Source organism: Pleurodeles waltl, chromosome 6 (assembly GCF_031143425.1).
Source record: "Pleurodeles waltl isolate 20211129_DDA chromosome 6, aPleWal1.hap1.20221129, whole genome shotgun sequence".
NCBI lineage: Eukaryota > Metazoa > Chordata > Amphibia > Caudata > Salamandridae > Pleurodeles > Pleurodeles waltl.
The window spans coordinates 96506032-96650210 of NC_090445.1; positions in this window are offsets into that span (position 1 = coordinate 96506032).

Consider the following 144179-nt stretch of genomic DNA (forward strand, 5'->3'; position numbering starts at 1 on the left):
TCCACGTTGTTGGAGTCACCTGGGAATCCTCTCTGCGGTGTTGGTTGTCCTGGACTCGAGCCAGGGGCATCGGGTGCAGTGTGTGAAGACTCACGCTTCTGGCGGAAAGTGAGTCTCTTTAAAAGTGTGTGCAAAGTTGGTGCAGTTTCTGAACAGTGCCGCTCTTCTAGGGAGTTTCTTGGTCCTTTAGGTGCAAGGCAGTTCTCTAAGTCCTCAGAGGTAGCTGGTCCCACTGGATGCGTAGATGTGCACGTTCTGGGAGTCTGGAGACAGGCCGGTAGGGCTAGGGCCAAGTCAGTTGGTGTCTCAGTCGTCTCTGAATGGCTTTCAGGTCAGCAGTCCTTCTTCTTTCATCAGGTTGCAGGAATCTGATTTCCTGGGTTCAGGGTCGCCCCTAAATACTAAATTTAGGGGTGTGTTTAGGTCTGGAGGGCTACTGTCCTTGAGGGTGGCTACACTCTCCTTGTGCCTCCTCCCTGAGGGGAGGGGGGCACATCCCTATTCCTATTGGGGGAATCCTCCAAAACCAAGATGGAGGATTTCTAAAGGCAGGGGTCACCTCAGCTCAGGGCACCTTTAGGGCTGTCCTGACTGCTAGGTGACTCCTCATTGTTTTCCTCACTATCCCTCCTGGACTTGCCGCCAAAAGTGGGGGCTGTGTCCACGGGGTGGGCATCTCCACTAGCTGGAGTGCCCTGGGGCATTGTAACAAGAAGCCTAAGCCTTTGAGGCTCACTGCTAGGTGTTACAGTTACTGCAGGAGGGAGGTGTTAAGCACCTCCACCCAGTGCAGGCTTTGTTTCTGGCCTCAGACAGCACAAAGGCTCTCGCCCCAGGGGGTCAGAAACTCGTCTCAGTGGCAGGCTGGCACAGATCAGTCAGTCCTGCACTGAAGGATTGGGTAAAATACAGGGGCATCTTCTAAGATGCCCTCTGTGTGCATTTTGTAATAAATCCAATACTGGCATCAGTGTGGGTTTATTATTCTGAGAAGTTTGATACCAAACTTCCCAGTATTCAGTGCAGCCATTATGGAGCTGTGGAGTTCGTTTTGACAAACTCCCAGACCATATACTTAATATGGCCACACTGTACTTACAATGTCTAAAAATAGACTTAGACACTGTAGGGGCATATTGCTCATGCAGCTATGCCCTCACCTGTGTTATAGTGCACCCTGCCTTAGGGCTGTAAGGCCTGCTAGAGGGGTGACTTACCTATGCAGCAGGCAGTATTTTATGTGCAAGGCATCCTGAGGGGGATGCCATGTCGACTTTGCCTTTTTCTCCCCACCAACACAAACAATCTGCAACGGCAGTGTGCATGTGTTAGGTGAGGTGTCCCTTAGGGTGGCACAACACATGCTGCAGCTGTTAGGGACCTTCCCTGGTCACAGGGCCCTTGGTACTACTGGCACCTTTTACAAGGGACTTATCTGTGTGCCAGGGGTGTGCCAGTTGTGGAAACAATGGTAAATTTTTAGTGAAAGAACACTGGTGCTGGGGCCTGGTTAGCAGGGTCCCAGCACACTTCTCAGTCAAGTCAGTGTCAATATCAGGCAAAAAGTGGGGAGGGAGCCATTTTCTTACAAGGAGGAAATTGTTGTTTTGCTGGAGGTTTTCCTGCAGACGCAATTTGTGGTTGTTGGAGACCTCCTATTCCTGTAGAAGATTTCCTGTGGTGATACAATTGTCTTGGTTGTTGCTGCTATTGGTCCAACCAATACAGGGTTTTAAACTTCTGAGGGAAGTAATGCCTGTCATAAGACCTGTATCGCCTTCTAAACATCTTCCTCTTTTCCAGGCCAGCTGCTTTTAAAGTGTCAATTTCAGATTTCATTCTTGAAATTTCGTCATTTGCATGTGAGCCGAATAATGTTGAACCTAAGAATGGTAAATTATCAATCCTCTGTTGCGCTTCCGGGTTTTAGGCCGGTCTGACTCAGCCAGGATGTGCATTGTGTGGAGATGCCACGGCACCACCATGCACTGCCAAGTCTGATGTATATGCCGCTGCCCCAGTGATCTGATCTGAGACTAACTTTCCCTCACTTAGGACTTGGATGTTTGCCAGAACATGTTTGTAAAGAGTCCTACAGGGAACAATAATATCTTCCTAAAACAGCTGTTGCACTTGCTGTCTTCATGATTGTTGCAGATGTTCCGCACATTTTTCTGATCCAATGAGTCCACCCTTTTGCTCTCTTTGTCTGGTGGGACAGTAGGAATAGGAGCAACCGTATCTCATTTTTTACCTGTAGATACAATCATTGAATATGACGTAGGATCCTGTCTTAAAAAAAGAGGATCTCGAGCCGGTGATTTGTACCTTTTTACAATAAAGCAGAAATGGACCTAATCGATGCAGGTACCAGGAACAGCTGCACTGCTGGCTCTAAAAGACCTGAGAACCAAAGGCAGTAGAGGTCTAGAAAAGCTTCTTTGGTGTAAAGTCTCAAAGATGACTTAAGTAGAAATAGCTTTGGTGGGCATTGTGATGTTCAGTTTCATAGCCCCTCTCACTAAAACATCATTAAAGGTGGAGAGATTATCCACTGGAGAGAATCTAGCTGGAAGAGTGTCTAATAGAGTTGGAGAATAATTCCTTATAGAAGACACTGAGGAAGTTGAAGGCAAATATCTCCTATGGTGAGACTGAGAACTTGCAGATACTGTGTAGGAAGCTGGCCTGGTGTGTGGTGGACACCTATAGTGTTGGCACCTTATACCAAGTCAAGGCGACCCCTATTAGTGAATGTAGGCAGTGTCTAGGATAGCAGGGCTCTCTAGAGGTAGCTGTGGATGAGCAGCCAAGACTTATCTAGGAGACATGCAAAGCAATATTACAATAGTCACACAGAAACTTATCACGCCGGAAAGGAACCACACAGTGTTACAAAAATAAAGATACTTTCTCATAGTAACACACACACAGGGGCCAGATATAGCAAAGGTTTTTACCCATTCTGTGTCTATGGGAAAAAGGGTTCGTACATATGGCCCTAGATCACTTACAGGCAATCCCCCAACTGGAGGTAAGTACAAACTATGGCCCTCATTATGACTTTGGCGATCTTCCATGAAGACCGCCAAAGCCACGGGTGCCAGGAGAACACCAGTGCTGACAGAGTCCCGCCTGCCATATCACGGGTACTACTGGATTTCCGCCACACTCTGGGCGGAAATCCGTCAGTAGTCGGGCTGGCAGGCGCAGGCACTCTGGTGGTTCCACCACCTGCACTGCCCCGACAGTAGGGCACTGCGCACCATATTATGGCCCATAATATGGCCCGGCGGTGTCCTGCTGGTGGGGCGCAGCGGGCGGTGCAAGCGCCCCTTCCCTGCCTGACGACCTACACCCAGGAACACGTAAGATGATCGCCCGACAGGGGAGGAGGGTGGAAGGTGTTCTGTGTGCGTGTGTGAGTGTGTGGTGACTGCGTGTGTGCATGAATGTGTGAACGCATGGCTGTATGCATGCATAAATGTTGAAGTGTATGCATGTGTGATGCATGTTTGGATGGGTGTGAGTATGCATGCATGAATGCGTGTATGAATGGAGCTGTGAATGCGTGCATGAATGGAGTTGTGAATACGTGTATGAATTGAGTCGTGAATGCGTGTATGAATGGAGTCGTAAATGCGTGCATGAATGTTTGTATGGATGTTGTATATGTGCGCATGTATGCGGGGAGGGGGAGATGAACAATGTGTACTGAGGAGGGAGGAGAGGAACGATGTGGCTTAAGGGAGTGAGGGGATGGGAGTTGGGTCTAGTACTTGCTGGGGGTTTGAAGGGTGGTGGGAGGGGGGCTTTAGTGCTGCTGGGGTGGGGGAGCCGTTTACCACTGACAGGGAAGAAAGTATCTGTCACCGGTAGCCTTAACACCATGGTTTTCGTGGCAATGCTACCACTGTGGAAACCATTGTGGGAAGCCGGCTCCTAATACCGCTGGCAGTCTTCTGGGGGCCACCGGGTCGGAGATGATCATCACAGTAATATTTAAGAATTGGCACAAGAAACAAAAAGGATTGGCAAAAATAGTAAGAGCCTTAGAGGAGGACCAAACCATATACTAAAATAGTGGAATGCGAAGTGAAGTCCCCTGCCCATGGATATAGAGTAGTTAGAGGGGAGCTGGAAGAACTAGGGACCCCAAGAGGTGAGTACCTGAGTGACTGCCAGCGACCAGGAGAGCAGAGGTAATTCTTCCTAGGTCTTCCCCAGGACTAGCAAGAGGACTTAGAAAATGGATTGTGCAAGAACAGTGCCAGACCAGAGGAAACCAAAGGTGGATTCTGGTTGAAGAGGACCTGCAAAAGAAGGGGACAGAGTCCAGTCCACGATGGAGTGTCCAGTGGAGGCAGGAGCCACTACCCACCCTTCTGTGGAGGGCGATCCGGGTCACCAGGGGAAGCAGAATACCAGCTGTGGAGCCCAGGTGCTGAAGAGGACTCCTTGGAGAGGTGCAGATGGTGTCCCTCATTGGTCGCTGGGTCACAGGTGGTCAGTGGTTTAGGAAAACCACCAACAAGCCTTGGCAAATACAAGAAGAATAAACAAAAGAGTTGCAAGGCTGAAGAGGACCAGCAAGGTCCAGGGGACTCGACCCTTGGAAGGGAGTCCGGGTTGACCCTCAGCAGTCCGGACAGCAAGCAGAAGCAGTTGCAGCCCCCACTGGCAACCCACTGGCAGCAGACACAGTAAGTTGCAGTGAGGCCCAATCAGCACACCTGGAGAGGAGTCCCACATCGCTGTAGCAGCAGAGAGGAGACTGTGCTTGGCAGGATGAAATGATGGAGGCTGGGCCTATTCAGGGCCTGAAGATCCCTTGGAGCAGGAGACAACAGGCCTTGGTTGCTGAAAGAGTCACAGTGCACAGGGGTACTGTCCTGCAAGGAGAGGCAAGAGCTCACTGTCTCCCAAGTTCGAAAGCGGGCACAGAGGACTACCACCTGTGATGCCTGATCCGTGCGGTGTCAGAGGAGAGCAGATCCACGCAGCCAGTCGTTGTTGCTGTAGGTGCCTGCAGATGCAGGGGAGTGACTCCTTCACTCCAAGGGAGATTCCTTCTTGCTTCTTGGTGCAGGCTGAAGTCTCACTGACCCCAGAGGATGCAATGCCGGGGAAATGTTGCAGTTGCTGAAAGAAGCCGGAGAAAAAATGTTGCAAGGTGAGTTCATCTTGGGAGTTGCAGTCTTCTCGGTTCCTGAAGAGACCAGTTGCGGTTCCAGTGGCCAGAAGTAGAAACAAACAGTGCAGAGGAGTCCTGGTGAAGTCTTGCACATCACATCTTGGGACCTGTGAGAAAACAGGGCTGATTGCAGAGGCCCCATAACTTTTTGCCCCCATTTTCCACTTTTTGCTGGTGTTTTCCTGACTTTGATGGTGCCCTGGGTACTGCTAACCAGTCCCAGGGCCTGTGCTCTGTGTAAAATCAATATGCAAATTAGGCTAATTATAATTGGCTAAGTTAACCTACCTATAAGTCCCTAGTATATGGTAGGGCATGTAGGTTTAGGGACCAGAGCATAGGTGGTGCACACCTAGGTGCACTGCTGAGGTGCCCAGTGTCATTTTAAAGGCAGGCCTGCTTTGCTGGCTGCTTTTAAATTAAAGTTATATGCAAATTCGACTTTGGAATTAAAGGTACTTCCAAAGTCTTAAACTACCTTATTTTTACATATAAGTCACCCCTAAGGTGTGCCCTATGTGCCCCTAGGGCTGGGTGCCATGTAACTATAAGCAGGGACTTTATAAAAATAGATGTATAAGCCCTGGTGAGGTAAAAAAAGCCAAATTCGTTTTTCCCTCATTGAAGTAAATGGCCTTCATAGGCTAGAATGGGCAGACTTTATTTTAAATTTTAAAGTCTCCTTAAATGTTACATACCAAGAATTTGGTATCAAATTGATTGTTGTAATAAATCCCACAACTTCCAGTTGTTGGATTTAATATAACTTGTCCAGGTAAAAAGTTTAGACTTTACCTAAAAAGTTGCCAATTTCAACTCTGCATTGTTTTTGCTGCTGTGCTCTGATTGGCCAGCCTGCAGCAGCTTCTGCCAGGCTGCCTTGATGAGGTGTGAAGTGGCCGGGCTTCACACAAAGGAATGTGCTTGGGGGAGAGAATCTCCCCTCAGCAGATGGTGAGGCAGGAAGGGGGAGGGCTGCCAAACTGGTCTTCAAAGGCAGAGAAGGACATTTGGAGCACCCAGCAACACCCCCACATCCTGCAACCCCAGACAATTAGGTGCCCCCTTGATTAGATTAGGAGAGGGCAGGAGAGGGGTGTGTTTATGATTTTTAGCCACACCAGTGGGTGGGCTCAGCCAGATGTAACCTCCAAAAATCAGATTCATCCATGTTGGATTTTTAGAGACTGTTGCCTTCTGGGATGGATTTTTGCCACACTTCCCAGGAAGTGGTCATCACAGGGGGACGACCCTGTCCCTGATTGGAGAACCAGGGCCCCCCTGCTTTTCACCCAGGAGCAAGGATAAAACTGGCAGACCTGCACCCACACCTCAGATCCCTACCAGATTTCAACAAGAAAAGAACTAAAGGAGAAGAAGGACTGCCCTGCTGGACCCCTGGCCTGCACCTGGACCCTGCATTCAGAAGGACTGCACCAGCTGCACACTTGGGCTCCACCACAAGAAGGACTTTGCCTGGCTTCAACTGGTTCAAGGAGGGACTCCCTGTTTGCTACAGGTGAAAAATTGCTAAACCAGAGTCCCCTGCACCAACTCCTGAAGAAAGCGACCAGCTGACCACTGTCCAGTGGCCAAAAAGGAGTTTGCGCCAGGTGCATTCTGGGAGTTGAAGTCCGCACCCCCCAAGGACCATCACAGAACTTCTGGACCCTTGGGGTGAGCTGTGGACCCCAAAAGAACCTTAAAAGAACATCTGGGTGAAGCCCCAGAAGTTTGGAAAAGATTTGAGAATTTTTGGAAAAAAGCTCCAGAGAGGGACCGACCCGCCGCGGAAATTCTAGCCGGCTTGCCTCAACCGCGACCCGGCCTGACTTCGTGGTTCGTCCCGGTAAAGAAAAACATCCAAAAAAGAGACTAAGTCCAAACGTAAAAAGTTGACCGGGACCTCCCAGCCATCGTATCCGAGAAGGGCTCCATGGACGTCGGATCAAGATCCAGGTTTACCCCGGTCGAAGGATTTTCATCTCGAAAAAACGACTAAGTCCGAAGGTAAAAGTCTCCACCGAGGAAACCCACATCGCGTATCCGGACAAGGGCTCCAGGAGGTCGGATTCAACTGGCAGGTTCGTCCCGGTGAAGAAAAACTTCAAAATAAAGACTAAGTCAGAAGGTAACTTTTTAACCGAGGCCTCCCGCGACCTGTAGCCGAGCAGGGCTCCATCGCGGTCGGCCTGAAAGTTTGACTTTGCCCCGGTCGAGGTGCAACCAGATGACCCGATTGGCGCTTTTTGTTTCTAAGCGCTAGAAAAGTAATAATTCTATAAAAATTCATATCTCCGGTTCCCCTGAACCGATTTTAATCGTTTGTGTGTCATTTTAAAGATAAAAATATAAACTATTTTTATAAATTGGTTTTGGATTTTTAAACTGTTTCCTGTGTTTTATTTAATTACTGTTTTGTGATATTTGAATGCTTTACACTTTGTCTCCTAAATTAAGCCTTGACGCTCGATGCCAAGCTACCAAGGGTTGAGCTGGGATTAATTTACTGAGACCTAACTGTACCTAGGTGGAGGTTAGTGGCTTGTTGCTAGGTGTAGGTACCTACCTGCCCTACCAATAACCCATCTTCCAACATAATTGGAAGCAGCGACGGGATCCTGTACTTGTGTTCAATATCACGTTACAGTTTTAGGTAAAACAAATTGAAAATCCTTTAAATTGTCCTAGTGCAAAAATTGTTTTTAATTTTTAATTTGGATTAATTTTAATTATTGAATTTTTGTAATTTTTCTAAATTCTTTTTCCAATTTTTGCAAAAAGTTTTTGTTGACACAAAACTAGGGAACCATGGAGCTTGATCTGGCTAGCCTACCCACACTGACAGTAGTCCAGCTTAGGGGGTTGTGTATTGAAAGAGGGTTGCCTGCAACCACTGATCTCAGGAAGCAAATCCTGATCACATCCCTGACAGCATGGGCTGAGGCCCAAGAGGTAGAGACAGAAGAAGCTCCAGAGGAGGGAGAAAGAAGGGAGGATGCAAGCTCTAACCACTCAGGGGAGGGAAGGCATCTGAGCCCAAGTGAGGATGAGGAAGAACGGTCCTCGGTAAATACAGTCACTAGGGGCAGATCCAAAGCTAGTGGTGGGAAGGGGGTCCTTTCAGGAGGAGAGAACCCATCCATCAGAGAAAGAGAGCTGGAGGCCCAGCTAGCATACATAGCTTTGGAAGCAGAGAAGCTGGCCCTAGAAAAGAAAAAGTGGGCATACAAAGAGAAAAGAGATGGAAGCAGCGATAAAGAAGCTGAGGTGTCCATGGGTGGGGGAGTTTGCCCCAGATTACCCAAGGGGGTAGTTCCTGCTTATGTAGAGGGGGATGACATAGATAAGTGGCTGGGGGCCTTTGAGAGGGCACTCCAAATGAGAAGGGTTAGGCCTCAATACTGGGGTTCCCTTTTGTGGGAGTTGGTCCCCAACTCAGGGAGGGATAGGCTTCTGACCTTAAGGGGGGAGGAGGCAGATTCATACCCTAGTATGAAAAGGTGCTTAGCCAAGAAGTTTGGTCTGACCCCAGAGCAATATAGAATGAAGTTCAGGGACACTCAGAAGGTCAGTACCCAGTCTTGGGTTGACTTTGTGGACATTTCACTAAAGGCACTAGAGGGCTGGATTATTGGTAACAAAGTAGATACTTATGAGGGGTTATACAATCTGATCATGAGAGAGCACATCTTGACCAATTGTATCCAAGAAAGGTTACGCCAGCATCTAGTGGACTCTAAGCAGACCAACCCTAGAGAGCTAGGGGAGGCAGCTGATGAGTGGTTGAGAACCAGGGTGGTTGTCAAGTCCCAGGGGGGAGACTCCAAGAAGGGGGGGACAGGTCCCCAAAAACCTAAGGAGGGAGGTGGTAAGCCCACCACAGAGACTCCCTCTGTACCCCAGAACCCTAAGAAGGAGGAGAGTAAATCCCACTCCCACTCTGACAAGCAGAGACAGGGAGACCCAGGGTTAAAAAAGCTCTTGGACAGTAGGGCTTGCTTTGACTGTCAGCAGACAGGTCACTTCAGAGGAGATGCAGCCTGTCCAAAGAATGTGGTTAGCACCGGGCTGTCCAGTGTAGCCATAGAGGAGGATTCCTCAGATGATGAAGTCCTCCTAGCATTGAGCTGGGAGACAGGACCAGATGGTAAGCTGGTGATCCCTGAGGGTGAGAGTAGGCACTTCCACCACATTCAAGTGAATGGGATCCCTACCACTGGCCTGAGAGACACCTGTGCCAGTCACACTGTAGTGAGTGACCGGTTAGTGACCCCCTACATGTATGTCCCAGGAAAGACAAAGAAAGTCAGGATAGCCACAGGGGAGGTCACCTCCAAACCTGTAGCCATAGTGCCCCTAGAGAGGGAGGGTATCCTTGACTGGATTAGGGTAGAAGTCAGTGCTGACCTTCCCCTAGATTGTATCCTGGGCAATGACTTCCCAGAGGTGAGTCTGGTCCCAGATGGGGTGGTCGCCCAGGGCGCCCTCCCAAGCCAAAGTCCTGGGGAGTCAGTCCCTACAGTTAGGAGACAGGGGTCCCCAAGAAAAGGAAAGAAGAAAAGGAAGGGTAGGCCACTCTTAAAGAGAGTTCCAGGGAGCCAAAGGCCTTCTGCCCCAGTAGGGGGGGAGCCCCGAGTTGGCACTGGTGAGGCCTCACCTGACCCTAAGGAAGTCCTGAGTAGTCAGGCAGCTGTCCAGATGCAGGGTCTTGCCCCTGCACTGACAGAAGGGAGAGTGGAAGGAGGGTGTCTGCCACAGGAGGTGGTAGCCCCCCACTCTAGACAGCAAGAGGGGTGCCAGGACCCCAAAGTTGCCCCTAAAGCAGCTCAGCCACCTGTCAGTGGAGAGCTTAGGGTGTGGTTCTGGGTACTGACAGCTGTCAGTAGCCTCTGCTGGGTGCTAGCCTTCCTGGCAGCACTGTACTTGGCCTGGGAGGCAGACCCCAAAGCCAATAGCAAAGTAGGCCCCCTGACCCTATTGGTCATGGTGGGGTTGCTCAAGTGTTGGGTGACCTCTTTGGGTAAGCTAGGTGTTGCCCTAGCAAAGTTTGGAGTAGGGGAGGTGGGCACCTCACTACCCAAGTTGGCAGAGAGAAAGGAGGAAGACCCCCCTAGAGGGAAGTTTCAGTTTGAGTTGGGTCCTTTTACTGTTGGGATGGCTTCACTACCCATAGGGAGTGACCCTGACAGGAGGATATAAGGCAGAGTAGGCCCTGCAAAGGGACAGCCAGTTTTCTTCACTGTCTTCCTCGCCTAACAAGCCAGGAAGACTCTCCCAGGGTTGGGCTGAGTCTCCTGGGCGTGTGGGCTGGGGGGCGGTTGTGTGAAAAACAGGGCTGATTGCAGAGGCCCCATAACTTTTTGCCCCCATTTTCCTCTTTTTGCTGGTGTTTTCCTGACTTTGATGGTGCCCTGGGTACTGCTAACCAGTCCCAGGGCCTGTGCTCTGTGTAAAATCAATATGCAAATTAGGCTAATTATAATTGGCTAAGTTAACCTACCTATAAGTCCCTAGTATATGGTAGGGCATGTAGGTTTAGGGACCACAGCATAGGTGGTGCACACCTAGGTGCACTGCTGAGGTGCCCAGTGTCATTTTAAAGGCAGGCCTGCTTTGCTGGCTGCTTTTAAATTAAAGTTATATGCAAATTCGACTTTGGAATTAAAGGTACTTCCAAAGTCTTAAACTACCTTATTTTTACATATAAGTCACCCCTAAGGTGTGCCCTATGTGCCCCTAGGGCTGGGTGCCATGTAACTATAAACAGGGACTTTATAAAAATAGATTTATAAGCCCTGGTGAGGTAAAAACAGCCAAATTCGTTTTTCCCTCATTGAAGTAAATGGCCTTCATAGGCTAGAATGGGCAGACTTTATTTTAAATTTTAAAGTCTCCTTAAATGTTACATACCAAGAATTTGGTATCAAATTGATTGTTGTAATAAATCCCACAACTTCCAGTTGTTGGATTTAATATAACTTGTCCAGGTAAAAAGTTTAGACTTTACCTAAAAAGTTGCCAATTTCAGCTCTGCATTGTTTTTGCTGCTGTGCTCTGAATGGCCAGCCTGCAGCAGCTTCTGCCAGGCTGCCTTGATGAGGTGTGAAGTGGCCGGGCTTCACACAAAGGAATGTGCTTGGGGGAGAGAATCTCCCCTCAGCAGATGGTGAGGCAGGAAGGGGGAGGGCTGCCAAACTGGTCTTCAAAGGCAGAGAAGGACATTTGGAGCACCCAGCAACACCCCCACATCCTGCAACCCCAGACAATTAGGTGCCCCCTTGATTAGATTAGGAGAGGGCAGGAGAGGGGTGTGTTTATGATTTTTAGCCACACCAGTGGGTGGGCTCAGCCAGATGTAACCTCCAAAAATCAGATTCATCCATGTTGGATTTTTAGAGACTGTTGCCTTCTGGGATGGATTTTTGCCACACTTCCCAGGAAGTGGTCATCACAGGGGGACGACCCTGTCCCTGATTGGAGAACCAGGGCCCCCCTGCTTTTCACCCAGGAGCAAGGATAAAACTGGCAGACCTGCACCCACACCTCAGATCCCTACCAGATTTCAACAAGAAAAGAACTAAAGGAGAAGAAGGACTGCCCTGCTGGACCCCTGGCCTGCACCTGGACCCTGCACTCAGAAGGACTGCACCAGCTGCACACTTGGGCTACACCACAAGAAGGACTTTGCCTGGCTTCAACTGGTTCAAGGAGGGACTCCCTGTTTGCTACAGGTGAAAAATTGCTAAACCAGAGTCCCCTGCACCAACTCCTGAAGAAAGCGACCAGCTGACCACTGTCCAGTGGCCAAAAAGGAGTTTGCGCCAGGTGCATTCTCGGAGTTGAAGTCCGCACCCCCCAAGGACCATCACAGAACTTCTGGACCCTTGGGGTGAGCTGTGGACCCCAAAAGAACCTTAAAAGAACATCTGGGTGAAGCCCCAGAAGTTTGGAAAAGATTTGAGAATTTTTGGGAAAAAGCTCCAGAGAGGGACCGACCCGCCGCGGAAATTCTAGCCGGCTTGCCTCAACCGCGACCCGGCCTGACTTCGTGGTTCGTCCCGGTAAAGAAAAACATCCAAAAAAGAGACTAAGTCCGAACGTAAAAAGTTGACCGGGACCTCCCAGCCATCGTATCCGAGAAGGGCTCCATGGACGTCGGATCAAGATCCAGGTTTACCCCGGTCGAAGGATTTTCATCTCGAAAAAACGACTAAGTCCGAAGGTAAAAGTCTCCACCGAGGAAACCCACATCGCGTATCCGGACAAGGGCTCCAGGAGGTCGGATTCAACTGGCAGGTTCGTCCCGGTGAAGAAAAACTTCAAAATAAAGACTAAGTCAGAAGGTAACTTTTTAACCGAGGCCTCCCGCGACCTGTAGCCGAGCAGGGCTCCATCGCGGTCGGCCTGAAAGTTTGACTTTGCCCCGGTCGAGGTGCAACCAGATGACCCGATTGGCGCTTTTTGTTTCTAAGCGCTAGAAAAGTAATAATTCTATAAAAATTCATATCTCCGGTTCCCCTGAACCGATTTTAATCGTTTGTGTGTCATTTTAAAGATAAAAATATAAACTATTTTTATAAATTGGTTTTGGATTTTTAAACTGTTTCCTGTGTTTTATTTAATTACTGTTTTGTGATATTTGAATGCTTTACACTTTGTCTCCTAAATTAAGCCTTGACGCTCGATGCCAAGCTACCAAGGGTTGAGCTGGGATTAATTTACTGAGACCTAACTGTACCTAGGTGGAGGTTAGTGGCTTGTTGCTAGGTGTAGGTACCTACCTGCCCTACCAATAACCCATCTTCCAACATAATTGGAAGCAGCGACGGGATCCTGTACTTGTGTTCAATATCACGTTACAGTTTTAGGTAAAACAAATTGAAAATCCTTTAAATTGTCCTAGTGCAAAAATTGTTTTTAATTTTTAATTTGGATTAATTTTAATTATTGAATTTTTGTAATTTTTCTAAATTCTTGTTTCCAATTTTTGCAAAAAGTGTTTGTTGACACAAAACTAGGGAACCATGGAGCTTGATCTGGCTAGCCTACCCACACTGACAGTAGTCCAGCTTAGGGGGTTGTGTATTGAAAGAGGGTTGCCTGCAACCACTGATCTCAGGAAGCAAATCCTGATCACATCCCTGACAGCATGGGCTGAGGCCCAAGAGGTAGAGACAGAAGAAGCTCCAGAGGAGGGAGAAAGAAGGGAGGATGCAAGCTCTAACCACTCAGGGGAGGGAAGGCATCTGAGCCCAAGTGAGGATGAGGAAGAACGGTCCTCGGTAAATACAGTCACTAGGGGCATATCCAAAGCTAGTGGTGGGAAGGGGGTCCTTTCAGGAGGAGAGAACCCATCCATCAGAGAAAGAGAGCTGGAGGCCCAGCTAGCATACATAACTTTGGAAGCAGAGAAGCTGGCCCTAGAAAAGAAAAAGTGGGCATACAAAGAGAAAAGAGATGGAAGCAGCGATAAAGAAGCTGAGGTGTCCATGGGTGGGGGAGTTTGCCCCAGATTACCCAAGGGGGTAGTTCCTGCTTATGTAGAGGGGGATGACATAGATAAGTGGCTGGGGGCCTTTGAGAGGGCACTCCAAATGAGAAGGGTTAGGCCTCAATACTGGGGTTCCCTTTTGTGGGAGTTGGTCCCCAACTCAGGGAGGGATAGGCTTCTGACCTTAAGGGGGGAGGAGGCAGATTCATACCCTAGTATGAAAAGGTGCTTAGCCAAGAAGTTTGGTCTGACCCCAGAGCAATATAGAATGAAGTTCAGGGACACTCAGAAGGTCAGTACCCAGTCTTGGGTTGACTTTGTGGACATTTCACTAAAGGCACTAGAGGGCTGGATTATTGGTAACAAAGTAGATACTTATGAGGGGTTATACAATCGGATCATGAGAGAGCACATCTTGACCAATTGTATCCAAGAAAGGTTACGCCAGCATCTAGTGGACTCTAAGCAGACCAACCCTAGAGAGCTAGGGGAGGCAGCTGATGAGTGGTTGAGAACCAGGGTGGTTGTCAAGTCCCAGGGGGGAGACTCCAAGAAGGGGGGGACAGGTCCCCAAAAACCTAAGGAGGGAGGTGGTAAGCCCACCACAGAGACTCCCTCTGTACCCCAGAACCCTAAGAAGGAGGAGAGTAAATCCCACTCCCACTCTGACAAGCAGAGACAGGGAGACCCAGGGTTAAAAAAGCTCTTGGACAGTAGGGCTTGCTTTGACTGTCAGCAGACAGGTCACTTCAGAGGAGATGCAGCCTGTCCAAAGAAGGTGGTTAGCACCGGGCTGTCCAGTGTAGCCATAGAGGAGGATTCCTCAGATGATGAAGTCCTCCTAGCATTGAGCTGGGAGACAGGACCAGATGGTAAGCTGGTGATCCCTGAGGGTGAGAGTAGGCACTTCCACCACATTCAAGTGAATGGGATCCCTACCACTGGCCTGAGAGACACCTGTGCCAGTCACACTGTAGTGAGTGACCGGTTAGTGACCCCCTACATGTATGTCCCAGGAAAGACAAACAAAGTCAGGATAGCCACAGGGGAGGTCACCTCCAAACCTGTAGCCATAGTGCCCCTAGAGAGGGAGGGTATCCTTGACTGGATTAGGGTGGTAGTCAGTGCTGACCTTCCCCTAGATTGTATCCTGGGCAATGACTTCCCAGAGGTGAGTTTGGTCCCAGATGGGGTGGTCGCCCAGGGCGCCCCCCCAAGCCAAAGTCCTGGGGAGTCAGTCCCTACAGTTAGGAGACAGGGGTCCCCAAGAAAAGGAAAGAAGAAAAGGAAGGGTAGGCCACTCTTAAAGAGAGTTCCAGGGAGCCAAAGGCCTTCTGCCCCAGTAGGGGGGGAGCCCCGAGTTGGCACTGTTGAGGCCTCACCTGACCCTAAGGAAGTCCTGAGTAGTCAGGCAGCTGTCCAGATGCAGGGTCTTGCCCCTGCACTGACAGAAGGGAGAGTGGAAGGAGGGTGTCTGCCACAGGAGGTGGTAGCCCCCCACTCTAGACAGCAAGAGGGGTGCCAGGACCCCAAAGTTGCCCCTAAAGCAGCTCAGCCACCTGTCAGTGGAGAGCTTAGGGTGTGGTTCTGGGTACTGACAGCTGTCAGTAGCCTCTGCTGGGTGCTAGCCTTCCTGGCAGCACTGTACTTGGCCTGGGAGGCAGACCCCAAAGCCAATAGCAAAGTAGGCCCCCTGACCCTATTGGTCATGGTGGGGTTGCTCAAGTGTTGGGTGACCTCTTTGGGTAAGCTAGGTGTTGCCCTAGCAAAGTTTGGAGTAGGGGAGGTGGGCACCTCACTACCCAAGTTGGCAGAGAGAAAGGAGGAAGACCCCCCTAGAGGGAAGTTTCAGTTTGAGTTGGGTCCTTTTACTGTTGGGATGGCTTCACTACCCATAGGGAGTGACCCTGACAGGAGGATATAAGGCAGAGTAGGCCCTGCAAAGGGACAGCCAGTTTTCTTCACTGTCTTCCTCGCCTAACAAGCCAGGAAGACTCTCCCAGGGTTGGGCTGAGTCTCCTGGGCGTGTGGGCTGGGGGGGGGTTGTGTGAAAAACAGGGCTGATTGCAGAGGCCCCATAACTTTTTGCCCCCATTTTCCTCTTTTTGCTGGTGTTTTCCTGACTTTGATGGTGCCCTGGGTACTGCTAACCAGTCCCAGGGCCTGTGCTCTGTGTAAAATCAATATGCAAATTAGGCTAATTATAATTGGCTAAGTTAACCTACCTATAAGTCCCTAGTATATGGTAGGGCATGTAGGTTTAGGGCCCACAGCATAGGTGGTGCACACCTAGGTGCACTGCTGAGGTGCCCAGTGTCATTTTAAAGGCAGGCCTGCTTTGCTGGCTGCTTTTAAATTAAAGTTATATGCAAATTCGACTTTGGAATTAAAGGTACTTCCAAAGTCTTAAACTACCTTATTTTTACATATAAGTCACCCCTAAGGTGTGCCCTATGTGCCCCTAGGGCTGGGTGCCATGTAACTATAAGCAGGGACTTTATAAAAATAGATTTATAAGCCCTGGTGAGGTAAAAACAGCCAAATTCGTTTTTCCCTCATTGAAGTAAATGGCCTTCATAGGCTAGAATGGGCAGACTTTATTTTAAATTTTAAAGTCTCCTTAAATGTTACATACCAAGAATTTGGTATCAAATTGATTGTTGTAATAAATCCCACAACTTCCAGTTGTTGGATTTAATATAACTTGTCCAGGTAAAAAGTTTAGACTTTACCTAAAAAGTTGCCAATTTCAGCTCTGCATTGTTTTTGCTGCTGTGCTCTGAATGGCCAGCCTGCAGCAGCTTCTGCCAGGCTGCCTTGATGAGGTGTGAAGTGGCCGGGCTTCACACAAAGGAATGTGCTTGGGGGAGAGAATCTCCCCTCAGCAGATGGTGAGGCAGGAAGGGGGAGGGCTGCCAAACTGGTCTTCAAAGGCAGAGAAGGACATTTGGAGCACCCAGCAACACCCCCACATCCTGCAACCCCAGACAATTAGGTGCCCCCTTGATTAGATTAGGAGAGGGCAGGAGAGGGGTGTGTTTATGATTTTTAGCCACACCAGTGGGTGGGCTCAGCCAGATGTAACCTCCAAAAATCAGATTCATCCATGTTGGATTTTTAGAGACTGTTGCCTTCTGGGATGGATTTTTGCCACACTTCCCAGGAAGTGGTCATCACAGGGGGACGACCCTGTCCCTGATTGGAGAACCAGGGCCCCCCTGCTTTTCACCCAGGAGCAAGGATAAAACTGGCAGACCTGCACCCACACCTCAGATCCCTACCAGATTTCAACAAGAAAAGAACTAAAGGAGAAGAAGGACTGCCCTGCTGGACCCCTGGCCTGCACCTGGACCCTGCATTCAGAAGGACTGCACCAGCTGCACACTTGGGCTACACCACAAGAAGGACTTTGCCTGGCTTCAACTGGTTCAAGGAGGGACTCCCTGTTTGCTACAGGTGAAAAATTGCTAAACCAGAGTCCCCTGCACCAACTCCTGAAGAAAGCGACCAGCTGACCACTGTCCAGTGGCCAAAAAGGAGTTTGCGCCAGGTGCATTCTGGGAGTTGAAGTCCGCACCCCCCAAGGACCATCACAGAACTTCTGGACCCTTGGGGTGAGCTGTGGACCCCAAAAGAACCTTAAAAGAACATCTGGGTGAAGCCCCAGAAGTTTGGAAAAGATTTGAGAATTTTTGGGAAAAAGCTCCAGAGAGGGACCGACCCGCCGCAGAAATTCTAGCCGGCTTGCCTCAACCGCGACCCGGCCTGACTTCGTGGTTCGTCCCGGTAAAGAAAAACATCCAAAAAAGAGACTAAGTCCGAACGTAAAAAGTTGACCGGGACCTCCCAGCCATCGTATCCGAGAAGGGCTCCATGGACGTCGGATCAAGATCCAGGTTTACCCCGGTCGAAGGATTTTCATCTCGAAAAAACGACTAAGTCCGAAGGTAAAAGTCTCCACCGAGGAAACCCACATCGCGTATCCGGACAAGGGCTCCAGGAGGTCGGATTCAACTGGCAGGTTCGTCCCGGTGAAGAAAAACTTCAAAATAAAGACTAAGTCAGAAGGTAACTTTTTAACCGAGGCCTCCCGCGACCTGTAGCCGAGCAGGGCTCCATCGCGGTCGGCCTGAAAGTTTGACTTTTCCCCGGTCGAGGTGCAACCAGATGACCCGATTGGCGCTTTTTGTTTCTAAGCGCTAGAAAAGTAATAATTCTATAAAAATTCATATCTCCGGTTCCCCTGAACCGATTTTAATCGTTTGTGTGTCATTTTAAAGATAAAAATATAAACTATTTTTATAAATTGGTTTTGGATTTTTAAACTGTTTCCTGTGTTTTATTTAATTACTGTTTTGTGATATTTGAATGCTTTACACTTTGTCTCCTAAATTAAGCCTTGACGCTCGATGCCAAGCTACCAAGGGTTGAGCTGGGATTAATTTACTGAGACCTAACTGTACCTAGGTGGAGGTTAGTGGCTTGTTGCTAGGTGTAGGTACCTACCTGCCCTACCAATAACCCATCTTCCAACATAATTGGAAGCAGCGACGGGATCCTGTACTTGTGTTCAATATCACGTTACAGTTTTAGGTAAAACAAATTGAAAATCCTTTAAATTGTCCTAGTGCAAAAATTGTTTTTAATTTTTAATTTGGATTAATTTTAATTATTGAATTTTTGTAATTTTTCTAAATTCTTGTTTCCAATTTTTGCAAAAAGTGTTTGTTGACACAAAACTAGGGAACCATGGAGCTTGATCTGGCTAGCCTACCCACACTGACAGTAGTCCAGCTTAGGGGGTTGTGTATTGAAAGAGGGTTGCCTGCAACCACTGATCTCAGGAAGCAAATCCTGATCACATCCCTGACAGCATGGGCTGAGGCCCAAGAGGTAGAGACAGAAGAAGCTCCAGAGGAGGGAGAAAGAAGGGAGGATGCAAGCTCTAACCACTCAGGGGAGGGAAGGCATCTGAGCCCAAGTGAGGATGAGGAAGAACGGTCCTCGGTAAATACAGTCACTAGGGGCAGATCCAAAGCTAGTGGTGGGAAGGGGGTCCTTTCAGGAGGAGAGAACCCATCCATCAGAGAAAGAGAGCTGGAGGCCCAGCTAGCATACATAACTTTGGAAGCAGAGAAGCTGGCCCTAGAAAAGAAAAAGTGGGCATACAAAGAGAAAAGAGATGGAAGCAGCGATAAAGAAGCTGAGGTGTCCATGGGTGGGGGAGTTTGCCCCAGATTACCCAAGGGGGTAGTTCCTGCTTATGTAGAGGGGGATGACATAGATAAGTGGCTGGGGGCCTTTGAGAGGGCACTCCAAATGAGAAGGGTTAGGCCTCAATACTGGGGTTCCCTTTTGTGGGAGTTGGTCCCCAACTCAGGGAGGGATAGGCTTCTGACCTTAAGGGGGGAGGAGGCAGATTCATACCCTAGTATGAAAAGGTGCTTAGCCAAGAAGTTTGGTCTGACCCCAGAGCAATATAGAATGAAGTTCAGGGACACTCAGAAGGTCAGTACCCAGTCTTGGGTTGACTTTGTGGACATTTCACTAAAGGCACTAGAGGGCTGGATTATTGGTAACAAAGTAGATACTTATGAGGGGTTATACAATCTGATCATGAGAGAGCACATCTTGACCAATTGTATCCAAGAAAGGTTACGCCAGCATCTAGTGGACTCTAAGCAGACCAACCCTAGAGAGCTAGGGGAGGCAGCTGATGAGTGGTTGAGAACCAGGGTGGTTGTCAAGTCCCAGGGGGGAGACTCCAAGAAGGGGGGGACAGGTCCCCAAAAACCTCAGGAGGGAGGTGGTAAGCCCACCACAGAGACTCCCTCTGTACCCCAGAACCCTAAGAAGGAGGAGAGTAAATCCCACTCCCACTCTGACAAGCAGAGACAGGGAGACCCAGGGTTAAAAAAGCTCTTGGACAGTAGGGCTTGCTTTGACTGTCAGCAGACAGGTCACTTCAGAGGAGATGCAGCCTGTCCAAAGAAGGTGGTTAGCACCGGGCTGTCCAGTGTAGCCATAGAGGAGGATTCCTCAGATGATGAAGTCCTCCTAGCATTGAGCTGGGAGACAGGACCAGATGGTAAGCTGGTGATCCCTGAGGGTGAGAGTAGGCACTTCCACCACATTCAAGTGAATGGGATCCCTACCACTGGCCTGAGAGACACCTGTGCCAGTCACACTGTAGTGAGTGACCGGTTAGTGACCCCCTACATGTATGTCCCAGGAAAGACAAAGAAAGTCAGGATAGCCACAGGGGAGGTCACCTCCAAACCTGTAGCCATAGTGCCCCTAGAGAGGGAGGGTATCCTTGACTGGATTAGGGTGGTAGTCAGTGCTGACCTTCCCCTAGATTGTATCCTGGGCAATGACCTCCCAGAGGTGAGTCTGGTCCCAGATGGGGTGGTCGCCCAGGGCGCCCCCCCAAGCCAAAGTCCTGGGGAGTCAGTCCCTACAGTTAGGAGACAGGGGTCCCCAAGAAAAGGAAAGAAGAAAAGGAAGGGTAGGCCACTCTTAAAGAGAGTTCCAGGGAGCCAAAGGCCTTCTGCCCCAGTAGGGGGGGAGCCCCGAGTTGGCACTGGTGAGGCCTCACCTGACCCTAAGGAAGTCCTGAGTAGTCAGGCAGCTGTCCAGATGCAGGGTCTTGCCCCTGCACTGACAGAAGGGAGAGTGGAAGGAGGGTGTCTGCCACAGGAGGTGGTAGCCCCCCACTCTAGACAGCAAGAGGGGTGCCAGGACCCCAAAGTTGCCCCTAAAGCAGCTCAGCCACCTGTCAGTGGAGAGCTTAGGGTGTGGTTCTGGGTACTGACAGCTGTCAGTAGCCTCTGCTGGGTGCTAGCCTTCCTGGCAGCACTGTACTTGGCCTGGGAGGCAGACCCCAAAGCCAATAGCAAAGTAGGCCCCCTGACCCTATTGGTCATGGTGGGGTTGCTCAAGTGTTGGGTGACCTCTTTGGGTAAGCTAGGTGTTGCCCTAGCAAAGTTTGGAGTAGGGGAGGTGGGCACCTCACTACCCACTACCCAAGTTGGCAGAGAGAAAGGAGGAAGACCCCCCTAGAGGGAAGTTTCAGTTTGAGTTGGGTCCTTTTACTGTTGGGATGGCTTCACTACCCATAGGGAGTGACCCTGACAGGAGGATATAAGGCAGAGTAGGCCCTGCAAAGGGACAGCCAGTTTTCTTCACTGTCTTCCTCGCCTAACAAGCCAGGAAGACTCTCCCAGGGTTGGGCTGAGTCTCCTGGGCGTGTGGGCTGGGGGGGGGGGGGGTTGTGTGAGAAAACAGGGCTGATTGCAGAGGCCCCATAACTTTTTGCCCCCATTTTCCTCTTTTTGCTGGTGTTTTCCTGCCTTTGATGGTGCCCTGGGTACTGCTAACCAGTCCCAGGGCCTGTGCTCTGTGTAAAATCAATATGCAAATTAGGCTAATTATAATTGGCTAAGTTAACCTACCTATAAGTCCCTAGTATATGGTAGGGCATGTAGGTTTAGGGACCACAGCATAGGTGGTGCACACCTAGGTGCACTGCTGAGGTGCCCAGTGTCATTTTAAAGGCAGGCCTGCTTTGCTAGCTGCTTTAAATTAAAGTTATATGCAAATTCGACTTTGGAATTAAAGGTACTTCCAAAGTCTTAAACTACCTTATTTTTACATATAAGTCACCCCTAAGGTGTGCCCTATGTGCCCCTAGGGCTGGGTGCCATGTAACTATAAGCAGGGACTTTATAAAAATAGATTTATAAGCCCTGGTGAGGTAAAAACAGCCAAATTCGTTTTTCCCTCATTGAAGTAAATGGCCTTCATAGGCTAGAATGGGCAGACTTTATTTTAAATTTTAAAGTCTCCTTAAATGTTACATACCAAGAATTTGGTATCAAATTGATTGTTGTAATAAATCCCACAACTTCCAGTTGTTGGATTTAATATAACTTGTCCAGGTAAAAAGTTTAGACTTTACCTAAAAAGTTGCCAATTTCAGCTCTGCATTGTTTTTGCTGCTGTGCTCTGATTGGCCAGCCTGCAGCAGCTTCTGCCAGGCTGCCTTGATGAGGTGTGAAGTGGCCGGGCTTCACACAAAGGAATGTGCTTGGGGGAGAGAATCTCCCCTCAGCAGATGGTGAGGCAGGAAGGGGGAGGGCTGCCAAACTGGTCTTCAAAGGCAGAGAAGGACATTTGGAGCACCCAGCAACACCCCCACATCCTGCAACCCCAGACAATTAGGTGCCCCCTTGATTAGATTAGGAGAGGGCAGGAGAGGGGTGTGTTTATGATTTTTAGCCACACCAGTGGGTGGGCTCAGCCAGATGTAACCTCCAAAAATCAGATTCATCCATGTTGGATTTTTAGAGACTGTTGCCTTCTGGGATGGATTTTTGCCACACTTCCCAGGAAGTGGTCATCACAGGGGGACAACCCTGTCCCTGATTGGAGAACCAGGGCCCCCCTGCTTTTCACCCAGGAGCAAGGATAAAACTGGCAGACCTGCACCCACACCTCAGATCCCTACCAGATTTCAACAAGAAAAGAACTAAAGGAGAAGAAGGACTGCCCTGCTGGACCCCTGGCCTGCACCTGGACCCTGCACTCAGAAGGACTGCACCAGCTGCACACTTGGGCTCCACCACAAGAAGGACTTTGCCTGGCTTCAACTGGTTCAAGGAGGGACTCCCTGTTTGCTACAGGTGAAAAATTGCTAAACCAGAGTCCCCTGCACCAACTCCTGAAGAAAGCGACTAGCTGACCACTGTCCAGTGGCCAAAAAGGAGTTTGCGCCAGGTGCATTCTGGGAGTTGAAGTCCGCACCCCCCAAGGACCATCACAGAACTTCTGGACCCTTGGGGTGAGCTGTGGACCCCAAAAGAACCTTAAAAGAACATCTGGGTGAAGCCCCAGAAGTTTGGAAAAGATTTGAGATTTTTTTTAAAAAAGCTCCAGAGAGGGACCGACCCGCCACGGAAATTCTAGCCGGCTTGCCTCAACCGCGACCCGGCCTGACTTCGTGGTTCGTCCCGGTAAAGAAAAACATCCAAAAAAGAGACTAAGTCCGAACGTAAAAAGTTGACCGGGACCTCCCAGCCATCGTATCCGAGAAGGGCTCCATGGACGTCGGATCAAGATCCAGGTTTACCCCGGTCGAAGGATTTTCATCTCGAAAAAACGACTAAGTCCGAAGGTAAAAGTCTCCACCGAGGAAACCCACATCGCGTATCCGGACAAGGGCTCCAGGAGGTCGGATTCAACTGGCAGGTTCGTCCCGGTGAACAAAAACTTCAAAATAAAGACTAAGTCAGAAGGTAACTTTTTAACCGAGGCCTCCCGCGACCTGTAGCCGAGCAGGGCTCCATCGCGGTCGGCCTGAAAGTTTGACTTTGCCCCGGTCGAGGTGCAACCAGATGAACCGATTGGCGCTTTTTGTTTCTAAGCGCTAGAAAAGTAATAATTCTATAAAAATTCATATCTCCGGTTCCCCTGAACCGATTTTAATGTTTTTTGTGTCATTTTAAAGATAAAAATATAAACTATTTTTATAAATTGGTTTTGGATTTTTAAACTGTTTCCTGTGTTTTATTTAATTACTGTTTTGTGATATTTGAATGCTTTACACTTTGGGGGTCATTCTGACCTTGGCGGTCTTTTTGCAAGACCGCCGAGTTACCGCCGCGGTGAAGACCGCCGACCGCGGCGGTATGCCGCTGTGCGCATTCTGACCGCTGGGAGCGTTCCGCCGGAAAACCGCCAGCAGCCACACTGGCGGTCGGCGGGAAAGTGGAGACTGGTCAACCTCCACTGCCACGCCAGCAGAACACCGCCCACAGAATTACGACCCACATTTCTGTGTGGCGGTCTTCTGTTGGCGGTCTTCTGTTGGCGGTCACCTCCCCATGGCTCCCGTCACCTCCCGGAGGACCAACACACAAGGTAAGTTGATCGTCCGTGAGGGGAGGGGGTGGGGGGGGTGTTGTGTGATGTGTGCGTGCATGGGGGTGTGCGTGTGAGTGTGTAGAGGGGGTGTGTGAGTGCGTGCATGCGGGCGGGGAGTGCTGCTGTGCCTATGGGCAATGTGTGTAGTTCGGCGGGTGCGCATGTCGGCATGTATGTGTGCGGGTATGTGTCCCCGTTGTGTATGTGTAGGGGGTGTGTATATGTGCATGTTGGGGGTGTGTGCATGTCGGGGTGCGTGTATGTGCATGTCGGGGTGGGGGTGGGGAGGGGGTTCGTACCACCTCTGGGGGGTGGCAGGGGGGTGGAGGGTGTGGGGGGAGGACTCGGGGGGGCAGTGGGGGGTGGGGGAGACCCCTATCAGTGCCAGGGAAGGAATTCCCTGGCCCCGATAGTGCCTACCGCCATGGTTCGCATGGCGGTTCCCGAACGCCAGAAACCGCGGCGGTAAGCAGGGTCATGATACCGTTGGCGGTCTTGGGTCGACCGCCGGACCGGAGTGCGCAGACTCCAGCCCGTCGGTCATGACTGCCGTGGCTGTCGGAGTGGGGAAGTGGCAGTCGGTCGCGGCGGTGACCGCCGCGGTCAGAATGCCATTTTTAATACCGCCGGTCTGTTCGCGGTCCGACCGCCGCCTCTCCGCCGACCGCCAAGGTCAGAATGAGGGCCTTTGTCTCCTAAGTTAAGCCTTGACGCTCGATGCCAAGCTACCAAGGGTTGAGCTGGGATTAATTTACTGAGACCTAACTGTACCTAGGTGGAGGTTAGTGGCTTGTTGCTAGGTGTAGGTACCTACCTGCCCTACCAATAACCCATCTTCCAACAGGACCCACGCGCAAGGGAGTCCCTAAATAGCCCTAAAAGGGGATTTGGTCACCTTGCACAGTGACCACCCTTCAGGAGGGGTCTCTGACGTTACCTGCCTGACCTGGCTACTCAGAGGCTCCCGGGGTCCTCTGCACATCTTGCTTTCAAGATGGAAGAATCGAGTGGCCGCCTAAAGGAGCTCTGGGCACCACTCCTGGGGTGGTGATGGACAGTGGTGGGGTCACACCCCTTTCCTTTGTCCAGTTTCGCACCAGAGCAGGGACCTGGGGTACCTGAGATGGTGCAAACGAACGAGTTACTTACCTTCGGTAACGACTTTTCTGGTGGATACATTAGCTACCTGTGGATTCCTCACCTAATGAATACTCCCACTGCGCCAGCATTCGACGGAAATCTTCTTCCTAGCTTCTGCACGTCGACGAGGACGTCACATTTGCCCACGCGACGCCGTTAGACTTCATACAGGCAATAAGAGGTCCTCGCCGACGTCAGTACCAACATTTTTTACGTGCCTGAGAACAATAATCCAATGAGATGAAAGACAATAGCAATATTTCATGACATTGCAAACAACACATCATTGCGAGAAGATGGACCACTAATTTAATAAAATTCTTTTTTTTTTTTAAACAAGTAAATAAATATATAAACTAAATATATATATATATATATATATATATATATATATATATAGATATATACAAATGCACATATATACATAATCTACACCAATCCTCAAAACCAAGAGGAGCACACTCAAGAATTACTTGGTTAGACCAAACAGGCAACGGGGAGGCGGGTGGGACCGTGAGGAATCCACAGGTAGCTAATGTATCCACCAGAAAAGTCGTTACCGAAGGTAAGTAACTCGTTCTTCTTATGGATACAACTACCTGTGGATTCCTCACCTAATGAATAGAGTCCCAAAGCAGTACCGCGCTCGGTGGTGGGTGCCTGAATGGTCAAAGCAAGAAATCCTGCAGCACTGACCGTGCAAAATGGCCGTCCCTTCTGACCTCAGAGTCCAAGCAGTAATGCTTTGCAAAAGTGTGAAGGGACGACCAAGTTGCGGCCTTGCAGATGTCGACCACAGGAACACCTCTGGCCAAGGCCGAAGTGGCCGACTTGGCTCTGGTGGAATGAGCTCTAATACCATCAGGAGGATCCTTCTTTGCCAAAGAGTAACACATTTTAATGCAAAGAACAACCCACCTGGAGAGTGTTCTCTTGTGGACTGCCTTTCCTCTCCTCTTTCCCACGTATCCGATGAAAAGCTGATCCTCCAGCCTGAAATCCTTCGTCCTGTTTATGTAAAAGCTTAACGCCCTCTTTGGGTCCAAGCGATGTAGTCTCTCTTTTTCCTTTGAAGGATGAGGCGGAGGATAAAACGTGGACAGAGTAATTGTCTGGGCCAAATGAAAGGGTGAAACAACCTTCGGAAGGAAAGCAGCCTTGGTCCTCAACACCACCTTATCCCCATAAAAAGTTGTATAAGGGGGTTTTACCGATAAAGCCTGCAACTCACTCACTCTCCTTGCAGAAGTTATAGCAACCAGGAAAACTGTTTTAAGAACTAACAATCTTAAGGGTCAAGAATGCATAGGCTCAAAAGGGGACCCCATAAGGAAAGTTAGGACCAAGGACAAATCCCATTGAGGCATTACGAATGGATTTGGAGGAAATTTATTCATAAGGCCCTTCAAGAATCTAAGTACTATAGGAGATTTAAATAACGAAGGCTGGTCTGGAAGGCAAATGAAGGCTGACAAAGCAGACAAGTAACCCTTAACAGTAACCACTGCACAACCCCTCTTTGCTAAAGACAAAGCAAAAGATAAAACATCTGACAAATGAGCACGTAAGGGATCAATCTGTCTCTCTCCACACCATACCACAAATTTAGACCACCTATTAGCGTAGATAGATTTAGTGGAGTGTCGCCTGGCCGCAAAAATAACATCCACTACATCAGGCGGGAGAGAAAAGGAACTCAGGTTGCCCCGCTCAATCTCCAGGCATGAAGGTGCAGAGGTTGGGGTGTAAAACCTGCCCCTGCGACTGCGAGAGGAGGTCTGCCCTGAGAGGGAGACGGAGCGGAGGGCACAGTGAGAGTTGGAGAAGGTCGGAATACCACATCCTCCTAGGCCAATCCGGAGCAATTAAGATTACTTGGGCCCGGTCTTGGCGAATTTTCCTCAACACTCGAGGAATCAAGGGTATGGGGGGAAACGCGTAAAGCAACTGGTCGCACCAGGTTCTCTGAAACGCGTCCCCCAACGCTCCTTGCACCGGATACTGGAGGCTGCAGAATAACGGGAAGTGCGAATTCTCCCGGGTGGCAAACAGATCTATCCGAGGAAACCCCCCCATCTGGAAGATTAGACGGACTTGATCTGCATGGAGACGCCACTCGTGGTCAGCCGAGAAATGGCGACTGAGACTGTCCGCACGTACATTCAAGACTCCGGCCAAATGATTTGCTACCAAGCAAATCTGATGGTCCTTTGCCCAGGACCATAGCCGAAGAGCTTCTCTGCAGAGAAGGTACGACCCCACTCCTCCCTGTTTGTTTATATACCACATCGCAGTAGTATTGTCCGTCAGGACCTGAACCGAGTGACCGCAAAGGGATGGGAGGAAGGCCTTGAGAGCCAGACGTACAGCCCGTAACTCTAACAGATTGATATGAAACATCTGTTCCTGTGGAGACCAAAGCCCTTTGATCTCCAGGTCCCCCAGATGAGCTCCCCACCCTAGAGTGGAAGCATCCGTTATGACCGTGGTCACTGGTGGAGGCTGCGTGAACGGCCTTCCCCGGGAAAGATTGTCGTCCGCAATCCACCACTTCAAATCCGTGGCAGCATCCCTGGAGATCTTGACAGAACCTTCGAGATCTCCTTTGTGTTGAGACCACTGCCTTCGGAGGCACCACTGAAGAGCCCTCATGTGCCAGCGAGCATGCGTGACCAACAGTATGCAGGAGGCAAACAGTCCGAGCAGACGTAGGACCTTGAGGACTGGAATGACCGCTCCACTTTGAAACATTGGAACCAACGCCTGAATGTCTTGAATCCGCTGAGGCGGAGGAAAGGCTTGATTCAATGTTGTATCCAGTACTGCCCCTATGAACAGGAGGCGCTGAGAGGGCTCTAGGTGAGATTTGGGCACGTTCACCGAAAAGCCCAGGTCGAACAACAACTGGGTTGTCGACTGCAGATGATGCAACACAAGCTCCGGGGACCTGGCTTTGATCAACCAGTCGTCCAGGTAAGGGAATACTGCTATCCCCTTCCTCCTGAGCTCTGCTGCAACCACCGACATCACCTTCGTGAAGACTCGAGGTGCTGAAGTAAGACCAAACGGGAGGACCGCAAACTGATAGTGCTGCGACCCCACCACAAAACTGAGATACTTCCTGTGCGACTTGAGTATCGGGATATGAAAGTAAGCATCCTGCAAGTCGACAGACACCATCCAATCTCCCTTGTTCAGCGACAAAAGCACCTGAGCTAGGGTCAGCATTTTGAACTATTCCTGTTTGAGGAACCAATTCAAGATCCTTAGGTCCAGGATTGGTCTCAACCGACCATCCTTCTTGGGAATCAGGAAGTACCTTGAATAACAACCTTGACCCTTTTCCTGCTCTGGAACCAACTCCACGCGCCCTTTAAAAGGAGGACTTGAACCTCCTGTTCTAACAACAGGAGGTGTTCTTCTGAACAATAAGATGGGCGGGGCGGGATGGGGGGCGGAAACTCCCGAAAGGGAAGGGTGTAGCCTTTTCTCACAATGCTGGTAACCCAGGCGTCTGATGTAATGACCTCCCGCTTGTGAAGAAAATACAGTAACCTTCCCCCTACAGGAGAGGAGTGAGTGGGAATTGGTGGAAGCCTAAGGCTGCTTCCCCTGCTGCACCCCTCCAGAGGAAGAGGAAGAGGCAGAGTGCTGCTGAGAGGCTCCCCTGGTACGAACCCTACCCCTCCCTCTAAAGGATCTATAGGTGAGAGAAGAGGTAGGCTGTTGGAATTTCCCCCGAAAGGAGGAAGAGGATGAGCCACGACCAAATCCTCGAAACCTCCTAAAAAATCTGGAGGAAGTAGAAGAAGTGGCTTGTAATCTTAATGACTTGGCCGTGGCCCTGCTCTCCTTAAACCTCTCCAAGGCCGAATCTGCCTTGGCACCAAAGAGCTTGTCCCCATCAAAAGGGAGGTCCAACAGGGTCGACTGCACATCTGATGAGAACCCTGAGTTGCGAAGCCAAGCCTGTCTTCTCATAACCACAGCCGTGCCCATCGCTCTAGCCACCGAGTCAGTTGTGTCCAACCCAGATTGGATAACCTGGGTTGCAGCAGCTTGAGCGTCTGACACGAGATTTAACAGCCCTTGAGGAACCTCTGTATGTGTAGATGTTATTTCGTCCATCAGAGCATAAATGTACCTCCCTAAAATACACGTAGCATTGGTAGACTTTAACGCCATGCTACATGACGAGAACACTTTCTTGGATTGCATATCCATCTTCTTGGAGTCCCTATCCGATGGCACTGATGGAAAAGACCCAGGCGCAGATCTCGCCGAGCAGGAAGCCTGGACCACCAAGCTTTCAGGCGTTGGGTGTCTTGTAAGAAAGCCAGGGTCAGTTGGTGCAGCCCGATACCTCCTGGCCACAGACCTATTGACAGCCGAGGAAGATACTGGCTTCTTCCAGACCTCCAACACAGGTTCCAGCAGCGCCTCGTTAAACGGCAAAAGAGGTTCTGCTGATGTAGAGGCCGGATGTAGTACCACTGTCAGCAGATTCTGCTTCGCCTCAGTTACCGGCAAAGGCAGTTCCAGGAAGTTAGCTGCCTTCTTTATCACAGCATGAAAAGTGGCCGCCTCTTCAGTATACTCCCCTGGAGATGACAAGTCCCACTCAGGGGAAGTATCAAGGCCACTAGCGGTGTCCAGTCCATGAAGACCCTCGCCAGAGTCCTCAATTTCTCCTTCCTCCAGGATCTGCTGATACTCTTGTTCTTCCAAGAGACGGAGAGCACGTCTCCTCGCGAGCAGCCTCTCCTCAATCCTCGGCGTCGACATGGCGTCAGCAGATGTCGAAGAACGACGACGATCACCGTATCCGTCCGATGCCGGGTCAACAGGCGCCACAGGAAGCTTCGGCGCCGAACCAGGAGTCGGATGAAGAGAAGACTGCTGCGGAGTCGCAGAAGGCCCAGACGGCGTCACTGGCCGAAACACCGAAGCCGCTGGAGTCGAAACTTCCGGAGCCGAAGTCCCTGGAGCCACCGGAGCCGACACCGGGCCCACATTCCCCAGGGGGAGAAATGGCATGAAGGGTGCTGTTTGCAGCGGAGCCGGAGCACCCAAGCTAAAAGCCAAAGGACCCGAAGGCCCAGCCGGTGCGCCACCTGGAGCCATCTGCTGAAAGATGGAAAACATTGCATTTAAAAATGCGGTATTATCGGCTCCAGGGGCCGGAAAAGCCGGATACTGGGGTGCCTGGATCGAAGGCGACCCCGACGCCGGCCTCGACGTCTGCAACGTCGGAGAGAACATTTGAGGCTGTGGCACCTCAAATACTGAAGGCGGCTGGCCCGAAGACCCAGGCGAAGTCGGCGAGGCTGGAGAAGGCAACGGCGTCGATGGATGAGGAGTGACTGTGGGACTGACTTCCCAAGTCTTACGACGCCGAGTCGATGGTGACCTCGACCGAGACCTCTCCTTACTCGACCGGCGCCGCGATTTCCGACGGCGCCGGGAGTCTCGATGACGCCGATGAGACTTCGGCGAGGAGGATTTTCTATGGTGCCTCTTCTCCTTTTTCTTCGACTTCGCCATAAAAAGTTTGGCCTCTCGCTCCTTCAGGGCTTTCGGATTCATATGCTGACATGAATCACACCTGGCCACATCATGGTCGGAACTTAAACACCACAAACAGTCCGAATGTGGGTCCGTAACCGACATCTTGCCCCCACACTCTCGACAGGGCTTAAAACCTGACTTCCTCTGAGACATAGTAACCTCAGAGAAAAAACACAGCCAAAAACACACTGTAACTGCCGAACAGCAACAGTAGCTCCCTCGAAGATAACCGTTTCGAATGGCATGGAAAAAAGGGAACTGACGTCGGCGAGGACCTCTTATTGCCTGTATGACGTCAGACGGCGTCGCGTGGGCAAATGTGACGTCCTCGTCGACGTGCAGAAGCTAGGAAGAAGATTTCCGTCGAATGCTGGCGCAGTGGGAGTATTCATTAGGTGAGGAATCCACAGGTAGTTGTATCCATCAGAAAGGTTTATGCAAGGAGGGCACCAAATGTGTCCTTCAAAGCAAAGCGGTGGCTTGGGGAAGCTACCCCTCCCAAGCCTTGTAACAACTATTTCCAAGGGAGAGGGTAATATTCCCCTCTCCCACAGGATTTTTTTTGTTCTAACGTCCCCTGCTTGAGCTGGTCAAGCAGCAGGAGGGCAGAAACCTGTCTGAGAGGTAGCAGCAGCGCGGGCTGCCTGAAAAACCCTAGAAGATTGATTGGAGCAATATTGGGGGGTCCTCTAAGGAGCCATCAGAGTGCATGGCATCATACAACCAATACCGGCATTAGTATTAGAGTATGATTCAGACGTGTTTGATACCAAACATGCCCGGGTTCGGAGTTAAAATTATGTAGCTGGACCATAGGTAGTGAGTGACCTGTGTCCAGTACATTGGTAAAATGGCTTTCCTGCACTTACGAAGTTCAGTGCAATGGACCTGGAGTTTGTAGGGGCACCTCTGCTCATGCAGAGGTGCCATCACACACAGGGACCTGCACTCTGCCCTCTGTGCTAGGAGGGCCTACCATAGGGATGACTTACAGTGACGTGGTGCAGTGACCTGTGGTGAAAGGGTGCATGTACCTTTTCACGCAGGCTGCAATGGCAGGCCTGTAGACACATTTTGCATGGGCTCCCATGGGTGGGATACATGCTGCAGCCCATGGGGTACCCCTGGTTTCCCAGTGCCCTGGGTACCTAGGTACCATATACTACAGACTTATAAGGGGACACCAGTATGCCAACTGTGGAATGCACAAAAGTCCTGCGCAACCAAATTTGGAGGGAGAGATCACAATCACTGGGGTCCTGGTTAGTAGGAGTATTAATCCCAGAAGTAGGTTCTTGTTGGGATTTCTCCCTGTCTTCAGCTTCCTGGAAGCACACATTTCCATCAACTCCTGAAAAGTACAGCTCTAACATTAAGGCCCTCATTCTGACCCTGGCGGTCTTTGACCGCCAGGGCGGAGGACCGCGGGAGCACCGCCGACAGGCCGGCGGTGCTCCAATGGGGATTCCGACCGCGGCGGTAAAGCCGCGGTCGGACCGGCACCACTGGTGGGCTCCCGCCAGTGTACCGCCGCCCCATTGAATCCTCCACGGCGGCGCAGCTTGCTGCACCGCCGCGGGGATTCCGCCCCCCCCTACCGCCATCCAGATCCCGGCGGTCGGACCGCCGGGATCCGGATGGCGGTAGGGGGGGTCGCGGGGCCCCTGGGGGCCCCTGCAGTGCCCATGCCACTGGCATGGGCATTGCAGGGGCCCCCGTAAGAGGGCCCCTACATGTATTTCACTGTCTGCTGCGCAGACAGTGAAATACGCGACGGGTGCAACTGCACCCGTCGCACAGCTTCCACTCCGCCGGCTCGATTCCGAGCCGGCTTCATCGTGGAAGCCTCTTTCCCGCTGGGCTGGCTGGCGGTCTGAAGGCGACCGCCCGCCAGCCCAGCGGGAAAGTCAGAATGACCGCCGCGGTCTTTCGACCGCGGAACGGTAATCTGACGGCGGGACTTTGGCGGGCGGCCTCCGCCGCCCGCCAAGGTCAGAATGAGGGCCTAAGAGTCTGGGACCTGAGTTGTGTTTTCCACTGAAGACATTCTTCCTAGAGTAGTGTGGGTGGACCAACCTCTTCTAAGTAACTAGACCCCCTAAGGCTAGGAGGCCAGTGACCCTAATCACTAAGTGCAGTGTGTCCTAATTACTAACTGATGAAAGCTACTAGTGACAAAGTGGTAAGGCAATTGCAAGTGTCTTATCCCACCGCTGCACTACCAGTGTAGGAAGCTGGCCTGGTGTGTGGTGGACACCTATGGTGTTGGCACCTTATACCAGGTCCAGGCGACCCCTATTAGTGAATGTAGGCAGTGCCTAGGAAGCCAGGGCTCTCTAGAGGTAGCTGTGGATGAGCAGCCAAGACTTATCTAGGAGACATGCAATATCGCAATAGTCTTACAGTAACTTATCACACCTGAAAGGAACCACACAATGTAATACATATACATATATATATATATATATATATATATATATATATATATATTTTAATATTTAGGAACTGGCACAAGAAACAAAAAGCATTGGCAAGAATAAGTGAAAAATAGTTGGGGCCCTAGGGGAGGACCAAACCATATACTAAAATAGTGGAATGTGAAGTGAAGTCCCCCACCCAAGGATTTGGAGTAGTTAGAGGGGAACTGAAAGAACAAGCGACCCCAAGAGGTGAGTACATGAATGACCCCAAGCAACCAGGAGAGCAGAGGTAGGTATCTGGTCATCCCCAGGACTAACAATAGGACTTAGGAAATGGATTGTGCAGGAAGAGGGCCAGACCAGAGGAAACCAAATGCAGATTCTGGAAGAAGAGGATCTGCAAAGAAGTGGACAGAGTAAAGTCCACGATGGAGTGTCCAGTGGAGGAAGGAGCCACTACCCACCCTTCTGAGGAGGGAGGTCCTGGTCGACGGGGGAAGCAGAATACCAGTTGTGGATCTCAGGGGCCAAAGAGGAGTCCATGGAGCAGTGCAGATGGTGTTCCACATTGGCCGTCTGGTCGTAGATGGTCAGTGGTTTAGGAGAAACACTAACAAGCCTTGGCAAATGCAAGAAGAATCAAAAGAAGAGTTGCAAGGCTGAAGAGGACCAGGAAGGCTCAGGTTACTCTCCCCTTGGAGGGGAGTCTGGGCTGACCCTCAGCAGTTGGGAGAGCCAGCAGAAGCAGTCACAACCCCCACAGGCAACCCACTGGCAGCAGGCACAGTACGCTGCAGTGAGGCCTAATCAGCACACCTGGAGAGCAGTCCGACATCGCAGGAGCAGCAGAGAGGAGACTGTTCTTGGCAGGATGAAGTGATGGAGGCTGGGGCTACTCGGAGCCTGAAGATCCCTTGGAGGAGGAGACAAAAAGCCTTGGTTGCTGTAATAGCCGCAGTGCACCGGGGTACTGTCCTGCAAGGAGAGGCAAGGGCTCACTGCCTCCCAAGTTGGAAATCAGGCAGAGAGGACGAAGGGGACCACTCCAGAACACCACCTGTGAGGCAGGATCCACGCAGTTCCACAGGAGAGCAGATCCATGCAGCCGGTTGTTGATGCTGTAGGTGCCTGCAGATGCAGGGAAGTGACTCCTTCACTCCAAGGAAGATTCCTTCTTGCTGCTTGGTGCAGGCTGAAGTCTCGCTGACCCCAGAGGATGCACAGACTGGGAAATGTTGCAGTCACTGGAAGAAGCCGGAGAAACAATGTTGCATGGCAAGGTCATCTCGGGTGTTGCAGTCTTGGCGGTTCCTGAAGGGTCCAGTTGCAGTTCCAGTGACCAGAAGTAGAAGTAAACGATGCAGAGGAGTCCTGGTGGAATCTTGCACACCGAATCTGGGTACCCACCCGCAAGGAAGTTCCTAAATAGCCCTAAAAGGGGGTTTAGTCACCTTGCACGGTGACCAAGTATCAGGAGGGGTCTCTGACGTCACCTGTGTGACGTGGCCACTCAGATGCTCCCAGGGGCTTACGCACATCTTGGTATCAAGATTGCAGAATCGAGTGGCCACCTGGAGGAGCTCTGGGCACCACCCCTGGGGTGGTGGTGGACAGGGGAGTGGTCACTCCCCTTTCCTTTGTCCAATTTCGCACCAGAGCAGGAACCGGGGGTCCTTGGACTGGTGCAAACCAGTTTATGCAAGAAGGCGACCAAATGTGCCCTTCAAAGCAAACCGGTGGCTTTGGGGAGACTAACCCTCTCAAGCCTTGTAACACTTGTTTCCAAGGGAGAGGGTGTTGCTTCCCTCTCCTACAGGAAATAATTTGTTTTGCCGTTCCCTGCCTGAGCTGAGGTCAAGCAGGAGGAGGGCAGGAACCTGTCTGAGGGGTGGCAGCAGCGTGGGCTGCCCGGAGAACCCTAGATGATTGGTAGGAGCAATAGTGGTGGGTCCTCTAAGGAGCCACCAGAGTGAACAGAATCACAACCAATACTGACATTAGTATTAGGGTATGATTCTGACATGTTTGATACCAAACATGCCCAAAGTTCGGAGCTACCATTATGTAGCTGGACCTGTGTCCAGTACATGGGCAAAATGGCTTCCCCGCACTTAGGAAGTCTGGTGCAATGGAACTGGAGTTCTTAGGGGCACCCCTCGTCATGCAGGGGTGCTCTCACTCACAGGGACCCGCACCCTGCCTCTGGGCTAGGAGAGCCTACCATAGGGGTGACTTACAGTGACCTGTGCAGTGACCTGTGGTGAAAGGGTGCATGCACCTTTTCAAGCAGGCTGCAATGGCAGGCCTGCAGACACATTTTCCATGGGCTCCCATGGGTGGCACAATACATGCTGCAGCCCATAGGGGACCCTTAGTGTCCCAATGCCCTTGGTACCTAAGTACCATATACTACGGACTTATAAGGGGACACAAATATGCCAATTATGGACTGCACAAAATTCCCATGCAACTAAATTTGGAGGGAGAGAGCAAAGTCACTTGGGTCCTGGTTAGCAGGATCCCAGTGAAAACAGTCTAAGCACACTGATAGCAGGCAAAACGTGGGGGTAACCATGCCAACAAGAGTGACTTTCCTACATACTGAACCCAATTGTCTTGAATGAGAAGAAGCAGATCTTGCAATAGATGGTCTTCTAGATTTAATTCTAGAGCAAGTTTGCTGCCTTCTCCTCAATGATCGCGGTCTTCTTGGAGGAGATGTCTATCTGACCGCGAAGGAGCAGGAGTGACTTTTCCTTCAGTCTTGGAGATGAGACAGGCCCAGGAGACCAGGAGATGGAACAGCTACCTCTGGCGTGTACCTTGAGGTTCGAGAATAATCTGAACCAGCACTACCCCCTCTCCTCTTACTTAAGTCTTGCAACCATCTTTGTGACAAGTGGAGTGATTGCAATCTAAATCTTGACATCACAGATGTTGGTCTTAACCATGAGTGAAGTCTCTGATGTTGATGGAGGGGAACTAGACGTTGAAAGGAGATGTTCTGGTGATGGCGGTTGTGTCTTTCATGTTGACGGTGGATGCTTCGAAGTCGACCTTGGTGGTGACTTTGACGATGACAAAGGAAGCCTTGATGAGGAGCACAGATGCTTTGCCACTGGCGGTGGTGTCTTTGATGTCCACCTCAATGTTGTCATCAACAGAGGGGGACACAACGTCGACTGTAGTGGTCTTCTTTATCACAGCATGAAAAGTGGCCGCCTCTTCAGTATACTCCCCTGGAGATGACAAGTCCCACTCAGGGGAAGTATCAAGGCCACTAGCGGTGTCCAGTCCATGAAGACCCTCGCCAGAGTCCTCAATTTCTCCTTCCTCCAGGATCTGCTGATACTCTTGTTCTTCCAAGAGACGGAGAGCACGTCTCCTCGCGAGCAGCCTCTCCTCAATCCTCGGCGTCGACATGGCGTCAGCAGATGTCGAAGAACGACGACGATCACCGTATCCGTCCGATGCCGGGTCAACAGGCGCCACAGGAAGCTTCGGCGCCGAACCAGGAGTCGGATGAAGAGAAGACTGCTGCGGAGTCGCAGAAGGCCCAGACGGCGTCACTGGCCGAAACACCGAAGCCGCTGGAGTCGAAACTTCCGGAGCCGAAGTCCCTGGAGCCACCGGAGCCGACACCGGGCCCACATTCCCCAGGGGGAGAAATGGCATGAAGGGTGCTGTTTGCAGCGGAGCCGGAGCACCCAAGCTAAAAGCCAAAGGACCCGAAGGCCCAGCCGGTGCGCCACCTGGAGCCATCTGCTGAAAGATGGAAAACATTGCATTTAAAAATGCGGTATTATCGGCTCCAGGGGCCGGAAAAGCCGGATACTGGGGTGCCTGGATCGAAGGCGACCCCGACGCCGGCCTCGACGTCTGCAACGTCGGAGAGAACATTTGAGGCTGTGGCACCTCAAATACTGAAGGCGGCTGGCCCGAAGGCCCAGGCGAAGTCGGCGAGGCTGGAGAAGGCAACGGCGTCGATGGATGAGGAGTGACTGTGGGACTGACTTCCCAAGTCTTACGACGCCGAGTCGATGGTGACCTCGACCGAGACCTCTCCTTACTCGACCGGCGCCACGATTTCCGACGGCGCCGGGAGTCTCGATGACGCCGATGAGACTTCGGCGAGGAGGATTTTCTATGGTGCCTCTTCTCCTTTTTCTTCGACTTCGCCATAAAAAGTTTGGCCTCTCGCTCCTTCAGGGCTTTCGGATTCATATGCTGACATGAATCACACCTGGCCACATCATGGTCGGAACTTAAACACCACAAACAGTCCGAATGTGGGTCCGTAACCGACATCTTGCCCCCACACTCTCGACAGGGCTTAAAACCTGACTTCCTCTGAGACATAGTAACCTCAGAGAAAAAACACAGCCAAAAACACACTGTAACTGCCGAACAGCAACAGTAGCTCCCTCGAAGATAACCGTTTCGAATGGCATGGAAAAAAGGGAACTGACGTCGGCGAGGACCTCTTATTGCCTGTATGACGTCAGACGGCGTCGCGTGGGCAAATGTGACGTCCTCGTCGACGTGCAGAAGCTAGGAAGAAGATTTCCGTCGAATGCTGGCGCAGTGGGAGTATTCATTAGGTGAGGAATCCACAGGTAGTTGTATCCATCAGAAAGGTTTATGCAAGGAGGGCACCAAATGTGTCCTTCAAAGCAAAGCGGTGGCTTGGGGAAGCTACCCCTCCCAAGCCTTGTAACAACTATTTCCAAGGGAGAGGGTAATATTCCCCTCTCCCACAGGATTTTTTTTGTTCTAACGTCCCCTGCTTGAGCTGGTCAAGCAGCAGGAGGGCAGAAACCTGTCTGAGAGGTAGCAGCAGCGCGGGCTGCCTGAAAAACCCTAGAAGATTGATTGGAGCAATATTGGGGGGTCCTCTAAGGAGCCATCAGAGTGCATGGCATCATACAACCAATACCGGCATTAGTATTAGAGTATGATTCAGACGTGTTTGATACCAAACATGCCCGGGTTCGGAGTTAAAATTATGTAGCTGGACCATAGGTAGTGAGTGACCTGTGTCCAGTACATTGGTAAAATGGCTTTCCTGCACTTACGAAGTTCAGTGCAATGGACCTGGAGTTTGTAGGGGCACCTCTGCTCATGCAGAGGTGCCATCACACACAGGGACCTGCACTCTGCCCTCTGTGCTAGGAGGGCCTACCATAGGGATGACTTACAGTGACGTGGTGCAGTGACCTGTGGTGAAAGGGTGCATGTACCTTTTCACGCAGGCTGCAATGGCAGGCCTGTAGACACATTTTGCATGGGCTCCCATGGGTGGGATACATGCTGCAGCCCATGGGGTACCCCTGGTTTCCCAGTGCCCTGGGTACCTAGGTACCATATACTACAGACTTATAAGGGGACACCAGTATGCCAACTGTGGAATGCACAAAAGTCCTGCGCAACCAAATTTGGAGGGAGAGATCACAATCACTGGGGTCCTGGTTAGTAGGAGTATTAATCCCAGAAGTAGGTTCTTGTTGGGATTTCTCCCTGTCTTCAGCTTCCTGGAAGCACACATTTCCATCAACTCCTGAAAAGTACAGCTCTAACATTAAGGCCCTCATTCTGACCCTGGCGGTCTTTGACCGCCAGGGCGGAGGACCGCGGGAGCACCGCCGACAGGCCGGCGGTGCTCCAATGGGGATTCCGACCGCGGCGGTAAAGCCGCGGTCGGACCGGCACCACTGGTGGGCTCCCGCCAGTGTACCGCCGCCCCATTGAATCCTCCACGGCGGCGCAGCTTGCTGCACCGCCGCGGGGATTCCGCCCCCCCCTACCGCCATCCAGATCCCGGCGGTCGGACCGCCGGGATCCGGATGGCGGTAGGGGGGGTCGCGGGGCCCCTGGGGGCCCCTGCAGTGCCCATGCCACTGGCATGGGCATTGCAGGGGCCCCCGTAAGAGGGCCCCTACATGTATTTCACTGTCTGCTGCGCAGACAGTGAAATACGCGACGGGTGCAACTGCACCCGTCGCACAGCTTCCACTCCGCCGGCTCGATTCCGAGCCGGCTTCATCGTGGAAGCCTCTTTCCCGCTGGGCTGGCTGGCGGTCTGAAGGCGACCGCCCGCCAGCCCAGCGGGAAAGTCAGAATGACCGCCGCGGTCTTTCGACCGCGGAACGGTAATCTGACGGCGGGACTTTGGCGGGCGGCCTCCGCCGCCCGCCAAGGTCAGAATGAGGGCCTAAGAGTCTGGGACCTGAGTTGTGTTTTCCACTGAAGACATTCTTCCTAGAGTAGTGTGGGTGGACCAACCTCTTCTAAGTAACTAGACCCCCTAAGGCTAGGAGGCCAGTGACCCTAATCACTAAGTGCAGTGTGTCCTAATTACTAACTGATGAAAGCTACTAGTGACAAAGTGGTAAGGCAATTGCAAGTGTCTTATCCCACCGCTGCACTACCAGTGTAGGAAGCTGGCCTGGTGTGTGGTGGACACCTATGGTGTTGGCACCTTATACCAGGTCCAGGCGACCCCTATTAGTGAATGTAGGCAGTGCCTAGGAAGCCAGGGCTCTCTAGAGGTAGCTGTGGATGAGCAGCCAAGACTTATCTAGGAGACATGCAATATCGCAATAGTCTTACAGTAACTTATCACACCTGAAAGGAACCACACAATGTAATACATATACATATATATATATATATATATATATATATATATATATATATATATATATATTTTAATATTTAGGAACTGGCACAAGAAACAAAAAGCATTGGCAAGAATAAGTGAAAAATAGTTGGGGCCCTAGGGGAGGACCAAACCATATACTAAAATAGTGGAATGTGAAGTGAAGTCCCCCACCCAAGGATTTGGAGTAGTTAGAGGGGAACTGAAAGAACAAGCGACCCCAAGAGGTGAGTACATGAATGACCCCAAGCAACCAGGAGAGCAGAGGTAGGTATCTGGTCATCCCCAGGACTAACAATAGGACTTAGGAAATGGATTGTGCAGGAAGAGGGCCAGACCAGAGGAAACCAAATGCAGATTCTGGAAGAAGAGGATCTGCAAAGAAGTGGACAGAGTAAAGTCCACGATGGAGTGTCCAGTGGAGGAAGGAGCCACTACCCACCCTTCTGAGGAGGGAGGTCCTGGTCGACGGGGGAAGCAGAATACCAGTTGTGGATCTCAGGGGCCAAAGAGGAGTCCATGGAGCAGTGCAGATGGTGTTCCACATTGGCCGTCTGGTCGTAGATGGTCAGTGGTTTAGGAGAAACACTAACAAGCCTTGGCAAATGCAAGAAGAATCAAAAGAAGAGTTGCAAGGCTGAAGAGGACCAGGAAGGCTCAGGTTACTCTCCCCTTGGAGGGGAGTCTGGGCTGACCCTCAGCAGTTGGGAGAGCCAGCAGAAGCAGTCACAACCCCCACAGGCAACCCACTGGCAGCAGGCACAGTACGCTGCAGTGAGGCCTAATCAGCACACCTGGAGAGCAGTCCGACATCGCAGGAGCAGCAGAGAGGAGACTGTTCTTGGCAGGATGAAGTGATGGAGGCTGGGGCTACTCGGAGCCTGAAGATCCCTTGGAGGAGGAGACAAAAAGCCTTGGTTGCTGTAATAGCCGCAGTGCACCGGGGTACTGTCCTGCAAGGAGAGGCAAGGGCTCACTGCCTCCCAAGTTGGAAATCAGGCAGAGAGGACGAAGGGGACCACTCCAGAACACCACCTGTGAGGCAGGATCCACGCAGTTCCACAGGAGAGCAGATCCATGCAGCCGGTTGTTGATGCTGTAGGTGCCTGCAGATGCAGGGAAGTGACTCCTTCACTCCAAGGAAGATTCCTTCTTGCTGCTTGGTGCAGGCTGAAGTCTCGCTGACCCCAGAGGATGCACAGACTGGGAAATGTTGCAGTCACTGGAAGAAGCCGGAGAAACAATGTTGCATGGCAAGGTCATCTCGGGTGTTGCAGTCTTGGCGGTTCCTGAAGGGTCCAGTTGCAGTTCCAGTGACCAGAAGTAGAAGTAAACGATGCAGAGGAGTCCTGGTGGAATCTTGCACACCGAATCTGGGTACCCACCCGCAAGGAAGTTCCTAAATAGCCCTAAAAGGGGGTTTAGTCACCTTGCACGGTGACCAAGTATCAGGAGGGGTCTCTGACGTCACCTGTGTGACGTGGCCACTCAGATGCTCCCAGGGGCTTACGCACATCTTGGTATCAAGATTGCAGAATCGAGTGGCCACCTGGAGGAGCTCTGGGCACCACCCCTGGGGTGGTGGTGGACAGGGGAGTGGTCACTCCCCTTTCCTTTGTCCAATTTCGCACCAGAGCAGGAACCGGGGGTCCTTGGACTGGTGCAAACCAGTTTATGCAAGAAGGCGACCAAATGTGCCCTTCAAAGCAAACCGGTGGCTTTGGGGAGACTAACCCTCTCAAGCCTTGTAACACTTGTTTCCAAGGGAGAGGGTGTTGCTTCCCTCTCCTACAGGAAATAATTTGTTTTGCCGTTCCCTGCCTGAGCTGAGGTCAAGCAGGAGGAGGGCAGGAACCTGTCTGAGGGGTGGCAGCAGCGTGGGCTGCCCGGAGAACCCTAGATGATTGGTAGGAGCAATAGTGGTGGGTCCTCTAAGGAGCCACCAGAGTGAACAGAATCACAACCAATACTGACATTAGTATTAGGGTATGATTCTGACATGTTTGATACCAAACATGCCCAAAGTTCGGAGCTACCATTATGTAGCTGGACCTGTGTCCAGTACATGGGCAAAATGGCTTCCCCGCACTTAGGAAGTCTGGTGCAATGGAACTGGAGTTCTTAGGGGCACCCCTCGTCATGCAGGGGTGCTCTCACTCACAGGGACCCGCACCCTGCCTCTGGGCTAGGAGAGCCTACCATAGGGGTGACTTACAGTGACCTGTGCAGTGACCTGTGGTGAAAGGGTGCATGCACCTTTTCAAGCAGGCTGCAATGGCAGGCCTGCAGACACATTTTCCATGGGCTCCCATGGGTGGCACAATACATGCTGCAGCCCATAGGGGACCCTTAGTGTCCCAATGCCCTTGGTACCTAAGTACCATATACTACGGACTTATAAGGGGACACAAATATGCCAATTATGGACTGCACAAAATTCCCATGCAACTAAATTTGGAGGGAGAGAGCAAAGTCACTTGGGTCCTGGTTAGCAGGATCCCAGTGAAAACAGTCTAAGCACACTGATAGCAGGCAAAACGTGGGGGTAACCATGCCAACAAGAGTGACTTTCCTACATACTGAACCCAATTGTCTTGAATGAGAAGAAGCAGATCTTGCAATAGATGGTCTTCTAGATTTAATTCTAGAGCAAGTTTGCTGCCTTCTCCTCAATGATCGCGGTCTTCTTGGAGGAGATGTCTATCTGACCGCGAAGGAGCAGGAGTGACTTTTCCTTCAGTCTTGGAGATGAGACAGGCCCAGGAGACCAGGAGATGGAACAGCTACCTCTGGCGTGTACCTTGAGGTTCGAGAATAATCTGAACCAGCACTACCCCCTCTCCTCTTACTTAAGTCTTGCAACCATCTTTGTGACAAGTGGAGTGATTGCAATCTAAATCTTGACATCACAGATGTTGGTCTTAACCATGAGTGAAGTCTCTGATGTTGATGGAGGGGAACTAGACGTTGAAAGGAGATGTTCTGGTGATGGCGGTTGTGTCTTTCATGTTGACGGTGGATGCTTCGAAGTCGACCTTGGTGGTGACTTTGACGATGACAAAGGAAGCCTTGATGAGGAGCACAGATGCTTTGCCACTGGCGGTGGTGTCTTTGATGTCCACCTCAATGTTGTCATCAACAGAGGGGGACACAACGTCGACTGTAGTGGTCTTGCCATTGACATAGGAGTTGTTGATGTCGATCGACTGTGGTCCCTTGATGTAGAATGTTACCTTTAGGTCAATCTCAATTGAGTACCTGTCAATGGCAAACAGACAGGCAGGTTCCTCAGCGTCATGGTCCTTGACGTCATACTCCTCGAATGCTGTCTCTCCTCGTGATGCCTTCTCTCCTTGGATCTGCCTCTAGAGGAGTCCTTGGAGCAGGAAAAAAGCACATTGTTTGTAGACTGTCCTTCACCATAGCTTTTTGAGGAACCAGCATTCCTGTTGTTTGTCCTGCTGTTTCTCCTGTAGTCCATGCAGTCAAAAATTTTCTCTGTCTCTCAGTGTTTTTCTGGATAGTTTTTTACAGTCTCTGCATAATCTATGATGGTGATCTTCTGGAAGGCAGTGGGCACAAGTCCTGTGTGGATCTGTTTGAGCCATCATATTTCAACAGGAAGGGCACCTCACAAAAGGTGAAGGCATTCGGACAGAAAAATCACCACTTTTAGACAGACAAAATGTGTTACATTACTCTGATCCTAAAAGGGCACTGAGTAAAAACCTGAATACTGGGTATTTTTGGACATTTGCCAAAAAAGCAAAGCTCAGTCCCCAAGGATCCTGTTTCCAGGAGCTGGAAAAATTAACTGACCAACTGTCGCCTTTAGGGCTTGATGGGATACTGAGGATACTGTAAGGCTCTCAAAGGCACATTGCCAGTTGCATTAGCCAAATGGATAACTTTGTCCTTCAATTCTTTTTCCTTTTAAAGGAAGCTTGTGAAAGATTGTTATGTTAACTTATACTCTATAGTGACCCATATAAATATTTTCTTTTTTAAAATGAAAATAGAATTTGGACTTTTTAGCCTGATTATTAACTGTAATTGTTGTGAGTGTAAATATTTTTTAGTCTGATGTATGTTTACACACATGTATTTTCAGGACTAATCAGTGCTTATGACTATTGATAAAGATACCCTGTATGAGAAAAACTTATCAAGTTATTAGGGTTTGAGTTTGTTGCAAGAGGTTGTACTGGAAAAACACAACCTGGCAGGGGTACAACTTAGTGTTAAGGATGAGTTATGCATGATTTTTGCTGGTATTTGTGAATATGGAGCAACTGCACTAATTGACAGTTCACTTTGTCGTCTATGAGATGCAGAGGGGAAGGGAGGCAGTCAGATGCGCTGTGTGTGTCCCCTAAGGAAGGAGGCGTTCCACTTGAGGGCGTTCTGCTGTGTGCTGATGTTGCAGAGTCTGTTGATGAGGGTGCGAAGAGAGATGATGTTGAATGCCGCGGAGAGGTCAAGGAGCATCAGGGCTACTGTTTCTCCGTAGTCGAGGCGAGTTCTAATGTCGTTGGTCTAGATGGTTATTGGGGAGCAGGAGGTGACCGTTGGGCTGGTGTTTGTAGGTTGAATGGGGTTTTTCAGGCTGAGAGTGGTGGGTTGAGGGTCAAAGTTATTGTAGATGGTGGTGACCTTGTTGTAAAAGAAAAATGAAAGGGTATTGCAGAGTTCTTGGGATAAGTGGATGGTGTTCTCAATGGCTGTTGGGTTGGACAGTTCCTTGACCACCTTGAAGAGTTCCTTCGTGCTATAGACCACTGAATTGATGCGGGAGGAGATGGCTGTTCTCCTAGCCACTTTGATGCGCAGGTGGTAGTTGCTGAGGGCTATTTTGTAGGCGGCTCTGTTGGAGGGGGTTCTTGGAGGGGAGCCATTGCTTCTCGAGTCAATAGCATTTGTATTTCGTGGTTCTGAGCTCTGCGGTCTACCAGCTGGCTCGTTTTGAAGATTTGTTGATCTTTGCTGGTTTGAGTGGGGCGACTCTGTCGGCCCATCTGGTGATCCAGTCGGAAAAGTCTTGGACGGCTAGGTCGAGGTCCGTTGATTTTCTGGGTTGTGTGGTGCAGAGTGCCTTTGTCCACTAGGTCTCTGTTACCATGCCCCAGCGGCAGTGTGGGTCGGTGTATTGCTCAGTGGTAGTGTGTTGGGCACTGGAGATTGTGAAGTGCATGATGGTGTGGCCTGTCCAGGTGAGTTCTGAGGATGGATTGGATTCTGTCGCTGGAAGTGAAGATGGGATCGAGCATGTTTCCAGCTTTGTGCGTTGGTTCCGTGACCACTTGGGAGAGGACGATGTTGTTCAGGATCTCCAGGAGGGTGTTGGAGTTTGTGTCGTTGGGGGTGTTGATGTGGAAGATGAGATTACCGAAGGACGTAGAGGTGGGAGTAGATAGCTAGAGGGGCGATGAGGTTGGAGATGGCATTACAAAAAGCTGGTTGCAGCCCTGGGAGACTGTATGTGAGGGTGCTTCTTATCGTGGCCTTTGCGTCGGTCTGCAGTTGGAATAGGAGGTGTTCCATGAGAGGCATAGGGTTGTCGTTGGTGGCGGTGCATCTTGGTTTCCTTGAAGACGACAGCGATGCCTTTGCCGTATTTGTTAGTGCAGTCTTGGTGCATCATCTTGTAGCCCTTTGGGATGGCAGTGGCGATGTGGGGGTTCAAGTGCGGGTGAAGCCACATCTCAGTGATGAAGGCAACATCAGGGGAGAGGGTGGGATGGTGTCCCACATTTCTGCGGCATGTTTGCAGAACAAGCAGATAGTGAGCAGGATGCATTGGAGAGGTTTTGGGTTGTCCTTGGTCTTCTGGTGGGCACAGACGGGCTTGCCACAGTGGTGGCTCCACAGTGATGCCTCAGTATAGTTCTGTTTTATGACATTTTGACCAGAAACCCTAGACGTCTCTCCTTTGTGATGAATAAGTGTAGCAGTAGATCGCAATAAATTCATCTGTTCACTAAGACCTTTTCTAGGGTGATGGCTCAATGTAGTAGACATTTACAACAGACTGACATTTACAACAGACTGTCCTCTCTGCTCTCACCTTTTTCTCCAGGATGAAGATGGAATGGTTTCTTACCTGTAACTCCAGTTCTTTCGTAGGGGTATTTCCATGATAGTCATAAGCACTGAATAGTTCTGCACGCCTGCGGGGACCCCGGAGCACTGTTCTGTAGTGTATTCTTAAGTGTAGATGTTTGCCTTTCTTGAAAAAGGCCTGTAAAGTCACTTAAGACTATCAATGTGCAGCCTAGGTGAAAGGCTACAAAGGCCAAATTGTTCATTCTTTGGGTTGGTAAGAAAGGAAGCTGTAGTACAGATATACCTTTAAAACATATTTATTCTAGAAATGTAGTAAAAAACATGTTCTCCAACTTTATTTACAACTTCAAATGAGGATGAAACAATGCAGGGTAGTGTAGCCCATAGGCTGCCATTATACAGAATGTAAATAGAGCTGTGCCTTTAAGAAAATAAAGTCTTCCTGTATCCCATCATGCACAGCAAAAGGCAGTTGCCTCAGTTCTTTTTGTAGGCTTGTAATATGACATGAAGAAACCTGAATATCTCTTTAATTAACAATATTGTTATTATTATTGTGGATATCCTTATGTCAACTCCACCGGGGAGGAGGGAGGGTTGCTTATGACTATCATGGAAATACCCCTACGAGAGAACTGGAGTTACAGGTAAGAAACCATTCCTTCTCTCGTAGGGGATTTCCATGTATAGTCATAAGCACTGAATAAATTAGCAAGCCCATCCCAATAACCGCGGTGGAGTAGACAGAACAATAAAGAAACAATAAATTAGGCAAAGAGATTCTTAAGAGAGGCCTGTTCAACCTGAGCATCTGTCCTAGCATCTGAATCAAGGCAGTAATGCTTAGTAAAGGTGTGGACAGATCTCCAGGTAGCCGCTTTGCATATTTCTGCCAAAGGAATGTTTCTCATCAAAGCAACAGTTGCTGCCTTCCCCCTAGTAGAATGGGCTTTTGGCCTGCCATCGAGGGATTTATTTGCTAACTGATAACAGAATACGATACAAGAAACAATCCACCTGGATAAGGATTGTTTGGAGGTGGCTAGACCTGTTCTAACTGGGCCATAGTTAATAAACAGCTGCTATGATTTGCGCAAAGATTTTGTTCTATCCAAGTAAAAATTTAAAACCCTTTTAACATCGAGAGAATGTAGGGTTCTCTCAGCAGGAGTAGAAAGTCGGAAAGGAGATGGTCTGGTTTACGTGAAAGTCTGAAATGACTTTAAGTAGAAATTTTGGATGTGTTCTCATTACTACTTTTGAGGAATGAAAAACCGTATAAGGTTCTTGAGCGCAAAGGTCCTGGATCTCACTGACCCTGCGAGCTGAAGTGATTGCAACCAGAAAAGCAGTTTTCCATGTAAGATGCTGGAGTGATGCTTTGTGTATTGGTTCAAAAGGGTGCAGCATCAGACGCGAGAGGACAATATTCAGCTCCCATGGAGGAGATGGCCGTCTAATGGGAGGAAAGACCTTTTTCAAACATTCTAGGAAATCTTTTATGATTGGAATTTTAAAGAAAGAGGATTGGGAAGGGCTCTTCATATATGCCGTTAGAGCTGCCAGGTGTACTTTTATTGATGACAACTGTAAGCCAGACTTCGCCAGGTTTAACAAATATGGAAGAATAGCTTCTTCTCCGCATGTTATTGGGTCAACGTTGTTGTCCAAACACCACATGCAGAATCTTTTCCATTTGAAGGCATAAGCTGTTCTTGTGGAAGGGCGCTTTGCCTCCCTTAGAATCTCCATGCAGTCCTGAGGTAGATTAAAGTGACCATATTGTACTAGCTCAGGAGCCATGCTGCCAAATTCAACTATGGGAGGTTGGGATGTGTCATCTGGCCTCGAAACTTCGTGAGGTCGGGGCAGCAAGGTAATCTGATGTGTGGTCTGAGTGACCGGTGAAGGAGGTCTGGAAACCACCACTGGCGTGGCCATTCTGGGGCGATGAGAATCATCTTGGTGTGAGAGTGGGACAGCTTGAGGAGAACTGTCGGTATCAGGGGAAGAGGTGGAAAGACGTAAAGAAATGCTCCTAACCAATTTATCCACAGGGCATTCCCCAATGTTCCTGGATGGTAGTACCTGGAGGCTAAGTTTTGGCATTTTTTGTTTTCTGGGGTTGCGAATAGGTCTATACAAGGGGTACCCCACATGGAAAAAATGGAGCGGACGACGTCGTCGTGCAAAACCCACTCTTGGTTTTCGTTCATTGCTCGGCTGAGGGCATCCGCCTGGACATTCTGTATGCCCGGAAGGTGAGTTGCCACTAGTGATAGGTTCCTGGCTAGAAGCCAGTGCCAAATTGTTTGGGCCTCTGTCAACAGAGTCCTGGATCTGGTACCCCCTTGTTTGTTCAAGTAATACATGGTGGCCATGTTGTCTGTCTGGAGAAGCAGAGTTTTCGCCTTCAGTGCGGGGAGGAAGGCTTTGAGTGCAAGATGGACTGCGCGAAGTTCTAAAAGATTGATGTGATACAGTTGTTCTCTCTGCGACCATGAGCCTTGTATTTGGAGGTGATCCATATGCGCTCCCCATCCGAGCAGCGATCCATCCGTGACTATGGTTTGAGTTGGAGGCTGTTGGTGGAATGGCATCCCTTTCAGAAGATTGTTCGGAGAACACCACCACTTGAGAGATTGAATGGCAAGGGGAGAAAGAAGGATGCTGTTCTCCTAATCGTCCACTAGTTGATACCATTGATTCTCTAGACATTCCTGCAAGGGTCTCATATGGAGGCGAGCATTGGGAATGAGGTAGATGCAAGACGCCATTTACCCCAGGAGAGAGGATATCGCTCTTGCAGTGGTCTGAGGCATTTTCTCGAGCTGTTGGCACTTTTGGAGGATTGATAACTGTCGTTCCTCCAAAGGAAACACCTTTCCTTGAGTGGTGTCTATGATGGCGCCTAAGTAATGCAACCTCTGAACAGGTGTTGCCGTGGACTTGGAGAGGATGACCTGAAGGCCCAGACTCTGGAGTAGCTGGTGAGTCCAATTGAAGTGCTGTTGAGCCTCTAGGTATGTGGATGCTTTTATGAGCCAATCGTCTAGATAGGGATAGATGAATATCCGATGTTTCCTTAAATGGGCTGCCACCACCGCCATGCACTTGGAAAACGTCCTCGGTGCTGATTTGAGGCCGAAAGGTAGCACCGTAAATTGGTAATGACTTTTTCCGATGAGGAATCTCAAAAACTTCTGATGCTTTTTGATCACAGGAATGTGGAAGTAAGCGTCGCGGAGATCTATTGAACAGAGCCAATCGCCTTGACGAAGTTGGGGATAGATTTGGTGTAAGGATAGCATCCTGAATTTCTCTCTGCGAACCCGTTTGTTGGCTACCCTTAGATCTAGAATGGGTCGGAACTCGTGTTTGTCTTTCTTTGGTACCAGAAAGTACCTCGAATAGATTCCCTTTCCCTGCTGGTTGATAGGGACAGGTTCTATCGCCTTCTTTTGTAAAAGGGTTGTTACTTCCCCTTTGAGAGCGCCGAGATGGTGATTCACCGGTTTGGGTGGAATAGAAGGCGGGGGGCTTATGAACCTGAGACAGTAGCCATTCCGCACAATATTCAACACCCAGGCGTCTGACGTTATACGTTGCCACTCTTCCAGATGATGTGAGATACTTCCCCCTACCGGAGTGGGTAACGGAGGAGGGGGAAGCGAGGATTCAGGGCTTAGATGCTGATGCCTGGCGAGCTGTTTGGGCAGTTTGTGGCGTAGATCGACCCCTTGTTTGTTTTCGTTGGGTCGAAAAGATTCTCTGATGTTGTTGTTGCTGGGATCTTGAAGGCATCCACTGTGGTGTTTGAAACCTTTGAGTAAAGAGTCTACGGTGGTAGGGACGGAATGTTTTCCGTTGCTCTCTTGGTTTCTCGATGCCCACTGCCTTTAGAGTGTCCAGTTCCGTTTTCATCCTCGACATTTCGTCGTCAGCATGAGAACCAAACAAAGTGGAACCTGAAAAGGGCAAATTTTGGATCCTCTGTTGCGCCTCTGGCTTAAGTGAAGTAAGGCGTAGCCAGGCATGTCTTCTCAAAGAAATTCCATGAGAATAATTATGTGCGGATAACACAGAGGAGTCTGCAGCCGCGTTTATTACTTGATTGGAGACCATGGCGCCTTCACTTACAATCTCCAAGAAATCCTCCTTTTTCTCCTTAGGGAGGTGTTCCGCAAATTGCAGGACAGAATCCCAAAGGGCACGATCATACCTGCCTAACAGGGCAGTAGCACTAGCCGCTTTCATAGCAATGGCTGAGGTGGAGCAAATTTTGCGGCCTGCGGCATCAATTTTTCTACTCTCCTTGTCCGGTGGAGAAGAAGAAGACGGAGACGTAGAATGTGATTTCTTAGCAGCCACAATTACCACTGAATCGGGCACTGGATCCGCTCTCAGAAACAAAGGGTCCTGCTCCGGAGGACGATATTTCTTTACGAGTCTGGAAGGAGCAGTTTTAGTTGTGGACGGTGTTAAGAATATGTCCATTGCCGGTTCAAGTAGTCCTGGGACCAGCGGTAGTAATGGTCTAGAAGAAGAACGCTGGTGTAGTGTCTCAAAAATGACAGAGGTTGTTGGAGCGGGTACTGCCAGAGGGATGTTCAACTTGGTAGCAACGCCAATTAGGACCTCTTGAAAGGTGTTGACATCGTCTATGGGAGAAACTCTCAGAGACGGGGAGTCAGATAACGTCGAGAGTAATCCCTTGTGGATGCAAGGAATGTCTATGGTGGGAACGAGGAGACCTGCGATCTGAGTCATGCCGATGATGATGTCGAGATGAAGAAGAGCGTCTCGAAGAATGTCGAGAATGCCTTATGGATTCTGCAGGAGTCACTGGGGTGGACTCTGAAAGAGGTACCGGCAGAGGAGCTGTAGGTGCCAGAGGTGTCTGTGGTAGAGGCGATGGCTGAGGAGAAGGCAGAGGCGAAGACGGTAAGAGAATGAGAGAAGCTGAGAATTCTGAGGTGGTATAGACCCTCCTTGGTCTCTTTGAGTGCCTCCTCGACGTCAACACACTTCTCGACGTCGAAGTACGACGCCAACATCGATGGGATGAAGGCGATCGTCTCCGACAATGAGTACTGTCCACCGACGTCGATCTTCTCCTTCGCGACGACGGTGACCTGGACCGTGAACTTCTCGATGGCGAGTGTCTATGCCGTCTCGACGGCGATAAGGCTGTCGACGTCGAGCGATGTCTCATCCTCGACGGCGAGCTGGTTCCCGACGGCGAGCATGTCGGCGCCGTTCCTGGTCTCGACGTCGATTCTCTCGACGTCGTAGGGGACCTGTGACGCTTGTGAGCAGATCTGGCAGCTGCTCCAGAGGACACAGTGAGAGCCCTGGTAGAAGACTGACCTTCTCCTTGCTCTGTGGCAGATTGTCCTCTTCGTCTCCTGTCCTCTTTTGCCTGAAGGCGGATTTTCTCCCTGTCACGAAGAGTTCTCCTGGAGAAGGTTTTACAAATGTCACAGGCATCAGGTTTATGACTTGACGGTAGGCAAATAATACAGACTTGATGTGGGTCTGTTTTGGCCTTTTTCCTGCCACAGCTAGGGCACTTATCAAAAAGAGAAGGCATTCTGGTGGCAAAGAAACCTCAAGTTTCTGTCCGAATTTGACAGGAAAAGCTAGGAAATGTTCACTCTAGATGAAAAACGTCGAGTGAAATTGAAATCCAAAGGATTTTAGTTGAGTTTTAGTCGAAAAAAGCTATGAAAGGTGGAGCTCAATGCTTCAGGGTCCTGTCAGAAGGAGCCGGAAAAAAGAACTGAGGCAACTGCCTTTTGCTGTGCATGATGGGATACAGGAAGACTTTCTTTTCTTAAAGGCACAGCTCTATTTACATTCTGTATAATGGCAGCCTATGGGCTACACTGCCCTGCATTGTTTCATCCTCATTTGAAGTTGTAAATAAAGTTGGAGAACATGTTTTTTTACTACATTTATAGAATAAATATGTTTTAAAGGTATATCTGTACTACAGCTTCCATTCTTACCAACCAAAAGAATGAACAATTTGGCCTTTGTAGCCTTTCACCTAGGCTGCACATTGATATTCTTAAGTGACTTTACAGGCCTTTTTCAAGAAAGGCAAACATCTGCACTTAAGAATACACTACAGAACAGTGCTCCGGGGTCCCCGCAGGCGTGCAGAACTATTCAGTGCTTATGACTATACGTGGAAATCCCCTACGAGAGAATAATTTTACTAGTGGTTTGTGACACAGTGGCCTGTCCGCTAAGACTTCTCTATCGATTGTATGTTGTAGTGGTTTGTGTAAACCTGACACTTGCAATAAAACCTCTTTCCGGGTGTTAACTTTGTTTTTTATTTAATTTCACTGTTTTTTTTTATATAAACCGTACTACAATTTCACCCACACGTTCAATTTAGTAATTGAAATTTTCACAAGTTTATAAATAAATTTTACTAACACACTTGGGGCCAGATGTAGGAAAGCTTTAGCGACTCGCAAACGGCGAAAAACGCCGTTTGCGAGTCGCTAAAGCCCATCTGGTATGTAGAAATGCATTTTGCGAGTCGGAACCGACTCGCAAAATGCATTTCCGACCCGCAAATAGGAAGGGGTGTTCCCTTCCTATTTGCGAGTCGCACTGGTATGCAATTCCATTTGCGACCGCGAAAGCGGTCGCAAATGGACTCGCAGTTATCATCCACTTAAAGTGGATGGTAACCCAGTCGCAAACGGGAAGGGGTCCCCATGGGACCCCTTCCCCTTTGTGACTGGCCTAAAAAATAATTTTTCAGAGCAGGCAGTGGTCCAATGGACCACTACCTGCCTTGAAAAATACCGAAACAAAAGGTTTCGGTTTATTTTTCAAAGTGCAGCTCGTTTTCCTTTAAGGAAAACGGGTTGCACTTTGAAAAAAAAAAACTGCTTTATTTAAAAGCAGTCACGGACATGGAGGTCTGCTGTTCCCAGCAGGCCTCCATGTCCGTGAGTGCCCTGAATCGCTATGGGGTCGCAAATTGCGACCCACCTCATGAATATTAATGAGGTGGGTCTTTGCGACCCCATAGCGACTCGCAGAAGGTGTCCGAGACACCTTTCTGCATTCCAAATTGCGAGTTGCAATTTGCGAGTCGCTGGGACTCGCAAATTGCAACTCACAATTTGGATCCTACCTACATCTGGCCCTTGGGCCCTAATTATGGGCCTCCTACCAGTGACAGGGAAAAAATTCCCTGTCACTGGTAGGGCCTACCGCCATGGTTTTCATGGCATTCCCATGGTGATAGGCAGGGTCAAAATGCTGCCGGCGGTACAGTAGCGGCCGCCGGGTTGGAGATTCTTATCTCCGGCCAGGCAGCTGCTACCGCCATGGCGGTTAGTGTGGTATATTGGTGGGTTGGCTTCAGCAAACCCGCCTATGCCATAATGTGGCGGTATGTACCGTTAGCCTGTTGGCAGTACTACCGCCAGGGTCATAATGACCCCCTTATTCTTATTATACATTTTAAAAGTAACAATTAACAAATCAATTAAAGGTAACTTATGTAAACGTTATATAAATGCAATACAGCAAGTCTTTCTCTTTTTTTGTATTAACTTTAATCCATCCATGGATCTACTGTTGCGCCACCACGAATCTGCTAAAATTCCAGGAACACACCCACACCTCAAATTCTCATTGGATACCACCCATCCACATTGCAAACTACACCCTAAATCAGGCATTTGGGTTTCTTATCTCTCTGGAGACAAACTGAAAACCACAGCTCCATCATTTTTCTGGTTTTCCTTCAAATGAAGATAGTTTTGAAGTTAAGATGTCATGTGCTGAAGATAGAAGAGAAAGGAAAGAGCAGGATGAACAAGAGGATTTACCACCTCAAAAGAATTCCTCAGATGTTTCAGAATATTCCTCCATCCCTTCAGGAAAAAAGAAAGTTTTTCCAAATGTGTCCAATGCAATATATGCAGCAGAAACACTGTCAAGAGCTATGCTGAAAAAGTATTCACTTGGAACATCCTCTTTTTGAAAACACCTAAAAACCATACATAGAAGGACATATCACTGGATAGGAGAGACGGAAGGTGGTGCATTATCATCAGCAGCTGGACCTTCTGTGGGACCCTTACTTCCTGACCAGATGGTTACCATCTCCGCTGTTTCACCAAATCTGCAAGCCATGGTCACTCCTTGTAGCAAATGCCATATGCCAATTGCACTAATAATGTAATCTGTTGCCCGGTACATGGATTCTGTCAACAAGCATAATAATTATTTTTTTTCACCTCACAATTCCATCTTCCATTCCTCTTTAAACACAAGTAGATATCTGAAAAGCAAATATATAAAACACTTACCTTTACATTACATAGTATTAAATTACATACTATAAGCAAGTGAGTAGCTACATATGTGATTATGTCAGTGTGTAACAGGCTGTGTAAGTGTCTGAGTATGGGTGTATAAATGGATATATGAGTGGCTGTACAGGTGGGTGACTGGATGTGTGAGTGTTTGAGTGGATATGTGAGTGAGGGTATCAGTGCCTCTGTGGGTGTGTCACTGGATGTGTAAGTAGCTGTGGATAACTGGGTGTGTTAATGACTGTATAGGTATCTAAAGGGGTGCCTGTATGGATTGGTATCTTACTGTGTTAGTGGGTGTTTGGGTGTGTAACTGTGTGTGCAAGTAGCTCTGTAAGTAGTGGATACATGAGTGCTGTGTGAGTGTAAGTGTAAGCGCCTCTGTTGCTGTCTACCTGGGTGTGTGAGAGGCTGTAAGTTTTTGTAAATAGGTATTTGAGTGACTGTATGGGTGGGTTAACGGGTGTATGGGCGTGTAACTGAGTGTTGGGTACGTGAATGGCTGCATAGGCGTGTGAGTGGGTGTGACAGTGCCTGCATGGGTGTGTGAATGACTATGTAAGTGGATATATAGGTGAGTAAATCAGTGTGTGAGTGGATTTATGGGTTTGTGACAGAGTGTGTTAGTCACTGTCTGTCTACATGACTGGTGGGTAAACAAGTGTTTTTGTAGGAGGGTAACTGGATGTGTAAGTGGCTGCCTGACAGCATGAGTGGGCAAACATGACATACTATTAGATTACATACTGTAAGCAAGCACCCTTACCTAATTAATTTCAAACACATTTATTCATACTAGCTTAATAAAAGAACTATGTTTTAAATATATCAGTTCCTATTCCTTCTTTCCTGCTTGCTATATTTTCACTTAATGTTCCCATCTAAACTCCCTTCTATTTTGCCTTTTACTGTAGAGTCTAGAGGCTACACATTTTCTTTTAGCTTATATACACTTTTTTAAAATATACTTTTTTATAGTACAACCTGATTAACATACCTGTAAAATCTCTTTGCTGTTCTCAAACTCTTATTTTGAAATCTATGAACATCTGTCTTCAACTGAAAATCTCATGTCAGAAATATGGCAATCCTCCTCTGCTCTCAGTAGAAAAGTACCAATAATGGCTACTCTTGCAACTGTGCTCTCACTCATACTCACTCACTCTTGTACTTAGCAAATCAAAGACTTCATTTCATCTTTTATTTTGGTTATACCACTTGTAAATGGTCACTATTTTTTAAACCTTTCCATGTTTCCTGTAAAGAAGCCCACTTTGGTAGGTATTTTGCAGATCTGCAGATCCACCGCAGGACTCGGGCGGAAGCCCTTAAAAGCACTGAATATTCTGTTGTCAATGCTTTTCATTTATATTTATTTTGTACAATATTGTCAATTAGAAGACATACACTCCCTACTGAGCAATTTTTGTACACCACCCTGCTTTTCAGTTTCACACTGCAGTTTCTTTTGTTTCCTTCCCCGACACTTTTAGCTCTGTTTCCATAGTAACCATGTTTCCAATAGTCTTTGCCACCCAGTAGGTCAAATGTTCACAAGATTTTCAGCTTACTAGCTTCACATTAACTGTAGCAGGTGTGGTTGACTGTTTGCTATTCCAAGCATAACCCAAACATTACTTTTGTTTTTTTTTCCAAAGCCAATCACAAAGTTAGTTACTTTGTTTCTTTATTTCAGAGCCAACTCTTTTCCCAAACACTGGTTCTTTCTGTTTTCAAATACTTTTTTCCAATTTTTTTACTCAGATCCGCAGATCTGCCGCAGATCCCAGCCCAATAAGGGGTCTGCCAGCTATGTCGTAGGAGGATCCGCGGATCACTTAGCAACCAAAAGCAGACATCCAATGCAAAACAACAACACATTTAATACAAACCTATCCTGCCTGTGTTTGTGTGTGAGTAGCTGTATAAGTGACTGCATTGGTGTGAGTAGCTGTCTATTGCCTGTCTGGGTTGGGAGTGGTTTTCTGTGAGTGGTGTGTAAGTGGCTGTATAGATGTGTGAACTGGGTGTTAGAATGAGTTTCTGGGTGTCAATGGGTGTGTGACTACTTGTATGAGTGTGCAAATGACTGTGTAAGTGGGTGTGTGAGCGGGTGAGTGGGAGTAGAGTGCGTGTGTGGGTCTTTGAGTTGTTCTCTGGGTTTCTGAGTGGATGTATCAGTGGCTGTGTGAGTGTCTGTATGGGTTGGTGAGGGAGTGCGGTAGGGGTTTTGTGGGTCTGTGAGAGGATCTGTGAGTGTGTGAATGAGCGTGTGAGTGGATGTGGGAATGGCTGTTTTAGAGTATGAATGGGTGTGTGAGTAGGTGTGGTAGTGGTTTTGTGGGTCTCTGAGTGGGTGTGTGTAAATAGGTGTGTAAGTGAGTGGGTGGGCGTGTGAATGGGTGTATTTTAGTTTTTTTACTTTGGCTCTGGATCTGCTGATCTGTCGCAGATTCACACTGGGGGAATGTTGAGTGCCAAGGTGGATCTGCAGATCCTCGCACGCCCCCCCCAAAAATTTTTGGGCAATTTCTTGCCCATGAGGGATCCCTTACAGATCCCTCTATCAGTCCGGATACCTCTTTCCTGACCCCAAATATTCTATTTCATCTTTACCCCCACCCATATATTTAGAGACGCGGTGGATCTATGTCCCTAGATATAGGTATATCTTTTTTTCTTTAATAAGTCCAAACTGATGAACAGATTTACATCAAATTAGAAAAAGATCTTTCTGGGCCAAGATCTAGCTTTCTGCCAAATTTGATGTAATTCCATCCAGCAGTTCGGACTGTGGTTGTGTCTAAAATCCTCATGGGAAATTACATGGGAAACATTTTTTGCACCCTCCCTCCTTTTCTCTCAGCCCTCGCTTGAAGAATCACCTCGAAACATTCAAGACAGCAGCTGAAGTGAGTGACAATCTAGTTTTGAAAATTTTGTGAAGATTTGTCAAACAGCACCAAAATTATTAGTAAAACAAAAAAACATTTACCTATGGAAACTAGGTCCTAACTATAACTACCTACTTGTGCTATCTATAAATATTTATGCATGTTACCATGTTTTAAGGAGTGAGCACAAAAACGTTTGTACTGGTTAGCAGTGGCAAAATTGGCATACACCTGATTGACATATTTCATTTACTTATAAGTTCCTTGCTCCTTCAAGGAGCACCCTATAATGCCCTGGTCAGGCTATTTACATATAATTATTTTTTATCACGTCCCTAAAAGGGCCAGGGTCATCATCAAAACATTTTTTTATGTTGTGATGGGGCTGCAAGAAGTTCTTCAGCCCACCAGAAACACTAGAAAAAACACTAAGGGCCTCATTACGACTTTGGTGGTCTGATGGTAAGAACGCTGCGGAGGCGGCCGCAAAAGACCACCATGTTGGCAGCCGCCAAAAGATTGCCATGTTGGCGGTCATACAGATACAGCCAGGACCGTTGAAATCCAGCCAAAATTCCTAATCCGCCAGGACTCTGGAGGGCGGGAAAGAGGTGGTCCCACCACCAGCACCCCCAGGCTGCCAAAAAATCACCAAACCTATTACAACCCACAAATCTCAATAGCGGTTCTTCCATGGTGGAAGACCAATGGCAGTGCGAACCGCAGCGGTCAGCAGTCACCACAGTAATACACCACACCACACTGGATAATTTGAAAACCCTACACCTGACACACATCCGACACACCTACACACTGCACTATAAAACAAACCCCTGCACATTCCACAATCGTATGCAACCAGAACGCTATACACAGCTCAAAAAAGGCAGCACTCAAATATCAAAATCCATAGATTAGGCACCCCTACACACTTCACATAGCACACATCACACACCTGCACAACACACCAAACACAATTAGTACCCCACACATTAGACACCAAGGTCATCCACTCACATCACAGCACCCACACTTCATCACCAATTCAATGTACCTATTTTTTTTTTTTTACTGCCTTACCGTCTCGTCCACCAAGACCATGTCCCCACAAAAGCATCCCCGTTTCCCAGACAATGAATTAAGGGTTATGGTGGATAAAATCATCAGAGTAGAGCCACACCTATTTGAAGAGAGCAAACATCTATCGCCAGGAAAATGGAGATATGGCAAAGAATAGTTGCAGGGTGAATTCTGTAGGCAACTAGCCAAGCACAAGGGAGGACATCAGGAAGAGGTGAAACGACCTCAGGGGGAAGATGCGTTCCATGGGCACCAGGCACAAGCTGGCATTGCTCAAGACTGGCGGTGGGCCCCCACCTCCTCCACTTACTTTCACATCATGGGAGCAGAAGGTCTTGGACAACCTGCATCCTGAGGGCCTAACAGGAATACCTGGGGGAGTGGAGTTGGGTAAGTCACAACACCTATGATGTCACCCTAAACATTTGTCTTGCATGATCACTTTGACATCTTAACAGCCAATACACTTACCTCCCATGTGTACGACTGTCCAAATACCCCTCTCTGCCATGCCACATGTCAACTAAACTCACCTGGGGCCCCAGTGTCTGTGTATGTCATGGGTAGCACAGGGACTGATAGCACTACAACTCCCAGCAAGCACTGTTACGCCATTAAGAAAACCAGAACAGTGTACTACAATTAAAATAGCCTTGCATGTTAAACTAACAACCAATTCAACCCACCTGAATGCTACACAAGTGTACAGATGTGTCGCCTGCTAAACTGGCCTTTAAATCTCCATTCAAACAATGTAGTGTACTCACCTGGGGGGGCACACACACATATATAGGAAGCTGGATGTACTTGGAGTACAACCATACAGAGGCCCAGGTATAATGGTAACTCCTATACTGTTGGCCAGCTCTGTTTCCATTGTACATTGTGCAGCTGTTAGTTGACTTAATTATGCTATACACCTAACTTGGTGATAACTTTAAAATGTAAAGTCATTTAGCAGACAAGATAACAGTCTATGAACAGACATCTAACCACCAAGATACTCCAACATCTTGTAGCAAGGTGTATGATATAGGAAATCTCTGTTTCCCATATAGCTCTAACCCAGATTTGGAAGCAGGTGTCAATGTCATATCAGGGGATTAAGTATAGGTTTTGTGTGCATGTCACTTAGCATGTCAACCAGTCAAAGTTTGATATCACTTGTTGCATTACTTTCAGTAACTGTGTGTTCTACTTCTCCTACAGGTAACCTACCCATTGTGACAATGGAAAGCACACCAGAGACAGCCACTTCTCCTCTGGATGAAGCCCTCAGTGAGGAAATCACTCCTGGATGTGTGGACATTGAGGACGAATCTAGCCCATTTGGGACACCTGGTCAGTCAACAACTGTCAGCCTCACCCTCCCTACATCGACTACTCCTGGCCCTGTTGCTTCAACATCTCAGGCAACCATTCGCACACAATCCTATGTTCCAAGGACAGTGACAACCATCATGTGGTCCCAAGTACAGGTACCTGAGTCACCAGTCGTAAACCCAGACAATGATGGACCTGGCACCAGTGGGAGTGGGCAAACAATACCATGGGCACAGGCACGTGGGGGTAGGGTGAGAGGGAGTGATGGTGTGGGCCCAAGGATGGAGTCTCCTAGGGATACAACTGGCCAGGGCACCATCTCCCAAGTCTTGGGAGCTTACCAATAACCAGAAGTCGTGATGGGCTAGGTACTTACCATGATGGGGGAGATCAAGCAGCTGCAGAGTAACAACCAGCAGGAAGTGATGCAGCAGTGGGTGCCCCAAAATGCCCATCTGGCTGCCACTGCAGGGGTGCTGAAAGACATGAATACCATCCTGAGTAGGTCATGTGCACAGCAGCTGGCCTCTTCCACTAGCAATGTGACATCTGTCCCTTTTACATCTATGGCAGCCAATAGAATGGAGGCCATGCCAGGGGAAGCACATGCCTCACTCACTCCTGCCTCTGTAGCTGACGAGCCCCCCCTCACTCCTGCAAACCTGGACATCCACCTAAACAAACAGATGGAGCAGATGCCAAGACTTCAACCACTGCCAGGAAGTGAACCTCTACTGATTGGTTCCCCTTGTGTGCCACAGATACACCCTGTTGACTGCCCTACAACCAATCTTCATTTTCCAATGGTACAAGAACACTGGACTTGAGACTCCAAATGGTGTAGCAGCTACCCTCATGATTTCATCCACCATGACTGAACCCTTCACTGTTTATATACATTTGATTTGATCCATTTCCCACATATGAGTGTGCACTCCTTAAGAGTCATTTTGCAGTTATATGTAACTGTTAACTCTAATATCTCTTGCACATAAAAGATACGCACAAAGGTACCAACTTACTAAAGTTCCATGTCACATGTACTGCTTAATCAGGGTACAATTTGCATTTGATGATACTGATGGACAAACTTCTATTCACATTCATTGCACTTTCCTACATATAGGCTGGGAAAATGCCAATGATCACATGTGAAGTACTGCTACTCACTTTAGGGACTCAGCATAGGTGTGAAGAAAACAAGTTACTTACCTGTAAATACAGTTATCCAGTATTAGTATCTTTCATAAATTCACATGCTTCAATCATCCCCGTCCTCGAAGTGGGAGTCCCACGGTACATGAAAAAGCAATAAGCACAACAACAAAAATCCCAGACTATAGTGCTAATCAAATGACTCATGTAGCCTATCCTTGTCCTTTTGTAAAAAGACCCAAACTTGGCTCATGACCAATCAGGCTCCAGCACCCTCTAGAATACTCTCCAGAGAGGCTCCTTCCCTCAGATGTTCTAGCACAAGAGTGAGGACGATTCCTGAAAAGGAAATGAGAGCCTCTAAGGGGAGGCGGGTGGGTCACATGTGAATTTATGAAAGATACCAATACTGGAAAACTGTAGTTACAGGTAAGTAACTTGTTTTCTTATCCATTATTGGATCTTTCATAAATTCACATGCTTGAATCTGAATAGCCAGCAGTACTCCTAATAAACGTTATGCCCGCAGTGGATGGTGGGTGTGAGCATTGTAATCTTTTTTGTTTTGTTTTACTATAGTACTAAATATCATATCTATAAACCTTCATCTACACGTATAGAACAAACATATCAAACATAATTGCATAGGAATTATAGACTACTGCATATAGAATTAGGTATACACATTAAAGGAAAGGTCTCACCTCAATGAAATAGATGATGTATGACCGCCTGTCCAACGAGGGAATCAGTTCTTTGTGACGTTTCCAAACAGTAGTGGTGCGCAAAAGAATGCATAGTCTTCCACGTTGCAGCCTGACATATTTTATCCAAGGCAATTCCTTGAAACAAAGCAGCCGATGTGGAGACTGCTCTTGTAGAGTGCGCTCTTGAGTGCTTAGTCAATGGTTTTCCCGCTTTTGTGTGGCAAAACTGAATGGTGGATGCAATCCACCGAGCTATAGTAGTCTTAGTGACTCCTGTCCCTTGACGTCCTTGAGCATATGAGACTAGCAGCTGGCCTGTCTTCCGGTGCTGCTTAGTACGATGAAGGTAAAATTTCAAGCATCTTTTGATGTCTAGTGAGTGGAGGGTCCTTTCTGCTATTGTTGACGGTTTCAGGAAAAAGGTTCTTAATATTACTGGCTCGTTCAAATGAAAGAATGAAGGCACCTTAGGAATGTATCTCGGGTTCGTTCTGAGAAGAACAAAGTCGTCTGAAAACATAAGGTAAGATTCCTTAGTGGTAAAGGCCTGTATATCGCTGACTCTTCTCGTGGCCGTAAGAGCAAGTAGAGTTGCTACCTTCCATGTTATGTATTTCAGCTCCGCTCTGTGAATAGGTTTGAACGGGGCGTTCATTAATTCAGACAGAACTATATTTAGATGCCACTGGGGCGGGGGTGGATGCGCCGGAGGAAAAGTACGAAACAGGCCTTCAAGAACTGTTTGATAAGTCTGGATGAGCCAAGTGAGGGCATATCCGCCGAGCGTCTATAAGATGATATAGCAGCCAAATGGATGCATGACATAACCCAGTCTTCGAAAGAGTGAGAAGGTATGAGAGAATTTGCTCTGGCCCAACCTGTAACGGATGGAAATTGTTCTGAAGGCACCAGATACAAAACCGTTTCCATTTGAGTCTGTAAGTCCTATTTGTACTGTCAGCTTGTCCCTGGACAGAATCAGTTTGCATTCCTCATCAATGTTCATGCCCTGGAACTCATGGAACTCAGGAGCAATGCGTACAATTGCAGTGATGCTGGATCTGGATGAAGTATCTGTTCTTGACTCTTCGTCAGAAGGTCGTGCTTGCAAGGAAGACGTAAGGAATTGGTCATCGACAGGAGCAGGAGCTCCGTGTACCAATACTGTCTGGGCCACTTGGGCGCTATGAGTATGATCTTGCAACCCTCTGACTTCATCTTCCTCAGAAGCCTGGGAATTAATAGGATGGGGGAAAATCATATGCAAAGATCCCAGACCATCTCATCGAAAGAGCATACCCCCAGGACCCCGGGAGTGGGTATCGACTGGCGTAAAATTGACACTTGGCGTTCTGATTGGTGGCAAATAGATTCAGGGTCGGCCGTCCACAGCATAGAAAGATGCTCTCCAGTTCCTTCTGGTCGAGTTCCCATTCGTGGCAGTTGTCGTCCGTCCTGCTGAGAGAGTCCGCTAGGGCGTTGTTGACACCTGGAAGGTGCTCCACTCTCAGACAAATCTTGTGCAGTGTGAGCCAGTCCCAGTTAGATTGAGCATCTCTTGAGAGGGAAAGAGATCTTGTTCCTCCCTGCTTGTTGATGTAGAACATGCTTGTTGTGTTCTCTGTACGGACCAACACGGAAGATCCTTAAATCTGTGGAAGGAACGCCTTGAGCGTGAGAAAAATTGCTTTTAACTCCAACAGATTTATGTGCATTCTTCTCTGCGCATCTGACCATTTCCCTTGAATGCGCATGTCCTGTAGATGACCTCCCCAGCCCTCCAATGAAGCGTCCGTTGTGATAATGAAGTCTGTCATTGGAGTTAGAAAGGTCAACCCTTGAGAAAGATGGTTGGTCTGAGACCACCATTGCAAAGTCTCAACTATTCTTTGTGTCATATTTATTAAATCCTTGAAGGATCCTTGGGATTGGGTCCATTGTAGCTGTAACTCCTCTTGCAAAGGTCTCATTTTCAACCTTGCCAGGTGGACTAGGGCGATAGATGAGGAGATCAGGCCCAGAAGCGACTTGAACACTCGTACTGAAACAGACTTTCTTCTTGAGATCCTGATAGCCATGTTGGTTAGTTTCTGCTGCTGTGCCTTTGTGAGATATGCTTTTTTTTTATGGTGTCAAGTTCCGCACCTAAAAAGACTATCCTGCGTGTGGGAAGAGTGACTGATTTTTTGAAGTTTACTGTTAGACCTAGGTTGTGAAATAGTTCTAGGCAGACGTTGGTAGCCTTGGATGCCAGCTGCGATGTAGCCAGCCAGTCAGCCAGTCATCCAGGTATGGGAAGCCCTGAAAACTCCTGTTGCGGACAAAGCCTGCTATTGGGGCGAGACATTTTGTGAAGATTTGTGGCGCTGACTTCCAGCCGAATGGGAGGACCTTGAATTGATAATGGGCACTGGCCACAGTGAAGCGGAGATATTTGCGATGCTTTACATGTATCAGTATGTGGAAATAAGCATCCTGGAGATCCATCGTTGTCATGTAATCTCCAGGGTTCAAAAGGTGTAGGATATCCGACAGTGTGATCATATGAAAGGATTGCTTCCTTAGAAACTTGTTCAAATTCCCCTGACCTCTTCCTTATTAGAAAGAACGGGGAATAGAATCTGAGTCCTCTGTGCTGTACCGGGACCTCTTCTATCGCTCCTTTGGTGAGCATTAGGAAAACCTCCTGCTGAAGCAAGTGAAGATGAAGGTGGTTTGGATTTTCCTGGCGGATGGTGTGGTGGTTTTTGTATGAATTCCAGCGTATGACCTGGAGCCACTATATCGAGCACCCATTTGTCCGATGTTATGCTTTTCCAGTTCTGAAGGTAATTGGAGATGTTTGCTCCCACCTGATGGCATTGCGAAGAATGTGGAAGCGTAGCTGGTGCCAGACAAGAATCATTGCTTGCGAGGTTGTTCCCGGGCTTGCAAACTCTGTTTCCTCCTCCTGCCTTGTCTAATGTAGGAAGCTGTGGATGGTTGCCTATAATGCTGCTGATAGGCCGGTCTATATTGAGGTTGTTGATACCTCCTATGATAGGAGCCTCGAAATGTTGAAAAACCCCTTATATCTTGCTCCCCGAAAGGGCTGCTTCCTGTACTGCAAAGTACCTAGGGACCGAGCAGTGTCCGTGCCAGCCTTGTTGGCCTGTAATGCATCATCTACATGCTTGCCGCAGAGAGACTCTCCGTTGTACGGCATATCTAGAATCCTGGACTGTACCTCTGGTCTGAAAGAGGTCGCATTTTAACCAACCTCGACGGCGTAATACAGCCACTACTGCCAGCTGCCGAAAACCCGTGTAAGCTATATCCAGTGCGCAGTCAATTATCAACTCAGACATACGCTCTCCTTCCAACAGGATTTTCCGTGCCTCAGAATGCTTGTTCTCAGGAATGAGATCTATGAAGGCATTCATATCAGACCACATCTGGCGATCATAGCGACCCAAAATCGCTAGAGAGTTGGCTGCACGAACAGTTATAGCCGACATGGACGAAAATCTCTTGCCCACATTGTCCAGTCGTCTGCCTTCCCTATCAGGAGGAGTAGATATAGGCGTTGACTGGTTCTTAGAACGCCTTTGGGTAGCTTGGGAGATGATGGAATCAGGTCGTGGATGCCCTGTGAAACACGCTGGAGAGTCCTGTGTCGCCTTATACTTCTTGTCAAGTTTCTGTGGAATTGGTGGAACAGTCGCTGGATTCTGCATGATCTTGATGCCCTCACACCAAATAAAGTCTATATTAGGAATCGCTCTCACAGACTTTCTTGCCTGTTCCTTGAAGTCATGGAGGAAGCATTCCGACTGTTAGACCGACGTTAGCAAGTGAAATTGTGTGGCCGCCCTATCCATCAAGTTGTGAAACCCACCTATATCCTCCTGTGGAGAATCTGATGGACGGGGAGGTCGTGGAGAAGGAGTAGGGGCTAAATAGTCTTCCCATTCATAACTAGGATGTTGTGGTGTTGAAATCTCTCCTTCTCTTTCTTCCCCTGACGTAGAAACATCATCTCTGGGGGGAGCAGACTGCAGTGTAAGCCTGGGAGATGCTGGAGGTGGAGGTATACTCCTTGGTGTAACAGGAGAGGCTGGAAGAGGCAGTTGTTCCTCCGCTGCGCTTGGGAACCTCCTCTTATAATCCTGAAACATGGACTGCAAGTCCTGAATCAAGAAGGCAGGCATCTGCACGTTGTCTCTTGGCTGATGCGGAGGTTCGTATTAGCGTCTTTGATGAGAATAATAAGGTTGGTATTGATCATACTCGTCATCCTCCTCATCCTCCTGATACTTAGCATGCAACTGGGATGGCCTGTGTGCATCACCAAATGGGCCCTCATCTGACTCGTCCCAGTCAAGAAGATGACTAGGAAGCAAGGTTGTTACCTTACTTGGTGAAGTATCTTGTGGATATATTGTAGACCTAGACATCGCTGTAATCTTAACTGTAGCGTGAAGGTCAGGAAACCCAGAGGAAATAGGAATGACATCCTGGCTTACAGCCACTATTGGCATTGTTGATGGCGTCGACGAAGATGGTCCCGTCGACGGAACTGATGTCGTGGACGATTTCTCCATCAACGACGGTCTCGTCGATGGTGGCCTCGTTGACAGTGGTGTAGTCGATGGTAATCTCGTTGACAGTGGTGTCGTCGACGGTACTCTTGTCGACGGTGTCCTCGTCTACAGTGTATTCGTCTACGGTAATCTCATAGATGGTGATGTCGTCGACGGTACTCTCGTTGACGGTGTTGCAGCCAACAACGGTATTCTTGTCGGCGATGTCGTCAACAACGATGTTCTCATCGACGATGGTGTTGACGTTACCTTCAGAGACGAAGGGGGTCATTCTGACCTCGGTGGTAAATGGTGCTTACCGCCGGCCAGAAGGCCGCCATAACACCGCCGCGGTAAACCGCCACGGTCATTCTGACCCGCAACTGCCAAACCGCTGAAAACCCGACATCCTCAATAATCCGCCACACCAAAGGTCAGCGAAAAAATGGCGCTGACCAAACCTCCACTGTCACGCCAACAGAAATACGCCCATACCATTCTGACCCACAAATCCACGCGGCGGTCTTTCCAACGCGGTATTCCATTGGCGGTACACACCGCTGCGGTCAAAATACACACACCCATAGAAAACTCAGCCACATTGGTCAGTTCGAAATACACACACCTGATACACATACTAACACCACTCCCACACACCCAACACAATATAAAACACACACCCACATCACCCACAAGCCCCTACGACCCGAAATCATTGACGAAGGCTAGAGACAGAGCACAGAATCGAGAATCCCACAACACAGAGGCACACAACACCTTCACCCACACAGAATCCACGCACCAAACACCACACACCACCACACGCACCACACTCATCACCACAAACGCCACCCCACACCTCAACCACACCACCCCATAGCACCCCAGGTTCAGTGACGCCGAACTCAGGGTCATGGTGGAGGAAATAGTCCGTGTAGAGCCCCAGCTCTTCGGGGCACAGGTGCAGCACACCACAATTGCCAGGAAGATGGAGCTATGGCAAAGGATAGTGGACAGGGTTAACGCGGTGGGACAGAATCCACGCAATCGGGACGACATCAGGAAGAGATGGAACGACCTACGGGGGAAGGTGCGTTCCATGGTATCAAGGCACAACATAGCGGTGCAGAAGACTGGCAGCGGACCCCCACCTACTCCCCCAGAATTTACCGCATGGGAGGAGGAAGTCTTGCACATCCTGCATCCTGAGGGCCTCGCTGGAGTAGGCGGAGGAATGGACTCTGGTAAGGCAAATCTTCACTACTGCTTCCCACCCCCACCCCACCTGCATGCCAAACCATACCCCCACCCCCTCCCCCATCACACCAACCCCTAGCAAAAGCCTCACCATCACAACCCACCCATCCCAACACCAAGCCCTGCATGCGACCCCAAAGCATGGACACCCATCACCAAAGCATGCCCACTGCACACACACATCACCCCCACAAGCCACCCTCACAAAAGCCCCCACAAGGAAATGCCTGCACATGGGTACACAGACACCCACCCATCACACGAAATCCCACACACAGAAGCAATAACCATACCTTTATAACCCTGCAGGACCCGAACGCCACCACACCGCCACGGAGGGTCCAGAGATTTCCATCCCACCCCCAGAAGAGGCCCCCAGCGATGACAGCAGCTCTGTCTCCCTGGACCCAGACGACCAGCCCGGCCCATCGGGGACCTCTGGACAGTCGGTTCCCCACAGACAGCCACAGGCTACACCAGACCCAACACCCTCTGGGAACACCAGCACAGCTCCCACCCAGCGGGCCCATGCCTCTGTCTCCAGGGCACGTAAATCAGCGGTGTGTCCACCACTACAGGGCACCCAGGTTGACCCACCACCCCAACAACAACAGGGACCTGGGGGCAGTGGTAGTGGGCACACCGGCCAGGGGACAGAGGCCCAGGAACACAGGGGAACTGGGAGGGCTGCTGTGCGACAGGGGGGGGACAGGCCCGGGGAACCGACTCTCCAAGAGGCCCTTTCCTCCATCATGGGAGCATACCACCGCTCCCAGGAGACGATGGCGACGGTACTGGCCCGGTTCCAGGAGATCCAGGAACTGCAGGAGGAACGGTACATGGGGTTCAGGGAGGAACTGAGGAACATCGGTTGCGCAATGGGGACCATCGTCCTGGCCCTTACCCATATCGTCACCACATTGCGGGACCATGTGGCACCCCAAAGGGGCCCTGTCACTAGCCCAGGCCAGGAACAGCCTACCACCTCCGCCGGCGCTAGTGGACAGGAGGCCCCCACACAACGACAGGCCACCAGAACCCCACCTCCTGCAGAAGAAGAACCACCCGCAAGCGGAACCTGAGACCTCACAAGAAGACAGAGTAGGATTGCAAGACCCCCGCCAGCCTAAGATACCCCCTGATGTCATCCCACTGTCCCACATTGTCACCCTGTCCAACCTTGAACTGCCCCTGCTCCATCCTTCCACAGGCATATGACAATGCATCTGTGCGACTGAGAACTGGACTCTGCCATGGACATTACTCCACCCCCACCCATCCCCGCTTCCCAATCATTTACCTATATCTAGCACTTAAAATAAATCACTTATTCCACTTAAATAAACAGGAGTCTGCTTGTATTCTTAACAAATGTATTACACATAACGGTTCAATAATGTCCAGTTACTTTGTGATGACAACATACCAATTTCAATAAGCTTTAGTCCATGGGCAAACAAAGCTGAAGTCAGGCAGTGGGTCATACAGCTCTGAAAAGGGAAGGGAAAGTCACAAATCAGTTAACAGGAACTGGGGGGAAACACAGACAGTGGAGACGCATGAGGCCTTAAGTAAATGTAAATAGGGGTGGCTGTTTCTTACCTGTGTGCTACTGAAAGTATTGTTGTATGACTGTATCCCTGTTGTCCGTGTCGTCCCCGTCGTCTTCCTCCTCTTCACTCTCCACAGGCTCCACAGCTGCAACAACACCACCATCTGGAACTCCTCCTGCAGAAAAGGCACCTGGCGTCGCAATGCAAGATTGTGAAGCATACAGCAGGGCATGATGATCTGGCACACCTTCTTTGGTGAGTACCTGAGGGATCCCCCTGTCATATCAGGCACCTAAACCTGGCCTTCAGGACCCCGAATGTCCTATCTATGATCCTCCTAGATCGCCCATGGGCCTCATTGTACCGTTCCTCTGCCCTGGTCCGGGGATTCCTCACTGGGGTCAGTAGCCACGACAGGTTGGGGTAACCAGAGTCACCAATTAGCCACACACGGTGTCTCTGTAGCTGTTCCATCACATAAGGGATGCTGCTATTTCGCATGACACACGTGTCATGCACTGACCCAGGGAACTTGGCATTTACATGGGAGATGTATTGGTCAGCCAAACAGACCACCTGGACATTCATCGAATGATAACTTTTTCTGTTTCGGTACACCTGCTCACTGTCTTTGGGGGGAACCAAAGCCACATGGGTCCCATCAATGGCCCCAATGATGTTGGGGATATGTCCAAGGGCATAGAAATCACCCTTCACTGTAGCCAATTCGCCCACCTCAGGGAAAATAATGTAGCTCTGCATGTATTTCATCAGGGCAGACAACACTCTGGATAAAACCTTAGAAAACATAGGCTGAGACATCCCAGATGATATGGCCACTGTTGTCTGAAACAACCCACTTGCCAAAAAATGGAGTACTGACAGAACCTGCACCAGAGGGGGAATCCCTGTGGGTTGGCGGATGGGGGACATCAGGTCTGGCTCCAGCTGGGCACATAGTTCATGTATAGTTGCTCTGTCAAGCCGGTATGTAAGTATGATATGTCGTTCTTCCATTGTCGACAGGTCCACCAGCGGTCGGTACACGGGAGGATTCATCCTTCTCCTCGCAAGTCCCAGCGGACGGTGCCTAGGAAGGACAACATGGAGCACAGAGTCAAGCAACCCACAGGTTTGTTCACACAGCTTGCACAGTACACGAATCGCTATGCATGGAACGGCTTGTATGAGTGGCAATGCAAGGCCTAGGCCTGTGTGACGCAGTAGAAATCATGCCATGTGGGCCCTTGAAATCGCGGCTGCCTGACCTGTGAAGTGTGACAGTGGGATGTGAGGTCACTGCGCTGGCGTGGCACACCGTGGCGGTAGGCGGTCGAAGACCGCGGCGCAAAGCAGCATTGGTTAACATTGAACCCTATGGGTCTCAGGAGCCAATGACGATGTGCGCCGGCGGTCGCGGTACGCACCACCGCGGTATGCACCGCCGCGGGCGTGACCGCCATTTTCTATCTGATTAATCACTCGAGACCTGATCATCCACAGGAGAGGACCTATACTGCAAGTGCTGCTGTGACCTCGGTCTGGGAGATACAATGGCTGCTGCGACTGGGGAAAGGGCCCCTTCCTTCACTTCCGAAGAATTGGAGAAACTTGTTGATGGGGTCCTCCCCCAGTATGCGCTACTCTACGGTCCTCCAGACCAACAGGTTAGTACACAGGGTGCACGCTGAATGGGCTATGCCTGTGTTGAGTGGGGTGTATGTAAGATGGTGGGGAGGGGAGCGAATGAGGATTGCAACGCACGACAGATGGGAACATGTGCCACATGGCAAGGTTGGGGAGGGGGGGCCACTCACATCTACCATGCAGAAAAGTGATGATATTTCCTTTCCCACCCTGTACATGTCAAATAGGTCAGCGCCCATCAGAAGATCGACATTTGGCGTGCCATCGCCAAGGACGTCCGGGCCCTGGGGGTCCACAACAGACGGGGCACCCACTGCCGAAAGAGGTGGGAGGACATCCGCCGCGGGACCAGAAAGACCGCTGAGTCTCTGCTGGGGATGGCCTCCCAACGTAGGAGGGGTGCCAGCCGCCAATTGACCCCCCTGATGTCCCGGATCCTGGCGGTGGCCTACCCCGATTTGGATGGGCGCGTGAGGACATCACAGCAGACACAAGGGGGTGAGTATCAGCACATTCTGCTATCTTTGCGCGCAGTGGAGGTGTCTGGGTTGGGGAGGAGGGCTGTGGGTAACTCAAGGCCAGGGCGCTTTCTGTAGGCTAGTCCCCTCCGTTAGGCATGGCCCTGTGCCCCCGCCCCCCACCTCTGTAGGGTGCCAAGTACAGCTATCCATGGTCCTGCATCACCCATGTGTGCACTTGTCGTCCATAGACCTGTAGGCCTAGTCACAAGAACTGAGTAGTGTACCCCGATTGCGCAGCGTAGTGCAGGGGGCTTCTGTGTCTCTCCTCTCCGCCAACGGTGTTGCCAATGCATGCACTCAACCTGTCTTCATTTCTCCCCCCCACCCATTTTCTTTTTTTCTCCTGTGCATGTGTGCATTAGCATCATCAGGCGGAGGAGAAGTGGCATCGGCGCACGAGGGAGCTGCATCTCACATGGCCCCGGAGGGCCATGCAACCGACTCCGAGTTCACCAGTGAGACGGAGGGTGAGGGGAGCTCCACAACGGGGACCCGTGGAGACGTCAGCGACACCGACACGTCCTCGGAAGGGAGCTCCCTTGCGGTGGCGGCAACATCCGTGCCCACCGCCACAACAGGTACAGCCGCCACCCAGCGCCCCAGCCCCCCCTCCCAGCAGCCCCTCAGCCTTCGCTCCGTGCCCGCTCACCCAGGAAGGTGGGCATCTCCTTCGCCCCAGGCACCTCAGGCCCTGCCCCAGTTACCCCTGCTGCCCTCAGTGAGGAGGTCATTGACCTCCTCCAGACCATCATTGTTGGGCAGTCTACCCTTTTGAATGCCATCCAGGGTGTAGAAAGGGAGGTGCATCGGAGCAATGCATACCTGGAGGGCATTCATTCGGGTCAGGCTGCCCATCAGCGATCGTTCAACGCTCTGGCCTCAGCACTGACGGCAGCCATTGTCCCTGTCTCCAGCCTCCCTCTTCTAACTCCCTCCACCCAGTCCCAGTCTCCTGTTCCTCAGCCTATCCCATCCACACCATCAGACCAGCCTGCACACACCTCAACACCCAAGAGCAGCTCATCCAGACATAAGCACCACAGATCCCACAAGCATTCACACAAACAACATCCAGATGCAGACATGCCTACAGTCACTACCACCTCTGTGTCCCCCTCCTCCTCGTCTCCCTCCTCCCTCCCTGTGACGTCTCCACTCACACCTGCATGCACACCACCATCAGCCAGTACTTCCATCACCAGCACACCCTACATTACAGTCAGCACACGTGCAGTCACCACCCCCACTGCCATTTACACGTCCCCTGTGTCCTCTCCCACTGTGTCTGTCTCCCCCTCTTCCAAACCACACAAACGCAGGCAGCCACCCACCCAACAGCCATCCACCTCACGACAGCCTCCAGCCCAAGCACCTGCACCCAAAGACAGCACACTTGACTCTCCTACAACCACATCCTCTTCCTCCACTCCCATACCCACTGCACCTACCGTTCCCATTGCTCCTAAAAAACTTTTCCTCTCCAAAATTAACCTCTTTGCATCACCTGACCCACCCCCTCCATCTGGTAAGAGTCCAAAGAGCACCTCAGCCACCACCAGCCCTGCATCTAGTATCACCATAGTGCAGGGCTATTGGAGTCCACCAGCTCCTAGGGAAGGAACATCGGCCAGCAGCAAGGGGACAGCCAGCCCACCCCCTGGGAAGAGGACAAGAAAAATTAAGGGCCGGCGCGAAAAGCCTGAGACGGCTGCCACCAAGGAGAGTGGCCTTGCCACGTCACCTGCCACATCATCTAAGGGAGGCAAGGGCCAGAGAGCTGCAGCGAAGGAGGGCAAGGGCAGCAGGGCGGAGAAGACAGGCAGCAGCCGAGCGCACCAGGAGGGCCCCACCAGCCCCATACCGGGTGTGACGGACGACACCCACGGGCCCAAGACTCCATCACAGGAGGGCCCCGCTACCGCAAGGTCGGAGGGCGACTAAGCGGGGAGTCTTGGCCAGGTCTGGCTCCCTTGAAAGACAGGACAAGCAACGCTGAACAGGGCCCCGCCGTGAAGAGCACCGCTGAGGAGGGCCCCGCCAAGACAGGTACCGCTGAACAGGGCCCCGCTGTGAAGAGCACCGCTGAACAGGGCCCCGCCGTGAAGAGCACCGCTGAACAGGGCCCCGCCAAGACAGGCACCGCTGAATAGGGCCCCGCCGTGAAGAGCACCGCTGAACAGGGCCCCGCCAAGACAGGCACCGCTGAATAGGGCCCCGCCGTGAAGAGCACCGCTGAACAGGGCCCCGCCAAGACAGGCACCGCTGAACAGAGCCCCGCCGTGAAGAGCACCACTGAACAGGGCCCCGCCGTGAAGAGCACCGCTGAACAGGGCCCGCCGTGAAGAGCACCGCTGAACAGGGCCCCGCCAAGACAGGCACCGCTGAACAGGGCCCCGCCGTGAAGAGCACCGCTGAACAGGGCCCCGCCAAGACAGGCATCGTTGAACAGGGCCCCGCCGTGAAGAGCACCGCTGAACAGGGCCCCGCCGTGAAGAGCACCGCTGAACAGGGCCCCGCCAAGACAGGCACCGCTGAACAGGGCCCCGCCGTGAAGAGCACCGCTGAACAGGGCCCTTCATCTCAAGCACCGCTCCGCTGGGCCCTTCATCTCAAGCACCGCTCCGCTGGGCCCTTCATCTCAAGCACCGCTCCGCTGGGCCCTTCCTGTCAGGCACCGCTCCGCTGGGCCCTTCATCTCAAGCACCGCTCCGCTGGGCCCTTCCTGTCAAGCACCGCTCCGCTGGGGCCTTCATCTCAAGCACCGCTCCACTGGGCCCTTCATCTCAAGCACCGCTCCGCTGGGCCCTTCCTGTCAAGCACCGCTCCGCTGGGCCCTTCCTGTCAAGCACCGCTCCGCTGGGCACCGCCGTCTCAAGCACCGCTCCGCTGGGCCCTTCCTGTCAAGCACCGTTCCGCTGGGGCCTTCCAGTCAAGCACCGCTCCGCTGGGCCCTTCCTGTCAAGCACCGCTCCGCTGGGCCCTTCATCTCAAGCACCGCTCCGTTGGGCCCTTCATCTCAAGCACTGCTCCGCTGGGCCCTTCCTGTCAAGCACCGCTCTGCTGGGCCCTTCCTGTCAAGCACCGCTCCGCTGGGCACCGCTGTCTCAAGCACCGCTGGTCCATTGACAGTGCCGGTTCTGTGTCGAGCAGGTGTTCACGAAGCACTCTGGGCACCATGCCTCCTCTAATACCAGTGGAGTCGGTTATCCATCTGATGGACTGTGGCTTTGCACTCCCCAGGATGGTACAGTGGGCATGGAGGCCCCTCGTGGATCTGGCGTCGTGGACTCATGTGGCTGAGGTGCCCCCCTTTCCCTTCCCCCTGAGGTGCCTGTTGTTTTATCATCTGATGCCCCTGCAGTGTTCTCTCCAATGGTATCCGGTCTCCTGTGTGGGCTTTGCCCATGTGTTTGTACACATTGGCCCACGGACTATGGATATTTAACGGACTGTGCAGGACTTATTGACTATGTTTATACTTTGCACTATGTTCATTATTTCTTTTGTATATTTCATATGGCATATTTACCATGACTTCAATGAACCTATTTTATACATAAATTTTAAACTTCATTTTAATTATGTCTTTGCATTCTTCCAGGGGGTTTGGGGGCTGTCACTCTGACTTGTTGCTCTGCATTGGTGTGTAGGTATTGGGGGGGTGGGTTGGGGGGTGGGTGTATCGCGTATGTGTGTGCACGTAACCTTTCCTCCTCCCCCCTCCCCTGTGTCGTAGGTGCAGTACTCACCGTTGTCGTCTGCGCCGGCGTTCGTACTCCTGGTAGATGAGCAGGTAGACAATAGCCGGTAGGATGTGTAATTCGGGCTCCATGCTGTCCTCCTTCCTCGTGGAGTGTGTATAGGTGAGCGTTTTCCCGTTCGTAGTCTGTTTCCGCCGGGTTTTTATCGGCGGGGCTCCCGCCCCGGAAAAGGTGGCGGATTGGTGAGTTGTGATAGGGTGGGCGGTACATTGTCTGCCGCCTGCCTGTTGGCGGTGACCGCCGCGCTGTTTGTCGGTCCCGCCGTGGCGGTCGGAGTGTTAAAGTGGCGGGCTGTGTTGGCGGTTCCCGCCAGGGTCAGAATTGCATTTTTTGGACTGCCTGCCTGTTGGCGGGTTGGCCGCCACTTTATCACCGACCGCCAGGGTTAGAATGACCCCCGAAGTCTTTTCTGGATGAGACTTTGTCAACGGTGGTCTAACTGAAGGAATAGGAGCGTTTACCACAGACTTCGACGTAGTCAACGATGGTCTCGTTGACGAGGTAGTGGAGACGATAGATGTGAAAACTGTTGTCGTCGTCACTGTCGTCGATGGTGGTGTCGTCATTGTCGACTTAAGTTTGAGAGATACCTTTTTAGAGGTGGAAGACTCTGTTTTGCTTTCACTAATGACCGAGCTGACAAAAATCTCTGGAATGTACTTCTTAGTTTAAAGAAGACATTTATTATTACTTCACCTCGAGATTCCTGAGAAAGGAGATTAGTAGGTTGGAGGCACACATTTAAAAATAGTCACAGCAATGAAAGGAAAATATATCAAAGTGATTCTCAACTGCAATGGACACAGCAAATATATAAGAATAAAGTCAAAATTCATCACCGCAGGGCCTGCCAATGCTCTTCATATGTCTCGTGCCAGCAAGTTGATGACCCCTGTTCAACTGCGAGAAAGAGTTTTCCACCCTCACGGGACAAGTGTCTGTCTCAGGCATTTGACGTCCAATCCTGACTGAAGTCTCGGAAATTTCCCCTCGCTGCTGCCCAGGGACACCTTTTATAGCTTCAATAAACATGGGAAAAAGCCTTCCCTCTCAGATGTGAATTATTCCAAAATGCTGGCTTGTTTAGGTAAACCTTGACAGGAATGTGTCGTAAAATGGCCATCGTTCCAAGACACGCCTTTCAAGGTCAAACTGTTCTCCTGCCTATGATAAACACTAGCTTGTTACAGCCTTATCGTACTAACTGCTCACTTCCTACATGTCATGTACCTGCCCTGGCTCTTCGGTGAGAAGAAAAACACGTAGAAGTAGAAAAACACATTGCATAACATGTTTGCACGGAAAAATACTTTAATGTGGAGGCAAAGCTAAGCTAAATACAAAATGTAATGTCTAACGCCACGATAAACCCAATAGGCAGCTAAACTGAATATCTAACGCCACGATAAAGCCAATAGGCAGCTAAACTGAATACAAAATGTAATCTGCAACTGGTGAACATTAAACAACTAATATGCACAGTGGTGAAACACAAAGTCAGTGGTCAAACATACTTATTTTCACTACAGGCTCAGATGAAGGAGAACGGTGAGATGACTCCTTCTTTCGATGAGGAGAGGATGGCTCAGATGAAATTGAGCCTTGTCTGCCCTTAGCACCTTCTTTATGGTGCGTTTTGTGATGTTTCCTGGATCTCTCAGGCTGCCCTAGGTCCTCAGATCTGGAATTTTTGTGAGGCCTTTCTGACTCACTCTCCTCACCTGAAGTACAGGATTTTGCCTGTAACCAGGTCAACAGTCTTCCTTCTCTGTCTCTAAGGGTCTTCGCAGAGAAAGTGCGGCATATCTTTCAATCTTTCACCTGCTGTACAGGATATAAGCAGTATAAACAGTCTTTATGTGGATCATCCACATGCAGCCTTTTCTTGCCACAGGTCTTACAAGGGCGGAAAAGGCCTTTCCTGGAATAATCTGACATTTTCAGAGTTTTCTAAGAGAAAATCTTCCTGTCAGAAGACGTAAACTGAGCAGAGCTCAGGGAGACTCCCTTCACACGACGTGCAGTAGAAAAACTGAGGGAAGGAGCCTCTCTGGAGAGTATTCTAGAGGGTGCTGGAGCCTGATTGGTCATGAGCCAAGTTTGGGTCTTTTCACAAAAGGACAAGGATAGGCTATATGAGTCATTTGATTAGCATTATAGCCTATGGGGGAAAAAGAAATTGTGCTTATTGCTTTTTCATGTAGCGTGGGACTCCCACTTCGACGACGGGGATGATTCAAGCATGTGAATTTATGAAAGATCCAATACTGGATAAATACTAGCACCTCTCAGACCACTGAAGTTAGGGACATGTTAGTCTTTCACTATTCGAATAGGCAAACAAATTGGTTCAATGTATCATCAGCTAAAGCCTTATCAAACATCCATACCGTACCTCCAAAATGACCATACCCCATAATACAGACAGAGGTCTGTACAAATGCCCCCATTCACTGAACCTTCCACTTACCATGGTCAGGTATGAGTAGGCATGCTACCCACCTATGTCAGTTTTGAAACATAAGCACAGTGACCTGAAATGGGAGAGCACAGTGCCAGCTACATTCAAAAAAGGTATTACCAAAATTACACCATTAAGAAGGTTGAGGTTATTGATTGCAAAGATGACGTGTCAGAGACACAAGACCACACATATGGCACCACTGGGCACACCTACCATGGCAAACAGGTCTATAGTGTGGAATAGGACATTACCCACCCACTGTCCTAACAGTCTGGGCATATAACTCACACACCACAAATCTCATGCCTGACAGTACCTGGTTCTATCCATGTTCACTTCACATGTCAGTTTGCAAATCCCTCCTGCCTGTGACACTGTCAGATGTTGCCAAAGGAGGAGAGCCTTGTGAAGCAATCTGCAAAATAAAAATGTCATACATAAGGTATAGGCAGGATTTGATTGTAAAACATCATACAGCTTTGTCCTATATACAGTGGCAACTCTGATTGTGCATTGTGACAAACTTGTGATCAGAAAGGTACACACTACTCCATGTAGTATTCTGCATGCACATCTGAGTGACATGTACGTGTACTCTGAAGCTACTTATGACCTATCTGATGGTCATACTAAGACCCTTATCAAGCATCCCTAACCCCACCAATACCCCACTGAGTTAGTAAAAGTACAGGACATCACATACCTACAGTCATGTGGAGTACTGATTGATGAGATCTGCCCAGATGTCTCTAACTTCATCTTCATCACAGTCATCTTCACTTGACAAATCTGCATTCCCACCTGCTAGAACTGCTGGCTCCCCCTCAGCTAGTATAAATGGGATTTGACGTCTTTCAGAGCGAAGTTGTGGAGCATGCAGCAGACACCAATAATTTGACATAATTTGGTAGGTGAGTAGAGGAGGGCTCCACCAGACTTATCTATGCTATGGAATCTTGCTTTCAGGAGCCCAAAAGTCCGCTCCACTACACGCCTTGTCCTTCCATGGGCCTCACTGAAGCGGACTTCCCCTGGCGTGGTTCGGTACTTTACAGGAAACAACAACCAAGGATGGTTTGGGTCCAGAGTCCCCTGTGAGGAATAGTGACAAAGATGCAAACATACATCTTGAGCATCCATTCATTTGATAGCAAATAACAGTTACAGACACACATGACATATGTGACTTACTAACCAGCCAGGCCCTCTCTGTGTACTGTTGTGTCATCAGCAGTGGGATATTGCTGTTTCGCATGATGAAGGGATCATGGACTGACCCCGGGTACTTTGCACAAACTTATGAAATGTAGAGGTCAGGCAAACAGACTACTCGGACATTAATGGAGTGGAGGTTTTTCCTGTTCCTATACACCTGTTCATTGCCATTTGGGGGAACCAAGGCTACATGGGTGCCATCAATGGCTCCCACCACATGTGGGATGTGTGCCAAAGCAAAAAAATCAGCCTTCTCTTGGGCCAGATCTTCATGTTGTGGAAATATGATGTTGCTGTCCAGGTGTTTCAACAATGCATACAGGACAGCCTTCAAAACCAGACTTAACATAGGCTGAGACATCCCTGCAGTTAGGGTCACAGTATTTTGAAAAGGAGCCTGTGGCCAGGAAGTGCAGCAGTGACATGACTTGTACAATGGGTGGTATGATATAGGGATTATGAATGGCAAGCATCAGATATGGCTCCAACTAACGACTGATATACATGATTGTATGCCTATCGAGGTGGTAGATTTGGATGATATGCTGATTCTCCATGGTCTGCGGGTTGCTAGTTGACGGTACACGGGAGGTTCTCTCACTATTCTCATGCCAGGGTAACTATATAAGATAAAACCAAGATGTATGTGTATCACTCATTCTGTCCATTGTGTTAAAATGCATGTCACATGTAATGTTCGGACATGCGATATGAAAATGGTGAAACATTGTACACAGTTCATACCTAGGAAAATAATGGGTTCTTTCTGCAATCACATTCCCTTTCCTCAATCAGGATTTAGAAGTGGATAAGGATGTCACTAAAAGTCTCTATGATAATGACATTCCTACCATGTTTCACATTTATAAGACACAAATACCCTATTTCAGATTGCCACTGGTGTGCTGACTATGTCACAAAAGTTATGTTAGTCATAACTCATCAAGTTTACAGCCTGTACATTAATCCTGCATTTTCCTATGTGTTTGCTCAAAGCCAGCAGTGAACACAATGTTGTAGATATGTTTCACAGCTTGTGACGCAACTTAGATCTAACTTTACCAATCATCTATGAGCCTTAAAATGGCAGCTGCCTGACCTACTGTACTGGACATTAGGAAATTACCTAACTCCGCAGGCGGAACTTGTCATGGTGGTAGGTGGATACAACCGCAGTGGACATTGCCATTGGAACACATTGCTGTCTTTGGCGGTCTTGCACCACTGGCGATGTCCGCCGGCGGTGAATGTCTCTTACATGGTGGACGTGACCCCCATCTCATACTTCATCTCTTACTTGACTGCTGCCAGCAAGACCTCCACGACCTGAGCTGCTGTGTACTGCCTCTGGGAGCAATCATGCCAGCTCCTACAGATTATAGGGCCCCTGCCTTCTCCCTGGAAGAGCTTGATAAGCTGGTGGAGGAGGTCCTACCCTGTATGAACAGTTCTATGGTGCACCAGAGGAACAGGTAAGTGAACCCTGTGCACATATGTATATTTCCTCATCTAGCCTTTGGTATGACAAGCAATGGATGATGGGTAAAGTTTATGATAATGTCCAGGAAATGTGGAAGAATGAAGGGTTGTGGTAATATGTGTGAGCATGTGCATATGTGTTTTTGAGTCCTGAGATACAGTAGAGAATTTGTAATATATGTTCCCTGACCCACCTATTGACTGTAAGACATGATCACGGAGGGTGGTAGGACAAACCTTGCCAGGAATAATATGTTTACAGATATCCTTGAGGTCTGGTCATATCTAACAAGCTGACAACTGTTGCTGGATATGTATGTTGTATGCATGTTCAACATCACACATGGCCTGACTGTCATGTTGAAGACTGTCTGTGTATGGTTAATTGCACTAACTTGTTTTTCACCTTGCTTGTTTTGGTATGGTGCATGTGGACATGGCATTCTTTTCTTGTCTGTGTTATCCATGCAGCTCCACGCCCATCGGAAGCAGGGGATTTGGCGTGCCATTGCCAAGAAAGTGCAGACCCTGGGGGTCCCCAGCCGGAGGAGCACCCACTGTAGGAAGAGGGAGGGGGACCTGAGATGCTGGGCCCGGAAGACCACAGAGGCCCAGCGGGGATATCCTTCCGAGGAGGATAGGGTGCCTGTCAGAACTTAACCCCCCAATGGCCTGCATAGTGGCGAAGGCCTGCCCAGAGTTGGATGGGCGTTTCAGGGCAGCACAGCAGCCACAAGGGGTTAAGTACAGACCTAACACAATTTCACCACTTTACCACGTTAGTGTCTGATGTGACAGATTGTGAGCTCAGACAATGTGTTAAGTGCAAAGGGTCAAAGATCTCCAGTTAACACTCGATGTACAGTCCCCAACAATGGTACACAGGTGTGCACATTCTAATGTGTTTAGGGACATATTACTCACCTATGATGCACATGTGGCAGTGTCATGTGTACCAATATACAGCTTTTCATACCCTAGTGGTTGTTCATTCCCACCTACAGGTCAATACTCCCAATATCAAGATGGTAAGTTGTCCAGGTCCTTGCTCTCTGCCCATTGCAATGTCCCTTGATCCATGTGTATGTGCAACATTAAATTTGACAATTTGAACTAATTCCTACTTTTCAAAAGGTTTCTGATGAGTGGCATCATCACATGAGATTATGATGTCCTTCTGACTTTTTAGATGACATACTTGCTTAACTTATTCAGACCTATTACAAGGTGAACCCCACACCTCTGAACTCCACTGGACAGACCACTGCTGCATCCACTTCTCCTTCAAGAAACCCACAATACACCACCACCCACAATGGATACCCCACCGCAGTTGGAACAAGGTCACCGAAGACCAACTTATCGCGACCCTCTCCCAGAACCCACCCATCAACACCACCAACACTGATGCAGCTGCCTGCAACTTCAGGCAATGGGTCAACACCTGTGCCAACACTCCTGCCCCAATCAAGAATCCATCCAACAGACGCACCGACAGAAAGGCCTTCTGGTTTACCGTCAACCTCCACGAATCTAAGCAAAGCTGCCAAAGACTCAAAAGAAAGTGGCGCCAAGATCAGACTCTGGACAACCTCACAGCCTTCAAAAACGCCATCTGCAGACACCACAACTCATCCGAGCTGCCAAGAGAACCACCTTCAAAGACCGAATCAACAACAACGCACACAGCCACAAAGAGCTCTTCAACGTCGTGAAGGAACTCTCCAACCCCTGCTCCAATGCCAACAAGATTCCGCCATCCTAAGACCTCTGCGACTCCCTAGCCTCCTACTTCCACCGCAAGATTGCAGACATCCATGACAGTTTCAGCATCCAGACCCCCCCCGGCAACTACCAACACCACAGGCTCACCTCCGACCAACCTCCTGCTCTCCTGGACCCCCGTCAACGACAATGACACCATTGAAATCATGAACACCATCCACTCCGGCTCGCTATCTGACCCCTGCCCTCACCATATCCTCAACAAAGCACGCTCCGTCATCGCACCCCAAGTATGTAAGATCATCAACAGCTCCTTCGAGTCTGCCACTTTCCGAGAGAGCTGGAAACACGCTGAGATCAACACCCTCCTCAAAAAACCCAAGGCGGGCCCAAAGGACCTCAAGAACTTCTGGCCTATCTCCCTGCTCCCCTTCCCGGCAAAAGTAATCGAGAAGGCTGTCAACAGACAACTAACCCGCTTCTTCGAGGAGAACCGCACCCTGGACCCTTCCCAATCCGGATTCCGCAGCAACCACAGCACCGAAACCACCCTCATCGCCACCACCAACGACATCAGAACCATACTGGACAGCGGCAAAACCATGTCCCTCATCCCCCTGGACCTCTGGGCCGCGTTCGACACCGTCTGCCACCACACCCTACGCTCACACCTCAGCAATGCTGGAATCCGCAACAGAGCCCTGGACTGGGTCACCTCCTTTCTCACCGGCAGAACCCAGAGAGTCCGCCTCCCCCATTCTGCTTGGAGGCCACCAAAATCATCTGCGGTGTACCCCAGGGTTCGTCCCTCAGCCAGACCCTCTTCAACGTCTACATGGCCCGCTTGCTAACATCGCCAGATCCCACAACCTCAACATAATCTCGAACGCCGACGACACCCAGCTGGGCCTGTCCCTCACCAAGGACATCGCCAAGACCTACCTCCACGAGGGAATATAGGCCATCGCCGAATAAATGAAGAGCAGCTGCCTCAAACTCAATTCTGACAAGACGGAAGTCCTCATCTTCGGCTCCACCCCCTCCGCATGGGATGACTCCTGGTGGCTTGCCACTCTCGGAACCACTCAGACTCCCACCAACCACGCACGCAACCTAGGATTCATCTTGGACCCCTCACTATCCATGACCCAGCAAGTCAATGAAATGCCATTTCCTCCTCCTGCTTCAGCACCCTCTTCACGCTCCGAAAGATCTACAAATGGATACCCACCGAAACCAGAAGAACAGTCACCCAAGCCCTCGTAAGCAGCAAGCTGGACTACGGCAATGCCCTCTATGCAGGAACCACAGCCAAACTCCAGAAGAGGCTGCAACGCATCCGGAACACCTCCGCACACCTCATCCTGGACATACCCGCCACGGCCACATCACAGACCACCTGAAAAACCTGCAATGGCTCCCAATCAACAAGAGAATCACCTTCAAACTCCTCACCCATGCTCACAAAGCACTACACAACACCTGACCAGAATACCTCAACAGATGACTCTCCTTCTACACCCCGACCAGGCATCTCCGATCCACCATCCTCACAACCGTCCCACGCGTCCGCATAACTACAACTGGCGGTAGATCATTCTCGCACCTCGCCGCCAAAACGTGGTACACTCTTCCCACCCACCTGAGCCAGACCAAAGACCTCCTTACCTTCAGGAAACTTCTCAAGACCTGGCTGTTCGAGCAGAAGCAGCACCCTCACCAACCCTTCTCCCTTCCCTTCCTCAGCACCTTGAGACCCTCACAGGTGAGTAGTGCGTTTTACAGATTTCTGAATGATTGATTTATTGGTAAGAGAGGGATGTACATAGACCTTTGTAATATCTCATCTGAGTGGATACCTACTTGTTGGGAACCATGGAGGTTCTGCTAGACTCCTGTTGGCTCACATACATTGGTATCAGGGCCATGAATGTTAGTACCATGTTCCTGGTCTGTTGGTGGTAAGTGGCTACATAGCATTTTACTTAGCCATACTGTTGTAGGCATGATAAATAGGCAATTATATCTTATTCACAGTTACAATCGTATCCGTTTTTTGACAACATCATGTGTAAATTGAAAGGTTCTGTCATGAATCCACATTGTAAAGAGTTATATGCATACTTTCTGTAGCTATTTAGGTTATGTTTACTGAGTCCTGGTTGTATGGAAACCTATTGTTTGCACTTACACCAATGTTGTGCAGGTGTGGTAGTTTACATACACATGAGTGGCATGGTATTTGTGTTCAGGCATTTGGCTTGCATCATGGTGGGTGTACCTGTCATGGTAGCATCAGATGTGGCTTGTCTCTCTGATATTTTTCATAGACAGATATAAGGCTAGTCTTGTCTGATGTGTGGATAGTGATGTTGCCACCCAGTCATTGGGCTATTGATGGACTAATTGCACGATAGTTCATTCTGATTGTCACCTTCATGCACGGCAGTGGTCCATTGACTAGAACCAGAAGATAAACTAGCTGTTGTTCTGTGTGAGTAAATGCTCTGAGCTTATTAGGCCCTTATATGACTGTATACTTTGTTTTCAGGAGGACAATGACTTACATGCCTTGCTCCACATGCATTTACATTCCTTTCATACATCGCTACTGGTACATGTGTAGGTGACATGTGTTCAGACTCTTTCATCTCAAAAGTTTTAAGTACGGCAATTAGAGGAGTTGCATGATTGCATATATCCATTGTGCATGTTGTTAACTATGTGATGTGACATGAAGTGGGTATGGCTTGGGTACACCATGCTGTCTTGAGTTTACTGTACAATATGTTTAATTGCCTGGTACATGACATCAGGCTTAATTGTTAGTATGTGTTGAGTTTGTGTATTTGAATTGTGGAAATCAATGTCACATTTCTGAACTATAGCTTAATTGTTGCTTGACTATGTTGCTGTGGACAGGGACCTTGTATCATGTGGCAAAGTCAACTTGTCATGGAATGGTCAGTGTGATAGGTCTACTGATATCATGGTATTGTAGGTGTGTGATGTGTAGCTTAGCTGGTGTTTAATAATGTTTTTATTGAGGGATATACATTGTATCTTGTTGTGACATGATGTTGGCACTTAACTGGTACTACCTGGGGGTGTTAGTTAACAGGATGTAGCATTACTGATGTGTAAAGTATGGTAGAAGTAGTATGTAGAGAATGTCATGACCATACCTCACTTTCTGTTTTGCAGCATCAGCATCTGCAGGAGAAGGAGGGGGGGAACAGCCGAGTGGGGAAGCTCCTGGCCAGGGGATCTCCAGTCACAACAGCAACACTGAGGGACCCAGTGGCCCAGAGGGGAGTGCCCACGGGGAAGACCGGATCCAGTACATCATCATCTGAACCCTCCTCCAGTGTCGACTCACAGGTGATGGCGGACCCATCTGGGACCACCCTCGCACCATCTCTGTCCACCACCCCCCTTTCTATCACTGACCTCCCTGCAGCTCCCCACCCAGTTGGCTGTGCCTGCCCATCGAAGAGGGTGGGTGTCTCCTTTGACGCAGGGACCTCTGCCCCATCCCATGTTAGCCCTGCTGCTCTCAGTAAGTAGGCTATTGACCTCCTGAGGTCGATCTCTGTGGAACAGCTGACCATCGTGAATGCCATCCAGGGACTGGCAACTTAGATACAACCGAGTAATGAGTACCTCGAGGGCATTCACGGAGCACTGGCTGGCCTACAGAGACCATTTCAGGCTCTGGCTTCCACACTGACAGCAGCCAGTCACCCTTTGTCTACCGTCCCCCTTCCACCTTCCTCTTCCCAATCCAATTCCCCCACTCCCGACCCAGCCAAAGCACACAAACAGACAGGCATGCATTCATTCGCCTCAACATCCAAGGGTAGCACAGACAAACATCACCTGCACAAGCAACATCCAGCTGCATACACAGCAACAGTCATTACCTGCCCTAACACCCCAACTACCCCCAGCATCACAGACACAACACCGGACACACCTGCAGACACCACATCAACATTCAGTGATACAGCCACCTCACCTATTTTACCCACAGACACCAGCCCTGCAGACCCTGAGACATCTAACCTAGTCACCACACCCGGAGCCACCACAACCACAGACACGCCTACATACAGCACATTCATCATACCTGCAGTCACCACCTCAATAGATAGCCACCCACCCAACATGGCATCCCCCAGCACTTCCACCCTCCTTCAGCCCAAGACACATAAACACAACCACTTACCCACCCAACAGACACCCATAAGCATGACTCCCACAAACATGCACCAAAGACATCCACACCAACACTTCTTACAACCACTCCTTCACCACCCTCCACACCCAAACCGTCTCCGTGTGTAAAAAAAAGTTCAGCTCAGAGTTTTATCTTTTCCCTACTTTCCCCCCGTGACACCCCTAAAAGATCAGTTTCCCTCCCCAAGGATATCCCTTTCACCTCCAAAGCCTCTTCTAATCCCCGTCAGTACCCACCCTCACGCCAAGAATTCAGCCCCCTTCCAAAAAGACCCAACCCTCCCACAAGCCACCCCCCCCACTATCCCTCAAGAGTCCCTGAGATGCCTGCCTGCCCCCTTGATGCCCTTATCTGTGGAGGTTACATGGCAGTCAGGAGTCATGTTGGGGCACACTTTGTGCCTTTGGTGTAACAGACATTTTTAAATATGGACTGGCCAATGGCCTTGCACTTTTACTTTTTCCACAAAAAATATATTATGACCAACCAGTTGTTGGTTTTCTGGTTACATCTTTGTCCTTCATTTCCTTTCATAGGTTTGAGTTGTTCCTGGCTGACATTGGTTGTGTCCCAATGTTTGTGTGTATGTGGTGCTTGTGTTTCCTGTGTTGTTTGAGCAGTATGTGAGGGTGTGTGTAGTGCTTTTGTCCCCCAGGGATGGGTGTGTGTTGTGTGTTGGGCATGTGTATGTTGCTGACATGTTGTTGTCATGGTGTTGTGTTGTGTTTGTGTTGACATGTGTTTGTTGTTGTAGTGTGTGGCTTTGTGTACTTTGACTATGTGAGTCTGCGTGTGTTGTGCATGGTATGATAGGTATGATGTACTGTGTGTGTGTGTGATGTGTGTGTCGATTGCTAAGGTGCATGATGGTGTAATTGTGTATGTTCGTTCCCAGTTGGTTGTGCATTGAGTTGTATGTGTGATGAGTCACTGGCCAGTGTCGGGTGTGAGTGCTTGACAATGTGTTTATGATTGTGCAGTTGTGGTGTAGTTGTGACGTGTTGGTATGTTGTATGGGATCGTGTGAGACTGGACCTGTGCTGTGTTGCGTTGTGTAACTGTGTGTTATTGATGTGTGGTGTGTGTGTGCTGGCTGCAGTGTGCGTGCTGTGTAAGTGTGGGTGTATTTGTTGCTGTATGTGGATGTGTGTCACTGTACTGTTACCTATAAGTATAGCCCCCGCACCCCCCTCCCACATCTTATGTGACTATACAAAATTTGCCAATATACAAATGTAACAGGTGAGTGTGTGTACGTATGGTTGCTGTCGTCCTCGTCGGTGATGATTCCGCTGTCTTTCGGCAACCAGGAGCTGCGGGATGACATCCAGTTGTGGTTCCATGGCGACTCCGGCCGGGCATGGCTTTCTGGAGGTGTGTCTCCCTTTATACAGTTCATTTCCACCTGGGTTTCCGTGGTGGTCCGACCACGGCAGAAACGTTGGCAGTGTGCAACCTTGTAAAAAGCCAGACGAAAACATGGTCTCCACTGGACTGTTGGTGGCTCCAATTGACTGCGGAGGTCTAACCGCACTGGCGGTGCCGGCAGTGCTTAGGCTGTATTCTGTTGGCATCACCGCCAAACTCATAATTTGGCGGTCCTCTCTACAAGCCTGCTGGCGGTCAGATCACCACTGCCAACATGGCGGTCCTCAGACCGCCAAATTCGTAATGAGGCCTAAGTCTCCTGCGTCACTGAAACCAAGACCCTAGGAGAACTTACCATATTTTTTTTAAGCATTTTTCAGGCCGGAACTTTTGCTCCTCAGCTGGGACTGCAGTGCCACTTAGGGGTCAGCTGTATGGTTGCATTTTAAGTGGCCTGAAGATGTATTACATAAAATATAAAGGCCTTTAAGTGGTTATTTCTATTATTAGGTTTTTGGGGTATAAAATGCTAATGAAAAAAATAATATATCTCTGACTATATATTTATACATTTTTACCCCCACCCCACAAAAAAATCTATGTTAAAAAGAAAGACTCACAGACATTTAATTTAATACAACTTTATTAATACTTTTTAAGTAACAATAATAAACATTGCATTGTGTGCATTATTTGGGTGGGGGAGGGTTTAACCACAGGGCCGAAGGCTGTGCGTAGTGTGGGATTGGTTGCTTGCAGGGGTTGGCTTTACATATGGTGATAAAATATTTTTAAAATCCTAAAAATTTACTGAAGAAACAGAGGGTCAAGTAATGTTACAGTTAGGTAGAATGTTAAGTAACAACGTAACCTTTGAAACACTAAAAACCATAAGAATTTACCAGTTACAGTTATAGTTATCTCAAGTAACTATAACTCATGCCTTAGGGTAACTATAACTCTTGCCCTAGCCATGCACTGCTAATTACTCCACATATTACATCTATGACATAATTGATAATATCACTGCAACATTTGCAATGGAATTATTGATGAGAAAACTGTGCACGGCGGAGGAGCAAGTTATATTTACCTTATGGCATGCGGGGTAAAGGCCCATGTAGCAACGTCTGATATTTGTATAGCAGAAATTAGACTAGACAAGTGAAAAGACTGGATGATGTGCTGGCAAAGATGCAGAGCATGGGACTTAGTCAGAGGCAGTATAAGCATCTTGAGGGTAACAGGAGTTGAGTATGTATGGCGTGTGATTTCTAGAAGGGTGAGTACTAAGACTACGATTGATGAAGGCCAATGAAAACGAACCACCGCTGGTTGTCCTTAATAGATATGACAGGGTACTACCCAGAATTTTGGAGAATTTTGCCATAGTGTTAGAGTCGTTGATACAATTATTCAATGGAAGAAATGTCTATAAGTGCAAGAGAAGAAAAATAAGTTTTATATAAAAAAAAAAAATCAAAAGATCGAGTTCTGGTGTGTGAGATGACCATCACAGTAGTTGACAGCGATTACAACTATTCCATAAATTGGAATGAAGCGCTCCATCGCGTTGGCCTCATCCAGTCTCAAAATACAAGAACTAGTGTACTCCGTCATAGAGAGTGAGATGCTGGATTGTGTACGGGAGGTTTAGGATATATGTCCAGAGTACAAGATTCACAATAAAAACTGACCACAAAAATGTTGTGCTATTTCTAAATACAGGGGTGTGGAATTCCTATAGCCCAATGCCCAGCACATATTGTTTGGGGTCAAGGACAACAAGATTTCGGGCCACATGTAGCAAAGTTCAGATTTGCGACTCGCAAATTGCGAGTCAGGGCGTCTCGCAATTTAGGGCAGTGACCTTGACACTAATTGCGACTCGCAAGGGGGTCGCAAATGCCCACCTCATGAATATTCATGAGGTAGGTCGCAATTTGCAACCTCGTTGGGAATGGAGGTCCTCACAGGGATGGTGGCCTGCTGGAGACAGCAGACCATCATGTCTGTGACTGTTTTTCAATAAAGCAGTTTTTTTTTTTTTAATTACTTAAAGGAAAACGAGATGCATTACAAAAACAAAAAATGAAACGTTTTTGTTTCATTTTTTCAGAGCAGGCAGTGGGGAAGAGGTCCCAGGGGGACCCCTTCCCTTTTGCGAATGTGTTACCACCAGTGTGACACTGGGGGTAACTGCGATTGCTTTGCGACCGCGTTCGCAGTCACAAAGCAATCCTACATCGCACTGCAAGTCACAATTAGGAAGGGAACACCCCTTCCTAATTGCGAGTCACAAACCCTTTTTGCGATTCACAAAGGGGAAGGGGTTCCAGGGGGACCCTTTCCTGTTTGCGAATGTGTTACCACCAGTGTGACACTGGTGGCAACTGCGATTGCTTTGCGACCGTGTTCGCGGTCACAAAGCAATCCTACAACGCACTGCGAGTCGCAATTAGGAAGGGAACACCCCTTCCTACTTGCGAGTAGCAAACCGGTTTTGCGATTCGGTAACAATGTTACCGAATCGCAAAACTGGGTTTGTGCATCAGGAAGTGCTTTTTGCACGTCACAAACAGCCAAATTCGCTGTTTGCGAGGTGTAAAAAGCTATGTAAATGTGGCCCTTCATATTTATTATGTCCTTGGGACAAGTAGGCCCAAATCCCCTGTCTCACAAAAAAGGGAACTTTTTGCAGTTGAGGTAATATTTATGGCGGTGGTGAAGGTGTTCAAACTTCTATTTATGTTTCATTAATGCAAAGCCTTTATTATTAGGGTGAACTCTCTAAATAAAAGTTTTAAGGTCACGCTGCACTACTGTCAGTGCTCCCAGTAAAAAAGTGTACACACGTTTGAAAAATTTAAGAATGTGAGGCACTGTATAATGCTTCCAGAATGCTCTCGGATAAGATGAAAATGTTTGCAGAAGCTTGTAAGCAAGATTGACGATTCTTTGCTTTCAAAATAACATTTTCAGAAAAAAATGCAAGTAGGAAAAAAATGTTTTGCTAAATAACTGTGAAATTTTAGGTACTATTTCATTGAAGCATCATTTAGTAAAATGAGTTGATGCATGCTAGTATTTAAACAAATATTCATAACGGAAAACCAGTGTAAGACTTTTCAACAGGATAATGGGAATCATGAAAATAAACAAGCACTTGCAAAGCCTACCGATCCGACATTGGGTGTCAGTCTTTTTGTTTTGCCAGTGCATGTCTTGTTTTGACATGGCTTTTGTAACACTTTGTTGGATTTAAAAAAAATCTTTTTATTTAACAGTTGCTCAGTGCACGCTAATTGGTACAATATTTGAAGAATAACTGGAAATGTTGCAAAGAAAAGGTACAATATCATTACAATGGTGATTAATAGCGAACAACAGTATAGATTTCACATTTATATTTCTGATCCAGAAACAAGGCTGTTCTGCATTAGGCACACTCCCAGTCCACAAATGTCCCCCCACAGTGATCTTCCTCATATTTTCTTAGACAGCCCGACTTTGATATATCACCTGCTCCGCTCACTAAATCAAAATCATTCTCACAATTTTGGACACCTGGGGGGTCTGCTCGCACCCCACGCCTTTGCAATGTTCCTGTTAGCCACCCTGACAGGTAACTTAAACCGGATCCTCTGATATCTGGCCCACACTTCATCTCCCGTTATGTGCAGTACATGCCACCTGGCCTCCAGTGGTACAGTGAGACCCGTGACTTGGGCCATAATTTGCACCACGCCCTTCCAGTATTGCTGAATTATGGAGCATTCCCAGAGGATATGGAAAAAGGACTGCACCATACCACACCCTCTAGTGCACTGATATGAGTTGTATCACCCAAGAAACACTATTTTGTTGTGGGAGCTGCCAGGCCCTAACTACTGTAACAAACATTGGCAAAGAGCAAAAAAAAAAAAGTTATGTGTATGTGTCTTTTCATTAGTGCCTTTTATGAATTCATAAAGATTTGCAGAAGTAGACCGGGAAATTGTACTTCTAAACAAGTATTTGTGAACTGTATTTTAACACAAGCAAATGTGCATGTGTAGATTTGCCTATGTAAAAATCTGTTGGGTGTTTACAAGTTCACTCTCCCTCCAACCAGTTTTCCCAACCCTGGAAGAACTTCTTTTTCAGGAGTAAATTTCCAACCTTTCTCAGTATGGGAAACGATTAGAGAATAGCTGTTGAAAATCCTTAAAACATGCAAGTTAGTAGGTTTGCACAGACTCAAAGGAATTCCAGCCCCAGAACTATTACTTACTGCTTCCTCCAGCCCAGTATGTAGATCTGCAGAAGGGTGGGAAAATAAGGAGATTGCTACAGTAAGGCTTGAAATTGCTTGTATTCATGCCCTACTATAGCATTAGCACTGGACTAATCAGAGAGGATATTATCGAACTCTTACTTAATGAAATTGCTGGCATAATTTGTCACCGCACTACATGGCACCAAAGGGGCAAGTAGATTATTTTACAGGACAAGTAATTTTAAGAAGCAATATGTCCCCTGGACAAGTAGATATTCTATTAAATTCCACACCCCTGTAAATGCCATTGATGCAGTCTAGCAGTCCACAGGCGGTCTGAGGAACATAATCTGTGGGCCCATTCCTCCGAGGTTTCTGCCAGCAAGCCAGGTGGGGCACCGTCTAGGGAAGCTTGATAGCTTGTACAACTCTAAATAGAGCGGGAAGACCGCCGTTAAGGAGGAATGGCAAGTCCACTGCAACCCATCAAACTAAAAAAAAAAAAACTTTTTGGGGATGGATTGGTCGTCCAAGTTTGCTTTAACGTTATTTGCTTGAATAATGGGTATGGTTTCCTATTGAAATTTTTGAACTTTAGTCTATTTATATACACTGTATATGTAGAACTGCTTACCAAAATTAAGGACCATTAATACATAAAAGGCCTAGTTTGCTTTTATTTATTGTCAAGGATTGAGCATATAGTTTTCTATGAGACATTTATCTGGTACTTTCACCTTGTTTCCTTTCTGTTGTTTATTTTGGGTCAAAGGACGTGAGAGATGTGTTAAGTCCTGAATCTCTTACCTTATAGAATCTTTTTTGCACTTCTGGCAGATGCTTCAGGTCAGGAACGTAACAGCATCCGAACCTGTTATGTGGTGAAATAAACTATTCATGAGTTTTGTGAGGATTCGATCTAATTCCTAGGGGGAACATTCACCAGAAAAACTAAAAAAACAACTGAATATTAGTCTCTCAAATTAGAAAGACACACAGGGGGTCATTCCGACCCCGGCGGGCACCGCCCGCCGGGCGGAGACCGCCAAAAGACCGTACCGTGGTCAAATGACCGCGGCGGTCATTTTGACTTTCCCGCTGGGCGGGCAGGCGGGCGACCGCCAAAAGGCCGCCCACCCGCCCAGCGGGAAAGCCCCAGCAACGATGAAGCCGGCTCCGAATGGAGCCGGCGGAGTTGCTGGTGTGCGACGGGTGCAGTGGCACCCGTCGCGATTTTCAGTGTCGTCTTTGCAGACACTGAAAATCCTAATAGGGCCCTGTTAGGGGGCCCCTGCAGTGCCCATGCCAGTGGCATGGGCACTGCAGGGGCCCCCAGGGGCCCCACGACACCCGTTCCCGCCAGCCTCTTCCTGGCGGTGTAAACCGCCAGGAACAGGCTGGCGGGAAGGGGGTCGGAATCCCCATGGCGGCGCTGCTTGCAGCGCCGCCGTGGAGGATTCCCTGGGGCAGGGGAAAACCGGCGGGTTTCCCTTTTCTGACCGCGGCGGTATTGCCCCTGAAGCACCGCCAGCCTGTTGGCGGTGCTTCCTCCGTCCCCGGCCCTCGGAATGAGGCCCACAGTTATTGGCCTCCTTATTCAGTGCCTCTTATAGTTTTGGTGAATTTTGGTCCATCAAGTTCGAGAAAATAAAATATGACTGGGGTGACTGGGGCAGGGGCTGAGGTGCCTGGGGAGAAGGTGATGCCCACCCTCCTGGGTGAGCGTGCACGGGGCGAAGGCTGAGGGGCTGTTGGGAGGGCGGTGCTGGAGGGGGGGGGGCGTCGGCTGTATCTGTAGAAGTGGGGGGCACAGATGTTGCCGCCACCACAAGGGAGCTCCCATCGGAGGACGAGTCCGTGTCGCTGGTTTCAGCTCCTGTCGCCGCCGTGGTGCTCCCCTCGCCCACCGTCCCACTGGTGTATTCTGAGTCCGTAGTGTGGCCCTCCATGGCCATGTGGGATGCAGCTCCCTCGTGCTCCGGTGCCACTGCTCCTCCGCCTGATGATGCTATTGCACACAAGAACAGGAAGACCGCAAAAAAGGGGGGGGGGAGGGAACAGAAGAAAGACATGTTGAGTGCATGGATTACCGCTACCGTTGGCGGACAAGACAGACACAGAAGCCCCATGCACTACGTCGCGCTGTTGGGCTCTACAGTGCAATTCCTGGGAAATGGCCTACAAGGCTATGGACGACATCTGCACACATAGATGACACAGGTGCATGAATACCTGTACTTCGCACTCTACAGAGGTGGGGTGGGGGGCCACAGGGCCATGCCTTGTGGAGGGGCCTAGCCTACGGAACTCGCCCTGGCCTAGGGAAACCCACAGCCCTCCTCCCCCACCCAGACCCCTCCACTGCACGCAAAGTCAGCTGAATGAGAGTGTACTCACCCCCTTGTGTCTGCTGTGATGCCCTCAAGCGCCCATCCAACTCCGGGTAGGCCACCGCCAGGATCCTGAACATCAGGGGGGTCATGGTTCGATGGGCACCCCTCCCACGTTGGGAGGCCATCCCCAGCAGAGCCTCCGCCGTCTTCTTGCCCCAGCGGCGAATGTCCTCCCATCTTTTCCGGCAGTGGGTGCTCCGTCTGTGGTGGACCCCCAGGGTCCAGACGTCCTTGGCGATGGCACGCCAAATATCCTTCTTCTGGTGGGCGCTGACCTACATGAAATGTACAGGGGAAGAAGAGAAGTAATTACCAACTGCACCGTCAAAGTGAGTGGCCCCTATCCCTACCCTTGCCATGTGGCACATGCACCCACCGTCTTTCATGCACGCAGTACTCTGCCCCCTTCCTTCTTACACCCAGCCCTCTCCACACAGGCATAGCCCATACAACATGCTCCCTGTGTACTTAGCTGTTGGTCTGGAGGACCGTAGAGTAGCGTGTACTGTGGGAGGACCCCATCGACGAGCTTCTCCAACTCCTCAGATGTGAAGGCAGGGGCCCTTTCCCCAGACGCACAAGCATTGTCTCTTCCAGACCGAGGTCACAGCAGCACTTGCAGTGTAGGTCCTCTCCTGTCGAAGATCAGGTATCGAGTGATTCAACAGATAGAAAATGGCGGTCACGTCCGCTGCGATGCGTACCATCACCGCCGGCGTACATCGTCATTGGCTCCTGGGACCCATAGGGTCCAATGTTAACCAATGAAGCATTGCGCCGCGGTCTTCGACCGCCTACCGCAACAGTGTACAACACCAGCGCAGTTACCTCACATCCCATTGTCCCACTTTACAGGTCAGGCAGCCGCCATTTCAGGGGCCCACATGGCCTAATTACCAACTGCGTCACACATACCTAGGCCTAGTCTCAACACACATACAGGCCAGATTTTGTGTATGAATGGTGTTCTGTGTAGACTGTGGGTACATACCTCTGAGTTGTTTGACTCTGTGCTCGCTGTTGTCCTTCATAGGCACTGTCCGCTGGGACATGTGAGGAGATGGCGGAATCCTCCGGTGTACCGACCGCTGGTGGACCTGTCGACAATGGAGGAAAGAAATTTGATTATCACCTACAGGTTTGACCGTGCCACAATCCAGGAACTGTGTACACAGTGGGAGCCTGACCTGATGTCAGCAATCCGCCATCCCACAGGAATCCCCCCTCAAGTGCAGGTGCTATCAGTGCTCCATTTCCTTGCTAGTGGGTCTTTTCAAACAACTGTGGCCATGGCATCAGGGATGTCCCAGCCTATGTTTTCCAACGTATTGTCCAGAGTGTTGTCTGCCTTGCTGAACCACATGCGGAGCTACATCGTTTTCCCTCAGGTGGAGGATTTGCCTACAGTGAAAGGTGACTTCTATGCCCTTGGACATATCCCCAACATCATAGGTGCCATTGATGGGACCCATGTGGCTTTGGTCCCCCCCCCACAGGAGTGAACAGGTGTACAGGAACCGGAAGAGTTATCATTCCATGAATGTACAGATGGTATGTTTGGCAGACCAGTACATCTCTCATGTGAATTCCATGTTCCCTGGCTCAGTGCATGACGCCTACATCCTGCGGAATAGCAGCATCCCTTATGTGATAGGTCAGCTCCAGAGGCACCGTGTGTGGCTATTAGGTGACTCTGGTTATCCCAACCTGTCATGGCCACTGACCCCAGTGAGGAATCCCAGGACAAGGGCAGAGGAACGCTACAATGAGGCCCATGGTCGAACTAGGAGGGTGATCGAGGGGACCTTCGGCCTCCTGAAGGCCAGGTTCAGGTGCCTCCATATGACAGGTGGATCCCTATTCTATTCACCAAAGAAGGTGTGCCAGATCATCGTGGCCTGCTGTATGCTTCACAACTTGGCTTTGCGACAACAGGTGCCTTTTCTGCAGGAGGATGGTCCAGATGGCGGTGTTGTGGCAGCTGTGGAGCTTGGGGACAGTGATGAGGAGGAAGCAGAGGAAGAAGACATGCAGAACAGGTACTCAGTCATCCGGCAATATTTCCAGTGAAACACAGGTGAGAATACATTCCTGCCTACTACATGTACTTTTACACTTCTGCCTCTATCCTGTCTGTCGATTTCACCCAGTGTATGGTCACTGAGTTGTCACTTTCCCTTACGGTTTCACAGGTGTGGGTCCCAACGTGTGTCATCTGCTTAGATTCCTCATGGACTAGAGCTGTGTGACATAGGTATGTTGACATTACTATATCATGAACATTTTGTCACTGTAATTGCAAATACACTATTTTGAAATCACAGACAGACTCCAGATCTTTTGGTGCTTTAGGTGTGTTTATTTAACTACAAAATATTGGAGGGGGAAGTTAAATGGTGAGGGGTGATGGCGGAGGAGTGTCCATGGCAGAGTCCAGTCTATTAGTCTCACAGGTGCATTGCCCATATGGGCATAGGAAGTGGAGCTGGGGCAGTTTCAATATGGACAGGGTGACAAAGTGGGGCAGTGGGATGACAATCAGGGTGGTCTCATTTCTTGGCCGGGGTCTTGGCATCGTGCTCTGTCTTGTTCCTGGATCTCAGGGAGCGTTTTCGGGGTGGTTCTCTGTCTGCAGGGGGTGGGGTGCTGGTGTGGTGGTCCTGTGGCGGTGCCTCCTGTCCACTAGCGCCGGCGGAGGTGGTGGGCAGTTCATCGTTCATGCTAGTGTCAGGGGCCCCTTGTAGTGCCACAGTGTCCCTCCTGGTGTTCAGTACTTCCTTCAGCACCCCTACGATGGTGCTCAGGGCGGAGCTGATGGTTCTGAGTTCCTCCCTGAAGCCCAAATACTGTTCCTCCTGCAGGCGCTGGGTCTCCTGAAACTTGGCCAGTACTGTTGCCATCGTCTCCTGGGAGTGGTGGTATGCTCCCATGATGGAGGAGAGGGCCTCGTGGAGAGTGGGTTCACTTGGCCTGTCCGCCCCCTGTCGCACAGCAGCCCTCCCAGTTCCCCTGTGTTCCTGGGCCTCCGTCCCCTGGACTGTGTGCCCACTGCCACTGCCCCCAGGTCCCTGTTGTTGTTGGGGTGGTGGGTTATCCTGGGTTCCCTGTAGTGGTGGACACACAGCTGATTGACGTCTCCTGGGGACGGAGGTATGGGCCCGCTGGGTGGGTGCTGTGCTAGTGTTTCCAGAGGGGGGAAGGTCTGTGGTGGCCTGTGCCAGTGTGAGGGGAACCGACTGTCCCGAGGCCCCCGATGGTCCGGGCTGATCATCTAGATCCAGGTGGACAGAGGTGCTGTCATCACTGTGGGCTTCTTCTGTGGGTGGAGTGGTGATGTCTGGACCCTCCTGTCTGGTGACGTTGGGTAGTGGTCCTACAGGGGTGTAAAGGCATGATTATTGCATCTGTGTGTGTCATGGTGTGCAATGGGTGGGTGACCGTGTACCCCAGTGCTGGCATTCCTGTGTGGGAGCTTGTGTGATGATGGTTTAGGGGGGTGTATGGGTATGTGCAGTGGGCATGCTTTAGTGATGGATGTCCATGCGTCCTTGTTGCATGCAGGGCTTGGTGTTGGGATGTGTGGTTTGTGATATTGGTACATTTGTGAGGAGTTGGAGTGATAGGGGTGGGGGCAAGGGTGGGGGTATGTGATAGCATGCAGGTAGGGTGGGGGATGTAATAGCTAAGATTTGACTTACCAGGGTCCATTCCTCCACCGACTCCTGCGAGGCCCTCAGGATTTAGAATCGCCAAGACCTGCTCCTCCCATGTTGTTAGTTGTGGGGGAGGAGGTGGGGGTCCGCCGCCAGTCTGCTGAACCGCCTGGTGGTGTCTTGAGACCACGGAACGCACCTTCCCCCGTAGGTCGTTCTACCTCTTCCTGATGTCCTCACGATTTCTTGGGTGTTGTCCCACTGCGTTGACCCTGTTGACTATTCTTCGCCATAGCTCCATCTTCCTTGCAATTGAGGTGTGCTGCACCTGGGATCGAAATAGCTGTGGCTCTACCCGGACAATTTCCTCCACCATAACCCTGAGCTCCTCAGAGAACCTGGGGTGTCTTTGCCGTGCCATGTGGTGGTGTAGGTGATGTGTGGGGTGGTGTGTGTGGTGATATGTAGTGGTGTGTGGTGTTTTGTGCGTGGAAGTAGTGTGGGTGATGGTGTTGTGTGCCTGTGGATGCTTGTTTGTTGATGGTGGTGTCTCTCTCTCTGGCCTTCTCTCTGTAATTGTGGTCGTAGGGGTTTGTGGGTGATGTGGGTGTGTGTTTTATATTGTATTGGGTGTGTGGGAGTCGTGTGTGTATGTGTATCAGGTGTGTGTATTTGGAATTGTCCAATGTGGTGGTGTTTTGTAGATGTGTGTGTATTTTGAGCGCGGCGGTGTGTACCGCCAATGGAATACTGCGGTTGAAAGACTGCCGCGTGGATTCATGTGTCGTGATAGTGTGGGCGTATTTCTGTTGGCGTGACGGTGGAGGTTTTGTTTTCGCAAGTTTATCACTGACCTTTGATGTGGCAGACTTGTGTGGGTGTCTGAATTTTGTCGGATTCCGAGATGTGTGTCATAATAGCTGTGGCGGAATTCCGTGGCTGCGGCGGTGTATTGGCGGTCTTCTGCACGGCGGTAAGCGGCTTTTACTGCCAATGTTGTAATGACCCCCTTAATGTCGTTCAGAGGATTGGATGGCATTCAGTGGTTTTGCCCAACAGAGCGGTATTACCTTTTAGTTAAAGCAAAACACAAACGCTGTGGGATAGCGTAACTGGATGGACGGAATGCGGAACCAATCAAACATTCACCCCCAGTCACAGATCTGGGTTTAATCCATCCATTATTTTGCTCACCATGCCACCCCAGTTTGAACCCAGCCATATGCAAATCAGTCTTGACCCTGTTCCTCATGGGAACAGTCCAGCCCGAACAGCCAGGCCAGGTTCTCCCTGGACCGGAAAAAAGCATCCTGGGACCGGTTTCGGGGTTTCACCCCTCATCAGCCAGGCTAGCTTGAATCCAGTGGCACAGTGAGCCCGGGACCCACGTCTGGGCATACCCGTCGCACTTAGGGCGGCAAAAGCAAAGCAAAACACAAACGCTGTGGGATAGCGTAACTGGATGGACGGAATGCGGAACCAATCAAACATTCACCCCCAGTCACAGATCTGGGTTTAATCCATCCATTATTTTGCTCACCATGCCACCCCAGTTTGAACCCAGCCATATGCAAATCAGTCTTGACCCTGTTCCTCATGGGAACAGTCCAGCCCGAACTGCCAGGCTAGGTTCTCCCTGGACCGGAAAAAAGCATCCTGGGACCGGTTTCGGGGTTTCACCCCTCATCAGCCAGGCTAGCTTGAATCCAGTGGCACAGTGAGCCCGGGACCCACGTCTGGGCATACCCGTCGCACTTAGGGCGGCAAAAGCAAAGCAAAACACAAACGCTGTGGGATAGCGTAACTGGATGGACGGAATGCGGAACCAATCAAACATTCACCCCCAGTCACAGATCTGGGTTTAATCCATCCATTATTTTGCTCACCATGCCACCCCAGTTTGAACCCAGCCATATGCAAATCAGTCTTGACCCTGTTCCTCATGGGAACAGTCCAGCCCGAACTGCCAGGCCAGGTTCTCCCTGGACCGGAAAAAAGCATCCTGGGACCGGTTTCGGGGTTTCACCCCTCATCAGCCAGGCTAGCTTGAATCCAGTGGCACAGTGAGCCCGGGACCCACGTCTGGGCATACCCGTCGCACTTAGGGCGGCAAAAGCAAAGCAAAACACAAACGCTGTGGGATAGCGTAACTGGATGGACGGAATGCGGAACCAATCAAACATTCACCCCCAGTCACAGATCTGGGTTTAATCCATCCATTATTTTGCTCACCATGCCACCCCAGTTTGAACCCAGCCATATGCAAATCAGTCTTGACCCTGTTCCTCATGGGAACAGTCCAGCCCGAACTGCCAGGCCAGGTTCTCCCTGGACCGGAAAAAAGCATCCTGGGACCGGTTTCGGGGTTTCACCCCTCATCAGCCAGGCTAGCTTGAATCCAGTGGCACAGTGAGCCTGGGACCCACGTCTGGGCATACCCGTCGCACTTAGGGCGGCAAAAGCAAAGCAAAACACAAACGCTGTGGGATAGCATAACTGGATGGACGGAATGCGGAACCAATCAAACATTCACCCCCAGTCACAGATCTGGGTTTAATCCATCCATTATTTTGCTCACCATGCCACCCCAGTTTGAACCCAGCCATAAGCAAATCAGTCTTGACCCTGTTCCTCATGGGAACAGTCCAGCCCGAACTGCCAGGCCAGGTTCTCCCTGGACCGGAAAAAAGCATCCTGGGACCGGTTTCGGGGTTTCACCCCTCATCAGCCAGGCTAGCTTGAATCCAGTGGCACAGTGAGCCCGGGACCCACATCTGGGCATACCCGTCGCACTTAGGGCGGCAAAAGCAAAGCAAAACACAAACGCTGTGGGATAGCGTAACTGGATGGACGGAATGCGGAACCAATCAAACATTCACCCCCAGTCACAGATCTGGGTTTAATCCATCCATTATTTTGCTCACCATGCCACCCCAGTTTGAACCAGCCATATGCAAATCAGTCTTGACCCTGTTCCTCATGGGAACAGTCCAGCCCAGACGTGGGTCCCGTGCTTCCCATGCCACTGGATTCAAGCTAGCCTGGCTGATGAGGGGTGAAACCCCGAAATCGGTCCCAGGATGCTTGTTTCCAGTCCAGGGAAGACCTGGCCTAGCAGTTCGGGCTGGACTGTTTCCATGGGGAACAGGGTCAAGACTGATTTGCATATGGCTGGGTCCAAACTGGAATGGCATGGGCAGCAAAAAAACGATGGATTTAGGCCCAGATCACTGTACTGGGGGTGAATGTTTGACAATGTTCAGCATTCCGTCCATCACTTGTTGTTTTTGCTTTGTCGCCCTAAGTGGGAAGGGTATGCCCAGACGTGGGTCCCGTGCTTCCCATGCCACTGGATTCAAGCTAGCCTGGCTGATGAGGGGTGAAACCCCGAAACCGGTCCCAGGATGCTTGTTTCCAGTCCAGGGAAGACCTGGCCTAGCAGTTCGGGCTGGACTGTTCCCATGGGGAACAGGGTCAAGACTGATTTGAATATGGCTGGGTCCAAACTGGAATGGCATGGGCAGCAAAAAAACAATGGATTTAGGCCCAGATCACTGTACTAGGGGTGAATGTTTGACAATGTTCAGCATTCCGTCCATCACTTGTTGTTTTTACCTTTTAGTTAAGCCTTAAACACAAATCAAGAAAATAAGAGACTTTTGAACAAGACAAATCCTCTACCTATTGATTCAAGTCTCATTAAAGCGCCAATTTGTTGCTTCTAACATATAAAGGGACTGGAAGTTAGCAAAAAGGATTACAAAATTAAGCATGGGTCCTGGTGGGGTGATACACAGTGCATCAATAAAAAGTGAATGTATTACAGGAGAAAAGAGCAAAACTGAAATACAAGTAAATACGTTTTTTGCCGACTAAAAGGCATACCACTATGTAAAATAGTCTACATTACAACAGCTTGTGGGTAAATATTGGTGGTCAAATCATCAGCATGATTGCCACTAACTGAGAATGAGGTCCAAGGGCTTAGATTCACTCCTCTCCTTTGGACCACCTCGGAATGCAGACTTTCAGGGACAGGAAGCCAAGTCATATCATGAGGTATAATTTTACAGTAGATGAGAATAAGAATGAATATTGAGGAGTGGCTCACAAGGCATGGAAGGGGCGGGGCGGCGCGTGAGGGGAAGTGCGGGGGAGGTAAATAAAATTATTTTTTTTTTAAATTACACTTACCTCCCTTGCTGCGCTGCACCGCTCCATCCGCTTCTTCTCTGCTGACTGCAGGCACAGGCTCAAAGCAGCGTCAGGATTGGCTGGGGGCGCCAAGCCAGGGTGCTCCCAAGCAAACTGGGAGCCTGTGAAGGATCTTTCCAGACCGGCAACTGTGCTGCTGAGCTGGAGAGAGCCTACTGCGCATGGGTGTTTAGCCGGCTCAAGACGGCCTGCCAAACACACATGCACTCTGAGGGGAGTCCCCTGTGCACTCCTCTTAAGTGCCTGTCGCACTGTGACTCTGCCCCTTTTCAAGGAAATAATAATAAACACAGTTTATTATCGTTTTCTTGAAAAGGTTTTGCAGCTGCCGCTGCTGGTGGGGTGACAACGCTCTTACGTCCTAATGGAGGAGCAGCCCCTGTGAATATTGAAGGTGTATGAGTGTCAAGCTGCTCTGAATGTCGAAGCTGCATGAAGGAGGATGCAAAACAAAAGGAGGCTCATGACTATTTAATGTGGACTACACCAAGTAGGAGAATTGTTGGAGCGTGACAGATAAGGGAGGTGGAGAGTGAGACACAGAGAAATGATTCATTAGAGAGTTTAGAGAAGAACCAATTGGGTAGAGTGACCTAACGGGTGAAAAGTGTTGAAAAAAGCATAGAATGATATACAGTTTTATATACCACTAATATGTTTAGCAGAATAAGAACAGAGATAGTTAAGACATGTAGAAGTGAGCATTTTAATGACTGGAGGGGATACATCCATAGTGAAGAATGCAGACTCCTTGGGCACTGAGAGATACCAAGTGACACGTTTGAACACTAGATGCCTGAGGGGCTTGAAAAAATACATGTTGAGAGATGGGTGATAGCTGGATGGGAGCAGGGGTCCTAAGTAGTTTTTTTTTTAAATAGTTGCAGGATTGCAGGACAGCAGTTGCGTGAGGAAGTGAAAGCAGCTGCATTGGATGCTAATACCCAGCATGATAGACAAGGTAAATACTAGGACGCTAAACCAACAACATTAGGGATCACACAGGCTGGCTATAAGCAGAGAGGCATAGGAAAAAGTGTTACTCTGATAAAAATAAAGTCTACTGATATGATAACAAGGCTTTCCTGGTATTGTAGGGAAACACTTCGGAATAATGCTAGCAGACTGCTCTTAAAAGTCATCTAACTCAACTTGGATATGTTTTATAGAGGATGTTTGTAAGGAATTGCCTCCTTGGCATGGTTACCCCCTACCTTTTTGCCTTTGCTGATGCTAAGTTATGATTTGAAAGTGTGCTGGGACCCTGCTAACCAGGCCCCAGCACCAGTGTTCTTTCCCTAAACTGTACCTTTGTCTCCACAATTGGCACAACCCTGGCACTCAGGTAAGTCCCTTGTAACTGGTACCCCTGGTACCAAGGGCCCTGATGCCAGGGAAGGTCCCTAAGGGCTGCAGCATGTCTTATGCCACCCTGGGGACCCCTCACTCAGCACATGCACACTGCCTCACAGCTTGTGTGTGCTGGTGGGGAGAAAATTACTAAGTCGACATGGCACTCCCCTCAGAGTGCCATGCAAACCTCACACTGCCTGTGGCATAGGTAAGTCACTCCTCTAGCAGGCCTTACAGCCCTAAGGCAGGGTGCCCTATACCACAGGTGAGGGCATATGTGCATGAGCACTATGCCCCTACAGTGTCTAAGCAAAACCTTAGACATTGTAGTGCAGGGTGGCCATAAGAGAATATGGTCTGGAAGTTTGTCAAACACAAACTCCACAGTTCCATAATGGCTACACTGAAAACTGGGAAGTTTGGTATCAAACTTCTCAGCACAATAAATGCACACTGATGCCAGTGTGCAATTTATTGTAACATACACCCATAGGGCATCTTAGAGATGCCCCCTGAATACCTACCCGACTTCTAGTGTAGGCTGACCAGTTTCTGCCAGCCTGCCACACACCAGACATGTTGCTGGCCACATGGGGAGAGTGCCTTTGACACTCTAGCCAGGAACAAAGCCTGTACTGGGTGGAGGTGCTTCTCACCTCCCCCTGCAGGAACTCTAACACCTGGCGGTGAGCCTCAAAGGATCACCCCTTTTGTTACAGAGCCCCAGGGCATCCCAGCTAGTGGAGATGCCCGTCCCTCCCGCCACTGCCCCCACTTTGGGTGGCAAGGCTGGAGGAGATAATGAGAAAAACAAGGAGGAGTCACCCACCAGACAGGACAGCCCCTAAGGTGTCCTGAGCTGAGATGACCACTGCCTTGAGAAATCCTCCATCTTGAGTTTGGAGGATTCCCCCACTAGGATTAGGGCTGTGCCCCCCTTCCCACAGGGAGGAAGCGCAAAGAGGGTGTAGCCACCCTCAAGGACAGTAGCCATTGGCTACTGCCCTCCCAGACCTAAACACCCCCCTAAATTCAGTATTTAAGGGCTCCTCAGATCTCAGGAAATCGGATTCCTGCAACCTGAAGAAAGAAGAAGGACTGCTGACCTACAAGCCTGCAGAGAAGGAGGAAGTCGACAACTGATTAGGCCCCAGCCCTACCGGCCTGTCTCCAAGTTCGAAAACCTGCTCCAGCTACGCATCCGACAGGGCCCAGCGACCTCTGAAGCCTCAGAGGACTGCCCTGGACTATAGGACCAAGAAACTCCCGTGAACAGCGGCCCTGTTCAAAACCAGCTACTTCTTTGCAACAAAGAAGCAACTTCCAAGGACTTCACGTTTCCCGCCGGAAGCGTGAGACTCTGCACCCAACTCCCCCGGCTCGACCTGCAGAAAACCAACACCTCAGGGAGGACTCCCCGGTGACTGCGAGCCCGTGAGTAACCAGAGACAACCCCACTGAGCCCCCACAGCGACACCTGCAGAGAGAATTCAGAGGCTCCCCCTGACCGCGACTGCCTGTAACAAGGGACCCGACGCCTGGAATCAACACTGCACCCGCAGCCCCCAGGACCTGAAGGAACCAAACTTCGACGCAGGAGTGACCCCCAGGCGACCCTCTGCCTTGCCCAGGTGGTGGCTGTCCCGAGAAGCCCCCCCTGTGCCTGCCTGCACCGCTAGAGAGACCCCCGGGTCCCTCCATTGAAACCTATACAAAACCCGATGCCTGCTTTGCTCACCGCACCCGGCCGCCCCTGTGCCGCTGAGGGTGTGTTTTGTGTGCCTACTTGTGTCCTCCCCAGTGCTCTACAAAACCCCTCTGGTCTGCCCCCCGAGGACGCAGGTACTTACCTGCTGGCAGACTGGAACCGGAGCACCCCTGTTCTCCAGAGGCGCCTATGTGTTTTGGGCACCTCTTTGAGCTCTGCACCTGACCGGCCATGAGCTGCTGGCGTGGTAACTGTGGGGTTGCCTTGAATCCCCAACGGTGGGCTGCCTATGCCCCAGGACTGACACTTGTAAGTGTTTTACTTACCTCCTAACCTAACCTTTACTTACCTCCCCCAGGAACTGTTGATTTTTGCACTGTGTCCACTTTGAAAATAGCTTATTGCCATTTTTACAAAGACTGTATGTGATATTGCTTTCATTCAAAGTTCCTAAAGTATCTAAGTGAAGTACCTTACATTTAAAGTATTAACTGTAAATCTTGAAGCTGTGGTTCTTGAAATAAACTAAGAAAATATATTTTTCAATATAAAAACCTATTGGCCTGGAGTCTTTGAGTGTGTGTTCCTCATTTATTGCCTGTGTGTGTACAACAAATGCTTATCACTACCCTCTGAGAAGCCTACTGCTCAACCACACTACCACAAAATAGAGCATTAGAATTATCTACTTTTGCCACTATCTTACCTCTAAGGGGAACCCTTGGACTCTGTGCACACTATTTCTTACTTTGAAATAGTATATACAAAGCCAACTTCCTATAATGTTGTACTCAGTGTAAAGATAAACTGAAAATGAAAATGATCAAGTTACTTACCTTTGATAGCGCCTTATCTGGAGGAGACTACAGCTGCAGATTGCTTACCTTAGAAAGATGTGTTATGAGCAGTACCCCTGTGTGCCGGTAGGTGGCATCTTCACGTCTGCGTGTGTTGGTGGCATTGTCCACGCTGGAAGTGATGTCAGCGGCACCTATATATGTGCCACCTAGGTTCTTTTCACGACTTTCCATGCCAGAAGCGTGGAGCTCTGAATAACACTGACCATCGGTCCTGAAAGGGAACAGCCCTGTCCCTAGAAATTTGTTCATAGAGTAGGGGGGATGGGTGGGTCGGTAAGGAATCTGCAGTTAGAGACAGTCTCTACCAGATAAGACGTTACCAAAGGTAAGTTACTTGTTCATCTAATACAGACTTCTAGCTGCAGATTCCTTACCTTCAAATAGATACCCAAGCAATACCATCAACGGAAGTGGGTCTGCAGACCAATTTCAGACGAGGAAGTCCTGCAGAACCAAATGAGTGAAGTGCCTTCCCTGCGGACCGGGCCGTCTAGGCAGTAGTCCTTGGTAAATGTGTGCTGAGACGCTCATGTTGCTGCCTAGCAGATATCCAGGACTGGAATTCCACATGCTAATGCAGTGGTCACAGCTTTAGCTCTGGAGGAATGAGCTCACAAGCCCTCAGGGGATTGCTTTTCGGCCAGCAAGTGGCAGATCTTAATGCAGAGTTTGACCCTTCTGGAGATGGTCCTCTTCTGTATAGACTGTACTTTCTTCGCTCCAGCATATCCCACGAAGAGTTGGACATCCACCCGGAACCCTTGTGTGTGGTCAAGGTAAAACGACAGTGAGTGCTCTTTTTGGGTACAGACGGTGGATTAGCTCTTCTTATTTAGAGGGATGTGGAGGAGTGTAAAAAAGAGGCAGGGTGATAGACTGACCTAAATGAAATGGAATGACCACTTTTGGAGGAAAGGAGGCTCTCGTGTGAAGCACCACTTTGTCAGGATAGATGGTAAGGAGGTTTGGGCGACAAGGCCTGAAGCTCACTTATTCTTCGGGAGGATACAATTGCCACAAGGAAAACTGATGTAATGGTAAGAAGCCTGAGGGGACAATTATGGAGCAGCTTGAAGCAAACACACATTAAAAATGATAAAATGAGTTTAAGGTCCCACTAAGGCATAATAAATTGTTAAGGAGGAAAAAGATTAACAAGGCCTTTTAGAAACCTATGAACAACCGTGGGTTTGAAGAGGGACAGCAGGTCAGGCAACCAAAGAAATGCAGAGAAATATCCTTTGAGAGTGCCCAGAGCAGAGCCCTTTTGGGAGAGAGAGAGAGAATGAAAAGCAGAACTTTAGAAAGGGGAAATAAAGGGAATCAGTGTGTTTTTCTGCAAACCATGCCGCTATATTTTTTCAACAGCAGGGGTATATTGCCTTGGTGGAAGGATGCCTGGTTGCCAAGATGACACCACAGACTTCTAGATGAACGCTGAAAGCTGTGAACTACTGCTGCTCAATCTCCACGCGAGAAGGCAGAGACTGAACAGGTTCGGGTGGAGAAGCCTCCCCAATTGCTGCGACTGAAGATCCTCCCAAATGGGCAGCCTGATTGGAGGATCAATGGCCATGCTAAGTAGCTCAGGATACCAGACCCTCTGTGCCCAGTTCTGAGCCACAAGGATGACTTGGGCCCGGTCGTTTTTGATCTCTTTGAGAACTCTGGGCAGGAGTGGTATGGTCGGAAAGGCGTACAGGAGCCCTGCGCTCCACTTGAGTCAAAAAGGGTCTAAGAGCAAGAGTCGCTGAAGAAGCTCCACAGCACAAAACTGGTGACATTGCTCGTTCTCAGGGGAAGCAAACAGATCTAACCAACTATCTCCCCACTGCTGAAAGAGACCTTTCGCTACCTCTGGATTGCGACGCCATTCGTGGTCTACTAGGCATCGATGGCTGAGATCATCCACTCTGGCATTCAGTGTTGAACCACAAGGGATATGCCATGATGTTCCAGCCATGTCCAGAGATACAGGGCCTCTTGAAAAAGAGCCCATGGCCCCACCGTGCCCTGTTTGTTGCAGCACCACACAGTGGTGGTTTTGTCTGTGAACACCTGTACTAGCCATCACTTAATGGAGGGTAGAAAGGCTTTTAATGCCAATCGGATTGAATGGAGCTCCAACAGGTTGATATGGAGTTCGTATTCGGTTGGAAACCAGAGTCTTCAGATCTTCACCCCTCAAGATGGCTGCCCCATCCCAAAAGTGATGCATCTGTCACTACTGTGAGATCTGGTTGGGAAAGGAAGAGGGGTCTGCCGCTGACCTAATCGCGGTTCGTTAACCACCACTGCAGATCTTTCGCTGTTCCCTCCAAAATTTCAACCATGTTGGAGAGATTCCCCTGATGCTGTGCCCATTGGAACTTTAAGTCCCACTGCAGAGCCTGCCTATAACGTGCATGTGGTACAAGCACAATGCTGGAGACCATGAGCCCCAACAGCCTCAAGGTCTGTTTCACCAAAATCCAGGAGAGAGGCTGAAACATCAGTCTCATTGATTGAAAATTCTGAACTCGCCACTCAGGAGGATAGACCTGAAGCTGCACTGTGTCCAGAACAACTCAGATGAAAGGGAGCGTTTCAGGTGTTCCTTCGCATGTTGATAGTGAGCCCCAGGGAATGCAGGAGGGCCGCCGTAGTCTGGAGGTGATCTCCACAGATGAGCTGCAACCATCAAGCGGTACTGGTAAGGCCAAAAGGGAGCACGGTGAACTGAAAGTGCCTGTGGCTGACCGTGAACTGAAGGTAACGCCTATGAGCAGGCGGGACGTGGATGTAGAAATATGCGCCCTGCAAGTCCAAGACTACCATCAAGTCTCCTGGGTCCAGAGCAGACATGGCCTGAGCTAACATTAGCATTTTGAACTTTTCCTTCTTGAGGAAGTAATGGGGAGCCGCAAGCCTACGATAGAAAGAAGGCCTCTGTCCTTTTTTGGCACCCCAAAGTAGCAGGATTAGCAATCATGATCCACTTTGGCATCGGCACCCTCTCTACCACTCCCTTGGCCAAGAGAGCCATGACTTCCTGGCAAGGAAGGGATAGGTGGTCCTCCATCAGCCTCTTGTAAGATGGTGGCCTGGGGAGGGGAAATCTCAAAGGGGAGAGAGTAGTCCTTACATGACGATCTGAAAAACTCATCTGTCTGATATTATGGACTGCCAGTGAAGCAGGTTCTGGTGAATCCTGCTGTCACATAGATAGATTGGGAGGGTTTGGAGGCAGCAGCAGCTGCTGGGGGGAGCGTCAGACTGACCTGATCGTGCTTGACCCACTGGGTCTGTGGGTCACGCAGTGGCTGGGAAGCGGGTGCAGTGGCTGAGAGGGTAATGGCACAGCTGGAAGCGCCTTCCATAGCCACTAAAGGAGCGAAAGGTGGATTGAGGGGACATAGAAAGGGCCAAGGACCTGAACGTAGCCCAACTGTCCTTAAAGCACTCCAGCACCAAACCCGCCTTGTCTCCGAAGAGACAGGAGCCATCAAAGGGCATGTCCATCAGAGATGACTGGACATCTCCTGAAAAGCCAGCCGTCTTTAACCAGGCATGGTGCCTCAAGGCCACCTTTGACGAAACCGCTCTGCCCAATGAGTTGGTCCTGTAAAGTCAACAGCGAGATAGTGAAACTCTCTCAGTCTCTCCAGTGAGTGACCTTTGGCAGCACCTACGCAACCCTGTCCAGCAGCATGTGGGAGTAGCGACCCAAAAGGCATGTGGTGTTCATGGACTACAATGCCAGGCTGGTGGAAGAAAACATCTTCTTTCACAAAGTGTCTAGACTCTTGGAGTCCCTGTTCGGGGGGGTGATACGAATGCACCAGGATTTACATTCACATCTGGGGTAAGGTGTTGAGTGAAAACGATTGGGTACCTGAGGTGGGGAGGTGGAGATGGGCAATCGTCCTATTCACATGAGTCCCTATGCTTGGTTTGGGCCAAGTCCCCAGAATGACTTCAGTGAGGGTTTCATTGAAAGGGAATAACCATTCTGAGGGGGATACTCCCAGTTACAGCACATCTGTCAAGACGTTAGTCTTGACTGCCAATGTGGGCAACTGAAGGTCGAGGACCTTGGCCGCTCTCTGCACCACCATCAAAAATGAGGCTCTTATCCTGTAGCCACGGTAGGGGCAGAACGCATTCCAAGATCTGGAGAAGTATCCAGTCCACTGGCTTCCCCCAGTTCCTCACACCAGTTCATGCTGGGGACTTTATATGGCTGGTATTCCTCAGGGTCCAGCTGAAGTATTAGTTTCTTACCTGTAACTCCAGTTCTCTTGTAGGGGAATTTATTTTATGATCATAAGCACTGAATAGTCTTGCCTACAAGCGGGGACCCCGGAGCAGTTTTTCAAAGTATATGTTCTCAAGTGTAGATGTTCGCCTTTCTTTGGAAAGGCCTGCAGAGTCACTATAGGAACCGGCTACATTGGCCCAATTCTTCATCCTGTACTTAAAAAAGGGGCCAGGAGATTATATATGTATATAATTGAATTATGTTTTTGTATAACAACATAAATGTCTTTCACAAACCCTTTATTGGAGGAGTAGAGAGATGGAGTAAAGCACAGTAGTGTAGCCCCATAGGCTGTCATTATATGGGTTAAAAATAGAGACTGTGCCTTTAAGAACCCAGTGACCACCAGTATCTCATCATGCTGAGCAGGTGGCAGTTGCTTTAGTTCTTTTTGAGGCAATGCGTGATTATATATAGGTTCCCTGGATACTTTTGTCCACTCCACCGGGAAGGAGGAAGGGTTGCTTATAACTATAAGGGAAATTCCCTTACGAGAGAACTAGAGTTACAGGTAAGTAACTATTCCTTCTCTTGTAGGGGATTTAATTTATAGTCAGAAGCACTGAAAAGAGTAGCAAGCCCATCACTACTTAAAGTGGTGTAGAAGACAGAAGGTGAACTAAGGCAGAATTTCAATCAACTAGGTTTCTGAGGGAGGCCTGTCCTACTTCAGCGTCCGCTCTAAGCGTCCTTCCATAATCTCGTTTGCACAAGTCCAGGGACCCCCGGTCCCTGGCTCTGATGCGAAACTGCACAAAGGAAAGGGGAGTGACCACGCCCCTGTCCATCACCACCCATCGGGTGGTCCCCAGAGCTCCGCTGGGCAGAACCACTGCTGGACTTCACAGGAACCGAACAAGACTGCAACACCAAGATGACGTCTCCTTGCTACATTGTTTACCCGGCTCCTGTCAGCAACTTGCAACATTTCCACAGCTGTGCATCCTTTGGGGTCGGCAAGACTTCAGCTGTACCAGAGAAACAAAAAGGAATCTCCCTTCGAGTGAAGGAGTCACACCACTGCATCCGCAGGTACCTAAGGCAATGAGTTACGGCTGCTGGGAGCTGCTGTCCTCTGGACCTGGGAAGATTCTCCAACACAGGTGGTGGTTCTGAAGGGTCCCCTAGTTCCTCTCTGCTTTCTATCCAGCTTGGGAGACAGTCAACCCTTGCCTCTTACTTCAAGACAGAACCACCGTGCATCGAGACTGTTGCAGTAACCAAGGCTTGTTGATTCCTGATCCAAGGGATCTTCCGGCTCCAAGAATCCCCGGCCCCAGGCACTCTACCTCTGCAAGGACAATCTCTTCTCTGTTGCTCCAGTGATGTGGGACTCCTCTTCGGGTGTGCTGCCTGGGCCTCACTGCGACTTACTGTGCCTGCTGTCAATGGGTTGCTCGTGGGGGCTCTGACTGCTTCTGCTGGCTCTCCTGTCTTCTCAGGGTCAGCCTAGACTCCCCTCCAAAGGTCGAGTTCCCAGAACCTTGCTGGTCCTCTTCAGCTCTGCAAACCTGCAACAGCTCCAGTTGCATTTGCTTGTGCTTGTTGGTGGTCCTTCTAGCCAATGACCCATCTGCAATCTGGCGAGGGACAGCTCCTAGTGACTTCAGGGACTCCTCTGCAGCTCCTGTGCTCCGCAGCTGGACTTTACCCACCACCGTCGACCCGAATCTTCACCCCCAGAAGGGTGGGCAATGGCTCCTGCCCCAACTGGACACTCCTGCGTGAACTGGACCCTGTCCCCTTCCTTTGGAGGTTCTCCTCATCCAGAATCCACCATTAGGTTCCACGGGCTTGGTCCTGCTCTTGCAATATTCCATTTAGGAGTCCCCATGTTAGCCCATGCGACGACCAGGTAAATTACCTCTGCTCTCCTGGACGCTGGGGGTCTTCTAGAAACTTACCTCTTGGGGTTCCACTCTCTGCAAGCCCTTGGCTAACTACTCCATATTCTCTGGTGGGGTACCCATTCTCGCATTCTAGTTTTTGGGAATATATTGTGTCATTCCCCTATAGGACCCTTTCTATTTTGTGCTATTTCCTAATACTGACCTGTGTATATTTTGTGTGTACTTACCTACAGAAGTAGATTTGCCTATAGTAATCAAGTTTGGTGTTCCTGTAATAAAGTACCTTTATTCTTGCAACACTATGTGGTTTCTTCATGTGTGATAAGTTACTGTGTGACTACTGTGGTATTGCAAGTGCTTCACACTCCTCCTAGATAAGTCTTGGCTGCTCGACACAGCTACCACTAGAGAGCCCTCCATAGCTACCACTAGAAAGCCATGGCTATCTAGACACTGTAACACTATGTAATAACGGCTGCCTGGCTCCAGTATAAGGTGTAAAACCATAGGTGTCCACCACACACTGGGACAGCTTGCTATAGGAGGAATTTCAGGTGAGGTCTCATAACCACTTTGCCAGAGTAGGAGACTGTGTATGGTTCGTGAGAGCAGAGCATTTGGATCTCGCTAACCCTGCAAGATGATGTTATTGCTGCAAGGAAAGCTGTCTTCTAGGAAAGGTGCTGCAGGAAAGCTGTGAAAATAGGCTCAAAGGGATCCTGCATAAGACGAGAGCGTATAATGTTAATCTCCCAGGGAGGCGAAGAACCCCTAATGGGAGGGAAAGCCTTCTTCAACCCTTCTAGAAAATCCTTGATGATGGGGATTTTGAAAAAAGAAGTTTGTGAAGGACATTTTTTGTAGGCAGTAAGGGCTGCCAGATGAACCTTGATAGAAGAGAATTGCAAGACAGATTTTGCCAGATGGAGTAAGTATGGAAGAACAACATCTTCCTGGCAAGATGTAGGGTCCACGTTCTTAGAGGAACACCAAATGAAAAAAAATCTCTTCCACTTGAAGGCAAATGCTGAACATGTTGAAAGCTGTTTAGCCTCTTTGAGGACATCCATACAGTCCTGCGGCAGATTCAAGCACCGAAGTGCACTAGCTCAGGAGTCATTCTGCCAAATTTAAGGAGGAGAGATGGGGTGTACCATCTGGCTTCTGAACTTCATTGGCAGGTCTGTACCTTGAGGCGAAGCTTCAGCATTTTTTCTTTTCTGCGGTGGTGAACAGGTCGATGGCTGGGGTGCCCCACAGTTGAAAGATGTCGTGGATGATGTTGTCGTATATGACCCACTCATGGTCTTCTTGTAGAATCCTGCTGAGAGAGTCTGTCTGCGCATTTTGCACACCTGGAAGGTGAGTTGCGGTGATCGTTAGATCCCTAGCTATGAGCCATTTCCAGATTGCCTGGGCCTCGTGTGATAGGGTCCTGAATCTCATCCCTTCCTACTAGTTTAGGTAGTGCATGGTGGTCTTATTGTCTGTCTGAACAAGCAGGGAGTGGAATCTGAATAATGGGTAAAACGCCTGTAGCACTAGATGGACTGCACAAAGCTCTAGGAGATTGATATGCCCTGGATTTGGAAGTGGGCTCCCATCCCAGCAGTAGGCATTCATTACCATTGTTTGAGGAGGAACCTCCTGGTGAAAAGCCATCCCTCGAAGCAGGTTCTTTGGAGAGCACCACCATTTCAGGGACAGCTTCACATAATGCGATAGCACTATCTTGTCTTCCCAATTGCCTGCTAGTTGGTCCCACCAGTCCTCAAGACATTCCTCCGGAGGTTGCATGTGGAGACGAGCATTCGGCGTGAGGAAGATGCAGGAGGCCACTGAGCCGAGGAGAAAGGATACTGTTCTCATCGTTGGACGGGAAGCTGTCATGCGAGAGTGACACTTCCAAAGGATTGCTAAAAGTCTCTCCTCCAAAGGACACACACTTGTCTGTATTGTGTTGATGGAGGCTCCCAGAAAATGTAAGGTTTGAACCGGAAGAGGCGTTGATTTTGTGATCTTAACATGAAGACCTCACCTTTGAAGGAGACTGCAAGTCCATTTGTAGTGAAGCTGAGCTTCTTGAGATGTTGATGCTTTGATTAACCAATCCACTAGGTATGGGTAGATGAATAGTTTGCGTTTCCTGAGATGGGCAGCCACCACTGCCATGCACTTGGAGAACGTTCTAGGTGCTGACTTGAGACCAAATGGAAGTACTCAGTACTGATAGTGGTCTGTCCCCACTACGAACCTCAAGGAAACGTTTGATGCTTTTTGGTGATTTGGATATGAAAGCATGCGTCTTGAAGGTTGATGAAGCAAGGCTGTTCCCCCTGGTGTAATTGGGGATAGATTTGGTGTAATGACAGCATCTGGAACTTTTCTTGCCGAATCCACTTGCTGGCTGTTTTTTTAAGGTTGAGTATGGGTCTGAATTTGTTCTTGTCTTTCTTTTTCACCAGAAAGTACCTGGAAAAATGCCTCTCTCTCGTTGTTGCTGAAAGACGAGTTCTACCGCTTGCTTTTGTAAGAGGATATTGACTTCCATCCATAACAGAGATAGTTGGAAACTGGATGGTTTCGGATCGATGGACGGTGGAGGACTGGCGAACCTGAGACAATATCCATTTTGTACAATATTCAGAACTTAGGCATCTTTTGTTATGTTTTTCCAGATAGGAGGATATGTGTCCCCCCAAAAGAGTGGGTAACAGAAAAGGGGGAAGTAATTACTAAGGGTTTTGATGCAGATGGTTGCTTGCCTCCTTGAGCAGTCTGTTGAGTGGACCTAACCCTGGTCTGTTTCCTTTGGTATGATTGGTAAGGACATTGGTGCTGTTGCTGTCTGCAACCTTGTTGGCATCACCACATAGGGGTTTGAACCCTCTGTGAGTAGTAACACCGTTGGTAGTGATAGAAAGATTTTCTTTGCTCTCTGGATCTTTCTAGGCAAACTGCCTTCAGAGTCTTCATTTCTGCTTTCATTCGTGCCATCTCATTATCAGTGTGGCTTTGAATAGAGTGATACCAGAGAATCCAGGTTTAATATTCTCTGCTGTGATTCTGGCTTGAGGAAGTAAAGCGAAGCCAAGCGGCCGGAGAGCGACACTGTGGCAGTACTCATATGCCGCTAGTACTGAAGATTCTGCAGCAGCACTAATTATTTGATTAGAAATCAGTAATTCCTCATTGAGGATTTCCACAAAGTCTTCCTGTTTCTCTCATGGGAGATGGTCAACAAACTGTTGCGTACTTTCATAAAGCTCTGTCATACCTGCCTAAAAGGGGAGTTGCCCTCACCGCTTTCATTGTGGTTGCCGCTGTACTGCGAAACTTTAGACCCACTGAGCCTAACCTCCGACTTTCTTTATCAGGAGGAACTGTTGAAGAGGGAGTAGTGGCATGGTGTTTCTTTGCCACTACTACAATGACAGAATCAGGTGTCGGGTCTGTATGGAGAGAGGCATGATCTTGCTCCTGGAGGCAGTATTTTTTCTGAAGGCTGGATGGATCTAGCTTGATAGAGGCTGGTGTCAAAAAAAGGTCCATAGCTGGTTCTAATAGTCCTGCCACTAGTGGCAGCAAAGGTCTTGATGCTGACCTATGCTGAAGGGTTTCAAAGATTATTGATGTCATTGGTGTTGGAGTTGACATTGCAATGTTAAGTTTTGCAGCTCCCCACACCACGACTTCCCGAAAAGTGGTGATATCATCCACTGGTGACATGCTTGGAGCTGGGGAGTCTGAACGTTTTGGAGAGTATTGTCCTGTGGTTGTGGATGATGTTTCCGTAGTGTGTCTGGACTGAGATCGTTGTGAGTGGTGACGATGATGGAAGCCCCTGGATGATGGAGATGAGCGCCTTGAGCTGTGACGGCGGCACCTAGAATGACGGTGCGCAGACAGAGGTGTGGGCCTCGTGTGGGAGCAACTGGTGATGGTGGAGGATGAGGAGGAGGCGGGGGAGGATGTTGAGGAGACAGAGATGGGACTGGCAGAGGAGAACCTGGTTCATCTCTTGAAGGGGAGTATGCTTGTGAATACTCGAAATCCGGAGAGGTATAAATGTGCCTTCTCTTTCTTCTTGCCTCCTCTAGAAAAGTGAGAGGGTTCTTGACGTCGACCTGTCTTGATGCCTTGACGTTGACCTGCTTGTCGATGGTGAGTCCTCAACTAAAATGAGGTCTGGGAGTCGACGGTGTTATGATCAACGTCAACACCCCATGTCTTGATGCTGACTAGTGACGTTTCCTCATTGTCAAACCATTGACAGATGGTGAACAGGTAGGCACCGTACCTCTTCTTGACGTCGATCCTCTCAATATCGACGGGGACAAATTGGCTTTTTTTGCAGTTTTCTTCCTGGCACACTCTCCACAGATGACAGAGCCTTGGTAGAGGTCCGACCCTCTCCTCGCTCTGAGTTTCCACCTTCAGACTGCGTCTGTTGTCTTCTTCTCTCCTCAGTACCATGGCGGCGAATTTTCTTTCTGTCTTTCAGAGTGCATTTTGAAAAGTTCCTACAGTGATGGCAAGATGCAGGAACATCATTGTCTGGGAGGCAGAGAAAACACACCTCATGAGGGTTTGACTTGGACTTTTTCCACGCACAGGCTGGGTATTTCTCATCAAGAGAGGGCATTTTTCTGTGAAAACAACTCTAATTTCTGGCACAGAAAGCCTGGGCAAGACCAAAGACGTCAAATAAAATAGTTACCATAATAATTCAGTTGAGACTTTTGAGGAAAAAAGTCAAAATATGGCCAGCCTCAATGCTCCAGGGTTCTGTCAGCAGGAGCCAGAAAAAAGAACTGAAGCAACTGCCATCTGCTCAGCATGATGGGATACTGGTGGTCAATGGCATATTAAAGGCATAGTCTCTATTTTTAACCCATGTAATAACAGCCTATGGGGTTACACTGCCCTGCTTTACTTCATCTCTCTACTCTTCCAAAAAAGGGTTTGTGAAAGACATATATGCTGTTTTCAAAACCATAATGAAATTATATACATATATAATCTCCTGGACCATTTTTAAGAGCAGGATGAAGAATTTGGCCATTGTAGCCGTTTCAATAGGCTGCATAATAATTTTATCTCTTAAGTGACTATGCAGGCCTTCCAGAAGAAGGGCGAACATCTACACTTGAGAACATATACTGTGAAAAACTGCTCTGGGGTCCCTGCACGTGGGTGGGACTATTCAGTGCTTATGACTATAACTGGAAATCTCCTACGAGAGAAAGAGACCTTACCCCGCCTCTGGATGAAGATGCCATTTGTGATTCACTAGGTATTGACGGCTGAGTTCGCCCACCCTGGCATTCAGTGGGATATGCTCAGATGTTCCAGCCATGTCCAGAGAAGCAGGGCCTCTTGAGAAAGGATCCATGGCCCCACCCCACACTGTTTGTTGCAGTACCAAATGGTGGTGGCGTTGTCCGTGAACATCTGTACTAGCCCTCCCTTGATGGAGGGTAGAAAGGCTTTCGGTGCCAACTGGATTGCACGGAGCTCCAACAGGTTGATGTGGAGTCCGGATTCAGTCAGAGACCAAAGTTTTTTGATCTCCACCTCTCCCAGATAGCCACCCCATACGAGGAGTGATGCATCTGTCACTACTGTGGGATCTGGTTGAGGAAGGGAGAGGGGTCTGCCGCTGACCCCTCCCATTCCTCTTTGAGTGCTAGCCCATAGGATTAGGGTTCAGGCTCCAACCTTTAAGACGTGGCTCGAGATGGTGCCAGATACAGCGTTAGGCAATGCCCATCTGGCTCCATGTCGGAGTTGTGGACCAGAATGGGGGTGGTGCCACCGAGAGCATTGGCATCGGCAACAGGGTAGGTTAAGGTGGTACGACTGACGCCAGGAATTAATCCTCAGACCTAGCTGGAGCCACGGCAAAGTCACTGATGCCGAACCATAAGGGGCCCCTGCCGACCCCTCTGGGAGTGAAATAGCACCTGGGAGGTTGAGCCGCCCAAATATGAGGAGCATGGCCTCATAGAATTCTTTCAGTTGGGGAGGGGTCACTGCATCTCCCCGAAATTCAGGGAGGAGCTAAGTCTGGCCAGGTGCAGGCTCTACCGCGGAGCCTGGCCTCGGAGGCAGACGCTCCCTCGTCTTGTTGGCCGACCTCTTCGATTTCATCTTGTGACTTGGAGTGCAATGAAGATCTCAGACTCTGCGACCACTCCCGGGACACTCCTCTAAACTGGGACCTCAAATGTTGCAGTGCGGCACACTGAGCAACCAGAGTTGGAGGGATCGCTCCCTCAAGGCCTTCAGGTTCATGGCGCAGCAGTCGGAGCACGACTTGGGGTTGTGGTCGTGCTCGAGGTACCAAAGGCAAATAAGATGCAGGGCCATCACCAACACTGGTCGATAACAGGAGTGGCGGGGCTTGAGGCCGGCTTTTTTATTACATTTCTGCCATACCAGCCAGCAAAACATCAAAAAGATGTCAACAAAATGTCATGATGGGGTAGCTCTTCTCCGGATCTGCGCTGGCTGGTGCGGAAAGAAAAAAACTGAAGTAAGCGCATACACTTGTGGTGCAGAGGACACACATGGAGCAGTACGATACCACCTACAGGCACGCAGAGGTGCTGCTCACGAAAAATCTCCTGGATCCAGCCTGACCCCTGTGGAAATTCTAAGGTAAGGAATCTGTGGCTAGAAATTTCTATGAGATAATGAGGTTCAAATTGACTTGGATGCAACAACTGAAGACTTTATCTTACCTACTCAGAATGGATACCAACCCAGATGTCACACTATAAATGGATACAGGACTGGAAGAGACAGTGGACCAATTTAAAAAATGGAATGGAAAAAAGAATAAGAAGATTATAGGCTAGAGCAGTGGTTCTTAACCTCTGGTCCCCAGACCATGAATGCTGCTTATGAAATTAAATACTATTAACAGAATTATGAAATAATTCAAAAGAAACAAAATATAAAATAGAATAGTATGGAGCATGGGTGGCCTCAAATGAATTTAGATAAGCTCCCTTCTTCCCATTAAAATGTAAATTTCAATTTTTTATATTTGTTTATGATTAAATAAAATATTTCATAATTTGTGTATTTGTTTGGTGAATACTTGTTGCTGGATATTTGTGTATTGTTTTAAGCTTCAAATCATCAAAATTGCATAGGCCAGAGTCCTTAGTCCCTTGCTTTCAGTTATATCTTGGGGGTGTGGGGTTAAATTCAGGATCAAGAACAACTAATGCCCTTCTGGCACATAAAAACCAGGACTAGGATTTACGGCAAAGATACAGACCAAAAAACTCAAACTCAGGGAAGACAAGCGATCGCCAGCAAACAAATGACAGGAAAAATGGCTGGATATAGGGCAAAAAGAAAGTGACAAGAAACAATGCAGAATACAGGGGAAAAGTACGCTTACCTGCAGAAACAAGAACAAGTGCCAAAGGACTTAATAAAGCCTGTTTTGTTCCTCCTGTATTTGGACTCCTCATGCATGACTTTAGTCCCCAAATTGTTTTCTGATTAGCTCTTTGTGACAGTTACTGAATCAATATAAAAGCTAATTCTTTTTTGATATTGTATAATGCAATTTGCAAACAAAAGGGGCTCAAATGATTGTTATGATGTACTTGTTTTTTTTTTTAAATGCTCCTCTGAGTCAGGCATTTTGTATTGTACTTTCTGTTTTTACAATAGATTTTTCTGGTTTTTATTTGTTGCTCTGAGTACTTCTCTTGGTTATGCGTGTTTGTTAAGCTTTTAATTAACCGGGAGTTAATAGATAAGGCATAATACTACCCAAGTCAGACATAGTAAACAAAAAGGAAACAAAATGGCTGTTTGAGACATGCAGCTTATAGATAAAGCAGAATATCGTCCATTCCAGCCACTGAAAGAAAAGGAGGACACTCCACAAGCATTAGTACTCATTAGGATTCTTCAGGGTTTCAAAGAGATGGTCACTGTAGGAAAGTAGCACCTTTCTGGCAGTGTTCTACAGTCTAAACACACTGACATCAGGCAAAAGTTGGGGGTAACTATGCCAGAAAGGTGCTACTTTCCTACAGTGACCATTCGGATCTGCGTGGCATCGGTGGAGCTGTCTGTGACGTCATGGTCACCTATAAAAAAAAATGACGGTGGGCTGCGGACAGATCTTCTCACACTAAAAAGTCCTGCAGGACTGAACGGCCAAAGTGCTCATCTCTGCGGACCTGATTGTCCAGGCAGTAATGTCTTGTGAACTGATGCAAGGAAGCCCACGTCGCTGCCTGACAGATGTCCAGGACTGGAACAGCTTGAACTAACGCAGTGGTAGCAGCCTTGCCCCGGTGGAATGAGCTCTCAAGCCCTCATGAGGCTGCTTCTTGGCCAGTGTGTAGCAGATCTTAATGCAGAGAACGACCCAGGGCGAAATGGTTCGCTTCTGTACTGCCCGACCTTTCTTTGCTCCCACGTACCCCACAAAGAGTTGGTAATCCACTCGGAACCCTTTTGTGCGGTCAAGGTGGAATGACAATGCTCTTTTTGGGTCCAGTCAGTGGAGTCGCTCCACTTCTTTAGAGGGATGCGGTGGAACAAAGAAGGTGGGCAGGGTGATGCTGGTGAGGAAAGCGGCATGAGTTCTAAGTACCACTTTGTCTGGGAACATGGTGAGATACGGCGGCTTAGATGAGAGAGCCTGCATCTCACTCACCGCCTGGCAGATGTTTTTGCCACTAAGAAGGCCGTCTTTATTGTGAGCAGCCAGAGGGGACAGTTGTATAAGGGCTCAAAGGGAGCAAACATGAGAAATGTGAGGACCAGATTTAAGTCCCATTGGGGCATAACAAAGGGGGTAGAAGAATACATATGTACAAGTCTTTTAAGAAATCTAAGTACAATTGGTGATTTGATTATTGAAGGCTGATGGGCAGCTGAAGTAACGCCAATAAGGCAGAAAGATACCTTTTGAGACTGCCCAATGCAGAGCCCTGCTGGGCAAGGGATAAGACAAAGAGAAGAATGTCAGAGAGAGAAGCAGAAAGAGGATCTATAGATCTTTCTTTAAATAATTTACAAAGCAGTTCCAACTGCAGGCGTATACCGTCTTAGTTGAGGGTCGCCTGACTGCCAAAATAACTTTACAGACTTCAGGAGGAAGGTTGAAGGCTGTCAACTATTGCCACTCAATCTCCACGCATGAAGGCGCAGAGTTGACAGGTTCAGGTGAAGAACCTTCCCCTGCTGCTGCAACAGAAGATCTTACTGAAGGGGCAGCCTGATTGGAGGATTGAGGTTAATTTTCAGAAGCTTGGGATACCAGACTCTCCATGCCCAGTACGGAGCCACCAGGATTACTTGGGCCCAGTCATTCCTGATCTTCTTGAGATCTCTGGGCGGAAAGACACACAGTAGGCCTAAACTCCACTTGCAATGAAAAATGTTGCAGAGCGATTGCCACCTTGGAAACTCTAACGTGCAATACTGCTGACATTGCGTGTCTCTTCGAAGGCAATCAGATCTAACCAAGGCTCTCCCCCTTGCTGAAAGAGTCCTTGTGCCACCTCCGGATGGAGACGTCACTTGTGATCTGCTAGGCATCGATGGCTGAGCTTCTCCGTCCTAGCGTTGATGTCCTGGTGTTCCAGCCATGTCTAGAGACGCAGGGCCTCTGACAAAGTTTCCACAACCCCACACCGCCCTGCTTGTTGCAGTAGTACATTGCGCTGGTGTTGTCTATGAACATGCACTATCTTCCCTTTGGCAACAGGAAGAAATGCCTTCAATGCTAGTCACACTGCCCGGAAGTCCTGTGAGTTGATATGGAGTCCAGATTACACCAGAGATCATAGGCCTCTGATATCCACCTCTCCCAGATGGCTGCACCATCCCGGAAGTGATGCATCTGCAACTACCGTGAGATCTGGTTGGGAAAGGGAGAGGAGTCTGCCCCTGACCCAATCGCAGTTCACTGACAACCACTGCAGGTCTTTTGCAGTTTCCCCCGAGATCTGAACCGTTTCTGTGAGATTTCCCTGATGCTGTGCCCATTGGAACTTCAGGTCCCACTTTAAGGAAGCTAGCCTGGTGTGTGGTGAGTACCTATGGTGTTATCCCCTTATACCAGAACCAGGTATCCTCTATTAGTGAGCTGTAGTCAGTGTCTAGGAAGCCAGTATTTTTCTAGAGGTAGCTGTGGATGAGCAGCCACGACTTATCTAGGAGACATGCATAGCTTATGCTATACCACTGTAGTCACAGAGCACTTACACTCACGAAAGAACCACACAGTGTTACAAAAATAAAGGTACTTTATTATGGTAACACAAATACCGCAATACTATATAGGTAAAAACCCAACCAGAGGCAAGTAAACACACTGTTATATGTACATTAGAAGTGAGGAATTCGCATAAAATGCAATAGAAAACAGTGAAAGCAATAGTCAATACTGAAGGCCCTAGTGGGGACCAAACCATACAAGTGGAATGTGAAAGTCGGGCCCCCACCCAAGGAAGTGGAATTGGTAGAGGGGAGCTGGAGGAACTAGGAAACCCACAAGATAAGTACCTGAGTGCCCTCAGCGACCAGGAGAAGAGAGGTAACCCTGGTTCTCCCCAAGCCCACCAGGAAGAAGGATTGCAGTCAGTCAGTGGTGTGGAAAAACCACCAACAAGCCTTGGCAAAGGCAAATATCGTTAGAGAAGAAATGCAGAGCTGTCGGGGACCAGCAACGTCCAGGAGGGCTCAGCCCACAGAAGGGTGTCCCGGGTGACCCTCAGCAGTGAGGAGGGTTACAGGAAGAGGGACAGTCCCCACAGGCAACCCACAGGCAGCAAGCACAGGAGTCACAGAGAGGCCCATGCAGCACACCTAGAAAGGAGTCCCATGTTGCTGGAGAAGCATGCAGAGGGCTGACCATCGCAGGCAAGAGTGATGAGGGCTGGGGCTACACAGAGCCTGAAGATCCCTTGGAGGAGATGCCAACAAGCCTTGGTAGCTGCAAGAGACGTGGTGCACAGGGGCACTGTCCTGCGTGGAGAGGCAAGGGCTTATTGTCTCCCAAATTGGACAGCTGGTAGAGAGGACCAAGGGGACCACTCCAGGCCATCACCCGTGAAGCAGAATCCACGTAGCTTTGGAGGAGAGGAGATCCACACAGCTGGTTGTCGTAGTTGGTGCCTGCGGATGCAGGGGAGTGAATTCTTTACTCCAAGGGAGATTCCTTTTTGCTTCTTGTGCAGGCTGAAGACTCATCACCCTCAGAGGATGCACAGCCAGGGAAATATTGCAGTTGCTGGATGGGGGCCCTAAATAGCCCTGGAAGGGGGATTGATCACCTAGTACGGTGACCACCTCTCGGGAGAGGGCTGTGACATCAACTGCCTGACCTGGCTACTCAGATGCTCCCAGAGGCCTCTGCTCACCTTGGATTCAAGATGGTAGAATCAAGTAGCCACCTGGAGGAGCTCTGGGAATCACCCCTGGGGTGGTGATGCACAGGGGAGTGGTTCCTCCATTTTCCATTGTCCAGTTTCGCACCAGAGCAGGGACTGGAGGTCCCTGAACTTCTGCAGACTGGTTTATGCAAGGAGGGCACCAAATGTGCCTTCAAAGCAAACCAGTGGCTCAGGGAAGCTGCCCCTCCCAAGCCATGTAACACCTATTTCCAAAGAGGGTGTTGCCTCCCTCTCCCAAAGGAATTCCTTTGTTCTGCCTTCCTGGGCTTGAGCTGGTCAAGCAGCAGGAGGGCAGAAACCTGTCTATAGGATGGTAGCAGCGCAGGCTGCACAAAATAACCCTGCAAACTGGTAGGAGCAAAGCTGGGGGTCCTCTGAGGAGCCCCCAGACGGTATGGAATCATACAACCAATATTGGCAACCGTATTGGGGTATGATTCCGACATGTTTCATACCAAACATGCCCAGGTTCAGAGTTACCATTATGTAGCTGGATGTAGGTAGTGACCTATGTCCAATACATGGGTAAAATGGCTTCCCCGCACTCACGAAGTCCAGGAGAATGGAGCTGGTTTTTTGGGGGTACCACTGCTCATGCAGGGACGCCCTCACACACAGGAACCTGCACCTTGCCCTCTGGGCTAGGATGGCCTACCATAGGGGTGACTTACAGTGACCTGGTGCAGTGACCAGCAGTGACAGAGTGCATGCACTTTTTCACCCAGGCTGTAATGGCAGGCCTGCATACACAGTTTTCATGGGCTCTTATGGGTGGCATAATACATGCTGCAGCCCTTGGGGGGGCCCTTGGTGTACCAATGCCCTGGGTACCTAAGTATCATATACTAGGAACTTACAGGGGTACACCAGTATGCAAATTGTGGGGTGCAAAGTGTACCAACGCAAACAAATTTAGAGGAGAGAGCACAATCCCTCTGGTCCTGGTTAGCAGGATTCCAGCGAAAACAGTCCAAGCACACTGATAAACTGGCAAAAAATGGGGGTAACCATGCCAAAAAGAGTGACTTTCCTACAAGTGTCATCATAAGTTACTGCAGTGTATAAAGTCTAAGGCCCTCATTCTGAACATGGCGGTCTGGACCACCACGCTGGCGGTGGCGCTTATTACCGCCAACGGCATGGCGGCCCAGACCGCCATATACTGAACATGGTAGTGAACTGGCTGCAAGGCAGCCAGTTCACTACCACCCACCGCCAAGCCACAGTCCACCGCCGGGCCGACTGTGAGCACTTGCAGCCCGAAGGTGGAAGCAGGACAGGCGGTGGGATTACGATCCCTATTCCACCAGGGACTCCCTGGCGAATTACCGCGCCAGGTAATCGCTGGCGGAAAGCATATGGGTGACAGGAATAATCATTCCTGTCATATGTATGTGACATGCCTGGCCCCTTCCCCCCCTCCACTATCCCTACCCACCCACGCCCCTAGAACAGCCCCCACCCCACAAACCTCGAAAACCAACCCCCCCAACCCTAAAACCCCATGCAGGTCCCCCCACTCCGACCCTCCCCCACCCATACATACAGGTCCCCCCACCCTGACGATCACCATGCCCCACCCCCCTACCCCTACCCCTACATACAGCTCCCCCCAAACCCCAACCCTCCACATCCACATTCACCCATTCACGGACATGCACACATGCATACATGCACTCAGACACACATTCCCCCCCCCCCCCCCACAGACACCCAAGCACACCCCCATGCACTCACACTCACACACACACCCCTCCCTCCTTCCCTCTCTGACAGCACTTACCTTATCCGTTGCGCTGTTCTGGGAGGGAACGGGCTCCCTGGATGCTACTCCACTACCTCTCCATACACTGGCACGCTCAAAACTGCTTCATAATAGGCGTGGCTGTGTAGGGAGAGACGTGGCGGTGAGGGTGGAGCAGCATCCACCCCCCGCCAACGACCACCAGCCACGTGGCGGTGTGGCTCCATGCGTCATTATGTGGCGGGATGGTGGCCGTCAACACTGGTGGTCTTTTGTTGACATCCCACCATGTACGTAATGAGGGCCTTAGTCTTTAGATATTGCCACAACTGTTATTTAACACATGAACAAACAATTTGCAGGCAACAACAAAAATGTCATAACTTCAATGATTAGAGTTCTACCTGGGGAGAGATTGGAGTTTTGTCAAGTGGAAGATTTGACTCATCGTGAGGTAGTGCAGAGGGTTATATGCCTGCTTCAAAGAATAAAATGAGTTACTTACCTGTAACTGCAGTTATCCAGTATTGGTATCTTTCATAGATTCACATGCTTGAATCATGCCCCATTCTCAACATGGGAGTCCCAAGGTACCATAACATAGCAGTATGTATGATTACCATAGGCCTTAATGGCAATGAACTTTGTATTTAACAACATATCCATATCCTTTTGCAGAAGGAACCAAACTTGAACTATGCACAATCAGGCAACAGCACCCTCTAGAACACTCCCCAGAGAGGCTGCTTCCCTCAGGTTTTCAAGCACAAGTGTAACCTTGGTATCTGAGGTGTAAGGAGAGCTTCTTAGGGGAGGAGAGTGGGTCGCATATTAGTCTATGAAAAATACCAATACTGGATAACTACAGTCAAGTAACTAATGTTCTTATCCAGTATTGGATATTACATAGATGCACATGCTTGAATCAGAATAGCAAGGGGTTTCCAGCATTGTGTTTTAGAAACAATGCGATTAGTTGCGGATGGTGGGCAGTAAAACAAAGCAATACAATTATATCTTGTATTCATAATAAACTGTAATCAGAATAACAGTTATACTAACAATACTGTGCAATAACCATTGCATAAGTAATCTTGTAAACAACTGTTCCTCTAAAATAGAGGCTCACATTATTGGAATGAATGTTGTAACACCGCTTGTCCTCCGGCTACATCTTCTCGAAGTGCCTACTGCAGGCAGTAGTGCTGGGTAAATGTGTGGGCGTTTTTCCATGTTGCAGCGCAAAAACCTTCACCAGTGGAGCACCAGCAAAAAGAGTAGCTGAGGTGGATACTGCCCTAGTTGAGTGTGCCCTTGCCTTGGTTGTAAGCAGTTTTCCCGCTTTTGAAGGACAAAACTAGATTGTAGGGGAAATCCATCTTGCGATCGTGGCTTTAGTGACTGCAGACCCTTGATATGCCTGACTGTATGATATTAAGAGTTGATTAGATTTGCGTATGTTCTTTGTAAGACACAATTAGAATTTAATGCAATTCTTCACATCCAGGATATGAAGTGCTTGCTCAGCTGGGGTGGCTGGATTCAGGGAAAAAATGTGCGCAGAATTATTGGTTCATTCAGATGGAAGTGAGTTGGTACTTTTGGACTGAACATGTTCTTAATAGGACGTAGTCATCAGTGAAATGTAAGAATGGTTCTTGCGTGGTGAACGCTTGCAGGGGTAAGCACCAATAATAATGCTACTTTCCAGGTGAAAAAATGTAAGTCTGTCTTTTGAATGGGTTCAAATAGTTGTTTCATTAACTGTGAAATAAACTAAGTTGAGATGCCATACTGGAAGTGGAGCTCTGACCGAAGGGAAAGCTTTGAACAAACCCTTCATAAATTGTCTGATTATTCTGTCTGAACAAAGGGATGTAGTCTTAGATGATCTTCTGTATCTTGATATTGTTGCAAGGTGGACTTTGAACAAAGCATGCACTAGTCCATATTTTGCCAGACATGGGTGATACGGCAGTATCTGTTCAGTTGATGTTATTAAAGGATATAAGGCAGATTGTTGACACCACACACAGAATCCTTTCCATTTTAACCTATATGTTTTGTTGGTGGACTCAGCTCTTGCTTTAGCCAGTATATCCTTACAGTCCTGAGGAAAGTCTTTGTCCTTGTATACACTGAACTAGTATTCATTGAACTAGCAATGCCCAGAAGTGGAGAGATTTTGGGTCCGGATGGAGAACGTCGCCTTTGTCCCTGGTCAATAGTGTTGGAAGTAGTGGTAGGTGAATGGGCTTGCACTCCGACATCAAGAGAAGTTCCGTATACCAGTGCTTCCAGGGCCATCTGGGAGCAATGAGGATCAGGCAACAATGCTCCCTTTTCATCTTTCTGAGAACCGTCGGTATGAAAGGGAAGGGGGGAAAAGCGTAAGCGTAAATCCCTGACCATATCATCCAAAAGGCATTCCTCCACAACTCTGGAGTGGGTATCAAGTGGCACAGAACTGGCATTTGATGTTGATGTTTGTTGCAAAGAGGTCTAATGCCGGCCTGCCCCAACATGAGAATATCTTGTTTGCCTGCATTTAATTCAGTTCCCACTCGTGACAGCTTTCTGTTGTCCTGTTGAGTGTGTCTGCGAGAGTGTTGCTGACTCCTGCTCTGCCCTTATCAATTAATTGTGAACAGTGAGCCAATTCCAGAGATCCTGCGACTCTTGGGAGGGTGCTAGGGATTGTGTTCCTCCTTGCTTGTTTATATAATGCATGCTTGCATGCATGTTCTCCGTACGGACCAGCACTGATGAGCCTGCTATCTTTGTAAGAAAAGCCTGAAGAGTGAAAAGATGGCCTTCAACATCAGACTGTTTTTATGCAATGCTTTATGTTGTTCTGACCACTTTCCCTGAATTTGTAAATCCTGCAGATTGCCATCAAAGCCCTGCAGGGAGGTGTCTGCGGTTATCACAAATTTGGATACGTGATGAAGAAATGTGAGGCCTTGAGATAAATGAGAAGCTTGGAGCCACTATGCTAAGGTGTTCCTCATGTTCAAGCGATTGTTCCTTCTGTACAGTATGCATTGCTTCTAAAGTTCTTCCTGAAGTGGTTTCATTTTGAGCCTCGCAAGAGACACTAGGGGCCAGATGTATCATTCTTTCCAATAGCGATTACCAAATTGCGATTTTTTTTTAATTAAGTAATCGCTATTGGAATGTGTGAAACTCCAGGAGTTTCATATAGCGATCGCAAAGGCTTGCAAATGGAGCTACCTCATTAATATTCATGAGGTAGGTCTCAATTTCCGTCCCATTGCAAATGGCTACAATCACAGGGATGATGGCCTGCTGGGCTCAGCAGACCACCATGTCTGTGAATGCTTTTCAATAAAGCAATCTTTTTTTTTTTTTTTTTAATGCAGCCCGTTTTCCTTAAAGGAAAACGGGATGCATTTAAAAAATAAAAAGTTTTCTTTTCATTTTTTAAGAGTAGGCAGTGGTCCGTGGGAGCACTGCCTGCTCTTAAAAAATGTTTTTGCATGCATTCACAAAGGAGAAGGGGTCCCTGAGGAACCCCTTCCCCTTTGCGAATGAGTTACCACCTGCTTTCAATGGGTGGTAAAATGCAAATGTTTTGCGATCGCATTTGGGTCACAAAACATTCATACATACATCTGCGATTCGGTATTATGAAGGGACACCCTTGACACGCCCCTTCCTAATACCGAATCAGTATGTAGTCGCAAATCCAATTTACCGAATCGCAAATTGGACTTGATACATACCAAAATGCATTTTTGTGATCGCAAACGGCACATTGGGCCATTTGCGATCGCAAAAATGTCTGATACATCTGGTCCTAGATTTATTGCAGACGACATCATGCCTGGCAAGGACTTGTACAGATTTTTTTCTTGAAAGCTTTATTGCCAGTTGTCTTCATTTGTGCTGTCTGTCTTAGGATAAATACGCTTTGTTGTGTATAGTGTCCAGAAGAGCCCCCAGAAACAGTAGGTATTGCTTCGGGATATCTGATTTCTGTGAACTGATTGCTAGCCCCAATTTGAGGAAGAGGTCTAGACAGGCTTGTGTTGATTTTCTTGCTTGTTTTGCTGTTGGGGCATTGAGGAGCCACTCGTCCAAGTAAGTAAGTACTTGAAGACCTTGGTTCCTTAGAGCGGCTGCTACTGGTGCATGGCACTTTGTAAATATGCGAGGAGACGATTTTAGCCCAAATGGGAGAACTTTGAATTGGTAATGGGTACCAGACACTGTGAAGCGAAGATATGTTCTGTGTTTGGGGTGGATGGGAATGTGGAAGTATGTGTCTTCCAGAATGAGAGATGTCATAAAATCTCCGCTGCTGAGGAGGTTCAGGATGTCGGAGAGAGTGAACATCCGAAATAAGTGTTTGCATAGGAATTTGTTCAGTTTTCTCATGTCCAGGATGGGTCTCCATTTGCCTGATTTATTTCTTATCAGGAAGAATCTGGAACAGAAGGCAATCCCTCTTTGATAAAACGTACTCTCTCGATAGCTCCTTTTGCAAGCATGATGAGGGCTTCCTTTATTAATAAGTGAAGATGAGGGGGGTTACTCCCCTTGGGGGATAATTTGGTCGTTTTTTCTGTAAATTCTAGAGTATGGCCATACTCTATCAAGTCTAATACTCATTTGTCTGCTGGTATCTGTTCCATTGTTGTAAATGTCTGGACATCTTCACACCCACTGGATGAAGAGATGTTGTTGTGGCTGGTACCTGAAGGAGGTCATTGCTTGTGCCAGGTTTCCCTGGCCTGGAAGGGTTGTTTTCTGCAGGGGCCCTGTTTCTTGTAGGCCGCTGTAGGAGGCTGTCAGTACTGCTGCTGATAGGGTAGCCTATACTACGACTGAAAGGGGTGATATTGTGGTCTTTGGGAGGGACCCTCTGTAGGATGAAAATCCTCTTCCGCTGACTTCCCGAAAGGGAGCTTTTTTTATTTTGGACAGTACTCAATGATCTTGCTATATCTGTGTCCATCTTAATTGTTAAGAGCGCATCATCAATGTGCTTAGCGAACAATGGGCCAAATGCATCAAACACGTTTACCCATTCTGTGTCAATAGAAAAATGCTTTACTGCATATGGCCAAATATCTCTCCGTCGTAAGCCATGTCAAGGACTTTAGACTGTCCAGTCCAGTCCAGTCTGAACGAAGTTGACTTCAACCATTCTTGGCGTTTAAGTACTGCGACTCCAGCTAACTGACAAAAACCTGTTGTTGCTATATCCAGAGCGCAGGCAATTACCTCAGAGGAGGTGTGCTCACCTTCGTGTAGTGTCTTAATTACCTCAGGATTTTTATCCTCTGGGATGAGGTCTACTAGATTTCCAATGTATGACCACATCTGCCTGTCATAGCGGCCCAAGATAGCTAGGGCATTTTCAGCACTAACCTTGGTGGCAGACATGATGGAAAACCTTTTGCCCACATTATCCAATCGTTTCCCGTTCCTGTCCGGTGGTATAGAGAAGGGGGCGAAAGGAATTTTAGACCTTCTTTGAGCCACCTGCAAAATAATTTAATCAGGTGTGGGATGACCTGCTAAACATGCAGGGGAATCATCAAGGGCCTTGTATTTTCTATCTATCCTGGGTGGCACTGCTACCACTGTTGCTGTGTTTTTCATAATTTTCACCCCCTCTTGCCAGATGTAGTCTATTATGGGGATGGCACTGACAGGCTTTCTTGTCTGTTCCTTGAAGTCGTACAGGAAGCAATGGGCTTGTTTGACAGAAGTTGGGAGGTGAAATCTGTTGGCTGCTCTATCCATCAGGTTATGGAATCCACCTATATCTTCGAGGGTGAATCTGACGGATGCGGAGGTGGAGTTGAACATGTGGGAATGAGATAATCATTCCACTCATTCTACGGGTGAATACTCTCCTGGATTTCTCCTTCTTCTCTGTCCTCTTCTGAGGAAGAAGGGTCATCTCTTGGTGCTGCCAATGTTGAGTGTGGTGTAATTCTAGGAGTTACTTGGGGAGGCACAGATGGAGGTGTAGATGGTGAGATAGGTTGAGGAGGTGCCTCTGGTGCCATGTCAGGAAACCTTATTTTATAGTCCTGTAGCTTTGTTTGCAGATCCTGCACCAGCGATATAGGCATCTGTACATTTTCCTGTCACTTTTGGTAACAATAGTGTTCATAGTCTAACCTGTGATGATGATCGTAATACTCTTGGTTGTATGGGTGATCTTTCTCATAAACTTAATTGTCATCATCCTGGCATTTGACCAGGAGCTCAGTTGGACTATGCGCAGTCCCAAATGGACCTTCATTTTTATCAGATCTCCCCAAATTCAAAAGATGTGATGTAGGGTTGGGAGAAACTTTACTACGTGAAGTAACGTCTGGTGTAATTGCCTTTTTTGAGACTTTTAATATCACCGTCGATGGGCCTGTCGACGGTGTCATCGATGATGTTGTTGATGGCATTTCAGTCATCGCAGATACTGTAGTTGTCGGCGCTATCGTTGACAAGAGTTGTCGTTGACAGTGATCTTTTCACAGTTATGGAGATGGAGTATTCCCTAGTTTTGTGGGACGGGGTAGCAGGCTGAGATGAGGCTTTGTCTGAGGAGAAATGCCTTTTCTCCTTTTTGGAAGGGTCATCATGATGCGACTTGAAGGCCTTCTTACCTTCCTCAGATGATGTCAGAGGATCTCGCCCTTTTGCTAGATTTTTCAGAAGTGTTGTTGTCCTCGTCATAAGAACGACCCTTGGACTTCTGCAGCCACAGAAGCAGCCTACCTTCTCTATCTTTTAGTGTTTTTGTAGAAAAAGTTCCACAAATTTTTATGACTTGGGTAAAAGCAGTAAAGGCCCTCCTTGAGTGGATCTTCTACATGTAGGCGCTCCTTACCACAGGACTTGCAAGCTCAGAATAAACCATTTTTAGAGGTTTCAGGCATGTTGTAGATAAAGTAAGTCAAAGAAGTAGAAAAAATTGAGCAGAGCCCAGGGGGACTCCCTTCACACAACATGCAGTAGAAAATCTGAGAGAAGCAGCATCTCTGGGCAGTATTCTAGAGGGCGCTGTCGCCTCATTGGTCACAGTTCAAGTTTAGTTCCTTTTACAAAAAGACATGGATTTGTTGCTAAAGATGCTGTTCATTGCCATTAAGGCCCATGATAATGATACATACTGCTGTGTTATGGTACAGTGGGACTCCCATGTCGACGACAGGGAATGATTCAAACATGTGAATCTATGGAAGATCCAATACTGGATAACGTGTACCATGCAGATCACAAAGTACATGTAAAATAAATTAGTCAGTGGGTTACTGCTTTTGCTAGAGGGATTCTTTTGTCATTTTCAATTTATAAATTGGAATCCTAATATAGAATAGTGAGAGTAGAAACTCATCAAAGAGCTGCATGCAAACTGAGCTGCATGCAAACTGCAAGTATAGATTAGAGCTTTATGATTTCTCAACATTCTTTCATTATCCTAATGTTGCAAAAAGGATTAATTTGGATAGCCAACTGTTATTATTAAACACAGCCCCCAACCATGGTGTTACGTTTTGAATGCTGAGTTTGTGCTTTCCAGACCAACCACTCAAACTATACTGCCTACTAGTATGGATGCCGTGACGCTTTGCAGTACCCTGTCTTATCTAACATTTCCTTTAAATTAATTAACACATGACTGTCTCTGTGTAATGTGTGTGATTTAAAGTGCTCTGACACCCTACTGGCACGAGTGGCGCTATGAAACAGAATAAATTAATGTTAGAGGAATGTTATGGAGACTTGAGGGGCACTGTTAAAGGGTGGCAGTGAGGGAATCCAAGGTTGAAGCGGTCATTGAGGGGTTGGGTGCCAACAAACATTGTTGCACCTCTCCTTGGCGCCACCAGTGCTAAAGCAAGCAGGCCCTGATTGAGACAAGTGACAGGCGACACTACATGGTGGTGCCGTGGGACTTCTCACTACACTATACGGTCCTTTCGCGCTTCACAATCTTGAATCTTCCCTTTGGAATCGTTCTGATAATTATCATATCCCCCAGTTAGCCATCTAGCAAGATTACCTGTGACTGTATCTCACCTGGATTATGGCTGCCTTTGAAACTTCAGCCCTGGTGCGCGAAAGCAGAGCTGAACACACAGTTTTCGGGCAACAACAAAAATGTAAAGATAACTCCAGTGAATAATGTTCTTCTATGAGAGATGGAGTTTTGTCTAGTGGAAGTTGTGTCTCATCGTGAGGTAGCGCAGAGGGTTATATGCCTGCCACAAAGAACATGTATCATGCAGTTGACAAAGTGTAAATAGGTCAGAGACAGAGCGTTACTGATTTTGTCAGAGATTGTTTTGTTATTTGCAGTTTATAAATTAGAATCTCAATACAGAACAGTGATCTACGGTCCTTCCTTGCGCACTTCCAAATTTCCGCTCTCGAATTCGTTTTGATTACATTATCCCCCGTTAGACACCTAACAAGATTACTTGTGAGTGTCACTATCTCTCTCACTTGTGCAGCGCTCTGTGTCTAACAATCCTGGAAAGCAGAGCTGAACACACAGTTTTCAGCTAACAATAAAAATGTCAAGATAACTCCAGTGATTAATGTTCTTTTATGAGAGAGATGGAGTTTTGTCTAGTGGAAGTTGTGACGCATCGTGAGGCAGCGCAGAGGGTTACATGCCTGCTGCAAAGAATGTGTACCATGCAGTCAACAACGTGTAAAGAGGCTAGAGTCAGAGCATTACTGATTTTGTCAGAAAGATCATTTTGTTATTTGCAGTTTATAAATTAGAAAGAACAGTGAGCTACGGTCCGTGTGCACTTCATACTCTCCGCTTTGGAATTCGTTTTGATTACCTCGTCGCTGGTTAGCCACCTAGATTACTTGTTGTAAACGTCACTATCTCTCTCACTCGGATTAAGCATGCCTAACTTCAGCCCTGGCACATGCGGTGCTCGGTGTCTAACAATCCTGCAAAGTTAACCTGCTAACCTTCCATTGATCCAAGCACAGGCCTGACTGCTGTTGTAGTTTAGCCTTGGAACCAATTCCAGGGGCTTTGAGACAGGCTCTGTGGCTGTGCAAGAAATTCTAAAGCAGCCTTTCACCGGTACCGTAGTTTGCTATGCTGTCACGCATTAGGTAAAATAATAAAAACAACGATCCTCATCTGTTGAGTGATGCATAACAGGCCCCTGCAGTCTGCTCCGACAAGGTGTGAAGACTCGAGTGCTTGAATACATGAAAAACTAAACCATTTGGTGATGGTGTATTGCTACAATGGTCCACCAAATGTCTTCCAAAGTTTTTCCTGCGTGCACGCACTCCATGATGATGAGGTGTGAATTGTAAAGACTAGAGCGTGTGCAATGTGCATGAAAACAATACACCAGCACCAAATGTTTTATTTTTTCAGAAAAAAACTAAAACATTTGGTACTGGTGTATTCCGAGCAATACTCCCCCAAATGTTTTAGCTTTTGAAGTGCCAAGCACTCTCTTTCCGGCGAGTCGCTCGATGAGGTGTGAAGAAGATGGTGAAGTATATTATGGATGCGGCCTGAGGCCTCAGTTAAAACTAGTCACGCAGCCCTCCGCAGTTGAGTTTCTTAAACTCGGGCATCATGGTTCGTGTGCCATAAGATCAACAGATTTCTGAATCATGACCGAAATGTGAAATCAAAATAGTTTTTTATTAAATAGTAAAAAAAAAACATCAACACTGCTGCGTGGCCGCTTTTCTGAACGCCCCCTACCCCCAATCATTTTGCTGACGGGATGTTCTGTTTTTATCAATCTCCTCAATTGTCCACAGCAGCCTAAGTCATCAAGATTGTGTTACTTTAACTTACAAATACTGCTACTGCCACAGAGTCCTAACAGTACACTTATTTATTTAATTTTGTACACTGACTGAACGTACCTCTGCGCTCAGCTGTGATCAGACAGGAAGGCTTGTAATTTAATTTGAGTGCTTGCCTTCGACTGTGCAGTGCCTCTCATAAGGGTAAGGCAGGCCACCACGAGGAGGGGAGGTCACTCAAGTGTGGTCTTTTCTTCACACTCCCTTGTATGCAATGCCCTTGAGCCAATGCATACTAACAGGGGAGGGAGTGAGAGGCTGAGTTGCAGGGGCATAATGGCCAATTACTGCACGGCTTCTCAATAAAGCCATGCCGTAAATGGTCATTATGCTCCCTTTGCTCAGTTGACAAGGTTGAGCCTCCCACTCCACGCTGCCTGCCCTAGTAAAAGGTCTTTGATACAATACAGGCGTTTCTCACTTGCTTCAACACAGCATGAGAGCAGCACCAGGACTGGCCTGTGAGGAGGACTGGGGGGGGGCGGCGTATTTCAACCACTAGCTTAGTACATTCTGCAGGTGAGACTCCTGAAAAGTGGGAATGCTGGGCTGGCCAAGGAAAGGCATCAGTCCAACCCAACATGCGCACTTTGTTATTTACTAATTGTGCAGGCTGAGCAGAGCACTCTCTACTGAGCTATCAATAATTCTTTAAGCCCCACCCCCCCTTGCCTGATGGACAAATTCTGAGGCTCAAAAAGGAAATGATCCAGCCTGGGGCTAACACCTGACTGCAGCGGGCTATATTAACACACTTGTTTGTATTTAAATGAAATTAAGGAAAGGGGGCCAAAAATAACAGTGGGGCGTCACCCTTCCGCTCAAATGAAGGAACTGCCCCTGGGCCCATGTTATTTTCTGCCTTTACTTACCTTTTGCTAAGTGTGTTTTTGTACGACCATAGCTCCAGTTAGGAGACATACCAAAGTTAGTTGATGAGTGTGTGTTATAATTAATATAACATATTTTTTGATCACTGGTGAGGTTCTTTCTTTCATTGACTGACCTGTGTAGTATTTGCAACTGCTTTACACCCTCCTGGATAAGCCTTAGCTGCTCTCCACAGCTACCCCTATGAGAGCTCTGGTTATTTAGAGCCACTTACACTATCACTAAGGGTGGCCTGGACTCAGTTCAGGTGCCTCACCTATAGGTGTACACCATACACTGAGCCAGCATCCTACAGTCACAATGCAAACAAATGGCGTGCAAAGCAGGAGTTCACAGTAACAAGCCTGGTGACAGATGATTAGGGCTGTCAACTGGATGAACGAATGAATGAGCTAATTTATAGATCACACAGATACTCACACCAGTGTCCCAGCACCAAATTCTTTCTGTACTGGAATGGCATCAATAAAGCCAAAGCAAATAGCTGGGTTTTATTATTCTTTCTAAAACACAGGCCAGAGCTCAAAATGCAGAGCTCTACAGAGAGCTGGTTCCATGCTTGCGTTGCACAATAGGAGAAGAAATACGTTTGTTACCTGTATCTGTAGTTCTCCAGTATTGGAAACTTTCATAGATTCACATGCTTGAATCCTTCCCCGTCATCGAGATGGGAGTCCCTGGTGTTATACAAAAGCCATGCTCCAATGTAGATATACATTAAATGCATTAGGTCTTCAGCTTAGCAACATATCACAGTCGTTTTAGAAAAAAGGACCAAACTCTAGATTCCACCAATCAGATTACACCACCTTGTAGAACCCTCCTGTAAGGAGCTGCCTTCCCACAGATTTTCCAAGTATTAGTGCTGTAATATAGATAACACTGGGAGAATGAAGGTGAGCTCTGCAGGGGAGGTGGGTGGGTCGCATGTGAATCTTTTAAAGTTTCCAATACTGGAGAACTACAGTTACAGGTAAGTACTTATTTCTCACTCCAGTATTGGAACTTTCACAGATTCACATGCTTGAATCAGAATAGCAAGCAGTAGGTAGCACATTTTCTGTAGTTAGATATATAAACATTCTGTCATGATAAAAGAACATGGGCATTCCAACAGTTATGATTAGCTAGAAATATGATAACAGAAGAACTACAAAATTATTGAAAATGTGCATATAAACAGTAAGAAAGCAGATGGTGGGTAATAGCAAAACAGCTCACCTTCATTGGAACAGATGCCTAAGCACTTCCTGCCCAACTGCTACCTCCATGCTTGTATCAGTGTCCAAGCAGTAGTATCTCGTGAAAGTGTGCGCCTTTTTCCACGTTGCAGCTTGGCAGATGTCCAGTAATGACACTCCTGAAAATAACGCACAGGACGTGGAAATGGCTCTGGTCGCATGTGCGTGTACTTTAGAGTTGAAGGTAGACCAGCGTTACTATGGCAATGAATGATTGCAGTTGTAATCCAGCGAGCAATAGTTTGTTTGGTGACTGGGAACCCTTTTCTAGGGTTACTGTAAGCTGTGAAAAGCTGGTTTGTTTTATGAGAAGATTTCGTCCTTTCCAGATAAAACTTGAGACATTTCTTTAGATCTAGCGAGTGAAGAGACCTTTCTGCTGTTGTTTGCGGGTTAGGGAAGAACGTTTTCAATAGCACAGGCTCGTTGAGATGAAAGTCCGAGGGTACATTAGGTATAAATTTAGGGTTGGTGCGTAAGATGACCCTATCCCCTCTAAATTGTAAAAAGGGTTTCTGTATTGTGAACGCTTGTATTTGACTAACCCGGCTCGCAGACGTAAGCGCGATAAGCAGTGCCACCTTCCATGTAAGATATTTGATGTCCGCCTTGTGAATGGGCTCATACAGCACTTTCATAAGCGGACCAAGAACTACGTTTAATTACCATGCCGGCGGAGGGGCTCTGACTGGTGGGTAGGATCTAAAAAGACCTTTTAAGAAGTGCTTTATAAGCCTGTGAGACTAAAGAGATGGCTTACCGGATCTTCTTCTATAGCGAGAGATGGCTGCCAGATGAACTTTAATGGATGCATGTTGCAATCCTGAGCACGCTAGATTCAAGAGATAAGGTAGGATTTCTTCCGGAGCGGAGGGCAAAGGATGTACTGTAGTAGACTTGCACCACAAACAGAACCTTTTCTACTTTAAGCAGTATGTTTTGTTTGTGCGCTCGGCCCAGGCTCTGGCTAGTATCTCCTTGCAGTCATTCGGGATGTTTAAATGGCAAAACTCAATTAACTCAGGAGCCATGCTGACAAGTTCAGAGATTTGGGATCCAGATGTTTCACTTGGCCGTGGTTCATGTGAGCAGCGATGGACATGGCTCTATTTTTATGGGTGGACATAGGGACATCAGTAGAAGTTCCATGTACTAATGTTGATGTGGCTACGCAGGGGCTATTAGGATAATCTGGCAGGGTTCTGGCTTGATCTCGCTGATCACTCTAGGGAGGAAAGGAATTGGATGAAAAGCGTAAGCATAGATTCCTGACCAAGCTATCGAAAATGCATCCCCCCCCACGACCCCTTCTGGTGATGCCAGCTTGCATAAAACTGGCATTTGGCGTTCTGGGCGGTCGTAAAGAGATCCAAGTTCAGTTTGCCCCACTGAAGGAATATTTTGTTTAGTGTGTTGATCCAATTCCCATTCATGGGTAAATGTTGCCAGTCTGCTCACAGAATCTGCAATGAAGTTCTGATTGCCTGGGACATGTTCAGCTTTTATGTGTACCCAAATGTTGAATGCACCAATTCCAAATGGCTTGTGCTTCCTGGGATAGAAGATGGGAGCGAGTTCCCCCCTGCTTGTTGATATAGTGCATTGTCGTGGTATTGTCTGTCCTGACAAGCACCGATGTTCTGCCAATTCTTGGAACAAAGGCTTGCAACGCCAAGAATACTGCCCTCAGTTCTAGAAGGTTGATGTAGAGAGTCCATAGGAGGTGGGCCATTTGCCGCTTACTTGGAGATCCTGCAGATATGTGCCCCATCCGTCCATTGATGCATCTGTTGTGACTGTTAATGGAGGAGTCTGCGGTAAGAACTGCATTCATTACGAGACATTGGCACGTATTGTCCACCAACTGAGAGATGTTACCATTAATGGAGTTACCTGTATGATGTCCTCGAAATATCCTTGGGTTTGTTTTCATTGTTTGTGCAGCTCCTCCTGTAGTGGGCGTATATGAAGTGGACAGTATGGGATCAAATTGATACAAGATGACATCATCCCTATAAATGATTTTTATCGTCAAACTGAAAGGGACTTTTTTGTCTGCAGGTGCTTTGCTTGTGTGTTCACCTTTCCTTGCCTGTCCGATGTTGGGTAATCCTTGGCCTGCTCTGTGTCTAATATATCCCCCAGAAATGCTATCGGTTTTGATGGGTGGAGCACTGATTTCTCCCGACTGAGGCCCAATTGGTTGAAAAGACGCAAAGTTGCTGCAATGGATTGGCGTGCTGCTTGAATATTGGGTACTTTCATCATCCAATTGTCCAAGTATGGGAAGACTTGGTGTTGATTGTGTCTGAGGTAAGCTGCGACTGGAGCTAAGCATTTGGTAAAAATCCAGGTTACAGATTTGAGGCCAAAGGGGAGAACTTTGAATTGAAAGTGCTTGCCGACCACTGTGAATCTCAGGAACCATCTGTGAGTTGGGTGAATGGGTATATGAAAACAGGCGTCCTGCAGGTCTAGGGAAGCAATGTAGTCTCCTCTGTTGAGTAATTGCAAGATGTCATGCAATGTGACCATGCCAAAGGTTTGCTTTTTTAGGTACTTGTTTAACTCCCTTAAAGTTAGTACCGGCCTCCATAGACAAGACTTTTTTCGGATCAGGAAGAAGCAGGAGTAAAAACATTTCCCACTTTGGGATAAAGGTACATCTCTATTGCCTTCTATTTTAACGTAATCTCTACTTCTAAGTTAAGTAGATGCAGGTGTTTTTGTTGCATCTGAGGGGGTGGCGTGAGTGGAGGCATTTGTATAAACTGTAGGAGCTGGCCAAATTGAATTATATCTAGCACCCATTAGTCTTTGGTTATGTGACGCCAACAATGGATGTGATGTTTCAGATTTCCACGAGATTTTGTTGGGGAGGAGTGAGAGGTGGCCAGCGGCTGAACATCGTCATTGCCTGCAGGAGGAATCCCTAACCTGTCTCCCAGGCTTTCCTCTTTTTAGGAGTCTGGCGTAAGCGGCAGAAAGTGGCTGCAGCTGCTGATATTGCGGTCTGGTTGAGTTGCTAGCGGCGGGGTATGTTTGGTACCTATATTGCTGATATCCCCTATGAAATGGAGACTGTCTTCTTCCCCTTTCTCCATGAAAAAGAGTCTTCCTAAACTGAAGAGTGCCAAGTGATCTGGTGGTGTCTGTGTTATAGCCTGAAGGGCACCATCAATGTGTTTTCTGAATAAATCTTCCCCATAAGGGAGATCCAAGATCTTAGTTTGTTTTTCAGGCCGGAAATTGGTGGCCTTAAGCCATCCTTGCTGTCTTAACACTTCTGCTCCAGCTAATTGTCTAAAACCCATTGCTGCCAAATCAAGAGCACAGTCAATGACCTGAGCAGGAAAACGTTGTCCTTCTAGTAATACTTTTTTTGCTTCACTCATCGTGGCTTCTGGTAGCTCCTCCAAATACTGTGAGATGTCCGACCATAGCTGTCTGTCATACCTTCCAAGTATGGCCAACGAATTTGCAGTTCGCACCACAATGGCAGACACTGAAGAAAAACGTTTGCCAATATTATCGAGTAGCCTTCCTTCTCTTTCTGGTGGTGTAGTTAAAGGTGCAGAAGGCTTTCTGGAGCAGCATTGCGCCGCTTGTGAAATGACAGTCTGCCTTTGGGTGGCTTTAAAAGACATGCTGGAGCGTCATCTGTGGCCTTGTACTTTTTGTCTAACTTTGGTAATACTGCCGGGGCTGTTGCAGGGTTGTGCATAATCTTTAGCCCTTGCTTCCAAACATGATCTATTATAGGGCTAGCCCTGACTGTTTTTCTGTAGGGCTCTTTAAAATCATATACGAAATAATCCTGTTGCATTGATTTGACGGAATTGGTAAATCAAAGAGCATGGCTGCCCTTTCCAATAAGTTATGAAACCCCCTATATCTGCCGGGGGGAACTCCACTGTAGGTTGAATGGGTAATGCAGGTGTAAGGATAATATATTCGCCCCATTTATCCTGATGGGTGCGGATCTCACCCTCTTCCCCTTCTTCATCTGAAGAAGTTGCAACGTGAGAAGGTATCGCCTGAGGGGAAGTTTGTGGATGGGGCAGAGGACTGACCTGGGGCTGTTGAGATTGCTGTGGTATTGTTGGTGTCACAGCAGGTTGGTGCTGCTATACTGATGTGGGTGCTGCTGGCGGGAAGCATTCTTTGTAATCCGTTAAGATGACCTGGAGGTCACACACTAGACCAAAAGGAAGACATACCAGCTCCTGTTGTGGTTGAGATGGCTGGGAATAAAATTGCTGGTCGTAATAGGAATCGTCGCCTGAATATTTCTGAGATTTGATGTGCAACCGGGAAGGGCTTCTAGCTATGCCATATAAAGTGTCTTCATCTGAATCATCATCGTCCAACAAGTGGGACGGTAGTAGCCGTGAAACTTTACTGGGAGACGTGATAGATGGCGTCAAGCAATGTTTTTTATGTCCTCCTAGGGGTGTCTGTATAGTCGATGAGAAAAGAGGAAGTGATGATGGTCTCTGTTTCTTTGCAGGTATGTTCATGATCGTCGTTGATAGATGAACCGTCGACGACGACCGCAGAGGTGGCATCGTCAATATGATCGTTGACGATGAGCAGACAACAAGAGCGTTGTCGACGGGGTTGTCATTAAAGGTAGTAGTGCTGACTGTGGCATCGTGGATGAGATGTCCGTCAGCAGTAGCGTCAACGGGGTGTCCGTTGGCGGTAGCGTCGATGATGGGGCAGTCGTCGGAAACGTGCGCATCGTCGACAGAGACTACGTTAGCGAAGTTATGGGGCACATTGTCAATGAGGATGTCAATAACGTCGACGACAATTCTGTAGAGGCTTCTGTCGACACTGAAATGGTGATGACAGCAGAGGTTTTCATTGACGCCTGAGCTGTGGCTGATAATGTCGTAGGCGATCTTGTCGTCGATGGTGCAGACGACGGTTTCTTGAACTTGTGCTTGACCTGCAGATGCAGCGTTGGGGGCTCAGAGTGACATTCCTTCTTAGGTTTTGATACAGAAGGTGTCTTAGTCTTTACCAACTTGGTAGAATGTTTTCTGTAAGGGATGTGAGATTCAGAGGAGCCCTCAGATAATATTTTAAGTGACTTTTTCGTAGGTTCATTGGTATCATCCTACCTATGCCTCATAACAGGAGTTTTATTGAGAGACTTAGAAGAGAAGGCACTATCATCGTCAGAAACAGGGTTGGTTCTTGTTTATAACTTTTGTAGCTACAGAAGAAGACCGCCTTCTCTATCTTTTAAAGTTTTTATAGAAAATGTACAACATACCTTGCAGTCTCTGGTCTTATGGCTCGGGTAGAAACAGTATATGCAGTCATCATGTGGGTCATCAATATGAAGCCTCCTCTTCATACAAGTAGCACAAGGTCTAAATAGCCCCTTTTTAGGTGTCTCTGACATCCTGGTTAGTTTGAAGCACCTACTTGAATAAAGGTTGAAGTGAAAGAGTAGTTGTCCAAAAGCACCTCAGAACAGATTTCTGAGAGAAAAAACTGGGCAGAGCTCAGTGGAGACTCCCTAGCACGACCTGCGGTAGAAAATCTGAGAGAAGGCAGCTCCTCACAAGAGGGTTCTACAGGGTGGTGTAATCTGATTGGTGGATTCTAGAGTTTGGTTCTTTTTTCTAAAACAACTGTGATATGTTACTAAGCTGAAGGCCTAATGCATTTAATGAACAAGTTACTTACCTTCGGTAACGCTTTTTCTGGTGGGTACAGTAACTACGTGTGGATTCCTCACCTTATGAATTCTCCCAATGCATCAGCATTCAACTGAAATTTTCTTCCTAGCTCTCCACGTTGACGAGGAGGTCACAATTGCATGGCTCCGCGCGCGACTCCATCTGACATCATTGTGGCAATAAGAAGTCCTCGCCGGCTTGCTGACGTCAGTTTCACCATTCTTTACGTGCCTTCAAGGCAAACAGGTGAATACCGACCTCACAAGAACAATATATACAAATCCAAATACAAATGTAAATCACAATATTTGTTTATATAAAACCACCAAAAGTTATATACATTTATAATAAAAGAAGTCTTGGTGTGACCAGACAGGCAATGGGGAGGCGGTGGGACTGTGAGGAATCCACAGGTAGCTGCTGTATCCACCAGAAAAAGCGTTACCAAAGGTAAGTAACATGTTCTTTGATGGATACAACTACCTGTGGATTCCTCACCTTATGAACAGAATCCCAAAGCACTCCCGCACACGGAGATGGGTGCCTGACCTGTCAAACCAAGAAAGCCTGCAAAACAGAATGTGTAAAATGGCTGTCCCTCCTAACTTCCGAGTCTAAGCAATAATGCTTTGTGAAAGTGTGGAGGGAAACCCAAGTTGCGGCACTACAAATTTCAGCAACTGGGACACCTCTAGCCAAGGACAAAGTGGCAGACTTAGCCCTGGTGGAATGGGCACCAATACCCACAGGAGGAAGGAATGGTTTCTTACCTGTAACTCCAGTTCTCTCGTAGGGGTATTTCCATGATAGTCATAAGCACTGAATAGTTCCGCGCGCCTGCGGGGACCCCGGAGCACTGATGTGAAGTATATTCTTAAGTGCAAATACCAGCCCTTGAAAAAAGGTCTGTCAAAAAACACTTAAGAATAACAATGTGCAGCCTATGTGAACAGCTACACAGGCCAAATTGTTAAAAAGAAAAACAGTTGTAGTGTAAATTCACGTTTAAACATCTATTTATTCTAGAAATGTAATAACAAATACATTCTCATATTCTATTTACACCTCTCATGAGAATAAAACAATGCAGGGCAGTGTAGCCCATAGGCTGCCATTATACAGAATGTAAATAGAGCTGTGCCTTTAAGAAAGTAAAGTCTTCCTGTTTCCCATCATGCACAGCAAAAGGCAGTTGCCTCAGTTCTTTTTGAAGGCTTGTAACCTGACATGAAGGAACAAAAACATTTGTTGGAGTACCAACATCGATAATATTCATGGCAACCTGTTCTATGTCAACTCCACCGGGGAGGAGGGAGGGTTGCTTATGACTATCATGGAAATACCCCTACGAGAGAACTGGAGTTACAGGTAAGAAACCATTCCTTCTCTCGTAGGGGATTTCCATGTATAGTCATAAGCACTGAATAGAGTAGCAAGCCCATCCCCATAACCGCGGTGGAGTAGACAGAAGAATACTGAGAAAAACATGAATCATGCAAATAAATTCTTAAGCAAGGCCTGTCCAACCTGCGCATCTGCCCTAGCGTCTGAATCAAGGCAGTAATGCTGAGTAAAGGTATGGACCGACTTCCAAGTGGCAGCCTTGCATATTTCTGCCAAAGGGACATTTCTCATCAAGGCTGCAGTGGCTGCCTTCCCTCTAGTAGAGTGGGCTTTTGGCCTACCACCAAGGGATTTGTTCGCTAACTGATAACATAACATTATACATGAAACAATCCACCTGGATAAAGATTGCTTAGACGTGCCCAGCCCTGTTCTAACTGGGCCATAGTTAACAAAGAGCTGTTGTGATTTACGTAAGCATTTTGTCCTGTCCAAGTAAAATTTCAAAACCCTCTTTACATCCAGAGAGTGCAGAGTTCTCTCAGCAGGAGTAGTTAGATTTTGAAAGAAAGTTGGTAATGAAATGGTTTGGTTCACATGAAAGTCGGAGACGACTTTTGGTA